Genomic DNA, 112,726 nt, shown 5'->3' with positions numbered 1-112,726 from the left:
CGTTCAGTTTGTACCTATTTATTCCAACCAAAACTCTTTCTAAAAGGGCTGTCAAATACACGATTTAAAGAAGTTTCATTCTCACAGACAGTCAAAAGTTCCTCTATAATTAAGACTCAAAATGCAACTACATAAGAATGCCATTGTGCCTGCACACAGGGCAATAAAGTGCTTTACTCGTGCAGAATGGCAAATGACTGAACCCCCTTCCTATTGAAGAGAGCAGAAAGAGAGAAGGGCTGAGCTGCGACACTCACTCACAGAGAGGCAGAGGTGTGAAAGAGTTAGGCAGAGGAAGAAAGGCAGACTTGGAAAGTAATAGCAGGTTTTCTGTTTCATATTGCTTGAAAGTGGGGAAAGAGATTACAACATATCCGGGAGAGAGAAAAGAAAGGGAGAGTACCCTATAATTTCTCTTTTAGACGGGTTTGACATACTTCTCCACCCGGGTGAAGCAGTCTCTTTGAGGTATAGTGATTGTGTTTTGTTTTTTGGAAAAGTAAAACTCTTTGCGCACGCATTTTTACACAACGCAAGCATGCAAATTTACTTTAAATGAACCTTTTTTTCTTTGTTGATTAGTGCAGGTTCAGGGACCCCTGAGGACCACGGCTTGCAATGATAAGGATTTTGGTAACGTGCGTCTCCATGGTGTCCATCACCTCGATGGTGTCTGGTGCTCGCGGTGGATACGGGATGAGCATGTTCGCGGCTCAATCCTCTCCTCCGGACCCGTGCTACGACGAGAACGGGAACCCCAGACGCTGCATCCCTGACTTCGTGAACTCCGCGTTCGGGAAGGACGTGCGCGTGTCCAGCACCTGCGGCTCTCCGCCGTCGCGCTACTGCGTGGTGACCGAGAAGGGCGAGGAGAGATCGAGGGACTGCAACATCTGCGATGCCACAGACCCCAAAAAGACCCATCCGCCCGCATACCTGACAGACCTCAACAACCCTCACAACCTCACCTGCTGGCAGTCGGAGAACTACGTGCAATACCCGCAGAACGTGACTCTGACTCTGTCTTTGGGGAAGAAGTTTGAAGTGACTTATGTGAGCCTCCAGTTCTGCTCTCCTCGCCCCGAATCCATGGCCATCTTCAAATCCATGGACTATGGGAAAACCTGGGTGCCTTTTCAGTTCTACTCAACCCAGTGCAAGAAAATGTACAACAAGCCCAGCAAAGCTGCCATCACCAAGCAGAACGAGCAGGAGGCGATCTGCACGGACTCTCACACGGACATGCAGCCGTTAACGGGCGGCCTCATCGCGTTCAGCACGCTGGATGGCAGACCGTCCGCGCACGACTTCGACAACTCGCCCGTCCTGCAGGACTGGGTCACGGCCACCGACATCAAAGTGACCTTCAACCGCCTGCACACGTTCGGGGATGAGAACGAGGACGACTCGGAGCTCGCCAGGGACTCGTATTTTTACGCGGTGTCTGACCTGCAGGTCGGCGGGCGGTGTAAGTGTAACGGGCACGCGTCGAAGTGCGTGAAGGACCGGGAAGGGAACCTAGTGTGCGAGTGCAAGCACAACACTGCGGGCCCGGAGTGTGACAGGTGTAAACCCTTCCACTACGACCGGCCCTGGCAGCGCGCGACTGCCAGAGAGGCGAACGAGTGTGTCGGTGAGTCATTTCTAAAGTAATTCAACAAGTGCTGATGGCTCTTTCTGAAAACACTTTGTTACAGATTTCATTTATTTGTCAGATATAAAAAAAGTTTCCAATTTCCAAGCATGTTTAAACACACACACTCAAAGAATTTGTCTTGGTGACAGGTGCTTCCAGAGCAGAAAAAGTGTAGATTTAAGACAAAAAAAATACAACACACAAAAATAAAGAATATTAATGAAAACTTCAGATGCAAAAACATCTAAATGTTGTCTGAAAATTTCCTCTAAAACGAGCATTTTATCAGGCTCCAGTGTGTAGTAGGCTCAGTAATATCACTTTTATGGCAAAGAATAAGTCCTTTAACTCAGCATAAACAAAGGAGGCTGAGAAAAATTTTCATTTTCAATGAAAATCTCAGACTCTTCATATATATATATATATATATATATATATATATATATATATATATATATATATATATATATATATATATATATATATATATATACACACACATTTCTAAGAGATTAAATGAATTTACAGATATATTATTTACATTATTTACAGATCCTGAAATTACAGAATACTGTTTAGAAAAGTATTGCCTACAACAATATAGCTTTTCTCAGGCAATACTTTCCCTGAACAATACATGCACCGTAAAAATGTTGGGTTCCTGTCCTTCTATATCTTCAAATATCTGAACAAAGCATTTTTAAAACAACCTTAAACATCCATGGAACACTTTAATTCCACAAATGGTTCTTTTTCCTCTGGGACACCCTCAAAAATGAGATGGTTCATCTCAAGGGGTTATCCCATTCAATAAATACATTCAAATTTTAGTCTAAAAAGGCTTTTTAGATTATAACATGTTCTTCACACACTATGAAAGAATGAAAACTATGAAAGGTGCAATAAATGAAAATAAATGAGATTTGTAAATAAATGAGTTTGGATTCTTGATTAAATGTAATAGATGCAGAAACCTACAAAATGTTTAAAAGATAGAATGAAAAGTTTTAAAGAATCTGCATAATGTAATATAGGTATGAAGGTAATATCATATGTTTATTACATTTCACAATGCAGAACTTGGCTTGTTTGTACTGTCAGCCTTTAGTTTCACAATTTTTTATTAATTAATTGATCAACTCATCAAAAGTGTAACAGAGAATCAAGTCATACTGTGTATTATTTTCCTATTAGCAAACTGCATCTTTCGAAATTACAATGAAAAATCTAAAGAAGAGTCTTATGAACTGAAGAATTGCAAAATTCATAATAATTGCAGAAACTTTCACTTTCAACCTCAAATGCACATTAGTTTATTACAGTATCATCAAGCTAATAAAATAGCTTTAATGCATGCATTAATATATATATGATAATGCATTTATTCATATTTGAATGATCTACTGTGCATTGGTTTATCATATGTTGTAAGAAAAGGCCTCTTCTTCACATATTTCACATTCCTAAAATGTAAAGGAACATTGGTCTCTGTTAGTTCCATGAAGACACTTTAACATCAACTCAAGCTTTACATTCCACAAAAGGTTCAAAAAGGTTTATATTATTAAAACGTTCTTCAATCTCCACACATACACACACACACAATGTTCTTTACGTAACCAAAATAGTCATATATGGCATCATTTTGAAACCCATATTTATAAAGAAGTCTAAACCCTTGAAAAAAAAAACTAAATTGATGAGAATTATGTGGCCATTTTTTGACATTAAACCTGTTGTCACTCTGTTTTTGTTAAATGAAAATTATATGATTTTTAAACGGCTTAGTTTTTGCATTTATTTCTAAATGATTCACATGTTGTCCAGGCTAGCAGTCATAAATAGTTATTGAGTTTAATGGTTGAATGGGTGTAACTGAGTTTGGAAGTGCATTTCAACAACTATTCTGTGGAAGGAAACATTCTGGAAGGAGAGATTTGCTGAAAAGGCTTGTCGTGTTTTTGCAAGGCAGGTGTCATTATCAGATTGAAGGCAAGATTACATCAGTGCTGTTGTTTGCTTTGGCAAGTTGAAAGTAAACAGCTTGTTTTTAAGACAAACTGCAGCTTCTCATCTCAAGAAAGAAAATAATCTTTATAATAAAAACATAAGATGACATTGTAATAAAAACTTGCTATGATGATTCCTCTAAATTTTATTTTTAAATATTAAGGGCTCCTGCAGTTTGTTTTAAATAAATGTCTTTAATTTAAAATTGTCACAATAATTTGCTCTGTCACATTGACCTCCATGAAACAGATTTCTCTATCTGTGCCGTGACTCCATAACAAAAGCATCAAGCTGTCAGCAAAGGGCTCTGTTTGATGAGGCTGTTGTCACTTGGCGAGCAAATTAAAAATGTGTGAGTAGATATTAAACACTCTTGACAGACGGCCGTCTTGCATACGTACACAATGTTGCGCAGTAGATTAATGTGTGCCACTAGGCCTGTGGTTATGAAAAAAAAGTTTGTTCCCATGAATGGAGGATGAGGGCACCATCATGATATGAGAGATGACTGACAGAAGCTGTTCTCCGCTTTTGCACGCGAGCAGAGGTGAACAGGAAGAACCAATGATGAGGAGACGAATGAGATCTGTGACAACAACCAGGGAGTTTTGTATCAGACGCTTTCAGAGAGATTGTTACTGCACTGTAAAAAGTTCAGGGTTCCACACAATTGCTTGATGTTGTCCCAACACAAATAAATTAAGTTATTTTGATGGTCCCTTTAACACATTTTGTTGAATTGAAGTTAGATTGCATCTACTTGCCAACTAATTCTCAATAGATTATAAGTAGACTGTTAGATTGGGGTTATCGTTAGTGTAAGTTGACATATACTTGCAAAGATTCTTAGAGTCAGTTAAATGTCTGTTGAAGGAGCAGTATCAGCAGATATTAAGCAGACAGTCTACTAACACTTAAATGAGAAGTAATTGGTATGTAGTTGCAATGCAACTTGTAGTCAACAAAATGTGCAATAGGGAATATCAAAATAAAGTCTTACCAATTATTTTTACAAATTGAAGTCCATTGATCACAACAATTATGTTGTCCACAAAAAAACTACATAAAAATTGTGTTGTTTCAACTCATTTTAAATAGGTAGCAAAAATTATTTTTTTGAGTGTGTTGCTAATAATCGAGCCTCATAATAAAGAGTATAAGACTTTCTGTGTGGATTCTTTCCATTCTGCTGATGGGCAAGGCAGTTATTTGAGGGAAATCAGGTGTAGCGTTCAGAGGCTGATATGAATGTTATCTAGATTGATAGTTCCGGCATTGATAAATGAGCTGCAGAGTTGTTGCCAGACTTGCAAAAAAACATGCAGAGCAAAAAACCAACATCATCGCAAAGCAGACGAAGAAAAAATGATTCATGCAGTTGTACAGTTTAATGATTTTATTTTTAATTTATTTTATTTTATAATTATATATTGCATTGTATGTACTGTACATTACGAAGTATATAGTCTTTACATACAAAGGCAAAGATCTCACATTATAGACACATTCAGTTCATTTGTAAAAAATATTAAATTACTTTTTTTTACCACATTTAAGTCAAGTTTGTACAAATATATATACATATATATATATACACAGTGCAACTGGAAAGTATTTATAGCCTTTCATTACTTTTTCCACATTTTTTATGTTACAGCCTTATTCAAAAATGGATTAAATTAATTTATTTCCTCAAAATTCTACACACAATACTCCGTAATGACAATGTGAATTTTTTTTTAATTGTTGCAAATTTATTAAAAAAAAAAACTTGAAAAATCACATGGACATGAGTATTCACAGCCTTTGCTAAATACTTTGTTGATGCACATTTGGCAGCAATTACAGCCTCAAGTATTTTAGAATATGATGCCACAAGCTTGGCACACCTGTCTTTGGGAATTTTTGCCCATTCCTCTTTGCAGTACCTCTCAAGCTCTATCAGGTTGGATGTGAAATGATGTATACAGCCATTTTCAGATGTCTCCACAGATGTTCAATGGGATTTAGGTCTGGGCTCTATATATATACACATATATAGGGCTGTACTCTATATATTCTCCCACAGCCCAAAGGCATGCGCCATAGGTGAATTGAATAAAGTAAGTTGGCCTTAATGTATGTGTGTGAAAGAGTGTGGATGGGCGTTTCCCAATCCAATGTGTAAAACATATGCTGGATAAGTTGGTGGTTCATTCCGCTGTGGTGACCCCTGATAAATAAAGGAACTAAGCTGAAGGAAAATGAATGAATGAATGAATGAATGAATTTTTTTTTAATGTAGTTACATGACGTAATGTATAATTAGTTAAAATATAAGAAAATATATTTCTTTCTGTAAATATAGTTGTAAATATTTTGACACATTTTTCCGCAAATGATGTCTTGGCACACTATGTGAACTTTGCAGATCTAAGATAAGAATAACAATAAAAGAAAATCTTATCAGGAAAATCTTTTGAAGTACTGATTTACAGTAGACTGAAGATCTCTCAGAAAGATCTGCACTTACAGTAAACAACACAGACATGTTTTAGACAGTTACAAAACTCTTTTGTGGAGCTAAATAAACCCAAAATACTTTTCAGTATGATACTGAACTGAGCAATAGCAAACAATACCAGTTTTAAAAAACTTTTTAGCTTTAAATGGGCAACAGTGATAAATTTTCAGTGATAAAAGGAAAAAATTCCTAATAATCCACAGTTTTTCCAAATGCTGGTAATTTCAGACAAGATTTCACTATATTTGAAAACATTAAAGAAGAATATTTTTATGGGCACATATACAGTTGAAGTCAGACTTATTAGCCCCCCTAAATAATGAACCCTTTTGTTTATTTCTTCCCCAATTTCTGTTTAACAGAGAGATTTTTTCAACACATTTCTCAACATAATAGTTTTCTTAACTCATTTTTAATAACTGATTTATTTTATCTTTGCCATGATGACAGTAAATAATATTTGACTAGATATTTTTCAAGACACTTCTATACAGCTTAAAGTGACATTTAAAGGCTTAACTAGGTTAATTAGGCAGGTTAGGGTAATTAGGCAAGTTATTGTATAACGGTGGTGTGTTCTGTAGACTATGGAAAAAAATAGCTGAAAGGGGCTAATAATTTTGATCTTAAAATTACTTTAAAAAATTAAAAAATGCTTTTATTCTAGCCGAAATAAAACAAACAAGACTTTCTCCAGAAGAAAAACTATTATCAGACATACTGTGAAAATATCCTTGCTTTGTTAAACATCATTTGGTAAACAATTAAAAAAGAAAAAACTGTATGTCTTCAGCAGGCCAGGGGTTTTCAAGGTGTTGCCATAAAAAAAGCTTAATTCTTCATCCAGCACAAAAATCCATTATAAAATGTACATATTTTGGTGTGTGGCTAAATAAACCTGCTCTTCAGTATGATACTGCATTGAATAACATGCCACATTACAATCTATTTTAATTATGAGGCATTTAAACTTCAGATTTAAAAGGTCAATGGTGATAAGTTCTCTTCTAATAAAGCCCAAAAAATATCATTTATTCATCATTTAAAGGACACAATATTTCACTAAAACAGTTTACACTAGATGCAAATCCAGCTAATCTGGAAACTTTCAAGAAGTAAATATTCACTGCGCAGAAATATGTTTCCAGCAGGCAGGAGGTTTCAGTGTACTGTGATTAAATCACAACCAAATCAGCTCAGGTCCTCATCCAACACAAAGATCAGTCCTAAAAATAGACATGCATTTCTGTTCTCCAGATTAAAGGAGAACGTCACTTCTTTTAATTGCACTAAAATTGAGCATGCTGAGTTCACAGATTGTGGTTTTTGTTTGTGAAGCTAAATGTTCACACACAAGTAAACGGGCGATTGGAAGCTAATTATTAGAGACGTGAATCGCAGCTCTTGACACAGAGCAGAACGCTGGAGTTGTCCTGCTGTTGGATGTGTCTGTGTATTCCACTGTGGTCCTCCAGCTCCTAGTGTTTTTGGCCTGCTGTGATGTGAGCAGCTTTCTGGGCTACCATGAAGAGCTGCTCCATGTCTGTGGACCATCTGTGTGTTTTTCATGCAGCGCTGTGGCCGGACTGTGAGTCTGATGAAAGTATTGTGCAAAAGGGTGATGTCATTAAAGCTCTCGGCCCCCCGGTGGAAAACAATATTGACTGCTGGATATTCAGCTTCTCATCTGTGCTTAAAGAGATTTTAGGAACAAATGCCATTTTTCTAATTTACAATAAAATGTGTGCAAAAATTTGAAAAGCATAGTTTTTAATGCATTATTTAAAATAATAGATTTATTTCATTTTAAATTATTTAAAATATTATTTAGATATATTTTATAATTCAAAAATCAAATACTCTTTACTGCTGCAGCCTCATAAATCTTTTTTTTCTCCATATTATTATTTTGACAAATATTAAGTAGTATTTGACTAGTATTAGTATTGTCTAGTATTTTATATTATTTCATTTAGATATATAATATATAATAATAACAATAACAAAAATAAAATAGGTACAACATATTAATAATAATATTAACTTTTTAACCACTTTTAAGGATTACAACAATGTATTATGTATGTATTAATTTAATATGCATTAGTGTTGTTATCACATTGAGTAAAAAGTAGAAAAATTGTTTTCAGAAACTACATTTATTTTATAAAAAAAATGACATTACATTGTATTATATTATTTAAAATACGAGTTTAGATATATTTTTGTACATTAAATGTTTTGTACATCAAACACTCTTCAGTGCTGCAGCCTCATATGGTTTTCAATTTTCACTGAACCATTTTTTGTTTTATTATTTTGACAAATAATAGATGACTTTTAATAATATTGTATTTAGTTATATAATGTATAATGATAATAGAATAATATTAGTAATAATAATAATAATATAATAATAATAATAATAATAATAATAATATCTTTCTTTAACAGTTTTTGGCAATACAAAAATCCAGGAATTAATAGTATTAATGTAATAACTAGTGATTTTTATTTAGTTATTTGATTTCCAATGGTGTCATCACACCAAGTAAAAAGGTGAAAGTTGTTTTCAGGAACTTAATTGATTTAATTTAATTTGAATTTCTTTTTTTTTTCATTGTTATTTTAATTTTAATTTCATTTGACTAATCAATGGTAGGTGGGCCGTTGGTCAGTCTGCTTCTGGCAATGACTGAAGGGAAACTCACACACACCTCCTAGTAAACATAAAAGAAACCCTTGCAAAACTCTCAATCTTTTTGCCATTGACATGCTGTATAATTATGGTGTGTCTCAATCAGCTCTCGTGTTTAGTAGTCAGGGCCCTGATCAGGAAATCAGCCATTTTAAATGCTGTCTCAATCGCTATATTCTTTTAGTACACTAAAACGTTCACTCCCAGAAAATACCTACAATTTATCTTCAAATCAGGGAGCACCGATGCTCACTATACTCCTATAACGAAAGTTATGAGGCATGAAATATTAACTCATGTTTATAAACTCACTCTTCTTTTTAACTCTTTTATAACACATTTTATCAGCTTTTATTTTATTTTATTTTTATTCTTACCATTTTTATGTTTGTTTTTATTTCTCTTATAATTGTTTCTTTTATTCCTGTTTATGTAAAGCACTTTGAATTGCCACTGTGTATGAAATGTGCTATATAAATAAACTTGCCTTGCCTTGCCTTGCCAAATATGCTTTTTTTTTTTTTTTTTTAATGTTATTCATTTAAATTTAGCCATTAAATAACACATTTAGACAAGCACAAAACAATTTAGGAAACCTTTATAATTGTTTTATGGTTGAAATGGTGCTGGTGTATAAAACAATTAAATTATTTATACCTTTCATAAATTTCATAAATTCATAAAATAATTCTGCTTTTGTTCAAATTCCATTCTTTGAGCCCTTATCTGCCCTTACAAGTCCTTATCTGCCCTTACCAGTGCCCCAGTAATATATACGACCTACTGATTCATGGCTTCAGGAGCTGATTGAGACACACCCTCATATTTCATTAAAAGAATAAGTATAGACCATTTCAATGTGGTCATGTCATCGGCCCATGAACATTTCCTGCTTGTTCTCAAACTATTTCATAACTGTAACAAGAGACAATTCAATCATAACGTAATGTTAAAACAGCTGTCATAACATTATTTATCAATAAATGACTCTTTTTGGCTTCTCAGAAGCTATAGAGCAAGTGTGTCAAACTCAGTACCTGGAGGGCCGCAGCTCTGCATAGTTTAGTTCCAACCCTAATTAAGCACACCTGATCAAACTAATTGAGTGCTTCTAGTCTTGTTTGATACCTGTAGATAGGTGTGTTGAACCTGGGCTGGAACTAAACTCTGCAGGGCTGCATCCCTTCGGGACTTTGTTTGACACCCCTGCTATAGAGATTAAAAATGTAAAACAGGAAACACGTTGGGACCACTGTTTTTGTTTACATGTTATATGATGAGTGTTCTGTGGGGTTGTTAGCTTGTTGCTAGGAAGTTGCTCGGGTGTTCGGGTTTACTGGCTCATAAAAAGCCCAGGGTCCCTCTTTCAGTGTACAGATATGTTCAGACTTTGATGCAATTTCTAGTGCAGTTCATAGAAAAAGTTCACTGAAAAGGTTCTAAATGAACTCTGCTGGAGTTTGACCAATTTCATAATGAAGAATGACAGGATATAATAAAATGCTTCTCTTTTGTAGCAGATCTTCATTTGTGTGTGATGGAGGAGTTTGTGGTACTGTTTTGAATCCTTTACACATTTTACAAGCTTTTCTCTTCAATAGTTCACAGCTCATAAAAATACCATTAAACACAACAATTCAACAGGTGGATTTGGCCCAGCACATACTTGTTGATTAAATGAGATTGCCTGTATTTTTAATATCTATTGGCTTAGCGAAATAATAAATCAGGTGTAAATGTGTTATTTGCTTTTTTGGTCTGGACCAAAAGAACTAAAAGAACTGAACTACAAGTGTATACACGTGCTAAGTCCTAGGCTTTTATTTCAGCGATCTAGGCGCAGAGTCTAAAGTGCATGGTGCAAAAGCATTAAGGATGTGTCTGAATCCACTTTTGCTATTTTAAGGACAGAAAAATACAATTTGTGGTGAGGCACATGGTCTAACAGGGTTGTGCTCATTGCCTTAATGAGTTATGTGTGTGTTTTGAGTATAATGTGCATTAAACCAATCAGAGTTTCATCTCCCATTCCCTTTGAGAGTCAGTTGCGTCACGCCACTGCACATTTACTATTTACATGGTGGACTTTGTAAGTGGAAAAACTGAATGGAAAAACTGAATGCTTCACTTGCGAGAAAACAGTTAAACAGACCATCTGCAGCGAGAATAAAGAATGAGCCACCTCCATTCAACCTCTTCACTTTTGTGGATAAGGAAACGGTGTTGTAGGCACTCCACTAAAGACATCCATTAGCTTACATAATTAATTTCATTTTTTAAGCACAAAGATTAATTTCAAAACTTTTTCTAAATTCAGTTCTAATTTCCAGATATAATTTAACATATCTAAACACATGTCCTGTTCTTATGCCCTATATGGTGATGCATATGTCTCCAAAACCCGACAGGTATACAAATCTAAACTTGTTTTTATTAAAACTAATTTAAATTTGCATATAATAAATAATACTGCTAATAATAATAACATTATACAAATGCAAATTGTCATGAATAAACTGAAAAAATTCGTTTTTATATTTATATTTATATCCCATTATCAATTAGGGGTCGCCTCAGTGAAATGAACCGCCAACTTATCCAGCATTTGTTTTTACGCAGCCGTTGCCCTTCCAGCCGCAACCCAACACTGGGAAACACCCATACACTCTTACATTCACAGACCCATACACTACGGCCATATTTAGCTTATTCAATTCACCTATAGCGCATGTCTTTGGACTGTTGGGGAAACCAGAGCACCCGGAGGAAACCCACGGCAAAATGAGGAGAACATGCAAACTCCACACTGAAATGCCAACTGACCCAGCTGGCACTTAAACCAGTGACCTTCTTGCTGTGAGGCGATCGTGCTACCCACTGCGCCACCATAGTGCCTGTTTTTATATTTATGTAGAAAATAATAATTTTTGTAATATTTTAATCCTTCAATTCTTTTTCATTTGTGAAGATATTTGTGTATTGCTGCACATTCTGTGTGTATTAAGCAATGTGTAAGCGAGGCGCACAACTGACGCGCTCTGCGCTGGACTTTAGACCTGCTTTCAGCTGGTCAATTGTGAGGTCTATTTTAGTTCCTCAAAATAGCAACGCGTCAACAATGCGCCTTAACACACCTCCTTTCTAGACTGGAACACCCATGAGTCCACAAAGTGGCACAAATTGATTTACTATTTAAACAACGTGGCGAAAAACATGAACATTAGGGTTTCTTTGGTCTGAAAATACACATGAAACAACACATCGCGCCAAACACGTCTTGCGCCTTATTGCGCCAGGTGGATGATAGGGCCGCAAGAGTTTTTTGCTCACGTCATCTGCAGAACTTCCAGAAAATAAGCCAGTCATTTTATTATCTGAAATCTGCTGTGACTTTTGCATTTTTGCAAGGATAAAATAAAACAAAACATTTTCAATCTATGTCAAAAGAGAGACACATGAGTAGTTTCATTTTCACTTCTTCACTCAAAAATCACCCATATCACTGTGATCAGATATTAACTTTCCTAACAAGATTTCACACATCCTTCAATCTTAGACATCAACTCTAATCAAATGATTCTCAAAAAAACGCATTTACATTTGATAATCTTCATGCGCTTTCACTGTAAAAAAGGCTGGGTTCCAGTTTGTGTCTGGATAACATTAAGGAATTAAATTAACTTTTTAAATTTTAGTGGATTGAACATAAAATAATTAAGTTGTCCCAATGAAATCTCTAAAATGGTGTTGTTTCAACTCATTTTAAATAAGTAGTTTGAACAAGCAACAAACTATTTTTGACTTACAGTGTGCAGTTTTGTCTTCTAGAGAACGAGCCTTTAATATCACATTTATTTTATTTATAGTCCTTCTAAAAAAACATCCACTAAACCGCAAGCATTGTTTGACAAATCCAAACTGTAGGATCGCAGGCTTGTGCTCTTGCGGTGAAGTACAGGGAAAGAAAAACAAAAGCGAACAAGACAAAGCAAACACAAAAGGGATGTATTTGGGGATTTCAAAATCCTAACCCCAGTGTATCGACAGTCCTCTGGGCACAGAGCTCCATGTTTTAGAGATTTTGTTTTGCTGAGCTCATAATTCAAAACACACATGACTTATGAGCCAAAAGGCTTTGTTTGGCTTTATGGGAGTTCAGAGAAAACACGATATATCCTGGGTTTTAGAGGCTGGTTAGGAGAGGTGGGCCATTTTCTGGTGGACGGGTCTGCTTGCTTTGGCCTTTCTCTTGTTTCCTCGCTAATATTTATGTTTTTAATCCCCCGTCCGTCAGTGTATATTTGCGATCGGCCTTTTGGGTATTATTCGAAACTCTTTTTGGATTTCTGTGCCGGCGTTTCATCCCAGGGCTGAAATGTTTGCCAGAGCTTTCCGGCAGGTTTCAGGTCCTGTGATGATGTCACTTCTGAAATACACTTGTCTTGGGAAAATAGTAGATCGGCTGACAAATGCTGGGATTGAATAAAATGGTTCTGTGGCAGGATTGCATACTGTAATACTAACTGAATCACATGTACATATCAGAGCAATAAATCACACAATATTTGGAGAGGCTAATAGGCTATACTTAACAACAAAATAAATATTAACGAGTATTAGTGTTTTACAGTTAATGTACAGTACCGGGCAACACAGTGATGCAGTGGGTAGCACAATTGCCTCACAGCAAGAAGGTTGCTGGTTCAAGCCCCGGCTGGGTCAGTTGGCATTTCTATGTTGAGTTTGCATGTTCTCCTCCGTGTTTGCGTGGGTTTCCACTAGGTGCTCCAATTTCCCCCACAGTCCAAAAAAAACATGTGATATAGGTGAATTGGGTAAGCTAAATTGTCCATAGTGTTTGTGTGTGAATGAATGTGTATGGATGTTTCCCAGAGATGGGTTGCAGCTGGAAGTGCATGTCCTGTGTAAAACATATGCTGGATAAGTTGGCGGTTCAATCCGCTGTGGTGACCCCAGATTAATAAAGCAACTTTGCCAGAAAGAAAATGAATGCATGAATAATTGAATGAATGTACAGTTCTGGGGGTCGCCACAGCGGAATGCTAGTTGACGCTCAAACCAGCTACCTTCTTGCTGTGAGGCGATGGTGCTACCCACTGCGCCACCGTGACGCCCTACAGTTCCATTTAAAACACTTTTTAAAAAATGGATTATTTACAGTTTATGACTACAATGGGCTAACATTACTTTAAAAAAGTGAGTAAACCCACTGCCTTAAAAACGACAAGCTGACTTCACTTAAAAACAGTGAGTAAACCCATTGTAACTTGGAACTGTTAAGTTTATTTAACTTTTCTAACTTTAACTTAACTCATTTATTTTATTATAATTTCCTTAATACTTCATTTAACGTTTTTAACAAACACCAAACCCACCTCATGCCACTGAATAACAATTTATAAACATATGTAAAATATAAATACATATGCAAATGTACACCCATATATATATATATATATATATATATATATATATATATATATATATATATATATATATATATATATATATATATACGGCATACTGTATAAACAAGCATATATACATCATTAATGGAAATGACGAAAAGAAAGAAAGAAGACAAAAAAGTTTTTGAATATTCGAATATCAATACATACCCAATTATGAAAATTTGTATGTTGTACACATTTTAATGCATTTAAATTCAATTCAATTTTCCACACCTCTTGGTTTTTTGAATTTATTTGGTTTACCTGCTATCTCATATCTAAACTTTTCTGTGTGTAATACAACTCATTTATTTTAAGCAGTCAACTAATTATTATTTACAGTGTACAACTATAAACCATGATACTTACTAGGTAGTTTAAGATATACAAATATACTATACAGAATGAATATAATTGCATTATCACAGTAGCACCAAAAGAATAAAAATGTAAAAAAAAAAATACAGTAATAAAAAAATAAATAAAATTGAAAAAAAAACCAAAAAACAATACGTTTCCATAAAAGCACAATTTAAGTATATATATATATATATATATATATATATATATATATATATATATATATATATATATATATATATATATATATATATATAATATACTCTTATATATAACTCATTATTTACATTGTAGGCATAATATACTTTACTATATTAAAAGAAAAGCATGAATTATAAGCCAAAAAAACCCCCTAGAAAAAATCTTTAAAAGTATAAAAATAGTATTAGTTTAGAATTCATTAACAACAACAACAACAATAATAATAATAATAATAATAATAATAATAATAATAATAATTGGTCAAATTGAATTACAATGCCAAGAAAAGACCAAAAACAACTACAAAAAACAAAAGTCCCACAACAATCCTTAACAAAAATGTGAAATTTATACATCAATAGAACATGATATTTGCATTATAAATTCAAAAATACCATGGTATTATAAAATAAAACCTTTAAAAATCCTTAAAAGCAGGCATTAAGGCTTTAAACACACCATATGCATAAGTACTGTTTGCTAAACTGATGACACACAGTCTGTTGACCGTGCTAACATTCTTTCAGTGGGTAACCACAACAGCAGCTCAGAAGTAAACATGTATTTGTGTGGTTTAAAGGTTGTGCATGTGTGAGAGATTCAATATCTGCTTGTGTACGCATGGTGACTTTTCTGTTTCTGTTGGTTTTGCTGTGCTCTCTTTGGCCTGCATTTGTGATGTTCTGGCTAAACGCAGGACCACCCTGAGCTGGAGAGACAAGAGACTGAATAATGGATACTGGAGTAAACCGACACATTTTTTTTGCTCTCGCATACACTATTTTTTGGATCACACACACTGGCACACAAGCAAGAATTCATGCTCCTTGACTTCACTCAACACAATGGACACACCACAAGAAACTATTTTGTGCTGCCACATGACCAAAGTAGGGTTAGAAATCTACAGATATTCAGATTCCTTTTAAGCAATACCCATTTTCTTATATTAGTGTAGCCTGGAGCTTTGATAAACAGACATCTTAACAAAGTAACAACCACAACAGAAGTAATTTAATAGAGGTTTGGGAAAAAAATTGCAATAAAGTCTGCTTGAACCAGAAGTTGCTGCAGTTTTTTTTCAGCATGATGTTGTATTTCTAACTGAAATGGAATATTGAGTAGGGGCGGGGTTAATTTTTGTGCTCCTCCTATCATATTTCACTTGCAGAACACTAACGATTGGATGGGCGTGGCTAAGCATTTTTTGCCCAAGCCATCAATCTGACATCATCAGATAAAAACTAACTTTCAATTTTTAATTAAAGACTACCAAAATAAACTAGTAAATAGTTTGCTAGTGCACTAGTAATATACATTCACCAGCCACTTTATTAGGTACACCTTACTAGTACCAGGTTGGACCCCCTTTTGCTTTCAAAACTGGCTTAATACTTCGTGGCACATATTCAACAAGGTACTAGAAACATTCCTCAGAGATTTTGGTCCATATTGACATGATAGCATCACGCAGTTTCTTGTTCTTAGTTGACAGTAGTGGCACCCAGTGTGGTCTTCCTCTGCTGTAGCCCATCCGCTTCAAGGTTGGACATGTTGTGCGTTCAGAGATGCTCTTCTGCATACCTCGGTTGTAACGAGTGGTTATTTGAGTTATTGTTGCCTTTTTATCAGCTGGAACCAGTCTGGCCATTCTCCTCTGACCTCTGGCATCAACAAGGCATTAGTGCACACAGAACTGACGTTCACTGGATATTTTCTCTTTTTCTGATCATTCTCTATAAACCCTAGAGATGGTTGTGCATGAAAATCCCAGTAGATCAGCATTTTCTGAAATAGTCAGACCAGCCGTCTGGCACCAACAACCATGCCATGTTCAAAGTCACTTAAAAGGAACTTTCTTCCCCATTCTGATGCTCGGTTTGAACTGCAGCAGATCGTCTTGACCATGTCTACATGCCTAAATGCATTAAGTTGCTGCCATGTGATTGGCTGATTAGAAATTTTCGTTAATAAGCAGTTGGACAGGTGTACTTAATGAAGTGAACTAACAAAGTGGTTTTAAACATTTTAAATTGGATTTCATGCAGACTTTATATCACTCATATAGACTTCCTATTTTAGTACTGGATGAATCAGAATTTATCAATAGCCTTTTATAGGAATTATTCACAGACAAATACTTTTTGCAGTTGCTTGCTGCACCATAGGCGTGACAATATATGTTCAATGTACAGACTTTGTATGAAGCATTAATCTGCTTTCAAACTCTGATTATGATCCAGCAGTAAACATCTGTGTTTACATCCCAACTAAAACTTGTGCTTTAGCTCAAGATGCTAACCTTCAAACCAGATACAACATGGCATGTCTAAAACACAATTGTATGCATCTTCATCATTCATTCAGTCACTTTCTTTTTGGCCTAGTGCCTTTATTAATCTGGGGTCGCCACAGTGGAATGAACTGCCAACTTATCCTATATACATATATACTATGTTTTACGCAGCGGATGCCCTTCCAGCTGCTACCCATCACTGGGAAACACCCATACACTCCCATTCACACACACACACTACTGACAATTTAGCTCACACAATTCACCTATAGCATGTCTTTGGACTGTGGTGGAAACCGGAGCACCCGGAGGAAACCCACACTAACACGGGGAGAACATGCAAAGTCCACACAAATACGCCATCTGACCCAGGCGAGGCTCGAACCAGTAACCTTCTTGCTGCGAGGTGATAGCGCGCCACCACACCGTCCTCATCTTCATCATATTATTATTGTTTTTTATAAAATGAATAATAAATTCCCTGAAATATCACAGAAACATAGTTGACAAATAATTAATCTACTGTTGGTGTATCCTAAATATTTAGCACAAATCAATGAAAGAAGAATAATGACATGCTTAAATGCCTTCCAGAGTTTTCCGCCAGAGGAAATGACATCACTTGGAACAAGCTACATGCTTATTCTATCAGTGATTTAAAGATTGGTTTGCCTTTTTTATAACAGAGTTGACCACAATGTACTGTAGGGACTGACAGAAATTGTGTTTTTTATAGTCGAATTCACATTATTTTAGAGATTATTCAAAACGGTTCCATTAAAGTTTTTGGTTTTGAAAAATAATAGGTTTATCTTGCAGAATGTAGCCGGAATTCTAGAATCATCCATATGCAAATCACAATCACTCAGAACTATGATAATGTGAGTGTTTGAATCAAGACTGTGATCTTTTAACAATTAATCACGCAAATTTAGTTTACTTTTTATGCAATGTAAAGTATGATATTTTTATAATGCATTTATCATGGATGGCCATACACACAAATCGCTTCATAATCACTACTACCAGTGTGCAGCATCCACTGGGATGATGCGACGGCAGCCACAGGCCTACAGCAGCAGTGCACTCACCACACACCAGCTATTGGTGGAGTGGAGAGACAGTGATAAAGCCAATTTGGTGGGTGGGGATGATTTAGAGGCTATAATCGGTATGGGGCGATGGAGAGAATTTGCTCAGAACACCGGGGTTACACCCCTACTCTTCACGAGAAGTGCCATGGGATTTTTAATGACCACAGAGAGAGAGGACCTCGGTTTAATGTTCAGACAGTAGTGTCCCTGTCACTATACTGGGACATTAGAACTAAAACAGATCGCAGGTTGAGTGCCTCCTGTTGGCCTCACTAACACCACTTCCAACCGCAACCTAGTTTTCCCATGTGGTTTCCCATCCAGGTATTGACCAGGCTCAACTCTGCTTAGCTCCAGTGAGTAACCAGTCTTGGGCTGCAGGGTGATAAGGCTGTGGTCACTTTTTAGAATGGCTGGTCCAATCATGAGCTTCCCTAACAGTTTCAAACCAGCCTCCTCAACATTACTGCAACCATCAACATAAACTCACTGCACAAACATCAAAGGCCGCAGCCGCAGTGAATGCCGAGAGAGAGTCCAATCGGGACTCCATCTGCTCAATGGCTGCCAATGGAGAGGAAATGATGGATGAAGGTCTTCAGTCACTGGAGTCGAGTTTTCCCGCTGGGTGGCCCACATACTGTCAGATGATCTTCAAGCCATAATAGCGTCTCTACATATTAGACCTTGTTTGATGATCAGATGTCTGCCTGTGAAACCAGTTTTGGCATCACTGCTGTAAATCTGCAGCTTCTATTCTCATCAATGAAGTCAAAATGAAACATTTGTGATGCATTTAAATTCTGCTGGATATACGGGCAGTGGTTTGGAATAATTATTTTTCTTTAATGTTTGTAAATGAATTTTCCTGCTGTGCTCAACAAACGTGCATTCACTCGATCATAAATAAACGATTGTGAAATATTATTGTAATATAAGTACAGTGCCCTTTTCTATGTTGCAATATTTTACAATTATATTTTAAAGTGATGTCAAAGCTGAATTTTCAGTATCATTACTCAGTCAGATGATTTGCAGATATGAAGATTTGATGCTTAGGAAATGTTTCTAATTATTATCAATTTTGATTTTTTTTTTTTTTTTTGCGGAAACCACTATATAAAAATATATACAATATATTCGTCACTATACGAAGATTTGAGGCAGTTAAGATTTTAAAATAATCGTTTATTATTAAATTGATGTTACAGTGCTCGGCATATATAAGTACACCCCTCACAAATCTATCTAATAAATTATATTTAATATAATTAATATTTTTAACAGGAAGCTATACAATATTATATTTGTGCATTTACATTCGATTAGTCAGTACTGAAGCCAAATCTGGAGCTTATCTAACAAAATAACTTACAATAACGGTCCAAAAACTAGTACAACCAAATTTATATGTTATAGAAAAATATTAAATATACATTTACAAAAGAGGAAAAATCAAGAGAAGCAAAAAAAAAGGAAAAATTTTGTATGTTGTAATTAATTTTTTTTAACAATATTTTGCTTGAATTTAATTGTATTCTCTTTCGATTTCTAAATATGTTTAGTGACTAAAATATTATTTTAATAAATATATCAGTTTAATAAATCTGTTTTGTTTAAATGCACCAAAATACATATTCACTGAGAAGTTGATAAAAATATTCATTTTCAAAATGGGGTGTACTCAGTTGTGCTAAGCACTGTAAGTGGCAGTGTATAAATTTGAAATGTACAAAAAATGTAATAATAATACACGATTTGTATTTTCAAAAAAATATTATTTAGAAGAACTTTATATGTATCCTGAAAAAAATGTCTGCATATAAATTTTTTTCCAGATAAATATTAGGAAGCAAAAACCTAAAAATATACAAAAAACACATTAAAGTATTAATAAACAAGCACCAATTTTGTGAATTGAATTATAGGTTATTTTAATAATTTCTAAATGATGAAGTGGCACAGGAAATAAGGAACATTTAGCATACACTCATATACAAACAAAACTATTTTTATTCAAACATATTTAATTTATTTACCAATTTTTATTTAAACAAATATAATGTATCTTAAATTGTGCAATATGACAGTTTTTACTATAATTTTACTACATTTGTTTTTAAAATTGTTTGGGGAGTATCAAAAACTTATTATAAAAACATTTAACAGAACAAGTAATTTCAAGTAATATCAGTAAACTATTAAAAAATGTCACATACAGCGGTTAAAGGATTAGTTCAGTCCCCCACCCCAAAATAATAATAAAAAAAAAAAATAAATAAATAAAATAAAATAAAATAAAATAAAATAAAGTAAAAAAAAAAGCAAATATACAGCTATAATTAATTAATGACTCCTGAAAACATATTTTGAAGTGATGTATTTTGTATTTCATATGCTTTTTGAAGTCTTTAGAAGTGAAATAATCAGTTTTTTCCAGAAATACTTTTTGATTTGTTTCTGCTTCATTTTTACCGCACTAAAAAAATCCTGGTTGCCTTCATTTTTTAAGATGAATCAAATTAGGCTTATGAGTCAATTAAACTTGTATTATGTTAAACTGACTTAAAACAGCTCAGTTTAACAAGTTACAATGAACTAAAAACATATGCTGTCAAGACTAATTGATCATATCATTTATTTACAGTGTGTAAAGCTCTACCCATTCATTCATTCATTCATTCATTTTCTTTTCGGCTTAGTCCCTTTATTAATCAGGGGTTGCCACAGTGGAATGAACCGCCAACTTATGCAGCACATGTTTTACGCAGCGGATGCCCTTCCAGCTGTAACCCATCACTGGGAAACATCTATACACACTTACTCGCACACATACACTATGGTCACACATACACCAATGGTCACACATACACCTCTTCACCTATACCGCATGACTTTGGACTTGTGGAGGAAACCGGAAATCTGGACTTTAGTAGAACTATGTTAAGCTGCTTTGACACACATTGTAAAAGCACTATAGAAATAAACATGAATTGAATTAAATAAAATCATCGCTCCATTCCTTCAACTGTATATTAGACATCAAATATGTTCTGACTGGATGTGATTTCATCTCCTCACATCAGCATTTCTCTTCCAGTGTGGAAAATATTTCTTCTCTTCAGTGAATGAGAACAGAAAAACGTACAAGTGAATCCTTCCTGTGTAAGCTGAGAATTTAGCCGGAGACATTTCCAATCACGCCAGAGGCTTGAGCCCTGGAGCTGGTATATTTGTCCAGATAATGACCTGTATTTCCGCAGGATAGCTCTGTGGAGATATGCTATCTGCCCTCTACACTCTCCAATGGGAAACCGAGTCAATTCTGTGTCCTGTGTCCAACACAACAAAACACAAACGCCAAGATCACTCAACAGCTGCTCCGTAGAGTCAAGGGTCTGAGCTGAAACACTCTCCATTTCCTCTGCACACTCTGTTTTATACACTATAAATACTCAAAACTCATACAGTCCACTGTATACTGAAAGCTTTGATTTACAGAACTTTAAAAAGTCAGCCACTTCCAGAGTAAATACTGCAATGCTTAAAAAAAAGGAAAAATTTAAAGCAACCAGCAGCAAATTAATTTTGAGTTTATTCATCTTCAGTGGTTAAAGTTGTGCCAAATAATTTTTAAGTTGAGTTAACTTATCATTTTGGGTGTTTCCCAGTAATGGGTTGTAGCTGGAAGGGCATCCGCTGCTTAAAACATGTGCTGGATAAGTTGGCGGTTCATTCCGCTGTGGCAACCCTGGATTAATAAAGGGACTAAGCCAACAAGAAAATGAATAAATGTATGAATGAATGAATATTAAGTAACTTATTATTAATTAATATTTAATCATAATTATTTTTATTATTTTATGAACTTCTAACTTTAAAACATTTCATTAATAATTCTGGTTCAAATCAATGAACAACAATTCCAAAGCTTAATAATATTAATATCATAATATTCTTCCCAACATTTATGACTACTTTTTATATCAAACGTTGTATCCATTAATATTTAAAACCCTTTAAACTATAACATGACTATGAATATTTCCACTAACGAACAGTAAATACAGTCAATAAATGTAAATAAATGCTATAAAAAATATATGTATATATAATAATTTTATATTTATATATTTAATCTTAGGCAATGCACTAACTAAAGTTGACAAATGAGACCTCATAGTTGTTACATGTAATAAATCCAACTTAAGTTTAAAATTGTAAGTTACTGTAGGTGGGCATATGTTTTAGCTCAGTGTTGAGTTTACTCATAAAAACTATTTACCTGCAAGCTTAAAACTGTTTGTTCAATGAAAGTTTTGATTTCATCATTTGAGCGTTTACTTAATGCTCTAAAATCTTTATTTTATCAAAAGTTTATTTTAGCATACTTGAAATATTCCATGGGTCCGATGAGCCACATTGTACTGACAGATATAATGACGTACTGCATGTCTCTGTTTCCAGGGCTGAGCAGACAAACAGTTGCGCAGGTCACAGTTAGTGTGTGTCTGTGTGTTTTTGTGTATATGCTCTTCTGTCAGGATGTAATTGGCTTCAGCGTGTTTCCTGGGACAACACACTTCTGGCTCACAGCAGGAAGATCTTTCCCTCTTCCTTTCCCACCCTGTTGCTGGAAAGCCACCTATAGCTACAAGTGTGCTTCATTAGACAGTGTGTGTGGCGCAATGTGCTCAGCCTTTCAGATTTCATATTCTCACGGTGTCGTCTGAAAACATGTTACTGGCCTTATCTAGACAGCAGAACATCAGACTTTCTTCACACTGCTTTTCAGGATGGATTGCACAGTGACTAAAGTTGTTCACTGTAAAATTAAAGCTGGAGTATATGCAAACCAGTATGCTAGATACAGAGATCTGACTGCTGAATACAAAATGTCAAGACTCTAAACAGCTAATTTTAGTCAGCAAGATTTTTTGGATTTCTCCTTTTTTGGAGTTAGATGCAACACTGGATTTTGCTGTCTGCTTTGACATATTTAATGTTGTGTGTAATAATTATTATTACGATTTTTAATATTATTAATAAATCTGTTTGAAAATAATAATAATAATAATAATAATAATAATAATAATAATAACAATAATAATAATAATAATGCTTTATTATTTATTTTTTTTATATTTATTTAAAAACTGATCATTTATACTCATTGTCCATTTTATTAGGTACACCTTACTAGTACCTGGTGTGGTCTTTTGCTGCTGTAGTCCATCTGCTTCGATGTGTTATGCGTTCAGAGATGCTCTTCCGCATACCTCGGTTGTAACGAGTGGTTATTTGAGTTTCTGTTGCCTTTTTATCAGCTTGAACCAGTCTGGCCATTCTCCTCTGACCTCTGGCATCTACAAGGCATTTGCACCCACAGAACTGCCGCTCACTGGATATTTTCTCTTTTACTGACCATTCTCTGTAGATCATAGAGATGGTTGTGCGTAAAAATCGCAGTAGATCAGCAGTTTCTGAAATACTCAGACCAGCCGGTCTGACAACCACAACCATGCCACATTCAAAGTCATTTAAATCCCCTTTCTTCCCCATTTCTTCCCCATTCAGATCGTCTTGACCATGTCTTCATGCCTAAATGCATTGAGTTGCTGCCATGTGATTGGCTGATTAGAAATTTGCGTTAATGAGTTGGACAGGTGTACCTAATAAAGTGGCCAGTGAGTGTATATACTGTATACATCATATACAAGAACACTAAGATCAACAATAATTGCTATTAAAATAACTAAATAAAAAAATTCACTAGTTAATTTTTTTCTATGATAAAAAATTAGAAAACAATCTCCTTTTTTGCTTTTTTTTCAACTTCTGATATATTAAACTCTTCTCTTCAGTTGACAACATATTCATAAATGATTCTCAATTACAAGATTTTTGTTCCCCATCACATTTTCAACCAAAAATTTAAGCAACTCAAACAGGAACGTTTGTGTGCATCATATGATGTGAACCGAGAAACTGAAATCTCAAGCTGTGCATGTCAAAACATTTCCATATAAAAATATTTAGGCTTATAACAAATAAGATTTGGGTGGCATGATGGCTCAGTGGTTGGCACTGTCACCTCCTAGCAACAAGGTCACTGGTTCGAGTTCTGGCTGGGGCAGTTGGCATTTCTGTGTGGAGTTTGCATGTTCTCCCCGTCTTGGCGTGGGTTTCCTCCGAATGCTCCGCGGTTTCCCCCACAATCCAAAGAAATATGCTATATAGGTGAATTGAACAAACTAAATTGGCCATAGTGTTTGTGTGTGAATGCGTGTGTATGGATGGGTTGCAGCTGGAAGGGCATCCACTGTGTAAAATATATGCTGGATAAGTTGGCGGTTGGCGGTCCGCTGTGGTAACCCTGATGAATAAAGGGACTCAAGGAAAATGAATGAATGAAATAAGATTTATGTATTCTAATTGCATATAATGTTTATCCATTTGTATTATATACTTTTAACATAATTGAACTAATAAACTTTATGTGATCGACATTTGTTAGCTAAACATAGATGAAACAACTAACGAACAAGATTTGTGTAATAATTTCAATACAACCAATGTGTTTTTAATGCTTCTCATAGAATATAGCTAGATATACACTATTTATACCATATTAATATCTTTTAACTGATTAAATTTAATAGTATTAGATTTTAAGAGCTTTAGATTGATTCTAAGGAGTCTGACAAAATACATTTTTAAAAAACTGACAAATTGAATTAAATCAAAAGGTTACATCATGATAAACTTCATCGTGATTTATTACTTTGAGTGTATGATTACAAAGCAATATTGTGATTTTCAAGTAATACTAAATCAAACCACATGCTCAGGCATTGTAAGAATTCAATAAATAGACACTTTAGTTAACAATATATCATACACAGTGCTCAGCATATATAAGTACACCCCTCACAAATCTATCTTTTAAATTCATATTTTTAATAGGAAGCTATACATTATCATATTTGTGCATATACATTAGATTAGTGAGTACTGAAGCCAAATCTGGAGCTTATCTAACAAAATAACTTACGATAACAGTCCAAAAACTAGTACACCCAAATTTATATGTTATAGAAAAATATTAAATACAAAATTTAGTTTAAGTTTTGTAGGTTGTAATTCTTTTTGGCAATATTTTTCTTGAATTTAATTGTATTCTCTTTCAATTTCTAAATACGTTCAGTGACTAAAATATCATATTAATTAATATATCTGTTTAATAAATTTGCTTTGTTTAACTGCACCAAAATACATTGCCTATATTCACTGAGAAATGGATCAAAATACTCATTTTCAAAATGGGGTGTACTCAATTATGCTGAGCACTGTACTTGCATTTATTTTTTCAAGCATTTGCTTGGACTACATGGACATCTCACTCATCAAATCTAAATGCTGAAGCCATGTAATTAGAAAAATTCACCATGTCAGAAGAAGTTTTACGCTGTTATGTATGACAGGCTTGCAGCTGAACAGTGAAAGCGCAGTAAGTACAGATGGCCTCCTGGAGTTTGTAATTTACAGCCGGAGAGCGTGGCAGACTGCTCGAGCTTGGACCTGCTGTGGCGTCTACAGAAAACACACCTCCAGAGTGCAAAACTCATCTCATTTCCTTGACTGCCAGCAGACTCACTGCTGCTTTCTGTTCCTCCGGCAAACTTTAATTAGTAGCTCTAGAAACACCTCATATCAATCTAATCTTGTCAATATGAGTGCTCTGCAGTCAAAGAAGTTCCTCTTTCGCTGTAATGTCTGGACCATTAATGTCTTAGCTTAAGAAATGACTGAAGAGGATGTTTTGAGTTCTGAAAATATGTTTTAAAATGTTTACTAAACTTTTATTTTAATAAATCTGATTGCACATGACATGAGCCCTTTAAAATGATGCAATTTGCAGTCTTTTTTTTTGCAAGTGCTATGCTGAGTTTGGTGTAAAATATGTGAAACATTTAAACATGGAGGAATTTAATAAGCAGTAAATAAAAGCATATTTAAATTGGCCATTTTATTTTAATTGTAGGACATCAAACAAAGTCTGAAAGTGAAAATCTGATTACTGTACTGAAAACAAAACTGCCAAATGAGTTTGCTGCTGAATCTAAATGCAAAATCTTATTGATCAGCTTTCAGAACAACTTGCCTAACAGTTTTTATAACAGAAAACAATGACAAACAAGAAACCTAGTTGGCTTGGTGATACTGTAAAACCATGTATTATTTGCTGTAGCTATCCTTGTTGTTCTACTCTCAGTGGAGGTTCCACTACAAATGTGTTTTACGTCTTATGTCGAGACCCAAATAGTACACTGAGCCAGAGGAAGTTTTCGCAGTCTGCAGCTATTTCTTTAACACAGAATGGTGAAAATGCCTTATTTTATGAGTATATTATTAAAATACTCATTATACCATATTCATGCAAAATTGTAAGAAATGTTAACTATACATACATATATAGAAATATAGACTCTTGTGTTTGATTTTCTTTTGTATATACACGATTATGCCATCACGCTGTTGTATAAACGCAATATCACACTAGTAGCAGTGCGATATGGCTGTATATCAGCAATGATGGGAGGCGTGCATTGGCACGAGCCTGCAGGCGGAGTGCCTTGGTGTTCAACCAGTGACGATAAAAATTTAAAGGATTCTTCTGCATAATGTTTAAAGTTATGACAAAACAAGTGATTTTGCTGACAATTTAAGATTATAAGGATGAACGGCATGAAATGCCATCATTCTACAGAGATTTCCCAGTAATTCTCTGTTCCAATAGGGAGATCACAATAATTAACATTATTATATATGTATATATTAACAATAATTAACCCTGAATATGCCAAAGCAGTGCAAACATTACAGTTAGAAGGGAAAAATGCTAAACACATGCGGGCATTTCTTCTTTCTTTCTTTTTAATGAACTCTGCAGTAATGAAAACAGGAGACTCATTAGAAACAAACAGATGGCCAACCAAAAAGTAACTCAGAATTATACAAAGAGCGGCCAACACAAAACACATACATTCCTGATATGAGTCCCATCTCAAACTCAATACTACAATTACTATTGTAAAAATACAGCACTACTACTGTTTTTTCCTCTAAGGGCTTATTATGCAGTGTCTGCCGCCATCTTGTCGATGGACAACGTCAACCGTCTTTGCTATGCTTGTCTCTCCAAAATTATAATTATTTAAAATAGGCACTATCCTTATAAATAGTCTGCATAGTTGCAATCTAAAAAACTATATTCTTGACTTAAAAAGCCTTTAAAGTAAATTATGTTGTTCAACAGCAGCAATATTTGTCAAACTGTAGAGTGTCCTCTGCTTGTTGCAATATGTGGGCGGAGTAATACACAAGGGTGAAGAGTTAAGAGGCTGGACGAGTTCTGTTATTTGCAGAATATCACATGGCTATCAGCCAATCAGATTCAAGAACCAGACAGAACTGTTGTATAAGGGCTGCAGGATATTGGAAAATCTGACATTGCGATATTTTGTTTTTATAATGTTTTATCATTTTATATATCAAATTGTCCAAAAACATACTAAATAAAATAAAGGACAAATTATACAATAGAACAAAGGTAAAAATCTAATAAACAGTGTGGTTTTCTGGGAATTCTTACAGTATTGAGGTACAGAAAGGCAATAAACATTTTAAAAACACAGCATAGTCTTCATTCTATAAATAAACACAATTAATATTTGCTAAAGTGGCAAACTTTATAATTTCCTGTACCCAAATTGTTTAAATTCACTTAAACTCTTAGTCACAGGGCTTAAAACACATCAAAATAAATAGCATTTACACTATTATATTAGAGTTAAGCTTTGAAATGACTCGTGTTCAGAAATGTGGCTCTTGGTTAATTAAAAATCCAACTTGATAATGCAAATCCTGCGATGTGAGTACTGCAGAGAATATCGCTGCTGAAATGATATATTGTGCAACCCTATTTAAAACTGAAAGCAGTGCCACGTAAACACCCCTTCAGACTGACATTACTGTACTGTAGTCACGCATTGTTTAGCAATCACCCACGTCAACTGTTACACCTTGTAAAGCTCATCCTGAAGGCCTTCCCACAGCATGGAGCTGCATTCCTGTAATTCATTGTCAATGAGGCTTCTTAGTGCCTTTCAAGACCTGTAAATCTCAGCTCGTGAGAGACAATGACGACACCTGCAGTGGAAAAGCACAATCTCTCCGTCCCATGCCACATCATGCTGCGATTCAAGGGAGATTCCTATTTACGGATCATTTGGGATTTGGACCCCTGACTCCAGCTGTGGTGGAACCGATGGCCACACATCTGCAGGCCGGGCCTGTCGTGAGCATGATTTACACAGGCTCGAAAAACAGAAGGAATGCCAAACCGACGGGAAGCGCTCACATTGTGGTCCCCCTCTTTCAAACTGATTTATGTTCCATGGGGAAGCCTATCCAGTCCTGCCAAATTCTTCGGCGTCTGGTGTCCAGTGCCGCTACAAATGTCTTTATCTTTAGCGCTAAACTCCGATCTCAAATGTTTTCCATTCCGTCAATTCCACGTGTCTTCCGGTTTGAACTCTTGAGACGACTTGAGATGGTTTATTGAAGTTTACTGAAGGAACATTTACTCAGGGTGAGTCTTTAAAAATGTACCACGGCTTACAGAACTTCAAGAAATCCAAAGAAGTGGACAAAATGGAAGTGGAGAAAATACTGCCATTGTTTAAAAGTAGAATCACGCTGGAACATAAAGTTTTCCTGCAGCTCAACTTGATAGTACCAACAATACCAAAGCACAGATTCTATTGGTATAGCTAAGATATGTGTCTTGAAATTAAATGATCTGACAAATGCATCATTAAAATAGTCATAATTACAGTCAGCCACCATTTCAAATATCTGAATGTCTCCTCAATTGTAAGTCGCTTTGGACAAAAGTGTCTGCCAAATGACTAAATGTGCATGCAAATAAAAAGCAGTTGTATTCAAATGTAATTAGGTTGAAGGATAAGGGAGAGACATTGCTGTTTATACCTGGTCCCTGAGTTTTTTGTCCACTTTTAACCATAATTTATTCGTAGGTAGGGATACTTCATAATTCAGGTTATGTACATTATGAGCTGTGAAATATGCAATTGTTTTGCAAGTTTAATCTGATGAAATATGCAGGCCATCAGTTTGAAGTTTCTGGAGATGTGGTTCTGAAGTAAGAAATGTCAATAAAAATAAACTATAATAAATTATTTTAGTCCAGTCAAGGATTATCATTATAGTAAGTATTGTGAATTTAAAAATCGTACCAACAGAAAACAATAAATAAAATTATTCTAGAAATTATAGTCTAATATTTTAAAATAAAGATGCACATTTTACATCTAAATATGAACTAAGCAGTGTTTGAAACAGGACTGGTAAGAAAATAATCGGTGCATCACACATTTTATTGTAAACGGCATTTACATTAGGTATTAAGATGCGTTTTTGTCAATGTGACCCAATGTGTTATATATATGCGTTTATTTTTACATCATAGCAATTCTAAAAAAAAGTTATAAATAATATTCTTCATAAAATTATTTGTTATTGGCCACACAACTTAATTTAACATTCTTTTTGTCAGTTAAAAATGACCTAAGCAATATCTAGACCCAATCCCAATTCTACCCCTTAGCCCTTCCCCTTACCACTCGTTTTGTGTGTTCACAAAGGGGTAGGGGTGTCCCAATTCTCTTTAGCTTGAAGGCGTAGGGCTAAGGAGAAGGGGTGAATACCCCTTCAAACGAAGATTTTTTAGGACCACACTCGATACCCATAGATATATACACCAGATATCGCATATGGACTCTGAGCATGCGTCAATAGCGCTGCCACTTTTGTACAGAGCTCCCAGCACAAATGTCATTCAAGCGCACTAGTCAAGACAGTGTGCCAACGTGAAGATGCTGGACTTTAGCGCTGTGTACGGGTGTAGTAATGAGCAAACAAAGCTCAAGGCAGAACATTTCATAAGTAAGATTTAGTTTTTTTACGTTTTTTGTATGTTATAAACTTTTGTGCTTAACTAGTAACGTTACTGATGATAATACAGTCTCTTACTGCACTGACCCTAAGGTAAAGTAGCGCCAACTTGCACTAAATACTAGGCTTATGCTAGCTTTCTTGAATAAAATAAGCAAACAATGCTAAAGAAATATGAAAACAAGATGCTGCTGTGCTAGAAACTTGTATTATTGTCGGCTAAGTGAACAAGTCGCTCATAAAAGAGATTCATTCACAAACGAATCACTTCCTCCGTTAGAATGAGAAGTGAAAGCAGGAGAGGGGGTGTGTTTCAGGACACGGATTAGATCAAACAGAGAGGGTGGATAGTACATTTCCATACACACAAACACATGCTCTTTGCCAGGAATGCCCATGCTGTCACTTATCCATCAATGTAAAAAGTGATGTAAATTATAAATTTCGTAAAAAAATGTTTGCATAATGACCACCGGAAAAACTCCAGAAGATCATAGATATATGTGTATATGTGTATATCTCTGGCTCTAGATGGCCACAGTCCTCCACTGCAGCTTGCTCCCACATTCATTTTAAAGGAGCGCTACCCTGTACTAAAATGGCAGTTCTATTGGCGCATTCCTTCCAATAGACAACAACAGGATAGGCGACATCTAATGTAAATATCTATGACTCGAAACCAAGGGGTAAGAAAATTTCCCATAATACACCAGCCACAACGGCAGATAGTTACACCCGGAAGTAAGAAGATCCACAAATTTTTTTTTTTTTTTTGTCATTATTACGAATTTTTACAACAAACAAACAAACACAAGTTTTAACATATTCATAACCGCGTTCGTGTTTTACTGTCATGCTTTAAAAAAAAAAAAAACTAAATTTCACTATCTAAAATCCATAATCATAACTCCTGTATAGCAGTCCCACAATATTCTGAAACTCGAATAACCTGTCAGAAAAGACTAGTGGCTGGAATGAGCAAGATCTCAGCAAGATCTGAACCAAAAACGACACATCCATGCAAGCATTTTTGATTTTTAAAAGATGTTTAATAGATGTCTAATAGACGTCTCAAAATAGTCACCTTGGCTAAAACAAGGCTAAATTTGGGCTGTCAGTAAAAATCTAATAGACGTCTAAGAATAGGCCAAAACTAGACTAATCATCTAATCTGTCTATTTGACGACTAGTCTCGTTTTGGGCTATTCTTAGACATCTATTAGATTTCCAAAATTACACAGCCCAAAATTAGCCTTGTTTTAGCCAAGCTGTCTACGTTTATATATATGTCCATTAAACACAAAATTGTTTGCTGTGATCTTGTTAAAAGAAATAGGGGACCCCAAAATGAACATTTTCTTACCATTTACTCACTGGTTCAAAACTTTTATGAATTTCTTTGTCTGTTAAAAAAGATATTCTGAAGAAAGTTGGAAACCGGCAGCCATTTACATCTATAGTATAGGAATCTATAGGAACAAAACGTGCTATGAAAGTCAATGGGAGAATATGAATAAGCTTCAGTTCCTTTGTGTTCAACAGGAGAAAGAAACTCAAACAGTTTTGGAACTAGTGGAGGATGAATAAATAATGACAGAATTTTCATTTTGGGTGAACTAAATCCTTTAATGCCAGACGGAAATGTTAAAGCCACCACTTGTGATCAGAAAACATCCATTAATTCTTTCAGGCTAATGTCTTGGTCTTGGTCAGCTCAGCTTTCTAATTTAAAATGTCAGTTTCATGACTATTTTTTGAACTTCCACTTTGACATAATAAATAAAAGTCCCCATCGTCCAATTTGGTGCACAACCCTGGTCGCTCACTGGGAATCAACCTCAAAACCTTACCATTGCTAACGTCATGCCATAGTAGTTAAGCTACAGGAACTCCAGTAAAAGTCCAATTAGATGCATTAAATCATGGATCCAGCAGGATCTCCATACTCCTTGATGTTGCATGTCTTAATTGACCAGGAAATTTCCATGCGAGTTTGGAAAAGCATCTAAGCAGCAGCTCTTTTCCCTCATATTAACAGTTACTCTTACATTCTTCAACACTGTACATGTAACGAAAATGAAAGAGCTGCAAATTAATCACCAATTACTCAATGGGGTGTGTTGCGTTTATGAAAACAAACAGGCAAAGCTCGAAGATAAATCAAATGACTAACAAACGGCACAGTGATTCATTGATGCAATAAGTCAGCGTGGTGCGATGAGTTTCAACCTGGCACATTTCTGCACTGATTGTAGTCCAAGAGGAAACGTACTCTCGCTTAGCAGAACACGCTGTATTTTTGTTTGTTTTCCCAAACTGCTCAGAAGCCCTGAAATATTAGCGCGACTAATGTGTCAGCCGGTGATTTAATTGGAAAATTTTATAACCAATGTTTTCCAGGGTCGCCCGCCCAGGCAGTCAGGGTTACTGTAAAAGCTTGTGTACCCACAGCCGTTCTGGTACAGAAAGTGGTTTAATAACACAGCGCAAGAGTCCTACGAGGAGTCAATAGAGTGTGACATGAAGATACACAGGCCATGAGAAACGAGTTACGATTCTCTAAACAGTTGGACAGTTTCCCTCTGTGATTGCGTAGACTGAAGTAACGGTACCAGTCGGATTCCTGACGGGATATTCCTGGGTCTCTTCCAGCACTCTGAACAAGAGAAATAGCCTGAGATACTCTGGCTGTTATGTATTATTATCCATTACATGTTGTTATCATTGGCGCATATGTACTAGAGATTTTGTTCATGAAAGAGATGGAAACCTGAACATGAATGATTATTGATTTTTTTAACATTCATTCATTCATTCATTCATTCAATCAATCATTTTCTTTTTGGCTTAGTCCCGACAGCGGAATTAGCTGCCAACTTATCCAGCATATGTTTTACGCAGCGGATGCCCTTCCAGATGCAACCCGATTATTATACCATTCATATTTAACATGTTTTTTAACATATGTTGTTTGATATATGTTAATATTTAAACATATTTAGATAGTCTCTACTTTGTTATTTAGTAATACTTAAGCAGGTCAAAGCAATCTAATTATATCCTTTTTTAATTCTTTTAAAACCTGTTTTAACACATTTAATCTGTTTTAATCATTTTTTTAAAATCTTGTTTCCATGTAAAGCACTTTTAATTACCACTGTGAATGAAATGTGCTATATAAATAAACTTGCCTTGCCTTGTCTAATTGTAATGTTGAGCTGATTTGTGATGAATGCAGTAGCAATTTCACAGCCAGTTAGTGGGAGAATAAGCGCTTGCTGTTTTTTTTTTCTATTCAAGCACACGCTGTGGTTTTATTTGCTCAGATTGTATTTGTTGAGACACCGTATATCACTTTCTCCAGGCAACTGTGGCAAGCAGTTACAGAAACAAGAAAGCAGGGAGGTCCGATTGCCCAGCTAATTGGTGCTGGCGAACAATTACAGAGCAGGGCCCATAACAGAAACGTCCCCTTAATTCTCACCCCGTCAGTACATCACAGCACACCCGTGCGAACACAGGCCTGTCCAAAAGACTTTCAAAATGAGAAGCAGCAAACATGTTGAGCCTTTCAATTGTTTGGGATAGAATAGTGCAATAATCTCACATTTCTTAAATCAGAATGAATTAGCCAAACGTTGACAGTGTACCAGCAGAGAAAGCATAACAGTAACCTCCCGAATCCATACATAAAACTTCAAATGTGCTTTTTTTAATAGAATTTTAATCAATATGCTTTTTCAACTTTTGAAAAAAAACCTTACTTTACAATTAAAACACATTGAACTTGAATCATGAATAGTTTTTAATCTGTTGATTTACAATAACTGTCTGAACAATCCTATTCACTAAAATGAATTAGACTTTTCAATGAAAGTCAGCATTTGAGAGAGATTCACTGACTTACTAGAATGATTTCACACAATTCGGCAAGACAAATAAGAGACAGCCACTGGGGTAAATTGATTCACTATAATGACTCAAACATTTCAGTACTGTATAAAAAAGAATTGTTAATATAAACCAGTTGAATTCGACAATCCAGTGCAAAATAATCTGCCAATGTGTTAAGCAAAATAATCTTATGTCAAAAGGAAAAACAAGATTATTTCGCTTCCCTAGTGGCAGATTATTTTGCTTGGTTTAAGGAAAAACTCACTTAATATTGGCATATCATTTCTAAAAACAAGACAACATGTTTTGCTTGCCTAGAAAATGCTTCTTGATATAAGAATTTTTAGACCTTTGGACTAGAAAGAAGACAAACAAATCTAAGTAAGAAAAGCATTTTTTTGCAGTGTAGCGAGATTCATTCAGGATGAATCAATTCTTGAGAATGATTCAAACATTTCAGAATGACGTAAATATGTAGAAAGAGAACGATTCATTAAGTATTATGATGGATTCATTCAGGATGAACTGACTCACTGGAATGTTTAACATTCTGCTACAACATAATAAAGAAAGTATGTTGTTTTAGTATGAATGGATTACAAGAATGAACTGGTCAGGCCACTGCAAAATACTTTATGAGATGGAAAAATCATTCAGGATTAATCAATTCACCAGAATGGTCCAAAACTGTATATTAAAGAAAGAGAATTGTTAGAACAAATTCAGTAAAACCCGTTTAGCGGAATAAGAGGGAGACTACTTACTGGAAAAACTAATTAATTACAGGAATAACTGTTGAAAATTATTTTTGACAGAACAAAAAAGCAATAATCTAAAGCAGAGCACATACTGTACATCCTTTCCAACTAAATATTTATTCTCAAATCACATGACAACTCATCGTATCAACAACCACATTAGCAATTTCTCTTAGATTATGAGTGACTCTTGAGTGACTCTCTTTTTCCTTCGAGCTTACATTTATCAAAGGCCATCAAAAGCATTCCAGATAGATAAATAAGATTTATTATAGTACAGTCACCCTCTTGGAAGCTTTTTTACTTTCCATCATATGGAAAAACAGATGCAGTTGAAATTGAAACTAGTTTTAAGCTCTTAAAGTAGCTGCTGTCTTATGGAGTAGAGTTAAAAAAAAAAAAAAAAATATATATATATATATATATATATATATATATATATATATATATATATATATATATATATATATATATATATATATATATATATATATATATATATAATTATATATTTTTTATATATCCATGCATAAATGTTGGCACCTTTTAAGCATGTGCAAACACTGATAGTCCATTTATCCGCCCTCTTTGGTCTTCATGCACCATTTGGAAGCACTCAGTGGTAACATTAATGGCAGGATTCAGTTCATTTAACCATGTTTATACCATCTCAGTTTAGCCTGATAATTCGACCCATTTCTACACCTCTTGCTCCAGATTTTCAGTTCTCTGAGGATTACCAATCACTCAGCCCCAAAACCCCTGCAAGGCTTTCCTAGTGAGAGGAACTGGCCCCTAATGTGAATAATGGAGCCCTGCTCGACTGAATGTCTTTCACATGCAAAAAGTAGCTTGGTGTGCCTTCCACAATGACTTGGATGAATGGACTTTTTTCCATTTCCATATAGTTAATGCAACTGGTAATAAATCATCTCCTCAATGTCTGATTAACTGAGGCATATTTGATGCTATCAGATGAGAGCAGATAGAAAGGAAAAGCAAGCAAGGGCATAATGTGCATGTTGTACAAATGTACAAAGCAGTTTAATGAGAGGACAGAATGGTGGCAAACATGTATCCTTAATGATTTATAATAAAAAAAATTGTAAAACCATGTTCATTTCTTTCAGAGGACTGGGGAAACAGAGAAATGAAGAACACAAGAAGAGCAATTCATTTTTTATATTACACTTTTTTTAGTCACAAACATGATTAACTGACTTGAGTACAATAAAAAAAAAAAAAACTGCTGGGCTGATTTAACCCAGTGTGTGGTCAAATATGCACAAACCCAACCATCAGGTAATTTAATTTAATTTAATTTAATTTAATTTAATTTAATTTAATTTAATTTAATTTAATTTAATTTAATTTAATTTAATTTAATTTAATTTAATTTAATTTAATTTAATTTAATTTAATTTAAATAATTAAATCAATCACTGGTTTTGCCCATATTTGGCCCAACATTGGTTTAAAACAACCCTGTATTTCATCCTAGCTTCTTTTTAATGCTCTTCTCAAAGTGAAACTTGTGTTGCAATTGGAAGTCTTATGAAAGATAGTGGAAAGAGAGATTATCCAGATCTGGTATGTTATCGCTGTGCTGAGTGGTTGAAGTGTTCTAGGTGTCAGCGGGATAAAACATGACAGCTGCTTAACACTTCTTTTCTGTCTGTGTGTTAGTGAGAGACTGTATCCCTATTTAGGCACACTCAGCTGGAGTGAGTGAGTGTGGCTGTAGTGTCTGTGCAGCGGTATGAATACTTCTCTTCTGAGGTTATTTCAGTTGCTGTGACTGCTTTATATGAATCAGATGAAAATGACAGAGCACTTGATAGGACACCAGGCTGACAGATGAGATGGATGGATGGAACATCTGACAAAAGAAGGATTTTTTGATGGACAGAACAATAAATCAATGACATAGAAGAGGTTGAACAGAACAATGACAATGACAGAACATTTGGATGGATGGATGAATGGATGCATGGATGGATGGAATGACAGAATAATAGAAAGATGGGTGGATTTATGGATAATAGCTGAATATATGGATTAGATAGAATGATAGATGGATGTATGGATGGATGTATGGATGGACAGAATGGCAGAATAATAGACATAATGATTGGTGGATTTATGGATAATAGCTGGATATATTGATTTGTAGAATGATATTGAAAAAGATGGATGGATGGATGGATGGATGGATGGATGGACAAAATGGCAGAATAATAGATAGAACGATGGGTGGATTTATGGATAATGGCTGGAAATATGTATTTGTAGAATGATAGATAGAACAATGGATGGATGGATGGATAGATGGATGGACAGAATGGCAGAATAACAGAAAGAATTATGGGTGGATTTTTGGATAATGGCGGGATAGATTTGTAGAATGATAGAAAGAATGAAGGATGGATGGACAGAATGGCAAAATAATAGATAGAATGATGGGTGGATTAATGGATAATGATATGGATTTGTAGAATGACAGATAGAATGATTTATAAATGGATGAACAGAATGGAATAATAATAGGTAGTATAATGGGTGGATTTATAGATAATAGCTGGATATATGGATTTGCAGATTGAGAGAATGATGGATGGACAGAATGGCAGAATAACAGAATGATGGGTGGATTTATGGATAATGGCTGGATATATAGATTTGTAGAATAATAGATATAATGATGGGTGAATAGATGGATGAATGGATGGAAAGATGGATGGATGGATGGATGGATGGATGGATGAACAGAATGGCAGAATAATAGAATGATGAGTGGATTTGTGGATAATGGCTGGATATATAGATTTGTAGAATGATAGATAGAATGATGGATGGACAGAATGGTAGAATAATAGATAGAATGATGGGTGGATTTATGAATAATGGCTGGATATATGGATTTGTAGAAAGGCAGAGAGAATGATGGATGGATGGATGGATGGATGGATGGATGGATGGATGGCAGAATAATAGATAGAATAATGGGTGGATTTATGGATAATGACTGGATATATGGATTTGTTGAATGGCAGAGAGAATGATGGATGGATGAATGGATGGATGGATGGATAGTTGGATGGATGCATGGATGGATGGCAGAATAATAGATAGAATGATGGGTAGATTTATAGATAACGAATGGATATATGGATTTGTAGAATGATAAATAGAATGATGGACAGATAAATGGATGGATGGATGGACAGAATGGCAGAATAATAAATAGAATGATGGGTGGATTTGTGGATAATGGCTGGATATATGGATTTGTAGAATGATAGATAGAATGATGGGTGAATGGATGGGTGAATGGATGGATAAATGAATGAATGAATGAATGAATGAATGAATGAATGAATGAATGAATGAAGGAATGAATGAATGGATGGAAGGATGGATGGATGGACAGAATGGCAGCATGATAAAATGAAGGATGGATTTATGAATAATGGCTGGATATATGGACTTGTAGAATGATAGATAGAATGATTATGGATGGATGGATGGATGGATGGATGGACAGAATGGCAGAAAAATAGGATGGGTGGATTTATGGATAATGGCTGGATATATGGATTTTTAGAATGATAAATAGAATGATGGATGGACAGAATGGAAGAATAATAGATGGAACGATGGGTGGATTTACGGATAATAGCTGGATTTATGGATTTATAGAATGATAGATAGAATGATGGATGGATGGATGGATGGATAGAATGGCAGAATAATAAATAAAATGATAAAACAATAAAACTACTGCAGAAGGAAAGAACAGAACAATGGATGGATGGGTGAATCAATGAATGGATAGATGGATAGAAAGATTGAAAGACTTATATTTTGACAATGATGGATGGATAGATGGGTGGATGAAAAAACAAGAAAGTACATTCTTTTATAAAACTCCCAAAATTAAATAAAATAAATATGTAACAAAACTGTCCACTGACTCCTAACTAAATATCCACATTGTTTTTATTTAAGACTAATACTCACATGGATGGTAGAACTAGCATAAAATAAAAGTCAGAGGTCAAAGTCATGAGCAGGTGTGTGTGTGTGTGTGTGTGTGTGTGTGTGTGTGTGTGTGTGTGTGTGCAGGATCTGGAGTGAGTACTTTTATAAAGCCATTGTCTTTTAATGAAACGTTGTAAATGGACGGAAGCCCAGAGAGCCAGTGATGTCATTACAATAATAAAGCTCTCTCAGGACACCAGTCAAACAACTACATGATTTCTCCCACCGTGTTAAGGGTCTTCAATGACCAACAAGGGACTGGAAAACACCACCTAAATCATTCCACATCACATCACGTTCAGATTCCACATCAGCAAGAACCACAATCCCTGAAGAGTCCGACAGCAGTAAAGCAATTGTGTGATTGTTCAATAAATATATGATACTCTGTGAGGGTGAAAATGTACGTCATGGTATTTTACAGATAAGCATTTGTTCAAATCAGGGAATGTGATCTCTCAGTCATTTGCCCTTTATTAGGGCAATTTCCTGTAAATTACAGCTCTCAAAAGGAACACGTAAAAATGTATTTTTAAACAGAAACAGATATTTGTGAGAAATGTTCAACTTCTCTCTCTTCTTTCGCCTCTCCCATAGCTTGTCACTGTAACCTACATGCCCGCCGCTGCCGCTTCAACATGGAGCTGTATAAGCTGTCGGGCCGCAGGAGTGGAGGAGTCTGCCTGAACTGCAGACACAACACCGCCGGACGCCACTGCCACTACTGTAAAGAGGGCTACTACAGAGACATGAGCAAGGCCATCTCACACCGACGTGCATGCAAAGGTAGGAAACCATGCAATCAATCTATGTACATGAATCCTTTGACATTTATTTCACAAACAAATCCCTATCAATGAGGAGATATCTCAGGTTATGAAGGACATGGATTCTGATCACTCATGTTTTGACTAGGGTTGTCACGATACTGGAATTCGGTACCAATCAATACTGACATTTTAAAAACATCAATTTCCCGTGAACATTTGAGCGCTATTGACGACATTCTTAAAGAGCGCCGATTTGCCATTGTGTTCACGTGCTTAACAGAAATGACTGGGATTGGCCATGAAGGTCATCAGTTCACTGAACTCACCGCTGTTTACTCAGTGTAACCGCAGATACAGGGACACTGGAGTGTTTTAAAGTCAGCTGGTTTGTCTAAAACAGGGGTGTCCAAACTTTTTGGGGCGAGGGCCAGATGAAAAAAAAAAAAAAAGTTGTCCTGGGCCAAATTTTACATACATCTCACAGACGCACATATACATATATATACATATATATATATATATATATATATATATATATATATATATATATATATATATATATATATATATATATATATATATATATATATATATATATATATATATATATATATATATACACACACACACATATATATAAATATGTGTGTGTGTGTGTGTGTGTGTGTGTGTGTGTGTGTGTGTGTGTGTGTGTGTGTATTATTCTGGAATTATTTTAATTCGTCGTCCAACTGTGTTTCTAGAAAGACTTCTGTTTTTAAAATCTTGAATCTTCTCTGGGCAAATTACAGTTGCAACACTCATCAGACACTCCTATATAAATTCTCCTTCAGTGAAGGGTTTCCTGTGTTGTGCGATTAGCTTAACTACCTCATAACTAGCCAGCGTAGAATTTTCTTGTACTTTATTAGCATGAAAAAACTGCTGTTGTTGAGCTGATAGGGCAGCTGCTAATTGTTTTATTTTTTGATCTCGTTCGGCACCAGTGTAAGAGTTGAAGGCTTGATGTTTTGTTTTATAATGTCTTTTAATATTATATTCCTTCATTACTGCAACTGATTCCTGGCAAATTAAACAGACATATTCCACTGACCTCTGTGAAGAAATATTCTTTGCCCCAACATGACTGAAACTTCCTGCACTCACTGTTGATTTTCCCTTTTTTTGGTTGTGCCATGGCTCACCAAAACGTGATTATCAATTGTTTCCTTCAGTTTGTTTGGTTCGTTTTACTTCATAACAGGAACTGCTGCCTAATTAAAGGCATGTCATAGCGGTGGTTATTTATTGAATTACGTTCATTTTTGTATAGCGGGCCAGATTCTATTAATATTTATAAAAAGCCTCGTGGGCCGCCACAAAACTGATTGCGGGCCGCAGATGGCCCAAGGGCCGTAGTTTGGACACCCCTGTTCTATAAGCTGACATACGAGCGATTCACTGATGAATCGTGACTTTAAAACACTCCAGTGTCCCTTTATCTGTGGTTACACTTAGTAAACTGGTGAGTTTGGTGAACTTATGACCTTTACGGCCAATGGCAAATCAGCTGTGTTTAAGAACGTGGTCCACAGCGCTCAAATGTTAGCAGGAAATGGATGTTTTTAAAATTTCTGTTGCGATTGGTACCGAATTCCAGTATCGTGACAACTCTAGTTTTGACCACTTTGAATCGAATAAGGATGAAGAAATCAGTAAGATAGATCTCTTTATAGACACAGAAACACAACATAAATGCTCAAGTTTTACATGTTTAAGTTTTCGATTTTCAGACCTGAAAGAGATTTGAATATGACAGTGTTTGAACAAAGGGGTTTCCCTGGAAAATGAACTCAGGCCAAAAATACAAGGAAAACTGCCACAGAACTGAGCATATTAACAATAACAGTAAAAGAAGCCAATTATTCACTCAACCGTGAAAGAAAAAATAAATGTCAAGGCACCAGAGATTACACATGTGCTCTAGGCCTAAGAGACCTCATGTTCACACTTAGAGGTCAGGTGGACAGGAAGGCTGTGCAAAACTTACTGAGCTGCCCATGTTGGAAGATTTTTAAAGCATCATAGGAGCACATACGATGTAGACATTGCAATTATAATTTCTATAAAATAAAAAACAAATAATAAAACAAAAACTGTGAACTTGGAATTACAAGTTACCTACAGTGTCAGTGAAACACTGTCCCCGCAAGCTCAAAAGTTGTGTACTGTTCCCAGATTTACATTAGGCTTTTAAAATTGTTAGAGCATTTTTAAACTACTCACACATGCATCTCACCTTCCTTGCTTTCAAATGTTCACACTTAGCTGATGATTGACTTTAAAGCATGTTTGGCATGCTGTCCGGGAGAGAGCCCTGAGCTCATAAGATCCTCGAGCCCGGGGCTCCCTCCCGTTGCAAGGGGGGAGGGGAGTTTGAGCTCAGGTAGATCTCGAGAACTCCCCTGCTGTAGTAACTAATGAACAGATAGTGATTGCTCTTGAGAGATAACTACATACTAGAAGCATGTCTATGGTGCTGATTTGGATTAGTCAATTAACTTAAGTTGCATGTTTTTGGACGGTGGGAGGAAACCAGGTAACCCGGGGGAAACCCACGTGAGCACGGGGAGAAAGTGCAAACTTCGCACAGAAATGTCTGCTGGTTTAGTAAAGCCTGGAACCAGAGACGTTCTTGCTGTGAGGCAACAGTGCTAAGCACTGGGCCACCGTGTCACCCATCTATATAGTAACGTTGCATATTGTAATATACCTGCACATACACTTGTCAATTTGTATATTTGCATTCACTACTTACTTGTATTTTTAAAAAATATATTTATTATCTGTTTTTTGTCCTGTCTCTGTAATCCTGTTGCACCATAGAAGCTCTGTCACGAAAACAAATTCCTCGTATGTGTGAACATACCTGGCAATAAAGCTCTTTCTGATTCTGATCTAGGAAGGAGGAGGAGTAGGGGTGGAAGGGGGGATTCTTTAAAACGAAGATAGCGGTGTAATAAAACTCAGGGTATTTGTAGTAGTTTAGGAGTCGTCTGATTGGTGCATTGAGAATTGGATAATGCGGATCCAGCTGCTAGCAATCATAAGCACGTGATCCTCTCGAAATTAGTTTATAAATAAACTTCACAAAGTATGTTCGAGGGCTGTGTGAATTAACGAAATCGGATCGTGATTTGAAACGTTTCGATTAGCTAATCGCAAGAGGCAAAATATAAATGTATTTATTTCCCTCACCCAAAGCAAATGCGTGACTGCCGTCTGTGTGTGATAGTCTTACTAGACAATTGAGTAAGTGCACACTTTTGTTCTGCCCAATCAGAATTGCGCTATCGAACTATGCGGAACGCCCACAATAACACAAACAGGAAAGCGCGAACAAGTGGGATGATGGCGTCTGCTGCTTCAGAAGCATTAATAGACGACAACCAGCACATAAAAAGCACCACAGACAGCTATATGAAGAGTGTCTTGCTAAAACATCAATTAAAAGTATTGCCAGTGACACTCAATATAGTAGCTAGCAACAGCAAAGTACAATTTCATAGTTGTTTGCAGCCGTTACACCATATGAAAAAACATCACGAAGGAATCAGGAGATAATTAACGCCATAAATCATTATTGTTTGCTCTAGAGAAAAATTTGTTCAATTTCTGAATATTTACAAATAAATTTGAATAAAAGTTGGCGTAAGTTAATATCTTTTCAGTTGCTTTTTTTTACTAACACTCACTGCATTTTAGCAGTAAGAAACTATGACAGAATATTGAGCAAAAGCGTAACTACAAAATTAAATCGCAAATCAAATCGAAATTTGAAATCACAATTAGATATTTTTCCCAAATCGCACTGCCCTAATATGTACCATGAGAAATGACATTAGAAAACTGTCAACACATCATAAAAGGCTATGGTCTGTTAATAAATCAATACCAAATTGTCATCTTAGGCTTTGAAATCCATTAATAATTTATGACATCCCCAACAATAACCATTTGACTTCTTTTTCCCCATGGCGTAAATAGATGATTTTTAAAGTGTTCATAATAACAGGTCATTCATAATTTGGATGTTAAATGATATTGACTTGGATTGTCAGGAGGGTGTACAATAAGTAAGAGATAATCAATGGTTTGCCGTGCGTTAAAGGATTTTAAATGCATGACGTGGATGTGATTAACTACCTGACGCACAAGCAGAAGCGGAACCTGTGCATTTCAATGGAAATAATGCACACCCTCCAGCCAAACAGATTCAAGAATTTCAACAGACCATGGAATAAAATAGTTTAAAGGTCCCATGAAATTAAATTAACTTTTTTAGATGTTAGTATTTGTATTGTTCATTTTTTAGATATCTATAAGCAAGTGTGCTCCAAAACAGTCACAAAAATTGCGTTTAGAAGATATGAAACTGATATCAACATGTAAAGCTTGTAGTTTGTCACTTCTGCCTAAATGGATCAACGGTTTTATTCACATCAACCCATACTACAGTTTCTAATAAAATCATTACTAATCAAATGCTCTGTAGTGTCTGATATGTCCCGCCCCCTTCAAGATACTTTTCATTTGCTTTTCATTTGATGCACTTGAGCTCAATTGTTCTAATTGGCAGAGCGGAGATAAAACAAAACGCTATTGGCGGGGAGGAGCTACAGTATATCCCACCTTCTTTTTCATGTTTTGAATGAGATTACATCAAACATTGAATAAAAATGCAAAAAGCACTTCACGAACCTTTAATGCACAGGTAGTTCCAGTCAGTTTTGGCCACAGTTCGAAATGAATGCACTTCTCCCAAAACGTTAGTAGTAAGCATAGCAATACAGTGACAGTTGCTAGGAGAGCTCATCGTTCGTTTGTGTAATATCGAGGTCACCGACAGGGTGACCAATGAGGATTAACCAACTCACAATTGTGAGCAAAATAGTGGCAAATGAGCTATTAGATATGCCCATGTCATTTACACGAATGCATTGTCTCTGTCTGCTTGACAACTGATTCAATACGGGGACTAGGAAATATCTCATAACTGATGAAAATTTAGTCAAATATTGTGCTGCAAAGAGCAAAACTATTTTTAAATTGTCTATATCTTAGCTAATGACCAAGATATAAGCTGAATAATCAACAGCTTACTATGCGTTAAAGGATTTTAAATGATTTCTGCTTCGCATTGGATGCATCTTTGCCTTAGTGTTGTGCATTTAAAATCCTTTAACGCATTGCAATCTGTTGATTATCCCTTACATATTTAAATGCACTTTAAATGAGGATTGTTATTCATATGGCATTTCTGTTGCTTACGTAGAAATCTCAAATCAGTCACTGTAAACTGCTTGCAACCTAGAGAGTTTTGGAACAGGACCTGATTGAGATAATGAATGAAAAACTTCTGTGGAAGGAAATTAAGCTTGTCCGATAAAGCTGTCCAAAATCAGACATACTATAACAGGTGTGAATTGTTTCATTTTATCCACTGTCGGTTCACAGATGAATTTCACAATGTCAGTCCCTCATGTTCTCCCAATTCGTTCACTCAAAAAGCAATCTGTACTATTGCATGTTTCCCAACATAACTTGTATTCTCATCTGACTCTAGACTGAAAGCTTCCACAGACCGCAGCATAATTGATATGAGAGGCCTCTAACCAATCACTGGGGTAGCTTAATTTTTAGCAGCCTGTCGGGATCCAAAGCACAGATGTGATGGATGGCAAACACTACCCATGTTACATTATCACAAAAGGAATGCATGCGAATCAGCCGAGGTTACAAATGGTTTTCAGCAGTTTCCCCTGCCAGCCAAAACATTTACTCAGGCTATATATGGGATGCTGGGAGGCCTGACGCAAGGGATACAGGCAAGCTAGTTTTACAAAAGCGGCCTCTTATAATGACCTTAACATACAGTATGTGACCAGTAGGGTCAAAGCTCGTCCGGGAAATACTGAAGAGTTCTAGCCACCATTGTCATTGCTTCACATGTCTCAGGTGACAAACTCCTCAGCATGCTGACGTTGTATAGCAGACTGCTGTATTTATTGTTCATGTCAGCCAACCATCTCACTATGTTTGTTTTGGATGGAAAATGCAACTTCATGCCAGACGCTTACGCAAAATTATGCAGGGGGTCATTTGGGGGAAAAAGCAATATTAGTAATAAGGTCACACTTTATTTTGATGGTCCGTTTATTTCATTATAAGTAGACTGTTACGGTTACGGTTGGGGTTAGGGTTAGTGTAATTGACATGTGCTTGCAAAGTTTCTTATAGTTAGTTAAATGTCTGTTGTAGGAACATTATCAACAGATATTAAGCAGAAAGTCTAATAATACTCAAATGGACCATCAAAACAAAGTGTTACTGTATATAACGAAATGGCGGAGCACCTACAGTACAAATGAGAGCCAAAACCAGATTAATTGTTAGTCGCTGTTTGAGAGACTTCAGTAAACAATTTCACCAACAACAACTACAGCATTTCTTTCTCTCTCACCATTCCAAAAATGTAATCATTTTACTCACTGTAAGGATTATGAAATTCCTCCAATTGAATGTAATTCAGATAACTTATAGTATAAATTATTTTTACCTTTTTATACTTTTAGTTTTAGTTTTACAATGAAACATTACATAAGTTTAATAATTGTATTTTACAGTAATAATAACACAAATAACAAAATTATGTTTTAAAACACAAAAATTGTAAAAATATTCTTTTTTTTATTCAGATAATGCAGTGCTGTCTTTATAACCCAAAGGAATTTGATTTGAAGAACAAATTATTTTCAATGTTTTTTAAATGTGAAGACAACTTTTTTTTAATTACACAAAATAAAAGTCCACATTAAAAATGACTCTAAAATCATAAAATAAATTTACATTTTAACATTTATTTTAAAAAGCTAGAGATTTTGTTTAAATTTTGTTTTGGGTTGGGTTTAAATATTTTTATCATTATAAATTTTAGCAGATATTCACTTGAAAATACACTTTTAAAAAATATATATAAATATAAAACTTACATTTTAATAATTAGACATTTGAAAAGAAAAACAAATAAATAAAAGAAAGAAACAAACCAAAAAAACAACAACGAACAACAGTCATAAAAATTATAATTAAGCAAAGATAAATAAAAAATAAACATGCATTCCCCCAACCAACCACCCACCAGTGCTATCCTAATGGTAAAAGTAGGTACTAAAGGCACAGTAAACATATTAATCACAAGTTTGTATAAAGATTCTTCTAAATAATAATTATTACAGAAAATTGTTATCATTATTACATAATTAAATTATAAATATATCTGATACATAATTCTTATTAATAAAACATATCAAATATATTTATAATTTAATTGTAAATCTTAACACTTCATACGATAATCACCTAATAACTATTGATTTTTGTTTTTAAATTTGACTTTCCCACTTAAGTCAAATACAGAAGAATTTGAAAGACTAATTATTCCATGCATTTAAATTGAAAAGAAAAAATATATAGTTACCATTAAAATACAGTTGAAGTCAGAATTATTCAACCCCCTTTAAATTTTCTTTTAAAAATATTTCTCAAATGATGTTTAACAGAGCAAGGAAATTTTCACAGTATGTCTGATTATATTTTGTCTTCTGGAGAAAGTCTTGTTTGTTTTATTTCGCCTAGAATAAAAGCAGTTTTTCATAAAAAAAAATAAAAAAAATTAAGATCTGAATTATTAGCCCCTTTAAGCTATATATTATTTGATAGTCTACAGAACAAACCATCGTTAGACAACAACTTGCCAAATTATTCCAATCTGCCTAGTTAACCTACAATAATTCACCTATTTAAGCCTTTAAATGTCACTTTAAGCTGTATAGAAGTGTCTTGATCTCTAGTAAAGTATCAAGTTATATATTATGTACTGTCATCATGGCAAAGATAAAATAAATCAGTTATTAAAAATGAGTTGACAACTGTGTTGAAAAAATCTTATCTACGTTAAACAAAAATTGGTGGAGAAAATAAACAGGGGGCTAATAATTCAGGGGGGCTAATGATTCTGTAAATGCATGATCAAATGTACAAACATTTAAGTCCCAAAAAATGTTATTACAAAATGTAACAATATCCTAGATCTCTGAGCGAACTATTTTTCTAATCATGATTTAACCAATCAGTTTCATTCCCAAAGCAGATGAATAGTTTATGAATTTGATTAATTTAGTTCTCACGTTCAGTGCATTTAACTGCCCTCTGCAGGCTACTAGTGCATAACTACAACTTCACATGTACTGTAGCATACTTAAAATGCAGCATGTAATCCAGCGTCTTGTCTCATGCTTTTAACCTCTTTTTGAAATGTAAAAAAAGACAGTTTACCATTTGCTTGTACCCAAGTTCTTCAAACTTCCCTTGTATTTTTTCCCCTTTGATATTTTTAAGAATGTAACCAGACAGTTGACAGTAGCTTTCAAGATACTTCTATAGTAGGAAAAAAAAGGACTGTCAGCAACTACTGTAAACTCTTTAGCTACCAACGTTCTTCAAAATATACTTATTTGTTGTTGTTCTAAACAGAAGAAAGAAACCCAAACAGGTTTGGAACACGTGGTGGGTAATTAAATGATGACAGAATGTTCAATTTGGAGTAAACTATCCCTTTAAAAGCTTTAGTTGCCCTTTATAATAATTATAAACAAATAAGCCAGCTAAAAATATGTTGAAATAATCCTATTTGGAATGACTTAAGTGTGAACAAATGATGACAGAATTGTTTTTTCAGGTGAACCATTTGTTTTTTAACAGCCAGGAGAACTTAAAGCCTATGCTGCATTGCTCCACACTCATTGCCCCAGCATCTCCTTTTACTACAGCTGAATTATTAGCAGCTCTGCTTTAGATTACGTGCTGTAGAGTTGTAGGGTCGTCTGTGAAGGCGTATAAGCGCTGTCGTAATTCAACCGGCGGTGGGCTGGTTGGTGGGTGGCTTAAGTGCACAACTCTAGCTGCTTTTTACAGATTGCTAAGTGGGCATTGAAATTCAAAGCATCCCACCTCTTTGTGGCACATTTATTAACATAAGCTAAGTCATCAGCAATGGGGAATAGTGATGGCAATCCAAATTAAACTTTTTCACTGATGCTAAAACACTGTGCTTAAACACATTTTGAGTTCACAAAGCATGATTACACGTCTTCAGTGTGTGCGAAGAATCTGGAGAGCAATGTAAAGTACTTTCTCTTCTCTTTAGAGAAATTGTAAGGCCCAACACATAAACAAACAAAAGCTGGATCTGCGACAGAGCAACTACTGTACGCTGAAAAAAATGATTCATTGGATTTACTACATTTTTTTAAGGTACAGTAAGTGGTTGCAAACAATTTATAATTAAACAAACAAATTCAACTGAGTAATATTAAACTTAATTTAATTGTTAAAATTCAGCCCATGTAAATAGTTTGTAACCACTTACCTTAACAATTGAATAAATACAATGAATCATTTTTTTAGTATACAGTTTCAGGAAACACTCGTCACTTCATGGTTTATTTCCCAAACAATGCATTGTATTATAGTAGCTCAGCCTCGGGTTTCGTCCTTGTTCGGGAAATGCACTCCAGGTCAACTAGACTTCACACTGCTGCCAAATGTGTCTCAAGTGCAAAGTTTAGCTCTGATATATTATTGAGTCAGTCCACATGAGCTGTTGATTATCACACATAATTGTTGACTTGACAGAATGTTGAATAAAATTGCAATACAATGTAGAGAACAATAGAATGGTAGATAGGACAATAAAATGATAGACAGCACAATAAACAGAAAGTCCATAAAGCATAGAATAATAGCAGTAGAACAAGAGGATGGTATTAAAATAATTAAAACAAAAGAATGATATAGATGACAGATAAAACCATAGAAGGACTGGCAGACTGACAAAATAGAATGACAGAACAACAGAATGATATAGATCTTGCTTCACTTAATAAGTCATTAATCTGTGATTTTGGTCTTGTTATAATATCTTATACACTGTAAAACCCAACAGTCAACTTTATCAAATGAAATGAGTGTAGTTAACCCAAAATTTACTGAAAGATAATTCTACTGATTTGAAAAGAGTTTTGAACTCAGTGTTGAAGGTAATCAGTTATTTAAATACCTCATTACTTCTACTTAAATGGAGTAACTTCACAGTACTCATATACTGTAGATTAGTTTAATAACTCAAATGGTTTGTAGCTGTCAATTTCCTTTGGCAATTTGACTTGCCTTAACGTATTGGGTTTTACTCAAATTGCTTCATTTACTCAAATGGATTAATTTTACAGTACTCATTAGGATTAGTTTTTGAACTTAAATGGTTTGTTGCAATCGGTTTCCTCAAATGGTTTGAGTTACCTTAACTTTTTGGGTTTTACTATGTAATATAACATATTAATATTGTACTATTAACTTTTAATACACTAAAAAAATTACGCTTGCTTTTTCGTTCAAGCTTCTTATTTAAAATGAACTAAAACAACACAAGTCTTAACTTTTTTTGGGATAACTTATTTATGTTCAATATATTTATATTTGTAAAAACTAATAAGTTAACTTAATTCCTTTATGTTATCCCAACACAAATCGATTTGGTGGAACCCAGCATTTTTTACAGCGTACACTCATAAGAAACTCTGTTAAAATCAGCTGTGTGTTAGCAGGTGAGCTGAACTGCATGTGTTATGTGATGAGAGTAGTTTAAAAGTGCCTACAGTATCCAGTGTGTTACAGATCAGCCACTTATGAGGTTGCATAAAAACTCAGAGAGAGAGAGAGAGAGAGAGAGAGAGAGAGAGAGAGAGAGAGAGAGAGAGAGAGAGAGAGAGAGAGAGAGAGAGAGAGAGAGAGAGAGGAAAAAAGCCAAATGATTAATGAGGAAACGGCTCGTCTCGTCAGAACAACAATTTCTGTTCTGGCACTATTGTGACTGTGTGCAGCTTCTTCAGGGCAGACATAAATCTGAGACCACCAATTGCCTTTGTTACTAATTCAAGAAGTGCCTTCTAATATTCATCAGCTCTCTTTAGTCCCAGGAGCTTTGAGGCTGGACCACTTCATATAATTTCCAAATTAATCCCTGGCTACATAAAAACGGCTTGATGGGAAGAGTTAAGTTGGGACTTCAAACAAAGCAGCTTTATGGTAAACATTTGGCAGGGCGAGCGCACAAAGAAATTCTCACATTTTAACACGTGATCGTCCCGACTAACAGCTTAGCCAGAGCACCTTTGAAGTACAGGCCGTTCCGTCGTTAATAGGAACATTATTCAGCCTTTATTTGCGAGGTCATGCTTTGCCAAGAGTCTTTACGTCAGAAACTTGATCAGACGGCGTGCGGCCTCTGCAAATGACAATGCTATGTCAGATCTCGAAAGGTTTTAACACATTTACAGACACGGAGTGGGTATCTGGCTGTCCACAAAGAAACTCGCGTCTAACTTTGGACAGGATCCAGACTTAGTGCATGCACACAGGTGTGGAACATAACTGTTCTCATTTCAATCCAAAGTCATTTCAAACTGAGGCTTCTATGGCGAAGTTCCAGACTTCATAACCTGCTGCTCCCCTGCAGATGAACAGTCAAGGCAAAAAAAAATTATTTCAGCCCACCACACCACATGTGTGTGTGTGTGTGGTATTTAAAAAACAAAAAAGGTAAGTTAAAGAGAAAAAAATGAATAATTTGACCAGTCACTTATCAACAAAAAAGTCTTTTACAGAAAAAAAAACAATGTTGTCTCAACAAATCAGCTTACAGCAGGGAAAATAAACGTTGAACACATCACTATTTTACTCAGGATGTTGGTAACAACCAAAGAAATCAGTATATGCAAAAAAACCCCAAATCTAATTAGTTATTTAAGTTAAATTAAGTTATGTGTAAAACAATGAAATGACAAAAGTATTTAACACATAAAGTAAGTAAGGTGTAGAAAGGCAGTGAAAGCCCAGACAGCAGCTGAAATCTCTCAGTAGTTATTCAGCAACACCCTGATTTTCACCCTGATTTAGCTGCTTCAGTCCAACATCTGCTGTACATAACCAGGAGGATGAAGATGAAACCAGGATGGACATTTCAGCAAGACAATGATCCAAAAGACAGCCAAGGAAACTCTCAAATGCTTTCAGAGAAAGTAAATTGAGCTGTAAAATGACTGAATCCAATATAAAATACAAATTAAAGATCACATTTGATAGACGAGAGCCACTGATTTTTACACTTTGTTGAAGTCTGTGAAAAAAAATCACACCTGAGCAATTCATGTGACTTCATTCTCCATATGAGAGGCGTCTTTAAGCTGCCATCACCAAAAAAGCCTTTTATATAAAGTATTAAATACATTTCAGTAGTTCAGTGCTTTCTGCTTGTGTCATTCTATTGGAATTGCACAACTATTTTTTCAGATTTTTTTTTTTCACATATACAACAGGGAAAATAAGTCTTAAACACATCATGTTTTTTTTTTGTTGACCAAAATCTGGTTCAATTCCATGTCAACAGCTCTTTTAGAAACATTATTTCCAGGAAAAAACAAGATGTGCTCACTGCTTATTTACCCCACGGTATGTGACGGTACTTTTTAAGATTCATTCATTCATTTTCTTTTTTGAACTGCCAACTTATCCAGCACCTGTTTTACACAGCGGATGCCCTTCCAGCTGCAACCCATCACTAGGAAACACCCATACACACTCATTCACATACATACACAACTGACAATTTAGCTTACTCAATTTACCTATACCATATTTCTTTGGACTTGTGGGGGAAACCGGAGCATCTGGATGAAACCCACGCTAACAAGGGGAGAACATGCAAACTCCACACAGAAATGCCAACTGACACAGACGAGGCTCGAACCAGGCTTGAACTCACTGCGCCACCGCATCACCCACTTTTTAAGATATACAGTTATATTCTGAACAAATTACTCTTGTGAGTCTATTATTTTTACTTTATCAATATACAGTGCAACATGTGTAATCTGATTCTCAAACAAGTGACTAGTGTGAGCTGGTTCTTTCTGCTGAATCAAAGCTGTGTAATCTGATGTCTGAACACACAAATTAAAACACAAACAAGTACGAGAATCTGAATTTCACTCAAAAATTCACTCAAATTTTTTTTTTTTTTTTGCTGCTTGTTCAAACGACTTAATTAAAAAATTAGCAAAAATACAACACAATTTTTGAGTTTTTTTGGGGGACAACTTAATTGTTTTATGTTTAATCAACTTAAAATTCTAAAAACCCTTAAGCATTGAAAAGAGGATCGGATTAAAAACTTCTATTGTGAACATACAGCAACTAGAGTGCTCTGATTCCTGATTGATTGATTCTTATGAACTGGTCTTTTTAGTGATTTAAAATATGCAGCACAACAAATATTGTCTGATTCCCTACTAAATTACTTTTATGAGCCAGTTCTATAAAGCCAATCCAAAACTTTTGATGATTCTTTCACTAAATTGCTTTCACCTTATTTACCTTTGCTCAACTAGATTTAGTCATTATATGTAGCACTGCATCAATGACACTGTTTTTTCTCTTCAGCCTGTGATTGTCATCCGGTTGGCGCTGCTGGTAAGACCTGTAACCAGACGACTGGACAGTGTCCATGTAAAGATGGTGTGACTGGCATCACCTGCAACCGCTGTGCTAAAGGATACCAGCAGAGCAGATCACCCATCGCCCCCTGCATCAGTAAGACTCCTCTGGCTTGCTCTGCTCTCTCTTCATCACTGGCTATTAATTCTTATTCTTGAAAAGGAACTGAATAAACACACTTCTTCTCTAATGTTTGTGGCCAGTAAGATGATATTGAAAATTAAAGATGATGTTAACTAAGCAATGATGCATTTCACTGATCAACATCAATACCAAATTTACATTTAAAAAATAATAATTGAAAAATCACTTAGGTATAAAAGTCAAGTATTTATTTTCCCCCAGAATTATGTACAATGTTTGAAAAGCTGTATATTTATCTGTAAAAATTGTACAATGTTGTATCCATCCTGAAATCCTGAAAATATATTTTAGAGGTTTTATTATTAACAATAAGAAACATTTTACATGATCAATGCATGCTGAAAATTTGTACATTTATAATATCTGTGTAATTTTATATATACTGTATATATATATATATATATATATATATATATATATATATATATATATATATATATATATATATATATATATATATATATATATATATATATATATATATATATATACAGTGTTCAGCATATATAAGTACACCCCTCACAAATCTATCTTTTAAATTAATATTTTTAACAGGAAGCTATATAATATTATATTTGTGCATATACATTAGATTAGTCAGTACTGAAGCAAAATCTGGAGCTTATCTAACAAAATAACTTACAATAACGGTCCTAAAACTAGTACACCCAAATTTATATGTTATAGAAAAATATTTAATACAAATTTTAAAAAGAGGAAAAATCAAGAGAAGCAAAAAAAAAAAAAAATTGTTGAAATTTTGTAGGTTGTATTTTTTTTTTTTTTTGCAATATTATGATTGAATTGAATTGTTTTTTTTATTTCTAAGTGTGTTTGGTGACTGAAATATTATTTTATTAAATATATCTGTTTATTAAATCTCTTTTGTTTAAATGCACCAAAATACATTGTCTAAATTCACTGAAAAATTTATACAAATATTTATTTTCAAAATAGGATGTATATATAATTACAGTTAAATCAGAATTATTAGCCCCCCTTTGAATTTCTTTTTCTTTTTTAAATATTTCCCAAATGATGTTTAACAGAGCAAGGAAAGTTTCACAGTATGTCTGATATTTTTTCTTCTGTTTTATTTCAGCAAGAATAAAAGCAGTTTAGAATTTTTTAAAAGCCATTTTAAGGTTAAAATTATTAGCCCCCCCCCCCCCCCCCCCTATATTTTTCCCGATAGTCTACAGAACAAACCATCATTATACAATAACTTGCCTAATTACCCTAACCTGCCTATTTAATCTAATTAACCTAGTTAAGCCTTCAAATGTCACTTTAAACTGTATAGAAGTGTCTTGAAAAATATCAAGTAAAATATTATTTACTGTCATCATAGCAAAGATAAAATAAATCCGATACTAGAAATTACTTATTAAAACTATTATGTTTAGAAATGTGTTGAAAAAATCTTCCCTCCGTTAAACAGAAATTAGGGGAAAAAAATCAGGGGGACTAAAAATTCAGGGGGGCTTATAATTCTGACTTCAACTGTATATATAAATGAATGAATGAATGAATGGTGCATTTATTTGATTAAAAATATATTTATTTGATTAAAATGATTGTATTTATTCTACAAATATTATAATATTTTTAAACATTAAACCGCTACTGACAAATTGACAGAAACTTCTAATGTGAGATAATGAGGAAAGACAATCCTGTGCATTTGTTAGCTTCATCATTTTTGGCTATGGTTTTTAAAATAAATTCATATTTATTAGTGCCCAACATTTAACTGCACGCCTGATGTCACTCAGTCAGACAATCATTTTGATCAACTTTATAAAAAAAGACACCTGACCTGACCTTAACCACTACTAATGAAAATAAATTAACAAAATAGTAGGAAAACAGTGTACTAAATTACCTATAGTTCAAAAATAAGATAAGTGACGGAACAACACATAATGGTTGCCAATAAAGCACAAAGAAATTAACTAATATGCAGCTTCTTTGATAGCCACGAGGCATCAATAACAATCCAACAAATCTCTCTATGTACACTTTTTATTATTCATGATTTAATGACCTATTTATTTCCCATATTCTTCCCTGTAGCATGAATTGACAAAATTAATAAATAAATAAACCCTGCATTTTAATAAAAATGTTGCCAATTAGCTACATCCCCTTTTGTAAAACCAACACAAAGTCAATACCGTTTTTTATTAAAAGTTATACCACTATTGACAATTAACTAAACATTCTTGTGAATATTGAAAAGTACGTGAAGGTTAATTGTACATCATATGCCATTAACTAAACAATACATTTGATAAGCTGTATAAATAATAAAAGAAAATTTTCAACCACAATAATTAAAATTGAAGCTATTCTCAAAAAAAAAAAAGAGTCTGAAAACACTGCATGAATTTCAGCACATCTCTTAAAAAATGAGTTTGACCTACGGATAAATAACAGAATGACCCAAAACGCTGTTATAAAAGCACAAAGAAATCAACTATTATGCAGCTCCTTTCACAAATTACTCATGTGCCAAATGAGGTCGTCCAACATGATTACCACCCACAGAGACATCAATAATAATGCTCCAAAGAAACTCTGCATAAACACCTATTATTATTATTCATGGTTTCATGGCCCCGGCCCATTTAATTTCCGTATCGGTCCCCTGTTCCATTATTTCTTGGATGGACATTTTGCTGATTGCCCTCTGCTAAGTCAAACAGACCATAAAGCCCTGGCTGACATGACCTCGTCTGCCCTGAAACCTCGCCGACGGCCTTTTAAACTCGTAAATCTGCTCCAGGGGCATGATGGGTGATATGTTTATTGGCAGTATCAACAAGGCAGCAGCCGGTCTTTGTGGCCATTAAAGACAGAGCCAAACAGCGGCTGGCATTTCTCGATAAGATGTGCAATACAATGCGCAGTTATTAATGCGCAGCGCTCCTATTGTGCTGTAACTGATGACATGGAAATAAAGATCTATCTGGCCGGCTGACAAAAGCAACCATGGCCGTTCAGATTTGCTTGGCAATTCGCGCAGACAAATGAAGCCCCAAGAAACTCAATTTCGCCTCATTTCTTGGGGTACGTAACAAATGTGCTGTTAAACCTGGAGAGGGAAAGTAAGCGCCGGGTTAGTGAGTGGAAAATATTCAGTTTCTCATATATTTTTAGTGATTGACCATGCTTTTGTTTTAATAGCCAGATATATATATATATATTTATATATTTGCGACATCACATGTTTTGCCAAGTGCACTTTTTAACAAGCCTCTGTCCCCCAGTTGGGGTAAATCTAAGATGAGAACACTTAAAATGAGGAAGAGAGGGAAAGCTGTTAAAACTAGACACCACCAGTTCTTCACGCCATCAGTCAAATAAAGCTGATATGTGTAGTAAAGGAATATTGTAAATGAATTGAGTATTCTGTCATTATTTACAGTACTCTCCCTTGACTTCTTTAGTTTAGTTTAGTTTAGTTTAGTCTTTTTAAATCCTCTTGGGGCAATTGATTCTGACATGGTGGTGCTTCATGTATAACAAGAATGACACATTTAACACAAAAAACTGGAAAAAATTCAATAACATAATAGATAAAAAATATTAAAAATTTCAAAAAATATAATAATAACTAATAATAAATAATAATCTATTCGATGTCTAATGTGAAACATTGCGATGGACGATGCCATCGTCGTTATAGGTGGCGGTGAATTAATTATTTATGAATAATTTATTAATTTATAACGAATTAATTATTTGTAGCCTACCGTTTCAACTACCTGACCCGCAGGGTCTTTGTTTTACCCATAACCAAATCACAAATATATAAAGATAAGTTAAACACAAATTACCACCTGTCAATCACTTTTCCTGCGGGACTGTGTGATCTGTGTTGTTATAATGGCGTCGACAAACTTGGTTGGGAAAAAAGGTGCACAACCAACATGAACCAACCAACAGTATCTGAGGTTTTCGCTAAAATGACTAAGTACAAGTGTGAAAGCCAAAGATTGAAGCAGTTTACTGACGATGTGACATGTTACCTGATAGATTCAAAAGACAGAAGAGTCAATAGATAGAGAGAACATTAATTTAATATCACATTTAACAACTAGTGAGATGCAGTCCAGCGGTATATCCTTGATAAACTGTCCGACGTGCACTGCTCTCTGGGGTTTTGTGCTCAAAGCACCTGCTGACTGCCTGGAACTGCCTGGTGTGTGTGTGTGTGTGTGGTCATGTAGTCAGCATTTTCAGCGGTATAGTGTGGAAGGATGGCTTTTCAGAAATGCTATAAGAAACGCCAGTGTGGACATAGATCATTTTCTTTAGTTTCATTTTAAAACTAAGACGTATTAGTGTAAACGGGGCCTAAGTGTGTATTTTTCACAAGCGGGTTGCTGCTGCGATGGGGGTGGAGGATCGCGATGCCTGCTTAGCATCGTGATGTCTATCGGCCATCGACCCAACCCTATTGATTAACTACATTTATTACGTAACTGAATTGCTTCAGGCACAAAAGAACATTTACTGTAAACCAATTTGTGGAACATCTTATTGTCCTTAGAAATCGCCCAGGAGGCATCCACTCAAAATATTTGTTTTGGGGTGTTTGCTATCACCTAGTATTTTATGTGCCATCCTTAACACCTGCTGTTCATAGTAGGATGCAAGACTTCGCAGGGGAACTCTTAAAATTTTGAGCACAAATTAACAATGCCTTGAAAATGATTCTTATTTTTTATAGACAGTGAGAAAAAACAGCAAATAAAGGAAATAGACAAAATACTTTCAATAAATGAACTGTCATAAACACGTTTAAGTTTCTTTCTTATGTTGAACACAAAAGAAGATTTTGAAAAATGCTGGAAACCTGTAACTATTGACATCCAAAGTATTTTTTTTTTGCTTCTATGGTAGTAAATAATTGCGTCCCAAATGACTCATTATATATTATGCACTGTGTGTACTGTATGACTTTATTGTCATCCCAAATTTCACACTTTTTTAATCGGTTGAATGAGTGCATCATCCAGGTATCTAAAGTGCATTTATTCTTTTTAGAATTTTATTGAGAATGCAGTACCTATACAATAAATTGGAGTACAATAATACAAATTTGTGCGATTTTGGTTGCACATGTTTGGTAGTTTTTAACATTTTTCAAAATATCTTCTTTTGTGTTCAACTGAAGAAAGACGTCCATAAAGGTTTGGAACCACTTCTGGATGAGTAAATATTGTGTAAAATAATTTTTTAGGTGAACTATCATTTTAACCTACAAGTGAAGTGTTTATTGATAGCAGTAATGCAATTAAAGTATGACATGAGGATTTTATTGCTTGTTCTTGATGGTTTTTTACAGAAATTCCTGTTGCTGCTCCCACATCCTCCTACAGCAGTCCAGATGAGCCCACAGGTGAGTTCAGAAAACAACAAACTAAAATACCTTCAAAATTTGGTGCAGTTTCTGTTTGACCTAAATAAAGCACTTATTAGACACCAACATCTACACTGTAAAAAATCCTATCTATTGAACTTGTATTATGTTAAACTGTCTTAATACAGCTTGCTTAACTTATAAAATTAAGTTAGAACATGATTAACTTGGTTTAATAAGTTACAATGAACTAAAAACATATGTTGTCAGGACTATTTGATCATATCATTTTTACAGTGTATATTTTAAAACCAAATTTGTTTTTCAGATAGTATTTCAGATTTTTTACAACTATGTTTTAATCATACTCTTTAAACAAAATGAGCACTGTAAATTAATGCTATATTAATAACTTAAAGTATTTTTAAAAGTCTGTTTTCATATCAGGGCAAGCAAACTTATTTTCCTTTATTTCTTAGAGGTTTCTTATTTCTCAAAATTACCTTTTTACTTTTTATATTTATAAGGCATAAACACGGTTCCATAACTCTTGTATATAATGTTAAATAAAATAATTGCGCATAAATAAAAAAAAAAGATCATATCCAAAGTACAAATTTTTTTGTGTGTGTGACAATGACATGAATAAAACAAAATATTAAATTAAAAGCTTAATAATAAAATGAATAATAATCTAGATATTTTGTGTACACTATGCTTACACTATTTATTTAAATGCTGCAAACATTTTTATGCTGTTTATATGCTAAGAAATAAATGCGCAAAATAACTGCCAGCTCTTAGTTTTGTTTTTTAATTGACCAACCCAGAAAATATAGTGCTTCAGACTACTAAAAATGTAAGTGAAATTCACTGTTTTCAGAGATCAACATCACATAAAGCTATTCCAAAGCATAAATAAACAGAAACCACCTTATACTCTCTTCACTTCTGTTGAAATATACATTCACACAATTGTTAATTAGCAGATATTGTTCCGCGTACCAAAGTCATCATACACAATAGTACAGTAAAACCCTTCAGGGTGATAAAAGACCCCTCGCTGACTTTACAGCATGCCTTAGTTTGCCAAAACACAGCCCCAAATATCCCTTTCCCCTCATGATCTGCTGGAGTTTTTCCTCAATCATGACGATATCAACATAAGCCGTGGCTTTGCTTTGTCTCAGTCACCAGTGAGACTGCCTGGGACCTTAATCTGATTACATGCTTCATTTGAACGAGTTTGCTTTCCTGTCACACTCTGTGAGGGAGAACACACTCGTGTACGCTCATTCATCCTCAATTACCCAGGCTGCCCGATCACTGTCTGCGCTGTGCAAGAACTGCAGAATGTGCAGTCGCCCCATTCAGCCAAACTCTGGCTCTCCGCTCTCAAACTATTTAGTAAGAACAACTGGTTAGTGCTCATGAAACCACCAAGTTGATGTGGTCATGCTGGTTTAAATCTGATCTGTGTCATGACCTGCATTCGATTTTATATATTTTTTTCTTTTGTTCTTTAGTATTGCATTAAATCTACTATATTGTCTTGCTCAATTTTACCTGTAAGGGAAGTCTATTTTTGCACACATCTACTGTAAATGTAAAGTGTTTTTATACATAGTCCCTATGAACAAATGAAATGTATATCACTTAAAAATTATTTTGTACAAAAATCATAGTAGTTATTAGGATTAATGTAGCTTAAAAATGCTTGAGAAAAACTATGATATTTGCAGATAAACACAATAACTAAAAAAAAAGAAAATAGTTTGCAACATTTTGATCACTAACTTAGTATTTATCAGTGATTTGTATCAAACTAAAATAACAGCATAATTAATATAAACGATTACTGATTTAATATAGAATTATACTAATAAGAACTGAATATACAGTTGAAGTCAGAATTATTAGCCCCCCTTTGAATTTCTTTTCTTTTTTAAATATTTCCCAAATGATGTTTAGCAGAGGAGGAAATTTCCACAGTATGTCTGATAATATTTTTTCTGCTGGAGAAAGTCTTGTTTGTTTTATTTTGGCTAGAATGAAAGCAGTTTTTAATTTTTTAAAAAACATTTTAAGGTCAACATTATTAGTCCCTTTAAGCTATATATTTTTTTTCGATAGATTACAGAACAAACCCTCGTTGTACAATAACTTGCCTAATTACCCTAACCTGCCTAGTTAACATAATTAACCTAGTTATGCCTTTAAATGTCAATTTAAGCTGTATAGTAAAATATATTGAAAAATATATAGTAAAACATTATTTACTGTTATAATAACTAATAATTCAGGCTGGCTAATAATTCTGACTACAACTGTATATCAACTGTACTGTTAAAGTTTTCTACTAATCACGATCTGGAAAAAAATGTACCATGGTTCATTAAAAAATTTTAAGTAGAATAGCATTCTTGACAATGATAATTTGTAAATAAGCATTGAGACATCATATTAGAGTCTTTTCTGTAGGATCACTGAAGACTGGAGTAATGATACTGAAAATCCAGTTTTGACATTGTAAAATTTGTTAAAAAAAAAGAAAACTGTTATATAATATTATAGTAATTGCAATAGTTGTAATAATATTTCACAGTACTGGCACTATTTATTGCAGCCTTGAAGTACTGCCTTTAAGTATTATTTAAATGATTTAATTAGTCTTTAATTACTGTCAAAAACGTTGGACCAGTATTTAAATAATATTATATTTACACCATTTATTGTATGACAAATCTCAAAATCAGATAATATTTGATAAAAAACATGTCATGATACACATTTATTTTTGTGTATCACAGCATGTTTCTGTCTTCAACTACAAAGTATCTATTCACTTATCAACTTTCATTAGATATAAATTTACCTCAATTAAATTATTCATTTAAAACCTAAATTAATTTATTCAACTACTTCTCTTAGTCTCGTCACCTGCCCTGCTAGAGTCAAGGGGTTCCCAAACGTTTTAGCCAGTGACCCCCAAAATAACAATTCCAGTGACTCACGACCCCCACTATCCTTGGAGGTGATTATAAACATGGGCACAATGTTTACAGCACAAGACAATTCTTGGTTTAATTTTTAGACCACCACCTGGAGATGATCCTCCATGTTCAGTTATAGCCTTTATTTTTATACGTGAGTGGCGTTAAGGTGTCAAAGTTTAACATTGTGCCGTAAAATCAATCTGTTGCTCTAACACTATTGCTCTGTCATTAATCTAGCTGATGGCTTTTTATTTGCATGTTTTTTTATGTAACTTTTTAGTACAATTTTTATCTTCTGTGGGTTAAAATATGGTAATTCTAATAGTTTAATAACATATATGAGATTTTTCGAAATCGAGGAACACCCCCCCCCACCCCCAACCACTGGTCTAGTACTAAGCAAGCCACCACTGATCTAGTACTAAGCAAGCTAGTGTGGTTCCCTGATGAGCAGCACAGTTGTGCTAAAGGGACTCTATTAAGTAGACATTTGTCCCTCCACAGGGGACGTCCATTATTGGTGGACGTGGGAGTAATGGTAGCGTCAGGCATTGTACTGCTTGCCTAATGTCTGTCCAGTCTTATCAAAGAGAGACAGGATAAGGCGGACAAGGGCCATCGCCACACAAAAGCCGTCCCGTCCTCTGCGCATGCATTTACATGGAAATCAGGCGTGGCCAATATGGACCGGTCAGAATCATTTACTTTAGTTGACACCACCCCCTTCTCCACACTTTCTCACTCCCTCCACCTCTAGTTCACCCCCCCCTCCCCCCTCACAGTCCTTCACATCCTAATTCTGCGCACCAGCTTTTTGTGTTCCACCACCCCCCAAAGCTGCCAGACATCTCGCTCTTCTAGCCCTCCAACCCCCCTCAACTTTCCCCTTCAAACTTTCTCTTTTTTTTATTCGGGTTGGTGGTTCTTTCCTGCTTCGCCGTTGCCCAGGTAACCTCATTCAGACGGAATATAAAGGGACATGAAAAGGGTGGATTGGACAGAGGGCTGGAGAAAATAATGAAGTTTGTCCATATTCAGGCGAAAGCTGAAAGGTCTTCTCGCTCCCATCTTGTCCAGTCCGGCAGAAATCTTCAAGTTATTACACTAGGCAAAGCAGCTGTGACTAGAGACTCTTAAGATAAACAGAACGATAAAATTATAGAACAGTAGAAAAACAAATAGATGGATGGATAGATGGATAGATAGATGGAACAATAAACAGAGTGATGAAGGATAAATAGATAGATGAAACATTAAATAGAACGTTGGATGGATGGATTGATTGATGGATAAATAGATGGGCAGACAAATGGATGTATGGAACAATAAACAGAACATTGGATGGATGGATGGATGGATGGATGGATGGATGGATGGATAGAAATAAATATAAGATAAAACGCTGGATGAATGGAATAAATAGTATATAGCTGATGGAGCGATGGAACATAAAATAAAAAATTGGATGGATAGAATATTAGAACTTCAGGATGGATGGAGGAATAGAATGAAAGATAGATGGATGGATGGATAAATAAATATATGAAACATTAGAATAAAACTTTAGATGGATGAATGGATGGATGGATGGAACATTAAATAGAATGTTGGATGGATGGATGGATGGATTCATGAATGAAACGTTAAATAGAATATTGGATGGATGGATGGATTGATGGATGGATGGAACGTTAAATAGAATGTTGGATGGATGGATGGATGATGGATGGAAAATTAAATAGAATGTTGGATGGTTGAATGGATGGATGGAACGTTAAATAGAATGTTAGGTGGATAGATGGATGGATGGATGGATGGATGGATGAATTGATGGGTGGGTGGATGGATGAATGGACGGAACATTAAACAGGACATTGGATGGGTGGATGGATGAATGGATAGATGGATGGATGGAAGGAAAATTAGATAGAATGCTGGATGAATAGAATAAATGTTATATAGATAATGAAGGGATGGAACATAAAATAGAACCTTGGACAGATAGAACATTAGAACTTTTGGATAGTTGGACGAATAGAATGAAAGTTGGATGGATAGATGGATGGATGAAACATTGCATATAATGCTGGATGAATAGAATAAAAGATATATAGATGATAGATGAATGAATCATTAAATTAAATGTTGGTTGGATGGATGGATGGATAGAATATTAATACATCAGATGGATGGATGAAAAGAAAGTAAGATATATGGAACATTATAATGCTGGACATATTTATAAAGCGGCTTTGACACAATTTGAAGTGTGTGAAGAGCTAAAAGTGACTTGATTTGGATGATGGATGGATGGAACTTCAAATAGAATGTTGAATGGAAGATGTATGTATGGACGAATGGAATGCTTAACAAAACATTGATAATAATAAAAACCAAGATTGATACCTAATGAATGGAAGGATGGATACATGTATGGAACTATGAATAAAATATTGCATAGATAGATGAATAGATGGATGAATGGATGGATGGACAAAACAAAAAACCAATGGATGAGAAGTTAGACTGGTGGATTGATGGATGGAAAGATAAATAGAATGGCAGATTGATGGAATGTTAGATGGTGGGTGGATGGATAAATATTGTAGAACACTGAAAGAATGTTGGATGGATGGATAGGTGAATGGGCAGATGGATAAAATGGTAGAGCATTTAGATGGATGGATGAATAGATGGATAGATTGAGAGAATGGAATATTGGATGATGAATTCATAATGGATGAATGGAATGTTGAATAAAAAGAACAACAGATAGATAAACGGAGGTTGGATGGAGGATAAACAGATCTATCCAAATATAATGTTTTATAATTGTATATATTATTCTATATTTTATAAACCTCCATCATGCTCTCACTCCTCCAGAAATGCTGAGGTTATTACACTATAAGTGAAGTATCTACAGTATACGACGAGAGACTCTCGGGTTTCAGTTTGCATCAGGAGAAGCGATCCATTTTAACACCCTAGTTTCAGTCCAAAAGGTGCCTGGCGTTGAAGTTTTTCCATCGCCAAGGCCTCCGTGTGGGGTTCGGGTCTCTACGGTGGTGTTGAATAGATGTACTCAGCGCTAAAGCTATAAATCATCACGCTGGATGGCGTCCCTGAGGTTTATATGTGGAAAGCTGCGTTTAAATGAGGATTGGCTATTGTGGGCATTGTGACGGGGGTGTTCTGTGTCTGAATGAAGTTTAAATGACCTGTGCACCCCCTGCCCTGACATCGCTGAGTAAGTGGGGGTATACGGGGAGGTGCTGATAATTAGGGTGAGAAAATGACTGGGTTAAGTTAAGAAAAGATTAAATGATTAAATACCCATTAAGTCTTAATTAGTTCTAATGCGACTCTTTTGAAATGTGCCAATGACAAAATCATCTAGACACTTGAGTCACACTTTAAAGCGCACAAATGGTATTTCATTAGACAATATAATATAAAACAAGTGCTCTTACCAATTATTTCCAGATTTACATTTAGTGCATGTACACAAGTCAATGATTTATGGAAATATCCTCTAAAATGTCATTCGGTTGAACAATTTAACAAAGTTTAAATAACAAAAATGCAGTTAAGCCTTTTTGAAACAAGAAATATATGATGACATATTAAAGACTTCATTTAAAAATCACAATGCAGCCCCAGAATACTAATTAATTGTCAATTTTAATCTTTTAAATCACCACTTTCATTTAAACCAAAGTTTTCAGCATGATTTTTTTTGTTATTACGTTTTTTTAATATGTACAAGTCAGAAAAAAGTATTGTTTCATTTTTTAAAAATTGTTTTGCTTAGTAATAATTAGGGGTCGATATCGAATGTTCGAATGTCAATCGATATCGAATGTTCCCCCCCGATCATCACTCGAATATATATATATATATATATATATATATATATATATATATATATATATATATATATTTATTTTTTAACACATCTATAGTTATGCGATGGCACAGAGTTAGCCTTCACACAAAAACAGCAACGCGTGTAGCATGACGCTACATTGGTTAAATGCCGGTGTCCTGACATTTTATCCTACCCATCAGATTATGCTACCAACACTGTATTTGAATGGTTCTGAGGTTGTGGTTAGGGATTAAGTAGGTTAGGGTGATATTACTGCTTTAAATATATAATAATAAAGCTGATGAGATTTTTGGTGTCGTTGCAAACGTCCTTGATGAGAACAGAAACAGGCTCAAACCTGACAAGGTAGAGATGTTAGTTTTTATTAAGAAAAACATACATTTCCTTCTGTGAAACTTACTACTGTGATGACAGAAAGAGTTAGGGGTTCAGTTCCTAAAAGCACATTACTGGCTTTGCAAACACTGTGGTATTTTAAGTTGAGGTGCTATTTGTTTTTATATTAGATTTTTTTTATAATGACTGCTGCACTAAAGTCCAAAAGTAAAGAATTTATGTTATTTATTACTTGATTGTTCAAGCTACCTCACAGAAGTTCTCTGTTTGTTAACAGAGTTGCTGAATGTTAAAATAAGGTGAATTAAATAAAGAATAAGTAACATCCTGGTTCTGCTTCTTCACTCTTCTTTTTTATTTTTTATGTATTATAGAAGTATCGGATCAGGTTTCGGTATCAGTAGATACTCAATATCAAATGACTTGAACTCAGACTCAAGTGCAAAACAAAATCTGATTGGGACATACCTAGTAAAAATAATAATAAACTTTATTTTTATATAACGCCTATAAGGTAGCAGCTCAAGGCATTGACAGACATAAAATGTGCAGCAGTAAAAGATACATACAAGGAAAAAATGCTAAGAAAAAAATCAATGATAAAAAATAATTAAAAACACATAAAATGAAAAAATAATAATAGTAGTAATAGATCTAAAAATCAAATAAAAATCAAATAAAAGCTCCTCTAAAAAGTAATTTTTAAAAGATAATTTAAAAACACTCAGGGATTCTGCATTGCGAATATCAGAGCTTTAAAGAGTTCCACAACTTAGATGCCAATGAAGAGAATGCCCGGCTTCCAATATATTTTAGCCAAGTTGATAAAAAAAAAACTATTAGATGAATTAGAAGAGTGTAAAGCACGTTTAGTGATGAAGTAACATTATTACACTATTTTTTTAATTACATTTTATTTTCACAAAGCCTATTTGAAACTTGCATTTATTATGTTTTCTATACATGTAAAAACTACCTGCCTGTTATCTTCCTCAGACTGCGACTCCCACTGCAAAGCACCCAAGGGCAAGATGAAGGTCACCATGAAAAAATACTGCAAGAAAGATTTCGGTAAGTAGCTGTTATTTAGCTGTCTTTTCCCCTTCACGTCACTAGACATCTTTCTCTTTTCTATCTCTTTCTTTATGTGCTCCCCCTCTCTCTCAGTACTGACAGCTTCTTCAGAGGCTAAAGGTTTATGTTTTAGCATCAAAGCGTGTGAACTCAGCAGGTTTCTCCAGATGGACATGCTCAAACTGCCTCGCAGCATCTAGAGGACAAAGGGGACAGCTGGTTCCTGTTGAAAGCAGAGATTTCAGAAGTTTAAATACTAATATAGTTAATACAATAAAGGACTTATAGAAGTTCAAGAATGCAGATATAGCTTTAAAGGTTGTGAGTGGCTGAATAGACCCTTAAAAATATGGTCTGGGCCGGTTTTTATCGGCTTCTTGAGAATGTTCTACCACATATGTGAAATGGATTACAAAACTTTAAAAAAGAATATTATGCTCACAAAATCTGCACTTATTTTTTATAGTTATAAAAAAGAATGGACATATTGTAAACCAAGGAACAAATTCATTCAATCATTTTTCTTCGGCTTAGTCACTAATTTATCAGAGGTCGCCACAACTATGGAGAGATGGAGCATAAAATAGAACATTGGATGGATAGAACATTCAAACTTTGGGATGGTTGGAAGAATAGAAAGAAAGATTGATGGATGATGGATGGATGGATTGATGGATAGATATGGACAGAACAATAAATAGAACATTGGATGGGTGGATGAATGGATGGATGGATGGAACATTAAATAGAACGTTGGATGGATGGATGGATAGATAGATGGAACATTAAACAGAACATTGGATAGATGGATGGATGGATGGATGGATAGAACATTAAATAGAACGTTCTACCACATACAGTATGTGAAACGGATTACAAAACTTAAAAAAAAATTATCTTATGCTCACAAAATCTTATTTTTGTAGTTATAAAAAAGAATGCACATATTGTAAAACAAGGAACAAATTAATTAATTTATTTTCCTTCGACTTAGTCACTTATTTATCAGGGGTCGCCACAGCGGAATGAACCGCCAACTATTCTGGCATATGCTTTACACAGCGGATGCCATTCCAGCCGCAACCCAGTACTGAGACAACTGAAACAAATAACATTTTAAATATATTAAAATAGAATAACGTCTTTATTGTCACATGATCCTGGAAAAATATTTCTAAAATTTGCAAACATTTTTGATTAGTATCACTGCTGCAAACAGTTGTGCTACTTAATATTTTTGAGGTAAATCATGATACTTTAATTTTTGCTAAATACAATGTTCAGGACGCAACGCAAAAGAATGTTTCTTTGACAGCACACAGGTCCTCTGGCTGTTTGCAAAGCCGAGAAAGAGATGTTTGATTTCACAGTGTGATATCATAAACTCATTCCTGACTGGCCTCAAGTCTGGAAACACATCTGAGATTTGCAGCGTCCAAGAGCGAGAACCACACTGGCTATGCTCAAAACACTGCCAAACTAAAGAACAAAGAAAATGAAGAAAGACAGGCAGACAGACACGTGTCCTAAACCTGTAATTTGTCTGTCCTTAATAAAATAACCTTACATTTCTGATTTTACTAAAGCATAAAAATGTATGAACCAGGATTGTCACATTGCATTGGAGAGTATGCTACAGTATGTAAGGTAACACTTCATAATAATGGTCCATTAGTTAATGTTTGTAAATCTATTTACCAACATGAACAAAGAGTTATTAATCGCTGTATTTATTCAACGTTGTTACCGTTAGGTAATGTTATTTAAGTTAAAAAACGCTATAGTTTGTTAACTTAATGTGCATTAACTAATGTTAACAAGCTCAACTTTGGATGTTAATAATACATTAGTTAATGTTGAACTATGATTAATAAATGCTTTACAAGATTATTTATACTTAGTTAATGTTAGTAGATTAACTAACATTAACTAATGGATCATTATTCTAAAGTGTTATTGTATTGTATGTGAAAAATACCTAAAACCAACAGTTAAAAATGCTAGAATCCTAAATATTAAGGCTTTTTGGCATTGGTGGTTTCATGAAAACTATTTTTATCCATTAAAACTTTCTAATCCACAAGTGTTTTCTTATTGGTTAATATAGTTAATTTACTTTAAAATTTTAAGTAAAGTCAACTGATAGATTTAAAAGCACATATTCAATTAAACCCATGACATTGTGATTGCTAGCACCATGCTCAATTATTTGTATTATTGAACCCCTTGTGCAACAGATTTGTTAATATCAGCATGTGAATAGACTATGCAATCAACAACAGGCTTTGTTTTAATACACTGTTAAAAAAAATCTGTAAATTAGCAGTTTTCTGTATTTTGTGTATAATGTGTATTATGTTCTTATATTTTATTTCCTCCCATTTATTTATGCTTTTGAATCGCGTAATGAGACCTTGATCTTTCTTTTGACAACTTTTAGCCTTAAAAAGTTGAAAAAAGTTGGACTTTTATTAACATTTTTAATAGTCTTAAACGACTAAAATGTCAATAAAAGTCACTGTTTTGTTTGTAGAGCCAAATTTTCACCATCAAAAGTCAACAGAGCAGAGATCAACATCCCAGAAGGCATTTCACAACTGCATTTAAACAGAAAACACAAAATACGGAAACTTTTAATTAACAAATATTTTTACCAGTGTACTTAACCATAACTCTTGTCACAATTACAGGTCTATATGTCCAAATGTTCGAGGCCACCATAGAATAAAGCTTCAGTTTAGTTTTAAAATTTATTTAAAACATGAATTGGTAATACTTTACAATTCGACATCATTTTGATTGTCCCTTGAGACATAATGATGACTGTAAGTAATATGTAACCACAAGTCAACAAGTGTCAGCTTTGGGCCGATGGCTGAGCATCTGATGCATATGGCACACAAAACTGAAAACAATTCTTTAAATTGCCAATTGCCAGGCTCACGTTACTCCTTTATTATTAAAGTTGTTCAGTATAATGTGCCAGACATTATTGCTCAGGTTTAACCTATTTGCTCTACTGATTAAATATATAACATTATAAATATATATAATATTGACATAAAAGGAACTTGAATTATGAAGGTTTGTGCAAAAACCCAAACAGAAACATTAGCAATCATCAAGAACATCTGTACATTTATGTTTATTTATTTCAAAACAAGGGACAGTGTACATTAATCCACACAAATTCCCCAGGAACGTAAATGTATCCAAATTAGCCCAAAGACTAGTTTTCATTGGTGGCCCCTTAGCCAGATGTTAAAGGCCATACCAATAAAAAAAACTAATTCCAACTATAAACAATACTCAAATTAGGGCTGGACGATTTGGCCTAAAATCAAAATCTCGATTAATTGAACATTTTAACTCGATTACGATTATTTTATTTATTCATTTATTTATTTATTGCCCTCATAGTAAACTGATAAGTTTTGTACAGTAAATGCACTCACATATTACAAGTGAGAGTTTTTGAATGAAGGGTGCATGACTTTATTTTAAAATAATTGAAGGAAACACACACTATCTACTATCTATAATTATTTATTGAACATCAACATTGAACAACTGCAATTAAACCACACATTGCCTGAAACCAACATTTTTTTTTCTTTTAAAAAAGTGAAAATAAATAACTTGAACTTTTAGAAACAAAAATTATTTTAGTGCTTTTCATATTAAAAGTAGAAAATAAGCAGTATCTCCTCTAAATAAAATTGCTCTTGTATATCCTATAAATATTTTTTTAAACAGGGCATTTCTTGCATCTTCTGTAAACAAATATTTTAAATGTAAATTATAATTTTAATGTAATGGATATGCAATCTCAAGGCAGCTTCCACTCATTGTCAGTGTAGTGCAAAGTAAGGCTCAAGAACGGGTTTAACATCCTACTTGACCAGATATCAGATGTGGCTGCAAAGTGGCAGCAGAAGTAGAAATCAGCCAAAGCCTTTAACAGAGTAGGGTCAAGTAACCCATAGGGAAAGTGATTGAAAAAATCGTCCTGAAAATTTTGATTGATAATAGGTTTTGAATGATAATTTCGATTACTTTTCGATTAATCGTCCAGCTCTAACTGAAATGAACGACAGAAAACAGCCACAACAACAACAATATCAAAAAGCCTAGTGTTCACAATGGTGATTATTAAGAAGCCATTTCTTAAAGTTATACTCAAATGACTAAAAAGATACACATTCTCTAACAGATTGTGGCATTAAATTCCACTAATGCGATGCTCTAAAAGAAAAACAAGCTTGACCAAAAGAAGTTTTTCTAAGTGTAATAATGCAATCAGCTCTAGTTGCAACCTCTGTTTTCTTCAGAATTAAATTAAATAAAGTCAGATAAAAGGGGAGAAGCGAAACCATGCATAATCTTGTAAATTACACAACCTTTTTTTAACTTAATATTTTCACAACAAAGAAGGTTATGGGTTACATAATAGTAGTACAACGATGAACACTAAACTGATTTTTTTATCTAAAATGTTTAATTTCCAGAGGTTTTAAAACTGTAGATTTTGTGTTAGGCCAACTTATTAGACAATAATACAAACAGGTTTGCAGGCTTACTGTCACAGATTTGCTTATGTTTTGATCAGTGACCTAGATGCACTACAAAAGCCACTTCACTTTCATGTATAAAACCTTGTTTTTGTCCAAATAAAAAGCAATTCAGATTGCCAGAGAGGTTAATTCAGATTTTTAGACTCTATCATAAGCTTCAGTATGCCTGTAGCACAAATTGAATTGTGGCTGAAAATATTGTACACAGAATTATGATAATTAAACAGAGAGAGACACACACACATGCATGTTCAATTTATCCCAATCATAAAGGCCATCTAAAGTGCAATTTCCTCATTAATCAGTAGCACCTTATCTATATTAACATCTCAGTACTGCTCATTACTTTAAACGACTCATTTACAATCTCTCTCTCTGCTATCGCACTGCTTTCCAAAACATCTCTGGGCATCTCCCGGGGATAAAATGTTAATATAGATTTTATCCACAGGTTGAATCAGCAACCACGAAGACTAAGAGAACAATAGCATAAACCAGAGAAAGAGTGAGAGAGAAAAGCTACAGTATCAATGGCATTGCTGGTCATCTGTAGCTGTTATCGTTCAGACTGTGATATTAAGTTTACTCCGTTTTTCACTCTCAGCCACAAGTGTTCATACTCAGCGGTTGTTCTCATAGGGAAGTCATTCATCATGTTGATTTTATATAGGACAGGTAACACTCGCTGAGCTGAGAGTCCTGACTGGAGTATAAATCTCTTTGGGTGGGGGTTCAACTGACCCTCATGTGTGAGGAGACCCTGTGATTTCAGCACATTGGAAACAGATAAAATAAAAGCTATCTTAGCATTGAAAAAAATATGCCATTCAAAAAATGTTATGGTTGTAAATGAACCAGTACAGTGTTGTTTTAACCACTGCATGTGCAAAACCCCGACTGAAAGTTTTTAACTTTTTTCTAGCATTTTTCATACACTATGCCTGTTAACACATGCACATACCTGTATTTATGGTTTACGAGGACTCTCCATAGGCGTAATGCATTTTATACTGTTAAACTGCTTATTATATGGCCTTTCCTACCCTTACACCTAAACAAAACACTCAGAGGAAACATGTGGTACATTTTGAATGTCAATAGACCCTGTTAAGCATTATTTGTAAGCATTTTGAATTACCACTTTAATATTGTTCATCTGCTGTAGGTCATTCCCATCACTATACAATTGTATGTCCTCATAAACCACACAAACAACTACACACACACATACAATTTCTTTATGGGGAATTCCTACAGATGTAATGACTTTTATACTCTATCAACTGTATATTCTATCCACCAACCCCAAAATTGGCCCTAAAACCAACCCTCATACTGTAGCAAACAACATTTCTTGTTTTTACATTTTCAAAATACTTCAAAATACGTCAATCCGTTTAAGTCAACATTTACTGGCATTGCTATACTTGTGGGGACATTTGGTATACACTTAGATTCAGTCGTGAAAAGAGTAATGAAAAATAATACTCAAGTAAAAGTACCATTACTTGGCCAAAGATGTAGTGCAAGTGAAGTAAAGGTATCTGTTGTAAGGTCACACATGTGCAAATCACAAACAAGTCTCAAGTCATAACCTTCAAGTCTCAAGCAAGTGAAGTCAATTTCTGTCAGACTCAAGTCAAGTCAAGTCCCTCCTTATTTTAAGTCAAGTCAAGTCACTGCTTATTTCAAGTCAAGTCAAGTCAAGTCAAGTCATTTGGTCCAGCAAGTCACTTTCAAGTCAATAAAATTTTTGTCAATTTTCAAGCTTTTGCAATTTCTTTTGCAATCTTTTTATATACAAATAGAATAAACTTTGATTTACCAAACCAAGACGTAAGCTGAAAACAGCAGAACTAAATTCATAACTTACAATTTTTGGAGTGATTTAAAGTGCCGAATGAAATTAGAAGTGGTGGTAATTGAATCGCTGATTTTTGAGTTGTATGTTTTGCATGTTGCTGATCTTTTCTTCTTGGCGTAGTCTTGCTTGTAATCTTTAAACCTGAATGTAATTATCTTTGACGAGGCACCTTCCATTTTTCATCACTGCATACTCTTTATCTGATGGTCGAAAAGCAAATGAATTATTCTAATGAATCGTTTAAAGTGGTTCTTCTTAATGAACCGATTGATTCAGTACAGCAAATCCAACTGATTCTTTTACAATGGTTTTGTGCATTTCCAGGAAACGCTAATCCACAAATGACTTAAAGTTACCTACTTTCTACTTTCTAACTTGCCTGGCATTCTCTCTGACATGGAAAAAAAAACAATAGCTCGAGTTATCCACTTTCTTAAAAAATCATCAACTCGAGTCAGGAATCGGTTGCAGTGCTTTATTTGGAACAGCAGAGAGAATCTTTTGGACCCATATGAGAAATGATGAGCAGATAATACTGCACATTCATGACTTTGTGAATTCCTTAAAGAAGGCATAATATACAACAAATGGTTATGTATTTAACAAAAACAAGTTATTTAGAGTCATTTAACTCAAGTCCATGCCAAGTCTCAAGTTATGAGTCCAAGACAAGTTGAGTCTTTTTTGGATTTTTGTCATGCAAGTCTGACTCGAGTCAAGTCACGTGACTCAAGTCCCCCACCTCCGATAAATATTACTGAAAGTATCCATAAAAAGTAGCTTAAGAATAGTGTGTATAAATTCTGTAGGGAATTTATTAATTGTTTATAGCATTTAGTGATTCAGTCCTCATAGCGTAGACATCATCATCATCATCATCATCTTCATCATCTAAACAGTCTCTCAGTCTTTGCAAGTAATGACTTTACGTCTTCTTGGACACTTTTAATGCACACATGTCTTAAGGTTGTTCTGTATGACATGTTTTTTCATGCGCAGTTTGATTGGATAGGAATCACAGGACTGATTATTCCACTAAGCCAATCGAATATAAAAAAAAATAAGTAAAAAATAAAGCAGTGACTGCAGGTTGAAGGAAAATAGTGGAGTAAAAGTACATATACAGCACTAAAAATACACTCAACCCAAAAAGTAAAAGTACACATTTTTAAAACTCCTTAGTAAAGTACAATTTCTAAGGAAAAACAACTTAATTACAGTAATTTGACTATTTGTAATTTGTTACTTAACATTATTATTATTATTATTATTATTATTATTATTATTATTATTATTATTATTATTATTGCATTACTACTACAGCCCAAAAATGCATACTGTATGTTGATGCATCGGTACATATCTAGATTTTTTTATTATTATGCATTACACACAACTTAGCTTAATTGGGGGTCAATTTGCTTGGTATTTATGCTATTTAACTTTTTTTCGGTCTTTGACAATTGCATTAGAGCAGACATTGGCCAAAGGTTATTCCAGTCGACGTCCACTCAAACAGTATGACATACGACAGACCACCGCTTTGCACCCTTGTGCAATGACACAACCCCTCAGTGAAACTGGAGTACAAACTGTCCAAAACTCCCAAGACATTTATGCTACCGCTCAGCACTGTTCCATCCAGCTCTGCGTTTCACTGCTGGCCTTGGTGAAGTCTTAAATCTGCCCAGCGCTGGCGGATGAGACAGACAGAGAGGCCAGAAAGAAAGAAATACTCCCTGTTGATCTGCTTTTGTTCGCCGTAGCTACGGAGACAGCAGTCCCAAAAAGCTTGCATTCTCCTTCCCTTGGGTGGGGGGAGAATGACAATGAATCAAAGAACCGAGTGTGTGTGTCAGTGTGTGTACAGAGCTCTTTAGCACTGCCTCACAGACACACACACACGTTGGAGCAGCAGTCATTGCCCCGGCGTAAGCGGCTGGGCGTAGGGCGTCCCAGCGGGAGCTCACAGGGACTTCAGTGTGCTAATCAGGCGCACTAATTAGATTACAGGCCGACTTGTGTCCCGCGTGCAGGTTGTGTTCCAGCACACTGGCCGCAGACACAGAAAGCCAGCGGGACACCTGGCAAATCTGTGGGCCTCTTCCTCTTTTTAAATTCATTTCTCTCCCAATCAGGAGAGAAATCCCTCACCTTCTGACTCTTTTCTCTTCACATTGTCGTGGCGGAGAATAAGAGTGGTCTCATCCCATTCAGCCGATCTAATGGAGCTTTGGAGATGGATTGTCTTGTTAGCCTGTGCCGTGTGGCCTCATGCAAAAGAGGGCTTTAACTTGCCAGATTAAACAGGCCTTACTTTAACGCTTCCTTATCTTGTGGCCTTTAGCATAGTTATTTATTATATATTGAAGATATAGCTTAGTTTTTATGTTGTAAAGTTATTTGTAAGAATCTAGACTTTTTAGTCAGGATTTTAATTAAAACATGCATTAAATAAATGGGGAAAAAAACAAAAGCAAATTTTCACATTAAAAGACGTGACATTATTTAAAGTGGTGGTCCAGAGTGTATTTTTTAAGGTTGGTTGTGTTTATAAGATGCAAAGCAATGTGTGCCTATGCTTCATTTGTAAAAAAATCACGTAATTTTTTCATGTACCTCATATTGATTATATGCTGCTTCTCAGCTAACATGAAAACGACTGTCATATTTCCTAGTTCCTCTGAAAGGCCCGCCCTCAAGAGGCTTGGATTGGTCAGTTAACATAATGTGCTGTGATTCGCAGATTGGCTCCACGTTACTAGAAAAAGCGTCATACCCTTACAAGCACACGCTTTTGCGCTGTTTAAATACACTTTCAGTCCAGCACTGAACTGGGAGAGATTGTGGAAGCTGTCCTTTGTAAAATGCTAGCTACTGTATATATATATTTATTATAATTCTCTGGAACATAATTAAAATTAAACTGTAAGTACTTCTCTCTTTGTGTCGTGTCACATGGAAGCCCAAATACAGAAACAGAACACGCTGGAAAATCAGCGTTTGGACATCATTTCAGTTTTCTCTGCTATAACATTACAGCGCTTCTGGCCATGCCCCTTCGCTGCGCGTGGGGAGGAGGGAGGTGCGCATGGTGAATTCACATTACCTGAAGCGTTTGTGATCTCACTAAACCAGATGTATTTTTTGTAGTTCCCAAACTTCATTCGCTGTAGGCTTTGCTTAGCTAACTCTGTAAAAAAATGTCTCCCTTTGCATTAAACTTTAAGCATGTTGAGCGTATACTCTTGTATGTTCACACATCTACATTACATACATACATCTAAAGTTTAAAACATGATACCATAGTACACCACTCCATTAAGGTTCAGATTGCAGCCTCAAAATTCCAATTAATTGTCATTTTTAATCTTTATATTTTGCCACTATCCTTTAAAAAACCTAGGTTAGTCATTTGACTGCAATACAATTTTAATAACTTATTAACAATTGAATTTACATTGATGTCTTATTTTCTTATTAGAACAAGTTACGTTCCAAAAATAACCTGCAATAGGCGAAATCCGTGAAGGAGTCAGCTTTATTACAATTATTATAGATGTTTTAAAGCTGTAAAGCCTCTCACTACACACGTTATACACTTTTCTCAGATAGGCGTCTCACTCTAAAAGCTCAAAGTTTCGTAGAAAAATAAGTTCAGTATTATAGAATGAAACCAAAGGTCAAAACCATTTGATCCTCATTTATTTACTCCGTTTAACTTCTACCCTCTTTTAGCATGTCCAGAAGTTCAACTTTTTGTGTGATGGTTAGCATCTTCCTCTGCAACATACAAACATACAGTACAGGACTTCAGAGTCACACTGCTAGCGATCAAAGATTTATGTAAATTTGACAAGCTGGATGCATTCTGTAGTGTACAGTAGACACTGCACGGATGACATTGATTGACAATGGTCTACAGCCAGTCACGACGCAGAACACAATACGCTAATCAGGACGCAGAACACAATGTGCTGTAGAAAAAAGCATGTCAAGCTACGTGAAAAAAAAAATCTGTGAAACTGCGAAGGGGAACCTCGTTATAGTGAGGGAGCATTGTAGTTATAAAATATGCAGGTATGAAAACATTTGGTTATTTTGAAAATTTGTCATTACAAAACTGAGTAATGATGAACAAAATGGATTTAAATGAAACCAGTGGGCTACATTAAGTCCTTTAAACTTTAAAAGAGCAATGTTTGAGCAATAAAAAATCCAAATACTTATCCAAATAAGTATCCATATCCAAAACTTTTCTTTTAACAATATTTGTATAGCATGAATTACTTTTATCTGGAATCTTGTTGTAAAGTAAGTCTGTTGAGAGCTTTGTCTGAAACTTAACTGAAAGTAAACTCTCTACACTCTATTTTATCTCAGACTATTATAGATTTTTTTTCCTACAGTACTTTCTCTCTATTGTTCTAACAAGGACTGAAACAGAGTTAACCCACAAGCATGAACAAACAAAACCAGAAAAGAGCTTTCTTTTAGTACCTGCACAAATCTGGAAAGCGTTTGCCACCCGCATGGTGTATCTGACTCCCAGTACTGGAATCAGACAGTAAATGTGCCAGTTTGGCAGGCTTCACTGAAATCAGTGCCAGTGATCACAGCATTAAAGCGTCCTGTGGAGAGAGGGAACGATTTGATATATTATAGTAACACATTCTCAATATAACCACACTTTATATGTGCAAAATAAACAGTGGTGACATCACTTTCTAATATATTTTCAACACAAGGCATTCAGGATGGTCCTCTTTGTGCTGGTATAAAGGTTATATAAAATTCAAACAAATGCAATATACTATTGTATTAGGTTGTGAAGGGTTTATATGTAAATATTTTCCAGGATGTAGATATATGGTTGCAAAAATTTTTAAAGGATTGCTCTTAATTAATTCTCTTGCTCTTAATCTTAATTCTTGATTCAGATATTTGCTGAATCATTATTGTTTTGTTAAACTAAAGAATAATTAAATTAAGATTATTTTGTACTGAGCACTATTGATCTTTGTTGTGGTTTCTAGGGTGTTCTGGGTGGTTGGGAATACGTTTTTGTGTGGTTGACAAATTGTTATAAGTGATTTTCATGATGATTATCTTTGGATAAATAGCTACAGTAATTGGGTGCTACAGTATGGTGTTCCTCATGGTTTCCAGGACACTGATATAGCTGCGTTAGCTAAACTTGATCAACAACATGGCAATGTTTGTCAACCATCCATAACACTTTAAAGTCTGCATGAACTTGAAGTTGTTGAGACTTTTATTTCAGCTTGATGATGAACTTGAAATGGACTGAAATTTAATTTTGAGTAGGGACAAGGCTTTCTTTTTGCAAATCATTCCCCAGTAGCAAACTAACGGTAAGAGGGCTATGGTTAAGAATATTAAGAATCTTTTAGACTGACATCAACATAGATGGCCCACCACTACAAATGCCGAAGCAAATGGTCAGACTTTGATTTAAGATTACCAAAACAAACATTGGTTTCAGCAAATTAACTTTCACAGATTCATTAAACACCATAAGACTAACAATGTGCGCTAGCAAAATAAACAATATAAGTTTTGATTTCACACTGACTTTACCAACTTCAGTAGAGGTCTGCGTTTCCGGGGGACCCGATTAGATTTGTTGGGGCACGGGAACACATTTCTGAATAAAATTCGGTGGTATAATCTGAACGGGAGCGGGTGGTCTAACAATATAGCGTTCCTGAGTCTCGACGATATTTCAGAACAGCATATCTGTGATTTCTTTTATTGATCACCGGTACAGCTAGTGCTCACAACTATTACACATGATGAATGCATGACTAGTGCTTTTTTTTCACACAGTCTGTGCGAGCATCATCTACAGTTTCATCTGTTATCTCTCTTTTTGGTGGTACCCAATTTAAACGTGAGATTTTGGAAATCAAATCCAAATTTAGCGGGTCAGGTCGGGTTGAAAATTATTCTAAACGGGAACAAAGACTGAATATACAACGGGAGAGGTTGGGTGTGGAATAAAACCTCGCAGGAATGGGATTATAAAATCCCAGACCTGTAAATTACAGAATATGCTTTAATGTGGTTGCTAAAGCAGGGTTTCTACAGGTTTCACCAAGTTAAATTTAAGACTTAAGACATTTTCAAGACTAAATATGAATAAAATTTTAGAATTATACAGGGCCAAATGCTAAGGATTTTTTCTGAAAGATTTTCACTTGCCCAATCAATCAATCAATCAAAAAAATATATTAAAATTTAATACATTTAATAATACAATAACAATATATTTTTATTTAATTTTTTTAAATTAATTTTCAAATATATCCATTTACAAACTCTATAACCCTTACCAAGAATTGAACAAAACATAGCTGTCAATTACTTCAGTCTACAATAATATTAATTTAATAATAAAAAAATATAGCTTAGGTCAGTTTTCTCAGCAGTAATGTTACTGTAAAGAAAGTAATTAAAAGCTATTTTACATAAAATGTTACACGTTTTATTGAGATGCATTGTTGGAGATTGTACAGGTGTAATGGCCAGATTGGGTAGCTATACATGAACAAAGAAAAATTACGACCTGTAAAAAAGATTTAAGACCTACAACACAACATTTCAGTAGATTTAAAACTTTTTAAGGCCTAAAATTTAGCTTTTGAGATTTAAGACATTTTAAAACTTTTAAGACCTCGCGAATACCCTGTAAAGGTCCCCAAGTTGTTGAAACTGTGATGTGGTTGCTAAGGTTTTACTTTGTTTGCTAGGGCATTGCTACGTGTTTGCTAGTCTATTCTTTCTATTAGCCAGAATCCTAAAATATGTGTTGGTGGTTGAGATGACATTGCAATGTGGCTGCTAAGATGTTCTAGGTGTTTTCTGGGTCATTGCTTTGTGGTCGCTAAGGTGTTTTTTTTTTTTTGCCAGGATTGAATCATATTATGTCAGGCTTTAGAATGTTGCTACTCAGAATACCTTATTATCTACATAGCAAGGTCTTGTCAACCAGTCGTTACCCTTCAGCAACTACATAATGGTCTCTAAAGGGCTATGAATGATTGACAAGACATTACATAGTAGGGTTGGTAATACTATCTGTGTGGTTTGCTGGATGCTGCTACAGTGTGTGGTTCTAAAGACGTTCTATGGGGTCACCAAGATGATAAATGGTTTGGTTTGCTATGTTGTTTGAAAATTTACTGTATTCATAATGGCTGGCAGAATGTCATCATGTGGTTTCTGTGGTTTGTTAGACTGCTGCCATGTAGTTGTTAATGGAGGTTAAATAGATTATATTGGATCCTTAATGTCAATCAAACAAAAGAAAAGAGGGAATACAATTTTTATTAAATTGATCTTATTAGGGACGACACAGTGGCTCAGTAGTTAACACTGTCATCTCACAGCAAGAAGGTTCGAGTTCCGGCTGGGTCAGCTGGCATTTCTGTGTGGAGTTTACATGTTCTCCCCGTGTTCATGTGGGTTTTCTCCGGGTGCTCCGGTTTCCCCCACAGTCCAAAGACATGCGCTATAGCTGAATTGAATAAAGTAAATTGGTCGTAGTGTATATGTGTGCATGTGAAAGGGTATGGGTCTTTTCCAGTACTGGGTTGCAGCTGGAAGAGCATCCACTGTGTAAAACATATGCTGGATAAGTTGGCGGTTCATTCCGCTGTGGTGACCCCTGATGAATAAAAGGACTAAGCCGAAGGAAAATGAATGTATGAATGTTTTTTTTAGTGTTTTCCATCTCTTGACTATTCTTACTTAAATGCTTTGGTTAAATCGATACTTTAAATAGTAACTTCTTTACACTGGGTTTGTTCAACTGTTTTAAAGGGATTGTTCACCCGAAATAGACAATTCTGTCATCATGTCCTTAAACTTCACTTCAAACAAACGTTAAAGTATTAAACAAAGGATTTAAAGTATTAAAAAATGTTGGGAACTGGTAACCAATGACCTCCATGGTATGTCAATGTTTACCCACTTCTAACATTTCTTAAAATATCTTCTTTTGTATTAAACAGAAAAAAAGAAACTCATTTGGAACCACTTTTAGGTGAACTACCCCTTTAATGAAGACGTTTATTAATTAATAACAGTTGCAAACATGTAACATTTGCATACTTGTAACCTTTTGTTATAGTCAGTTTGTGATCTTTTTAACTAGTTACTAATGAGTGGTCACCAAGATAATACTACATGATTGCTAACATATTCTGAGAGGAAAGTAATTGTAATGCAACTGTGATGAGCTTTGCTCCAGCGTTTAATGCGTACAAGCAGAAATCAGCAAACACCACTAATTAGTCAAAGCAATTGTTTTCAGCCTTCTAAATAAGCTCAGCAACACATTTTGAGTCAGCTTTCGGCTCGCTGCCGTCTCTTGCTGCGAAGAAACGAGAGCGGGTCAAGAGCGAGACCCGGAGCAGGATTCTCACGCTGCTCTTGGACCGGCCGGGGCTCAGATAGCTCATGAGGTCCAAACACATCCGCGATTCTTCTGGCCCCTTCTCTGTGGCTGGGATGATAAACAGTGGCCCCCTCTCCTCCTCCGCGCTACCCTCCGCACACCCTTCTTTTCTTTTTATCTCTTGTTATTTGGACGGCGAAGCGGGCTCGGGCCCAGAGAAACACAGCCGATGAATGGCGGGGCTGTGGGAGTGCGTTCTCTCAAATTGGGTGCAATTTGCTCACAGCCTCCCCCCCTGCTGCTCAATTGGGACATTCCATTGAGCGATCGGGGCGATCCTTGCCTCCCTCTCTAAAGAGAGTGTTCACATTCAAGAGCCCAAAGAAAGAGCGCTAGGAAAGAAAGAGCACTTCCTGTGTCATTTTCACACAATGCTGGGATGGCATATTTCTTAAACATGATGTGCCACTGGTTCACGAGTTACTTGCCGCTGGGTGTGTGGCGGAGTGATGGTGCTCTGTTACACACTGGCTCTGTGCTAAATGTGTAATAGTGCTCTGTTCCCCCTCTGGGCAGAAAGTCCTCACCGTGTGAAAGCACTTCACGTCAAGTACAGATTAGCTCGCAATCTGCGTGTCTGATGATGGTTAAAATGGTGTGACCCAAGGGGATGTCTGTCGACTGGGTTTGTTAGCGGTTACCACATGGGTTGGAGGTGATTATCAGATGAAGAACTTTTTCCACTTGGATACCTACACTCTCAGAATTAAAGGTACAAAATCTGGCACTTGGGCAGTACCTTTTCAAAAGGTACAACTTTATTTCCGACAGGTTGTTAAAGGTACTGTCCATATTAAAGTTAACGCTCACTTTAACGTTAATTTTGCAGAATAACTGTGCTTACCACTGGGTGCCAAGCTGTTATAATACGCTGAATGCATTATGTAAATAATATATATAATATGTAATCAATATAACTTATTTCTAAGACAACAACAAACTCTGTACCGCATTGGATGTCATTACCTTGCTGTAAATTCTAGCGCTCCCAGTTTTTTTCTGCAACCTCGCTGGACGTACATCCTGAATGTTTACAAACATGGTAATTCGTCTATGGGCATCAAACTGGATTCCTGGCGTGCCGCAGCGCTGCACAGTTTTGCTCCAAACCTAAATATGGGAATTGAGTTTGAGACCTATGCACTACGCGGTATATGGTTCAGCACAGTTCGTTAAGGGTCATCTTGATCAGGCTTCCTTTTCCACTGCCGATTATATCCTTCCTTGGTAGGCGTGTTGTTCTACAAAAAGTTGCAATCAATGTCATTCTTGCTCAAAGCGGTATGAGCCATTCACATAGATGCATGGCAAATTGGAAAAAAAGGGAACTGCTTTCACACTTTCCACATTTTAAGTTACGGTATGTGAACTTCCTCATAAACAACAATAGAGGACAAACAGCAGATCTTGTTCTTGCTTTTTGGTATGCGGCTGTTTGTTTAACGGAAATAAAAAAAAATTCAACACATTTCTAAACATAATAGTTTTAATAACTCATCTCAAATAACTGATTTGTTTTATCTTTGCCATGATGGCAGTAAATAATATTTGACTAGATATTTTTAAGACACTTATATACAGCTTAAAGTGACATTTAAAGGCTTAACTAGGTTAATTAGGCAGGTTAGAGTAATTAGGCAAGTTATTGTATAACGATGGTTTGTTCTGTAGACAATCCAAAAATATATAGCTTAAAGGGGCTAATGATTTAAAAAAACTACTTTTATTGTAGCTGACTTTTTCCAGAAGAAAAAATAATACAGGAAATACTGTGAAAATTTCCTTGCTCTGTTAATCATCATTTGGGAAATATTTAAAAAAGAAAAAAGGAGGGCTAATATAATTGTGACTTCAACTGTATATTAAATGCGTATTAAAGAGATCGTAATTGTGATTTTCTTTCGTGTGGGTGGAACTCAGATAAATGTCTTAAAATCACATAAAAGCTTAAGGTTTCTCACAAAAGATAATGAGGGGAACGGAACGGGTAGGTCTCCATCTTTTCTGTTTTATCAGTATCAGGAGATGGAAGGAAAAGGCTTCTATGGCAACGTCTGCTGTGGCCAAACATCACTGCATGGTGAAGAGAGGTCACTGAAATATACTGAGGGTTTACCTCTTCATACTATGGGCACTGTGACTGAATGGTCACTGTGTTCTTAAATGGATCTCCATCAGAATCCAGACCCTACATACAGTTGAAGTTAGAATTAATAGACCCCCTGAATTAATAGCCCCCCTGTTTATTTTTTTTACCCAATTTCTGCTTAACGGAGGGAAGATTTTTTCAACATATTTCTAAACATAATAGTTTTAATAACTCATTTCTAATAACTGATTTATTTTATCTTTGCAATGATGACAGTAAATAATATTTGACTAGATATTTTTCAAGACACTTCTATACAGCTTAAAGTAACATTTAAAGGCTTAACTAGGTTAATTAGGTTTACAAAAAATTAAAAACAGCTTTTATTCTATCCAAAATAAAACAAATAAGACTTTCTCCAGAAGAAAATACATTATCAGACATACTGTGAAAATTTCCTCGCTCTGTTAAACATCATTTGGGAAATATTTTTAAAGAATTTAATAATTCTGGGTTTAATAATTCTGATTTTAACTGTATAAAATGTGCATACACACCTTTGTACAATTGTCTTTGTGGTGACTTATAGAACACCTTTTTTTTTTTTTACATAATAGACAAAAATTATTATTATTATCATAAGAAAAATGAACGTATATATAATAATCTGTTACATAATAATATATATTGTAAATAACATAAGTACTTATATTAAATGAATTTTCATCTAAATATAAAAACTGCATATTTGAAAATCTTACAAAAGTAAATTGATGAATGCAACCCACACAAATATATTTTAACATATTACTAAAGAAGATAATAGTCATATTATAATAATATACATAAGAAATATTATATTACATAATAAAATACATATTAGACGCATTAAATATCATTAAAATAAAATAGAATTCAAATTATGTTCAACAAAGTTATTTTTATTTCTGTGATTTTAACACTGAAAAAAAATCATTCATTGTATAATTTAAATTTTTAAAAAATTTATTTAATTGATAATTTTAATAGTTACTAATATTTTTAAGGTAAGTGGATGCAAACTATTTATTTGGGCTTAATTTAAACAAACAAATTAAGTTGAACATTACAAAATTTAACTTATTTGTTTAAATTCAGCCCATAAAAATTATTTGCATCCACTTACCTTGGAAAACATTGTAAATACAATGAACCATTTTCACCAGTGACATGCATTAAACAAAATTCAGACTATTTATATTTCATTATACTTCTGTATAATTCTGTTCCATTTTTTATTTGTTTGAATGTTGTCCATGAACCAATTAACACTAATAAAAAAAAATCATTATTAGTTTTATGGTTATTTTTATATATAAGAGAATGACAGTATTTCCACTCTGAATGCAAAAGCTCTAACATGCTTCGATTTCTCTCCACAGCCGTCCAGGTCCACGTGCTGAAAGGTGACAAGGCAGGCGAATGGTGGAAATTTACCATCAACATCATATCGGTGTATAAGCAGGGTGGACACCGCATCCGCAGAGGAGATCAGCTCCTATGGGTCAGGGCAAAAGACGTTGCCTGCAAGTGCCCCAAAATAAAACCAGGGAGGAAGTACCTGCTGATGGGCTCCGACGAGGAGGAGGACTCGCGTGGGCAGAGCGGTGTGGTGGTGGACAGGGGCAGCCTGCTCATCCCCTGGAAAGACCTGTGGGCCCGTCGCCTCAGAAAATTCCAGCAGCGCGACAAGAGAGGAAAGTGCTAGAAAAACAGAGAGGAAAGGGAAAGACAAAAATAATGAGCCGAGCGCCTGAAGCTGAGTGATCAGAACTGTGCTGAAGGACAACCAGTCGAGCAGTTTCGCCTTCCGTTGTTTAGAGTTTCTTTTTGTTTGTTTGTTTCCCATCAAGATTTTATTTTTTCATATCTTCAAGTTTGCAGAATTTGCACCTGCTATTAAGTATACGTATATGTAAAGTGGTGTATGTGTGATCCTTACTGGTGTCTGTTTATGATTTCTGTCTTTTTTCACACAAACAAGAAGCAAGCTACTGAGTCAGTTTGTCTATGTGAATGTTTTCTTTTGGCTGTCAAGCGAACATTTTTAAAGTGTGTACAAAAGGGTCCAAAAAGCTGAGATCACAGATTAAATTTCTAGAATTGGTAGGAATTGTTAAGCAAAGAAGAGCTTTTTACGACTCATTATTAGAAGTTATATAATCTGAGGTATTATATAAGCAGTGGACGCTGGTTGCTGTTCAACTTCTGCCATTTCAAGACAGAAATCTCAAAAACTTCATTCATTCATTTTCATCTGCTTTTCTGGGTCTGGGTCACTGGGGCAGTTGTCTTAGGAGAGAATCCCAGTCTACCCTCTCCCCAGACACTTCCTCCAGCTCCTCCATGGGGATCTCGAGGTGTTCCCAGGCCAGCCGACAGACATAGTCCCTCCAGCGTGTCCTGCGTCTTTCCTGAGGCCTCTTCCTGGTGGGACTGCCTGGAACACCTCCCTAGGTAGGTGTCCAGGAGGCATCCGAAAGAGATGCCCGAGCCACCTCAGCTGGCTTCTCTCGATGTGGAGGAGCAGCGGCTCTACTCCGAGCTCCTCCAGGGTGACAGAGCTCTTCACCCTATCCACCCTGCGAAGGAAACTCATTTCGGCCACTTGTATCCGAGATCTTGTTCTTTTGTTCATGACCCAAAGCTCATGACCATAGGTGAGAGTAGGAACATAGATTGAGCGGTAAATCGAGAGCTTTGCCTTTCAGCTCAGCTCCTTCTTTAACACAACAGACCGCTGCACCAATCCGCCTGTCAATCTCCCATTCAATCCTTCCCTCACTCGTGAACAAAACCCCAAAATAACTCCTCCACCTGGGGTAGGGACTTTCCTCCAACCTGGAGATGGCAAACCACCTTTTTCCGGTAGAGCACCATGGCCTCGGACTTGGAGGTGCTGATTGTCATCTTAGCTCCATCACACTTTGCAGCAAACCGCCGCCAGTGCATGCTGGAGGTTCATGTTTGATGAAGCCAACAGACAAACATAGTCTGCGAATAACAGAGATGAAATCTTGTGGTTCCCAAACCTGACCCCCTTCAGCCCAAGGCTGCACTTTGAAATTTGAAAAGATAGGGTTGTCGTGGTCCTAACCTTCGACCACCACCCGTTCCACAATGCACCGGCGCCTTACAGCTCCCCCTGCAGGTGGTGGGCCTGCAAGAGAATGGTCCTATGTCGCTGTATGAACAGAGTAGGAGTTTGGTTCGTATTGCCGCCAATAAGTCAGACTTGTTTCCAGTGCATGTTGGACTCCAGCAGGGCTGCCCTTGGTCACCAATTCTGTTCAATCTCAAAAATTAAAGTAAAATAATATAATGTTTTTATTACATTTTTTATTAAACAGTTTCATGTCAAGGTTATTTCACCTACTTTCAAGTCAAAATAAAATGAAATGAATATAAAAAAATAATTATTGACAATCTAAATTGTAATGAATCTTGTTGGGTTTTGTAACTAATCTTATTTCCATTTCTTTCAAGGAAAGATATTTCCCAAAAAAAAAAAAAAATGTTTACTTAAATTGTTGATTTAAATTGTAATGAACCATTTTGATGTCCAACCCAGAGTAAAACTGGATTCGTTTTCACTCCTTTCAAGGCAAAAATCACCAGAAATGAAATGAAATAAATTTAACACTATCAAGCCGAAATCTCCAAATAAATTAATTCATTAATTAAATAAAAAAAATGTTCCCACTCAAAATGTCAAGCTGATTCAATTTGTAATTAAAATAATTTGTTTTACACAAACGCATAAAATAAACACATATCATCAGTGCTCTCAGATTTCTGGACCCCCTTTGAAGTCTCATTAGAAAGCAGCATTTCCATTAGCATGATTGAAATAAAGCAACTACAGATATATACTATAAGATAGTACATCTTTTACAATCCTTCCTTTTAGACAGAAAATCTGCTGACAATACCTCACTGTTGCTGTTCAAAATGGCATGACATCATAACGACATCATAATGTTTATTCGTGTTGCCAAAAGCTCAATGCTGATCCTTTTTGGCCTTTGATACTAACTGTGGTGATCTTTAAAAATGTGCTGTAGTGTGAGAATAGTTATACAAATAGGCTATTGTTTTATAACCACTTTATTTGAAAACAACATGTTCCCAATTTATGGTTTAAAAATGTAAAGCAGAATCGTATTATATTCCCCAGATGTTTATCATGCAGTAATTCCCTAAAGTAGATTTATTTTATCATTAGGATTGTTAAAAAAACGTTCTTCAGAAAAACGAGATGACTAGATTTTAAAGACATTTTTATATTCTAGATACTAAATATGACAGATACTGCATGTCATTGCTAAGTTTTAGCACTAAGCGATCAAGATTATAACGAAGCAACATCTTCACTGCCATATTTACTTGTTCATACAAATATACGGTCACATCCTACCAAAATCAATCAGATAAAAATGGCTCTTATTATCTAAAGAAGCAAACAAATTTCTGTGTTATCGCTTATGTGGTACCTTCCTTTGCCCTGGTACTTTACTAAAGTGATATGCTCTACTGTTTTTTGTATAGCTGTATAGTTTCTTTTGTACAATATTTAGTAGATTATATTCACATGCAATTAACCATTTTTATGCCATGAGCTTGATGTTCTGAAAATAAAAGAATGATTTTTAGATTTCTTTGTTTACATGAGTTGATAGTGTAGAGAGAGGGTTGTATTATGTTTATGTGACATGTAATTACGTGCGCACACACACACACATACTCTGAAAGTCTGACTATGAACTGGAATTGAGTGACTATGGTTTGTTAAACTCACAGATGGTCTAGTTCTTTAAAGACACTCTGACCTCACAAGTAGACTTTGACCAGTTTTCCAGACATTTTGGAAAATTCTCTGAACTTTTTGTTTGTTTTTGTTTTTTGATGAAGACATTTTCAATGTTCATGGTCCTCCTGTATATGATGTTTTACTGTGTACTTTGCAAAAGCTGTGTATTGTCCTGTAATGCATACTAATATATTATGATTCTCATAAATGAACATATTTAATGATACATGAACTCATTTAGTGTGTGTGTGTGTGGGGGTGTGTTTATTTGATTGCTTTTTATACAGTATTTGGCTTAATGTTTTTAAATATAGCCATTAATCCGAATTAACTACAATTCAAGGTAAAATGAAAAAGTTTAGTTAAATAGTTTACTATTATAAATGTATTTAATTATATTGTGGTTCAATCATACAAAAATAAGAATAAATTGAGTCAATAAATTGTAGCAAGCGTTTGAGCAATTTTCTTGCATATATTTGCAAATGCTTTTGCACATTATGAACTTGTAATATGGTCATATGCTATGGAAGGTAAATCCTGCCAATTTTAAATAAATCAGATACACATTGGAAATTCAAATGAAAATCAGATTAACAATTTCATTTTAAAACACTTCGCAAAATATCTGCCAAAATTGAAAATAAATTAAAAAGAAATTATTTCATTTTCATTTTCCCTGTGACAACACATCGTCCCTGTCAAATCGATAATTAAAATGAAGTTTCCGATTTAACATTTCATTTTCACTGCATCCATCAAAACCGTGCTTCTGTCCTCGGGCTCTATGAAAGCGCTTGACATCACTTAAATAAGCCCCTCCCACTGATTAGCATAGGCTTTGCATACAGGTTGAAGTTGAAAATGAAATGAAAATGAAAACTCAAATGAAAAGGTGACATTCAAAGGAAAGCTTAAATTTACATTTTAATTTGAATTGTGTCACTATTATAGCATGAACATTAATAACACGCTTTGTAAAAGTTGTGTTTGCATTTTATTTTTCAGTTTGGCTTTTCATTTTAATATTGGCAGTCTTGATGCGGAAATGCAGTGAAAATGAAATGTTAAATCGGAAACTTCATTTTAATTATCGATTTGACAGGGACGATGTGTTGTCACAGTGAAAATGAAAATTTCAAATCATTTTCAATTTTGGCAGATATTTTGCGAAGTGTTTTAAAATGAAAATGTTAATCTGATTTTCATTTGAATTTCCAATGTGTTTCTGATTTATTTAAAATTGGCAGGATTTACCTTCCATAATATGCATGGACATAGTTATAAACAAAATTATTTAAATTTATTATGATCATAAAAATGATTAAACTTTTATTTAAACTAATTTAAATATTTATTAAACTAACATTTACATTAAACTAATATTACATTAACATACAATAAACTAACAAACTTACATTTAAATAATATTATATATATATATATATATATATATATATATATATATATATATATATATATATATATAATGTATATAATATATATTACCACTACTATTCGTAATACACATTTTTGAACATTTTATAAATAAATATATTATTTTAGACTAATTAGAAATCTAACAACAACAATGCTAACAAACAAATATAATACAAAACTATTTATTTTGTATTACATTAGTAGTTTTACAAAATGTAATCAAAAAATCTATGGGACGCAATGACAGAAATATTTGTAGGTGTAATTAAACACTGCAAATGTAATGCCTAATATTAAAAATATAAAATTTTACACAGACCAAATGCCAAAATAGTAAGCCAAATTAAACATAACCCAATACATCAAGTGCCACACAGATGAAAAACCTATTAAATGCAAAGCAGCGAGTTTGTGGGAACAATAAACGTCACAAGTAGATAAAATACAGTTCTGCTTTTGTGACAAAAATGCCAGCAGCAGATGTGATAAGCTGCATCATCATTTACTTTGGCTCTCTGGACCTCAATAAAGACCTAAACCTTTCAGGAGGGCTTCAGCATGTAAATGCCAGTGTGTGTTTACTTTAGATTATAACTAACCTATGATTTATCAAACGGCTAGTAGTAACAGGGTGGGCGCTCAGTGGCTATTATATTCAGATGAAAATCAAGCCATAGCCTAATAAATCTAAAATGGTCTCTTTCTCTTCTTTTTTTCCAGAGATATATTACATTTATGCAAAGTTATGTGCACATACTGTATGCACAGTGGTCTTCAAGACTTCTTAGTACTTTTCTGGTTAATGGATGATGTGATGTATATTTGTAATGCTAATCAAAAATAACTGTAATTAAGTAAAAACACAAATGATTTTTACAAGTAATTTTAATTGACGGTTGACACTATAATGTCACTGGCAATGGGAGTCTGAAGTAAAAAAAAAAAAAAATTATAGCATATTGTTATTCTCCTAACCTTTCCAAATTGCAGTTAAATACCATTTAAACAGTGGGCATCATAAAAAAGATTGATTTCAAAATTGATTTGTCACCTGTCAATATTAAAAGGACAAAAAATAATAATACAGCCTATGTAATCTGTTGTAATTAGCAAAACTCTCCTCTCTTGGTTTATTTTCTTTGCAAATTAAGGAGTTTTAGATTTTTTTTAAATTGAATGCTTGAAAAACATTAACAACAAATTTCATCAATCAAACAACAACAATCCAGGGATTTTCAGTCATTTAGTCCAAGACAAGTGTCAAGTCCTTTATCAAACTCTTTGTTTGTATTGCTTTTAAGTTTGTTGATCCCTCAATGGACTCAAAATACATTTTCATTTCAATTTTAATTTAGAAAAAATTGACACTTACAAAACTCGCTTTTGTGAATATAAAATTTGGCCAACAAAAAAATAAGGTTTATGAAATAAGTATTATTTTCCTTTTCACATAACCAAAGATAACATTCTTATATGTAAATTCAAAATCTGCTATCACATAATCTTTTATAAAATATAGAACATCACACCAAAAATGTCATTGAATGAGGGCAATTCCAAAAAAAATGAACAAAAGTTTCAAGATTCACTAAGCAAAAATTAGAGTTGGTGCTAATATCATTCTTAAGCCTTTTAAGATTACACTTGTCTGGCTAAGGAGTTTTTGGATATATAGATACTGGATGATTGCTGAGTTAAATGATATCCCGTGTCCAAACTGCACAAGCAATAGAGGTCTGCACCAAACGCAACGCGAAACAACAGACACAGTTATATACCAGCCATTGCACATCCAACAAAATGGTGAGGGTTATAAGCTAATTAATATATATTAAAGCAATTTGTTAGTAAAAGTATACAGTGGGCAGTGAGTCACAGTTCTGACTTTCATTTTCAAACCGTTTGCTAGTTATTATATTTTTAAGATCTAAGGTGAACTATCTGCTGCTTTCAGTAATGTAGCAATAAATGTCACGTGAAATAGTGTTCAAACCTAAATTGGTAGCGTTTAATACTAAATAAATAAGCGTGTTAGGACACGTGGAATGTTAGTTTTCACGACATTTTTCGTGACTGAAACACTAGTTCAGTGATTAAATTTGTAGTACATTTGAGTAAGTTTTACGGTTTATTTCTTTCAACATACCTGAATATTTTTCATGCTTTTATCTTGCTAGCATTGTTAATTCTCTTTCGATCATGAACAAATCCACTTCAAAAAGGGCAACCACCAAAGCAGGTTGGTTAACGTACCAGAGTAATCGTGCAGTGATTATTTTCACCAAAAGATGGCGCATTTTTACACACGGATTATTTGAAGCACTTTACTTCAGCAGCTAACAGTGAGAAGAACTGAACCTGGATGGAAACAGAACATTGTTGTCATCATTTAGCAAAATTAACTTCATTTTTGCTGTAACATTAGTCACATGCCAACAATTCACGTTGAATTAAACCAAATTATGTTTGAATACACTGAATAACAGGGCTTGAACAAGATGTAGTGTTGTTTAGCTAAATGCTAATGTTGGTATTGCTTTACCATTCTGTTTGTTACTTGCCATGACCAATATTTACAATTTTTAAAGAACAACTTTCATTTAGGGTGAGTAAACAAACATTATCTTTTGAGTAATACTAGGCCTGTGGATGTATTTTAAACATTTTCAGTGATATTTTAAAAGTTGAACTTGAAAAGTTGCAGGTTTCAATTTTAGAAATCTGGTCACCTTATACTACTAGCACTCAGTATAAATTTTAGTGAAGATTGACAATTATAAGTAAGGAGTCAAGACACAAAAATAGAGCTGAAACATGGGATTGCCCATTCAGAACAAAAACTGAATCTCTGGTCACCCTATTGTGCCCATGATAATTTTGTAGTGAAAACTCTGATATTGTGATAGCCCTAACACTAATGAAGCACACAGCAAAATCCTCAGAGTAAAATCTACTCAGTTCAGAGATAATTTGGTCCCTCTCTCAATTGAGCAAAATTTACTCATCAGCAGAGTTTTAGTTAATGAGACAATGAAGGGGTTATTTAAGTGATGATTGAGCACTGATGATGAACAACTGCTGTTAATAAGCAGAAGAGAAGCAGCAGCTTTGCTCATTGCTTACCTGTTTGACTTTATTTCTATCAGATGTTCAAAAAAGTCCGTATGAGATTTATTGAGAATTAACTCAATTAACTAAGTTTTAGGTATTTACATTTTACAAAAAAACATGTTTTCCCCCCCCCGATGTCACCATCGTGGAGAAAAGTGGTTGATTTACTTGGGCCCTTTGACTCGATTTCTATTGTTGATTTTTCTTTGCTTGCTATGACAAGTATGAAGAGAGTAAATATGATCAGATTGATTGATCCTGTATTGATTCTTACTCTTGATAAGAGTTACTGTATAAAAGATTAAGTCTGACTTTGCAAATTATGTTTAAATGATGATTTATCATATAAGAAACAAAATTCTGTGTTTTTCAAGAGAATGGACCTCAGCTGTGGTTTTATAAAGTTTTTAAAACACATTGAGCATCTGAATCACTTTAGAGACACAGACATCAATAATCAGCGTATCTATCTCAACAGTAGTTACAGATTTATTTTTTTATTTGTATTTTTTTTGGCTGCAGTGTATGCTAAGAGAATCATACAACATTCATCCATAGTTCCCAGCATGCACTGTAGGAAAAAAAACTCACCATAGTTGAGAAGCATACGCTGATTCTTTATGTCTGTGTGTTTTGAGTGTTTCAGATGTTCAATGTGTTTTATGCTCTGATAAAAGTGTTGCTGAGTTCCATTTCCTTGATACAGTTCTACTTTTGTGATAAAACATTATTTAAAATCAAAATCAATTTTACTGATTTGACCAGTAACTAAATCACCACAGAATCAATTATTCAGAGCACAATTGCTCTCTTTATACAATATTTGCCACAATACACTATTTGACAAACAAAGAGAAACATTAGAAATCGAGTCAGAGTCCATGTAAAGCAACACTGTAAAAAAAAACCCCTAATTTTACAGAAAATATCTCTAAATTTTTTACAGTATTTTTTTGTCATTTCAAATTAAATTCAAAACTTAGTAAAACGACAAACAATCTTTCTAAATTTACAGTTTGACTGTCATTTTAGGTACTTTATCATTAAAAACAAATTACTGACGTTTTTGTTTTTTATACAAGGAAATTACAGTATTATTTATACAGTATTTTTTCTGTTATTTTAAATTATATTCAAAAGTCCGTAAAAATTACAAACAATATTTGTAAATTAACAGCTTGACTGTTATTTTATGTACTATATAATTAATGACAAATTACAGCAATTTTCCTGTTTTATACAATATAATTGCCGTATTATTTACAGTGTTTTTTTACAGTTTTTTTGAAGTACATTTAAAATTACGTAAAATTAAAGTAATAAATTGTAATTACTTGCTCTGTAAAAAAAAATTTTAAATCTTAAAAAAAAGGTCAAATGACTGGCAGCTACGGCTGCCAAACAAAAACCATAAAATTACGGTAAAATTTCTTTATTGAAATAAAGTGCAAAAAATAATAAATCTACAGATATTTTCATTAAAATGTTTACAGAAAAACACTGTTATTTTACAGACTTTTCCTAGATTATTACGATCAAATCCGTTCAATAAATAAAATAGATAAATTCCGCTTACATGCACCTGTTCCGGATTCCGCTAATTGCACACACACAGTCAGAGGATCGTTATGAACTGATTACATGGACTTTAAAAGCAGCACAGACGCACGCACCAATTGCTAAGTCTTGTTATGCTGTTACTGTGAACATTATGATGCGTTTCTTTCTTTTGCTGTGCTTTGTTTGTTAATTGTTTATGTGGTTTGCTGCTTGGACTGACCATTTGGCTGTTATTTGACCATGACTCTGGATTCCCTGCATACATCTGTTTGCCCCCGTGTTGACTGTTGCTTGCCTGACCATCTCTGTGTAATAAACCTGCATTTGGATCTGCACTCCTTTGTCAGCATCCCCTTCACATTAAAGTTCCATTTCATTTAAGATTTGTAACTGAATTATTCCATAACTTAAACATCTACATGTTTTACATAAATACTATTCAATAAAATGCAACAACTGTGATCTTAAAGTTGTGAGAATTTTAATCAGTTGTATCTCGTTTGTTGTTTTTCCAGACGTTTGTGATCCAAAATAAAACTGTTAAATTACGACCATGAGCATGTCTTGGCATTTTATTAAAGGTGTTTAATTGTAATGGTTGAGAGATAAAATTCTTTTAAATAACATTTTTTCTCTTGAAATTTTAGTGCAGTCACTTTATTGATGGTGTTCAATCATAAAAATCTAGGAAAAGTTTGTGAAATAACAGTGTTTTTCTGTAAACATTTTAATGAAAATATCTGTAGATTTATTATTTTTTGCACTTTATATCAATAAAGAAATTTTACCGTAATATGGTTTTTGTTTGGCAGCCGTAGCTGCCAGTCATTTGACCTTTTTTTTTACGATATTTTTTTTTACAGTGAACTACTGCTCTTCTCAATAGGGACAGCTTAAAACACAAAAAGTGTCGCTTTTTTATTGTTGTGGAAATAAAATTACTTAGTTAATTCTTAATATTATCACTATATGGAATTTTGTAGAGTGTGGCAGAAATATAGCCAAACAGGTTGTTAATAAGTAAAGCTGCTGTTTGTGGAGTTGCTTAATGATCCTCTGCTGAAACTTTTGAAAGATTTGATGTGTTTTATTTCAGTTTATTTCATTTACGGCTTTTACTCTAAGGATTTTGCTGTGCACTAAAGAATTACATCAGTCAGTGCAGGACAACCAGGGGCAGCAGAAGAGTCAGTGACATTTTAAATACATGACTTAATGGAAAGTGTAAATGTCCAATAATTTAGGGGTGAAGAGCCGTCTAAATGCAAACTCCCCGTCCTGCTTTCAAAACATTTATCTTAGACACACTCCCACCATTGTGTCTCTGTTAACAGCCATCAGGCACCTCCTAAAACAACGGCTTCCGGAATGTCTGCAAGTGTGAGGAGGGCTGGAAAGGTCAGATTCAGATCACCCTGAGGCAGGACAACTCCAACGTAAGTACCAAAGGCCGTATTCTGTTCTCAGAGAATCAGATGGATAAAGTTGAACCTCGGCTGTGAGGCTGGAGGAACGGATTAGCGCTGTTTGTCTGGGTTTTTCAAGATTGGATTCTGAAGGAATGACCCATAAGAAACCTCATTTAACTTCTTGAGATTAGTCAACATTGCTTATTTGGATCGCTTTGGAGTGTATAAGACTGAAGAGAAATGTTTAATCTAGTGTTTGCCATCTCAGATGTTCTATTATGAGGAATCTTTCACTCTCTCTCTCTGTAAACCATCCACGGTTTGATCTCTTTCAGCGCTTAGGGGCTCCTGGGACCCTTATGTGCACATCTAACCCTATGTAAACCTCTCATGCAGGCTTTTTTTTTTTCTTTTTGTACTAGGGCTGCACAATATATCGTTTCAGCATCGATATTGCAATGCACACATCCACAGTTACAATGCAGAAACTGCTATATCAAATTGGGATTATAGTTGATCAGGATCCCCACTTGAAAACATGCAATTTGTGGAGTCATTACAAAATAACCATAAAGTTGTTATTAGGGATACTCCCATCGATCGGCCAGAGATCTGTATCGGCCAATAATCACAATTGATGACTCGATCGGTACTCGCTAATCTGGCCGATCTCATGAGCCGATCGCAAGTGTTTGTGTTAGTTGAAGATGAGCAAAATATTTGAATGATCTTGCATGTATTTAGGCCTTTTTAGAACTGAAAGTTCTGTGTTTTTGACAATATTGCAAGTTCACTAAAACCTGGCTGAATATATTAGATACAGTTAAAAAATGCCCTTTTAAGATGAATATTTAATAGAATAACTTCTTTTAATTTACTTAAATAATTTACTTAAATAACAGTATAGTTTATAGGTCTTTTTCCTTTTAGTAAAGAAGTAATGAATTTATAGGTCTGCATTTTGACTTCTTATGTATCAACTATGTGCTCCAAACTTTTCTTTGATTAAGACATTTTGTTTCCAAATTGCATTGTTAGTCATTTTTCTTACCAACCTTTTGGACACGTTAACATCTAAATGGTTATAAGAGATGTGTTTCAGGGTTTATATGCAGCATTCTTAGTTTATTCTCTTAGGTAAGGAGTGATACAGTTGAAATCATAATTATGAAAAATGATATTTATAAAATAACAGAGCAAAAAAATAGTTTTTTCTTCTGGAGAAAGTCTTATTATTTCAGCTAGTATAAAAGCAGTTAAAAATTTTTTAAAAACAATTTTAAGGTTTTATTATTAGACAAAATTATTAGCCCTTTTAAGCTATATGTTTTTTCAATAGTCTACAAAACAAACCATCGGTATATAACTTGCCTAATTACAATAACCTGCCTAGTTAACCTAATTAACTTAGTTAAGCCTTTAATGTCGAAGATAAAATAAATCAGTTATTAGAGATGAGTTATTGAAAGTATCATGTTTAGAAATGTGTTGAAATGGGTAGTGCTGCCGCCTCACAGCAAGAAGGTTGCTGGTTCGAGCCTTGGCTGGGTCAGTTGGCATTTCTGTGTGGAGTTTGCATGTTCTCCCCGTGTACGCGTGGGTTTCCTACGGGTGCTTTGGTTTCCCCCACAAGTTCAAAGACATGCGCTATAGGTGATTTGGGTAGGCTAAATAGTCCGTAGTGTATGTGTGTGAATGAGTGTGTATGGATGTTTCACATGGGTCATCATCTGTGGCGACCCCGGATTAATAAAGGGACTGAGCCAAAAAGAAAATTAATGAATGAGTTTGCATGTTCTCCGCGGGCTCGAGTGGGTTTCGTCTGGGTGCTCCGGTTTCCCTCAGACATGTGGTATAGGTGGACTGGGTAAGCTAAATTGTCTGTAGTGTATGTGTGTGAATGAGTGTGTATGGATGTTTCCCAGAGATGGGTTGCAGCTGGAAGGGTATCCGCTGCGTAAAAAACATATGCTGAATAAGTTGGTGGTTTATTCCGCTGTGTGCAACCCCAGATTAATAAAGGGACTGAGCCAAAAATGAATGAATGAATGAATGAATGTATGTAGTTAATAACTACATACATTATTAATAATAATAATAATAATAATAATAATAATAATAATAATAATAATAATAATAATAATAATAATAATAATAATAATAATTAATATTACAGTGATTTCTGAAGGATCATGTGACTGAAGACTGGAGGAATGAAGCAGAAAATTCATCTTTGAAATAACTGGAATAAATTATTAAATTAAATTATAAGCTATATTTGAACAGTTATTTCATAGTGCAAAAACATTTCACAATTTTACAATTTGTGCTGTATTTTGATTAAATAAATGCAGCCTTGGTGAGCAGGAGAAGCTTCTTTTATAACATTTAAATCCTACTGACCCCAAACTTTTGACCGGTGGTCTATATGTAAAAATGCAGTACAAACCCTAATCTTGAGCAGTGGGTTATAACCCTTGGAAAAAACTTTCAAATTACAGATGTGAAACATGTCTTTCTCTGGTTGTTAAAAGCAGTGTTTAGAATGATGATAACCAGGGTTAGGTGCAGTGTGAAAATCCCCAATGTGGACTGAGCTGATCATGACAAGGTAAAGTTCTTATTTTAACTATTATTGAGAAATTTAAAGTTACAGAATTTTCTTCAAGAGCCTAAAAATCATTCATTCATTCATTCATTCATTCATTCATTCATTCATCCATCCATCCATCCATCCATCCATCCATCCATCCATCCATCCATCCATCCATCCATCCATTCATTCATTCATTCATTCGCTTTTTTAATCAGGGGTTGCCAAAGCGGAATAAACCGCCAACTTATCTAGCATGTGTTTTTACACAGTGGATGCCCTTCCACCTAAAAATCCTATCAACTGTAAAAAATAAAATAGAATAACACATCAGATTTAATTTTAGATAAAAAAAATGTGTGTACAGCCACAGTCAGAATGTCTAGCTCCATTGACTAATGTCTTTGTCTGTAGTTTGCTTGTTTATGTTCAATTTGCTTCAGATTAAAATGAAATAAATCATTAACCTAGTTTAACAAAATCAAACAGGAATATCAAAGGAATTAGACACTTTGGGACATTTTGGACTTTCAATTTTCTCTTTTTTATTTAATCATAGATAACTTATTTAGTATATCCCAGATTACCTTAATTCACCCCAGCTAACATTCCAGAACAAGTCCATCAACCCTCATTAAACTCCGTACAAGCGTTGCTGGCGGTCATGTTCCTCTTTAAAAACCAAATCAAACAGCCGCAATGCTCTGCTTGTGTCTTGTCTCGTGAGCATCAGGGTTCAGCACTTTCTTGTTGCCAGTTTGAAAACAAAGCAAATACAGATCAAGCATGTGCACTTCCCAGTTCTCCTTCTCCCAGCCCTCTAACTCTCCCCGTCTCCTGCTTTCTCTTCTCTCACATGGTTTTCACAGAATGGCCCAAAGCCCTTGAGAAATGCTCCATGAGAAACAAATGCCCAGGCGCCTTAATGGAGTCCAAATCAGAGCAGGATTCAAAGAGGTGCTCAATATCAAGCGCTTCACCAGCCACACACACACACACCTACACACAAAATAGGGGCCCGAGTGTTTGACACCTACGCCCTTGGCATTTCTCTATGTCCTTTTCCCTTATTCCTTTCACTCATTCTCTCCATTTCCCCCTCTCTTTCAGTGCTAATTTCTGGCTTACGAGACACGGGCACAAAGCCACCTCTTATGCGCATAAGAGTGGCTGGGATTCCTCACCCCGCACAGGAATGTGAGGTTGGGTTGCTTTTATCTCATTAACATTTCCATACAGGATTAAGGCACTTGGCCCTCAGGACCTATATGTTATATATGTCAGCCATTCTTCAGAGTATAGCTATGCTCTCGCCGACTGCAAGTAAACAACGAAAAAGACAATTTGCTCATGCTCATGCACAAGCACTCTTCATTTTTATTCACACGCTTGTAAGAAAGGGCAAAGGCAGGTGTGAGATCCATGCATGCGTTTCGCTGGTGGGATGGTGACTCAGATGTGCTCTTCACATTCCAGAGTTTAATAGAAATTTTAGGGGTTAATGTAAAAGAAAGAAAACATTAAAAATAACTTTTTAATGAAAACATAGGTAAAGACTGTTAAATCATAGCTAATTAAAACGTTTTCTCAATATAACCTCAAGACATGTGTGCTTTATAAATGCACCATACCTTTTGGAAGCTCTAAAAATGTCCAAGAAAATGTCCAAAATCTTTACACGCAATGACCTAGAGTCTGTTTATAGACTGCATGTCACTGATGAGAAATTGAAGGATGTCGACTGTATGATGACTGAAATCACCAAACGGGCGAATGAAAGAAAGACCGAAGAAAGGAAGGAAGGACCAAATGAATGAAGAAAGGATTCAAGGAAGGACTGATAAAACTAAGGAAGGAAAGAACAAACAAATGAATGAATGAACAAAGGACCTAATGAAAGAAGGAACAAAAGAATGAACGAATGAATAAATGAGTGAATGAATATAGGAAGGAACAAAGGAAAGAACAAATGAATAAAGGAACGAGCAAACGAATGAATGAAGGAAGGAAAGAACGAACAAATGTATGATTGAAGGAAGGATAGAATGAACAAACAATGGAGGGAAGGAAGGATGAAAGGAAGGAACAAACGTATATAGGAAGATCACTAAATGCACTACAGAATGTTAGGTTTACACATCCCTGCACAAATTGCATGTAAACGCATCAGCTTTTCACAGCATACTTACAACTCTTGAGTACTTTTAAAAGGGTTATATTTTACTCATATTTTGAGTAATAATTACAGCAGATACATTTACTGTACTTGCACTACATTTTTGGGCAAGTAATGGTTCTTTCACTTGAGTATGATTTTTCAGTACTCTTTCCACCACTGATGACGACTAAGATGTGCTCTTCATATTCCAGAGGTTAATAGACATTTTAAGGGCAATGTAAGAAAACTAAATACTATATCTCATTATAAAAGTAATGTTTTGAACATTTTGAGCATTATTTTGAATGCTCTCTGTATTCTTAGCATGCAGCATATACCTTTGTTATTAGATTCCTCTGTAACTTTCTTTTAATTTTGCTTAACTGTGATTTATCAGTTCCTTAATGAAAATAATTCACTTAAAAGGCTACTTTCACCTTGAAAGAAAACCTGACCTGACTTGCGTAAATGCAGACTATGATGTAAATTATCTAAAGTGACCAACAAATGAGGAATGCAACAATCAATTCACCATAAAAAGGCAAATAATCAAATCCTTATAGTAGCAAAAAAAGAGAATAAAAGGATCTGAAAGTGAGTTTTGTGCCTCTGTGTGAAGGCAAAGTTCAGCTTTCCAAGAAGAATGTTTTTTTTTAGAGCACATGGATATAGAAGCCCAGTAGGCACACAAAGTCATAAGACATTAATATTAGGTAAGATTTAGGTTGTGACGTCAGGTGACCAAAATTCAATGTCTAGCCAACATCTAAGGACAATGTTATTTTGATGTCCAACAACAACCTCAAATGATGTTGATATTTGATTGATTTTAGGTTGTGTTGGAAAGTGACCAAAATCCAACAATGAGCCAACATCTTAAGCTTACGTCATGATGTAAAATACTGATATTTATTCGTCAGATATGGCAACCAAAATCCAACATCTGATAGATGTCATATTGGTAACGTCCACACAACGTCAAGCTGTAACATCATTAGACGTTGATATTTGGTTGATTTTAGGTTGTGTTGTAAAGTGACTAAAAATCCAACACAGGGCCAATATCTTAATCCAACGTCATATTGACGTTAAATACTGACATTTATTCGTCAATTATGGCAACCAAAATCCAACGTCTTATAAAGTCATATTGGTAACGTCCACACAACATCAAGCTGTAACATCATTAGACGTTGATATTTGGTTGATTTTAGGTTGTTGGAAAGTGACCAAAATCCCACACAGAGCCAATATCTTAATCCAATGTCATATTGATTAACATTGACATTTATTCATCAGATATGGCAACAAAAATCCGATGTCTGATAGACGTCATATTGGGAACGTTCACAGAACGTTAAGCTGTAACATAAATAGACAGTGATATTTGGTTGATTTTAGGTTGGATGTTGGACATTGAAATTGGTCTGAAGTTGGGTTACAATGACAATCTGATGTCATGATGATGTCCTGTGCCTGCTGGGTTATTATAATCAAGTCTTAAAATTTCGATTACTACAAATAAAGTTAAATTAAAATTTAAAAAGACAAGTAATACATCTGCAAAATAATTCTGAGCCAACTGATTACCCCGTCTTTGTTTTATAATTTGCATAAACAACTCAGACAATACATTGTTTCAAACAACAGAAAATGCCAATGAAAGTCACTAAATAGTTATACCAGAGAAAGTATTAATTAACTATATTAATATATATATATATATATATATATATATATATATATATATATATATATATATATATATATATATATATATATATTCATTCATTTTCTTTTCAGCTTAGTCTCTTTATTAATCTGGGGTTGCCACAGCGGAATGAACCGCCAACTTATCCAGCACATGTTTAACAAAGCGGATGCCTTTCCAGCTGCAACCCATCTTTGGGAAACATCCACACACACTCACTCACACACAGAAGGGACATTTTAGCTTACCCAATTCACCTGTCTTTGGACTGTATATATATATATATATATATATATATATATATATATATATATATATATATATATATATATATATATATATATATATATATATATATATATATATATATATATATATCAGTTAATATCATCTGCTGGACAAAAATGGTTTAATCTCTTTGCTAAACAAGCCTCTGGTTTCAAGGTGTAATTTATGACTGTAGCACAACAACCCTAGTGAATGATCTTCTCCAAAATCCCTTCTAATGCAAAACAGCTAACCAATCAAACCACCATTACTGAAGTGCAGCCCAGAAGATAAAACATCAGCGCACTGATTCATCTTTAGACATTAAAGAATATCAGATCGGAATAATTCAAGAGCGCTCCCTGCGAAAAAAAAGAAGAAAGTCCTCTGTCAAGCACTGTTGGATTAACAGCCCAATGGGAATACAGGGAGAAAGAGAACTCCAAAAAAGCGTGGACAGAAATACAACAGTACGGTGAGAGCATGGAATTTTCCATCCTTCACAGGCAATCCCTATTGACCCCCATTTCATCAGAATACATTAATATTCCCGAGTATTGGCACAGGCCCGCGGCACTCACCAGCCGAACAAAGTACTCGCTGACTTTGACGTCTGGGATCTTCAAATAAACCCCAGCTGGGAGCCATGGGGACAGGGAAGTGGAATTAACTGCTATATTAGCTGACCTTCATCCTGTTGTTTCTCCAAACTCGCCTGGTGGAGGCCCCTCGCTCCACCGTAACCAGGGTCTCCCGATTATACAATGTGGGCATTTCCCTTCATGGCGGTACACAAGACTGCGAGGTTTACTGTGCAAACAAGACCCAGTTCTGCCAAAGGAGTTCACTCTGACATTCCTACATCATTCTTTGGGCTTCTCCCTCTTGGCTTTTCTTCACCTCTGCCAGCGCTTCTGGATGATGGAGCGAGCGCCGTAACTCTAGATGATTTCATTTCGCTCACTTCTGAGGGTGAGTCATATTGCACCATGCGTCTTTTCACCTGATGTTGGCCATCGCATCAAAACTCGCACTATTCTCTCTGCGGGACTCACATAAATACGAGATCAGGAGCACAGACCTCTGGATGACTTGCAAGGCACACAGATGTTACAGACTGAGGAACAAATTCAGTTGAATAATTATTCGCATTTTTATAGTTAACTACTTTTATGTTGTCCAGCATTTGGAGGAACATACAAAAACAGATACAGATAAAACTAAATGAATGCAGATGAGCTCTCATGAAGTAAAACAAGTTGTCTGTGCAAGAAACTGATCATTTACAACATTAATTTTTACATTGTCCAGCTTCGTCACAATCATCAATAGCCACCAATTGTGGCTGTCAAGAGCTGTGGGTATTAATTTTGTTTTGCCTATACTGTAAGTGTTTCTTTTTTTCCACCAAGTCCCACTAGAATCACCACGGCCTACTGTACATTTCAGCTAAAAATATTCTCAACTGATATACTGAAGAAAAAAGTCTTAAAAGGATAGTTTACCCAAAAATAAACATTTACTCGCAATTTAATTTCCCTCAAGTGGAATTTCTTTATTCTGATGAATACAAAAGAAGACATTTTGAAAAATGCTAAAAAACTAACCATTTATTTCCATGGTAGGCAAAAACAAATACAATGCAAGTCAATTGTTACAGGTTTCCAACATTTTTTAAGGTATCATCCTTAGTGTTCAACAGAATAAATAAACTCAAAGATGTTTGGAACAAGTTGAGAATTGATGACAGAATTATACGTTTTATTTGAACAGCTCCTTTAAAACGTATCTTCAGGTAAACTATCCTTTAATCACAAACATGACAAAAACGTTTATGCACTTTTCTAAACTCTCATATGAACTCCAGTTATCAATTACTAAGTATAATATACTGTAGCATAGTACAGTGGGATATAAATATTCAACACGTCACCATTTGCTCTGAAAACCTACTTCTAAAGGTGCTGTTGGATAGAAATTTTTAAAAACCAAAGAAATCCATATATGCAAAATAAAACAAACAGCACCCCCCCCAACCCCCCCATTATTAATTACATGTTACTAATATAAGGTTAATAAATTACATGTTAATAATTAACATGTTAATAAATTAAATGAAATGACACCGGGAAAAAAGTATTGAACACATGAAGAAAGGGAGGTGTAGAAAGGCACTGAAAGCCCAGACAGCAGCTGAAATCTCTCAGTAGTTATTCAGCAACCATCTGCCCTTCCTCTTTGTAAATTAATATTAGCTGCTTCAGTCCAACATCTGCATTACCAGGATGATAAAGACGAAACCACAGTGGACATTTCAGCAAGACAATGATACAAAACACAGACGAGGAAACTCTCAAATGCTTTCAGAGAAAGAAAATCAAGCTGTAGAATGGCCCAGCCAATCATCTGACTTGAATCCAATAGAAAATACAAAATAAAGATCAGATTTGATAGACGAGACCCAAAGAACATCAAGATTTTTACACTCTGTTGAAATCTGAGAAGAAAAAAAAATCACACCTGATCAATGCATGACTTCATTCCCTGTATAAAAGGAATCTTTAAGCTGCCATCATTTAAAAAGCCTTTTATATGAAGTAATAAATACATTTAAGTAGCTCAGAACTTTCTCCTTGTGTCATTCCATTGTTATTAAAAAATTTTTTGTTATATTTTTATGTTTGTATTGTTTGGGTTTTTACCAAAATCTTTTTCAATTTCATGTCAACAGCTACTTTAGAACATTTTTCCCAGAAAAAAAACGTGTTGAATACTTATTTCCCCCAGTGTATATACTTTATAAAATAATGTAGCAATAATTTCAAAGATCTTCATAACAAAGGCAAAAAAATAAACATTGTATCATATTAGAACCACTGTTATGATGAAAATAATTCAGTTAAAAGCTACAATCATAAAAGCAATCAAATAACAGATAGAAACCAAAATGTCTCAAGGGCTATAGTGACATTAAAACAGGTTTATAGCAGCTCAAGGGTAAAAAAATGATGTCAAATGTCTTTTTTAAATGACAAAATCTTTAAAAACAAATACTGATTCAATATATGATTCAATATTTTTCTGTAGACTTCCTTTCAGACTTCTTATTGTAACCTCAATATAGTAATAATATTTTTCCTTGCTCTGATTACAGTTCATGCTTTCTATTGTTTTCAGCAAACCCACAACTGCTTTAGTAATACACATGTAGCTTAAATTGTCATGCCAATAAAACCAAGTGAAACTCTGAGAGGGGTAGTAATAGTTCCCATCTGGCCTTGTCTCCGCTTTCTCTCTGTCAGCGTAACACGGCATAGACTGCGATACACACAGAGGAGGTGATGTCCTCCGCTAGCTGACAATGAGCAGAGTCCACATGAATGACTTGGCTGTGCTCAAATCCCCTGTCATCTTCACTCACGAACATCCCATTCACACACACTCACAAGAAGATTCCCTGCAGTGACATATAAGAGAGATTTTTGCTTTCCAAAGAACCTGTCAACAGTTCTTAAAAGAGACATTTTATTCCTAGTGTGAACAACATTTTACTATACTGAAGAACATTTTGTGCAATGGACAGGTTCTGTGAATGCTAAAGGTCTTTTGTGGAACCATCATTGCCAATCAAGTTTGTGTTTTAAACTAAAGCGCAAGTGAATAAACTCAAAAGTAAAAATCACATTTCAGAGAATACACTGTAAAAATATCTGTAAATTGACAGTTTTTCATACATTTATGAACATTTTTAATAGTTTGAGGTAGGGCTGCACAATATATTGTTTCAGTATCGATATCGCATCGAAGTCACATCACAGGATATATGCAGTGTCAAGTTTGTGTTATTATTCACCATTTGCATGTGTTTTTGATGCCTGTGATTGTATAATGATTTTAAAAACATTCAGCTATAAGAAATTGTACCATTTTTGATCTTAACTATGATTAATCAATTAAATACAAAAATTGTTTATCAGATTTTATAGAGATGCACTCCCACTGCAGAATCATCCCAATAAATCTTAACACACAGGTCATATGGTGAAATTGCATTAATAATCACAATATACATGTATATCGCAAAATAAAAAAATATCGCAATGTTAGATTATTTTCAATATCATGCAGCCTTAGTTTGAAGTGATATGTTGTGTGGGTTGGTGTTGTATATTACGCTGCAAAAAACCTGGTAATAGGCTGTCAGTTTCTGTTATTTTTCAAATTTAGCTCTCCATATGTTATATTTTAAACAATATATTGTCTCAACTACTAAAATGTCAATAAAAATCACTTTGTTAAACTGTAGAGTTTAATTTTCAACAACAAAAGTCAACAGAGCAGAGATCAACACCACATACTGCAAATCACAACCATATAAATGCAAAACACAAAATACGGAAACTGTTAATTAACTGATATTTTTTCGTGTATAAAGACTCAATTTGGGATATATTGTCTATATATTGTTATTCTTATAATGCTATAATAAATTTACATCCTATATTTGATAGAGAAAGAAGTAAAAATATCCTATAAACTTAATTTTAAAAGAAAAACGTGAAAATTGTGAGATGCAAACTCTAAAACTATAAAAGAGAGGGGAAAAAAAGCCTAAATATGCAATTGCTAGAAATAGCAGCAAGAAAAGAAAAGCAAAATGAACTTTTTTCTTAAATTCTGGTATTTTTAAATTGCTAAATATATTTCTCTGAATAAATTTTACAGAAAAAGAGAAAGCATATAAATGTCCAAGTTTATGACATTTTTCACTATTTCTGTGGAGAATTTTGTAAGAAATTAAAAACTAAAAACTTAATATTACATAAAAAAATACCTTTTTAACTTTGTTAAATGTTTTTTTTTTATGTTTACATATAATATCTCTAAAAGACAGAAAATATTACTTTACAAAGCTGTATTGTAAATAAATCATATGAACATGTTCATATTAGTCAATAATATTACTGAAATTAATTTAAAATGTAATAAATTTAAATTCACACACTTTTACAGAAGTAAATAGACAGACTCAATTATGGGCTAATAATTTGGAGAAATCTGCAGATTTCTGCACACGCAGATAATAAATTGATAGAGATAACAATAATTGATAGTGAAAGAAGTCAAAAAATCCTATATACTCAATTTTAAAAGAAAAAAAGTACAAATAGTAAGATGTTAACTCAAACTATAAAAGAGAAAGAAAGACTGTTCTTGCCAATAGCCTTAAGTGCACTGACATACAGTATAGCACCATGGTGCTCACAGCAACCCTTGCCCTCTCTCTGCTCCCAATACTTTCCTGTCTATAATCTCCACTATCCTATCCAAATTCAAGGTGGAAAACTGCTAAGAAACTATTTAAAAAATGTTTTTAAATATGCAATTGCTAGAAGTAGCAAGAAAACATTTTCTTCAACTCTGGTATTTCTAAATTCATTCATTCATTCATTTTCTTTTCGGCTTAGTCCCTTTATTAATCCGGGGTCGCCACAGCGGAATGAACCGCCAACTTATCCAGCACATGTTTTACGCAGCAGATGCCCTTCCAGCCGCAAAACATCTCTGGGAAAGTATTTCTAAATTGTTAAATGTATTTCTCTGAATACCTTTTACAGAAAAAGCACATAAACTTTCAAGAGTGCGATAGAGTCACAATTGTGAGAATAGAATTGCCCAAAGAATGAGATGTGAAGTTATTGGCATACATAAATTCATATTCTATAATAACAAGAACTATAAAACACAGTTGTGAGAGGAAAAATTAAGCTTTAGTTAAATCGCCATCCTTATGCCTAATATATGATTGGCTGTTAAAAATGTTGTAGCAGAACCAGGACTTCGATCCAGGAACACGTTCTACTTGCTAAAATCACCATGAGCGCCAGGATGCATGAAAACATATATGACACCAGTTTGAAACGTGTCAGAGTTTCTCTCTTTTTTGGCCATAATCTGTCCAGCCCTAATGAAGATCACAAGAGATTCATTTAAAACTTTTCCCCCATGAAAACACTATCAGATGTTTATAAATTGCTCTGGATAAAAAGCAAACAAATGCCTTAAAAGTCAATAGAAAAGTATGTTACTACTACTCCACGATTTAAAATATAGTTTGCTTCCAGACTTTGTGTCTGTTTTGCCAGAATCTGAACTTGTAAATTGTCAAGCAATGATCACTAAGAGCCAGAATTCAGAAACATTTTGATTGATCCCCATTCTGCCTAAAAGCTTCCAGACTTTCAAAATTTGATGTCAAGCCCGAACAATGAGCTAAAACAAAGTGTTAAGAGAAGTTTGACAGGGAAATGATGACCGCATTATTTTGCATAAAAATCTGATGGATTCCTCTCAAGAAAACTGAAATAAATAAATAAATGTAATCCACAAAAGAACAAGTGCAGTTATAAATGCTTGTATGAGCATGTATTATCAAAATTATAAGAACTCTGAGAAATATTTCATTAAAATTAAAGTATACTAAATATATATATATAAATAAATGGGCGACATGGTGGCTCAGTGTCACCTCATACCAAGAAGGTTGGAGGTTTGAGTCCCGGCTGGGTCATTTGGCATTTCTGTGTGGTGTTTGCATGTTTTTCCCATGTTTCCGTGGGTTTCCTCCGGGTGCTCCGGTTTCCCCAACATTATATTTAAATTATACATAAACATACATGATTAAAGCTTGGACATTTCACCAAGTCAATTTAAAGAATCTGATTATTCGGAAATGCTCTTTCCATTATCATATTCACTAGGAAAGTTTATTTATGTTTTTAGCGCACTATTATATAATCAACAATGAAAAACATAATCCTCGTCACAATCTTTTCCTGACACTGCCTTCTGTTAGTCTAAAGCTGCAAATTCAAGTTCATGAATGTTAAATCTGTTGTCCTGCTCTTAGAAAATACTTTTTTTTTTAATTCTAGGCCATTAAGTCAGAAATTATTATCAGAATCTTTTTTGAGAGGGAGGAGAAAGGTGAGAGAGATTAATCCAAGTGAAAGAAGAAGCCTTCAGCCAAGAAACACCTCCTCCCAGTCCAGTCCCTGCCAAGACCTGACTCATCCACAGGATTGAGCATACCAAACATCATCTGTTCGCAATCTACTGTATATCTTTATACAGTTTAACATGTATTTCATGCAAGATATATATTAATTTAAATAATTTAAATGTCACCAATAGACAAGTAAAAGTCAGAAAGAACAGAGAATTCCTGTGTACAGATATATGGCTTGCATTCAGCTTGCTTCCCATCTGTAAAGTGCGTGTGTGTTTGTATATTATACAAATACAGTATGTATATCACATCTTTAATTGGAAACATGCAGTTATGCAACTTTTTACCTAACTCTCTTCAGATGTATTATAACTACTCTTGCTATATATATATATATATATATATATATATATATATATATATATATATATATATATATATATATATATATATATATATATATATATATATATATATATATATATATATATATATATAATCATATAGTTTAAAGGGTTAGTTCACTCAAAAATGTAAATTCTGTTAATAAAGAGCCCCTATTATACATTTCAAAAGGGTCATATTTTGGTTTTAGGGTCTCCAACAACAGGCTGATATGCATGCAAGGTCAAAAAACACGTTCATTGTCTTATAATATGCTTTTATTCTGACCTATTTATCCCAACGACTTCCATATGATTCGTTCAGCGATTCATTTGTTCCCAAACCCCTCCATAGCGCGATGCATATCTGCGCTGATTGGTCCGATGACCCAGTCTGTTGCGATCTGTCAACTGCATTCAGTGCAAGACAGAGAGAAATGCCCACCACGGCTTATCAACATTGTTTGAAGTAGTCAGAGTGCAAAGTATATGTGTGAGCCCAATGTGTGAGGAGTGTTTTAAAGCAATGCAGTTTAACACCAGCATATTGCTCTATTCTTATCCATAAGCCAAAACAGTGACACACATTTAGTATTAATGCACACAGCGGCAAAAGCTGAACTTTTTTAAACTTGACCGCTGCACGTGTGTAGGAACAGCTGACGGTGGTCATAGCAACGACAAACGGCAGTGGATGCGAGCTCACAAACTCATTTAAATCCGTAAACAAAGTGGCACACGTTGCGTTTTCAACGTGGTTAAGACACGAGAGTTAACCAGATACAGTACAAGCGATTACAAGTAACAAAACACAATTAAAAACATAATTACGTAATCCAAGAGCTTTCTGATTCTTCATAGAGTCTGGAAATTAAAATTTGCTGTTATTTTACTCCAGCCATTCAGGATGTAATTGACTTTTTTATTTTTCACGCTAATTTTAAAAGCATATTTTACCCATAAATTTAAATTCTGTCATCATTTACCCACACTTCTTTCTCCTAATCTGTTTGACTTTCTTTTTTCTGTTGAACACTGAAGAAGATTTTCATTTTTTGTTGAACTATCCCTGTATTGACACCTAGTGGTTTAACTCGCCATTTTATTCCAAATTCAAAAAATTGGACAGTGTTTTTTCACTCAGCCTGACTTGATACCCATGCAGGTTGCCAGAATGACGATACCAACAGGACAGAGCCTGTCTGATGGTCTGATGATCGAGCCTTAAGCGTGTCAATCTCGCAAAACGCTCAGCTTGTGCTGCTTTATTTGCATGAATCCAATCATTCACGCCACCTCATTTGTGCTTATCAAGCCGCTGGATGTCTATTCGCATCTTTGTATTGACTTAACATATAAATCACTCGCGATTGACGCTTTATCCACATGTGGTGTAAACACAGCATTACAATGCAAGCTGCTCAGCTAATGTTTAGTTCTGTAATATTTCTATTGTTTGCAACTTTAAAAAAACACCTTATGTGGATGTTTATAACTCTGAATCTGTGTCTCATTTTAGAGACTGCTACTGTCCTCCAGATTTTGCATTTTTTAACATTGAGGCAGCCTACATAAATTAAATAAATCCACTGTGTTTTCTGCCAAGGCAACCTAGGGTGCAGAAATATAATCGGGTAAACCGGTAGTGGGTGGAATTACACAGACCAAAACAAATACAGACAAGACTGCATGTTTTGATTGATTGGTTGATTCATTACTCCAGAAATTAATTTGTCCAAGAGGCCACATCACATGAAAAAACATTTTAATTATTAGAAGTTTTATTGTCCTTGTATCTTTTGCATGTACAATGAAATATAAAAAGTGCCAACCAAAGTGCAGTAGTCATGTATACATTCAAAAATGTTTAAAAAGTACTAATTTGTATATATTTAGTATATATTAAAAATATATAAAATATAAATATAAAAAATAAATGCCTGTCTATTCATCTCATGAAGGCTGTTTTTTTATTTAAATATTACTATACTTT

The 112,726-nt window shown here is 34.6% G+C and overlaps 1 protein-coding gene across 2 annotated transcripts; it reads left to right on the top strand.

Moving 5' to 3' along the window:
- The first annotated feature begins 215 nt into the window (after positions 1 to 215).
- Positions 216 to 89,324, top strand: ntn1b (netrin 1b). Of its 2 annotated transcripts, none has more exons than XM_056453476.1 (7): positions 216 to 468; positions 588 to 1,633; positions 39,599 to 39,787; positions 53,368 to 53,517; positions 58,922 to 58,975; positions 67,157 to 67,231; positions 85,665 to 89,324. In XM_056453476.1, the coding sequence occupies exons 2-7, from the start codon at positions 619 to 621 to the stop codon at positions 85,988 to 85,990; spliced, it is 1,809 nt and encodes a 602-aa protein (XP_056309451.1). In that variant the 5' UTR covers positions 216 to 468; positions 588 to 618; the 3' UTR covers positions 85,991 to 89,324. The 2 variants fall into 2 exon arrangements, with proteins under 2 accessions (XP_056309451.1, XP_056309450.1); XM_056453475.1 differs by having other exon boundaries at positions 583 to 1,633.
- The last annotated feature ends 23,402 nt before the right edge of the window (positions 89,325 to 112,726 follow it).

The sequence above is a fragment of the Danio aesculapii genome, chromosome 3 (assembly GCF_903798145.1).
Source record: "Danio aesculapii chromosome 3, fDanAes4.1, whole genome shotgun sequence".
NCBI lineage: Eukaryota > Metazoa > Chordata > Actinopteri > Cypriniformes > Danionidae > Danio > Danio aesculapii.
This window is presented reverse-complemented; position numbering and strand designations above follow the sequence as displayed.

What these genes read in the sequence shown, in the direction of transcription:
- ntn1b (XM_056453476.1), top strand. Translation starts at nt 619, where the DNA reads ATGATAAGGATTTTGGTAACGTGCGTCTCCATGGTGTCCATCACCTCG. An exon ending in AGAGGCGAACGAGTGTGTCG is followed by an intron (nt 1,634 to 39,598) that starts GTGAGTCATTTC and finishes CCTCTCCCATAG; the next exon opens with CTTGTCACTGTAACCTACAT. An exon ending in CAGTCCAGATGAGCCCACAG is followed by an intron (nt 58,976 to 67,156) that starts GTGAGTTCAGAA and finishes TATCTTCCTCAG; the next exon opens with ACTGCGACTCCCACTGCAAA.